Below are 104,174 nucleotides of genomic sequence, written 5' to 3' on the forward strand. Positions count from 1 at the left end.
AATTGATGCCTTGGCATATCGCTCGTCACTACATCGCCCAAAATATCTTTCATTTTAGACACCAAAGAAGATCAAATGAAATTGGTCTTCAGCAACCCATGCGACTAACAGGATCTGGTGGTCTTGTGATCTGACTTGTTTGACACATATCGCATCCAATCCCGCAGGTCGATGCTCATGATGTTGATCATTGGACTGTCTAGTCCAGAACCGATTATTTACAGACCGTCGTCATTTACACGGACTATTGGGTGCGGCGTAAAACAACAAACAAACAAGATCAACCGGAGCGAAACCTTAATTCATCTCTAGACGTCGTTTAACGCCAAATGACGCACAGACCGTTCCTGGTGTTGCATAAAATATCTGGTAAGCTGCTAGGCTCACATCATTTCAAGGATGCTTTGTGTTCAGGCGGGTAGAACGGAGACTGCTTTTAACTGAAGGTGTTGGAACTCGCTGTCTTGTATTGAATCTTCTGCTGTTGGCGGTTTGTGTAAAGTTTACCGGCACCTATTTCGACATTTGAAATATTCTCTTCTCGGTCTGACAAACAGTTTGGGACAGTCAGACACTTGTAGAACCAACAATTCGCCATTTTGTCTGTTCTGACAACCTCCATCCCAGCACACATACAGGTTAATTCAACAGTGCACGTGCTTCACGTGTTGTCCATGCATGTTCGACGTGAAATTGTATTGTGGTAAGATCAGCGTTCAGATGCAATGCCGCAGTATTGTAACTGTACAGCTACATTCAAGTCACCAGGAACCTTATATTGTTGATTCATAGCAAACCTTTGGAGTCGAAGGTATGGAAAACTTTGTGGGAACAAATATTTTAAAGGCACACAACTGTTTTATATTTCCGAATTTTAACTCACATGCGTGTCAAATTTCAAAATCATTCATTCATTCGTTAAAATCGTTCATTCATGTTCCATCCCTCCGTCCGTTCTTTCCTCCCTCCCCTTCATCCATCCATCCATCCATCCATCCATCATTCATTCATTCATTCATTCATTCATTCATTCATTCATTCATTCATTCGACATGATCTCGCCTGATAGGTCACTGTGGAGAAATGTGCACTCCCAGAATACTGTTCATGGTTCATTATTCACTGTTAATTATCAGCAGTCTCAGATTGCAGCCGACAAGCTTTCATGTGAGCCATTATCGTTAAAAGGCAGAGACATTTTGTGTCCACCAGTGTGGTGTCAAGTTTACAAAAGAGAATTCCGTGAACGATTTTCTTTGTTTCTTTCAAGGTTCGAACTCTTTATTTTATACAGCCACCTTTGCCATTTCTCATAAAATGCCATCAGAAAAATAGGTAATGTATTTGTATATCATCATCATCATCACCATCATCATCACCATCATCATCATCATCATCATCATCATCATCATCATCATCATCATCATCATCATTTCATTTGTAAGAGGTTAATTTTAAAATAACTGTTTGGTGATGATCGGTAAAAATGTCATGCTTTGAAAAAGGATTGGAAAGAAGGTAACATTTTTAGGGCTGGATAGTGATTCGGTGGGTTTGGGATTGAAGTGTTTTGTGGGTGCACATCAGCTATCTATTAATCTCTCTATATATTGATGTAGTGTGCTGTTGTTTTTTTTAAGGGTCTTTTTTGTTTAATTGGTTTTGTATGTCAAGTATATGTTTGATAATGTCGTTAAATATAGTGGTACTGAATTACGCCTTCCATGACAAACAGTGTAGCTGTATTTAGACGAGGAAGTTAATTCAACACGGAACAAAGAAAAACGTATATTACATCCTTGAACTGCGTAAAATGGATCGTTCAGATGTTATATGACGTGCACCACGCGCAGATAAAGCTTACCTGTCGGTCATGAAATATTAATAAAGTGTTACTTGAAGCATTGTACAGTGTATATAGTGTAAACCATAGTTTACCGTAAATACTCTACGTTTGGCCATAAATTATTCTAGTCCGAATTATGGGACGTTATAGTCTTCGTGTTGTTGAAACAAACTGACACTTCATTCCGATCCAGTCCTCTTCTTGTTTTATTCAAAATGCGATTATAACGATCTAAAATGAATCGGTCCCACAGATCTCGTTATAACAGTAGTTTACCGTATATAACGTTAACGTACACCCACTGGGATATTCTTGGTAAAACCGAACCAGTTTCGGTGAGGCAGTCTGTAATAAGCGACTGTAATTTTGTTATTGTGCGCGTATTCGTATTCCAGTCGGAAGATAGGTGCTCTTGATGTCGGTCACTAATTCTGATTATTTGAGACATACCAAGCCTACTTACCGTAGAGTCAGAACTAGCCTGTCTCACAGTCCTTGAACCATATTAGCATCCCTTTCCGATCAGCCGGCGGGTGGGGGAGCACACTGGTTTAAGCGTCCTCTTGTCACACGGATGTAGCGGGTTCGATTCCCCACACGTGCCCAATGCGTGTTAGTTGATCCCTGGTGTCCCCCGCCGGGCTACTACAAGAATATTGCTAAGGACAGCGTAAAATCAAACTCACTTCAAGCAGTCTTCTCTGAAATGCAAAATCCTAAGTCTAGAGTTTGCTAAGGGCTCAGTTTAAATGATGCACTTAAATGATGTTTGTTTCTATAATAAGTATATATCATACATTTTGAGACACTAAGCGTGTGGCCTCGTCATTACATGCTTTTGCCATTTCATCAATTTTTAATTTTATCGAGGATTTACGGTAAATACAACATTTTTTAATTTCTTCAGTATTGCTTTGCCGTATCTTTGACGAGTAGCGTCTGTTTGGTGATTGAGCTGTTGTATAAAATGTAATGGGATTAAATTGTAAGCTGTAATTGTACCTTGTTTCTACGCCCCGTATAGTCGCAATAGAGGAAACTATCAATAAACGAGACAAAATGAAAATTGCTTCGGCTCCGAAATAACTTTCTCATTAGAATTACCGTATTTCGTCTATTATTAATACGACATCATATTCATTTTGTAGCCATGAGCAGAAGGGATTATTTATTTCAGTAAACGTTGTTATTGATCGCAACTTAATTAAGGGTGTTTCTGTCCTTAATAGATACCTGTTTACGGTTCCAAAATCTGAGGGCGTTGGGGTAGTCTAGCGTTTACAGCATCTGCTCGTTACGCCGAAGACCCGGGTTCGATTCCCCGTATGGATACAATGCGTGTAGCCCCTTTCCGCTGTCATCCTTCGTGACATTGCTGCAATATTGCTAAAAGCGACGCAAAACAAAACTCACTCATTAAACATCTTAATTACCCTCCCTTACAGTGGGTGGGCCTCTCCTACAATCCACTCAGCAATCCAAATACACACAACACCTATTTTGTATAGTATGTCATGTGCGGTGCACCCCTGAGAACCACATGCCATATAAGGGTTGTGTTGTCTGTTGTACCGAGTGAATGAAAGTTGCATCATATCATATACTTCTGATATACATGACTTATATTCCCCCCATAAGTGACTTCTACATCTATGGATACAGCCACGAATAGCTGCAATATTGCTGATGCGGTGTTAAACAACATTCATTCCTTCATCTATGGATACCACGTAATGTTGCTGTAGTTCCGCATATGTACAACATGTGTGAAAGCCATATCTGGTGCTGGTTTATTGCTTATAAAGCGGTTGTGGTTTTTACGATGCTTTTAGCAATGTTCCAGCAGGAGACACCAGAAATGGGCTTCATACGTTGTTCCCATGTGGGGAATCGAACCAGAGACTTCGACTAGACGATCGAACGCTTTATCCACAAGACTACCCTACCGTCCCCAAATCAAAGACTACACATTAGATGCTTATACTCATATTCCAAGGCTGAATGAGCATGCACGGCCATGAGAATGCACTACAAAACTGCATATAATGAGTTGTCGCACCTTAATATATTACGATTCGGACACCAGCCTACTGCCTTGCACCATGTGTGTAGAATTTATACATTTCCGCAAACCAAATGACAAAATACCAAGTCTAGACATCTTTATTCCGCCCAAATTCACATTCAGGGGAGAAAATAGAGATGAGAAAAATATATTGTATAATAAAAATAAATCACAGACTCCACGTCTAACATCAGCCATATTAGCTTGTACTGGGGCTGCGAATAGCACAACGCTATACGGACTGTAACCATATCGCTTTCAAAATAAAAGAAACACTTCATAGTAAGCAAATTCAAATAAAGCTGAAAAACGACATTCATCGGAAACGTTTGAGTTTGATGAGATGGCTGGTAACCTCCTTGTGGCTCACAGGCGGCTTGAGTTCTATACTCATAAGGTGGCCTACAGTGAAAACCGCTAGTACGCTGATCCATTGAACGGTTTGAACATGGCGTTGCGTTTCATACATTGCGGATGGAGTCAGGACGCATTCATATAATTGTAGAGGGTGGGGGCAATGGAATGGAACAGTCTATTTTACAGCTGCAGCAAGCTGTCTAATTACTGGGACCATCAAGCAATCTATTTCTTTTCACAATCTACATACGCATTTCGACGTTTGTCGTTAGGACATTTTCTTCAAAACCAACTATTATTTGCTTCTCCACTGTCAACTTAATATTCATTCATATTTCTGAGGAAAGTGTTTCAATAACCGTAGTACCATGCCCACTCACGTGGGTTTTCTGGCAGTTCGTCCTGAAACAGGAAAACAATAGATGTATTCACCAGTCAATTAGATAGGACTAAGCTCGTTGGAGTACTGTTATACATTAACGGAGGGGTTCAATACACTAATTGTAACAGCGCGTCCTCCTAACCGAGGGGAGCCAATTGGCAATCAGAACAGCTCAAACATAACCACTGCATTGAACGGAGTAATCCAGTCGGCTTTGCGTTCGGCTGGGTAACGGATCGAGTATTGTCATGACTGGTGGAGCTTTTTGTTCTTGAAGGAAGTATCTAGGATAGGTACAATGCTGTATTCAGTCCGCGTGCTGTCAAAAAGAGCATTTGGCGCTCAGACTCGGTGTTGGCGCTTCGGGAATTACCGTACGGCGAGCACCTTGGCTTGAGTCGATCGATCTGAGAACAGGGGGTGGGGCATAGCCTTCAGGTGCGTCCAGGGTGTCGGTTCGAAGCGACACTCGGCTTCAAACAGCGTTCTTTGCAAGACTGTACAACGTGTATGAAGCGGTGGATCTAGCAGATTTCAAATTAGTGACAACACCGATCGTGTTTCAAAATGGCGAGCGGCGAGGATAGAAACACTGAAAATAGTGTAGTTCGCTACAACACGACCAATGACCCCGAAGCTGTGCACGTGGATCTTCAATCGCCGGCCAAAAACCGATACAAGGGCACCCCACTGAGCCCTAACAAGAAATCCCCCATCGTCCTGTTCGAGAGAGCGTCAGGGAGCTGGTGGAACCCGACTTTTGATTCCAAGATTTTGGAAGATCAACTCTGGAGTTGCTACTTGCCACAGACTCGGAGACGGTTCCAGTATGCTCTCTTCTACATTGTGACAGCATGTTTAGCATGGCTTATATTCTTCGGTCTGACCAAGGAAGCAAACTGGATGTATTTCCTTGGAGGTACAGGATGTCTGCTTGCTGTGACTTTGCTCATCTTTGGATTTACAAAGATCCCATTATATGAACGTTTTTATTTGCCAACTTCTATCGTCTATGTGCTTTTCTTGATGGCCTTGATCCTATGTCCGTTTGCCTTTAAGTCCTCCTCAGATCTTTCGACAATTGGGTCTTTTTCAGGATCTGTTGAAATTCTTCTTATGATATACACCTTCATACCCATGCCACTGTTTGCAGCAGTGTTGATAGGCATTGTCTATTCCATTTTGTATGAAATTTTGGTTGCACTTACCATAACAGGAATGCAAGAGGCTACATTCATTATCGGAAAAATTTTGCTCCATTGTTGTATCCATTTGATTGGGATCCATATTTTCATAATGTCCCAAGTTCGTCGTCGTAGTACCTTCTGGAAGATTGGACAGTCAGTCATGTCACGTCGAGATCTGCAGGTTGAGAAACAGCTGAAGGAAAAGATGATCCATTCACTTATGCCGCCGTCAGTTGCAGAGGCTGTGATGAAATCACGTGACAAAGATGAAGACGAACCAGAAGACCAAAAGAGCAGGAAAAAGAACAAGAACCGAAAACAGGAACCTGACAAAGGAAAAATCAGATTCAGGCCATTTAACATGAATCAGCTAGATAATGTAAGTATCCTGTTTGCAGACATTGTTGGCTTTACAAAAATGAGTTCCAATAAGACTGCCGAGCATTTGGTGAGTCTCCTGAATGACCTGTTCGGAAGATTTGACAAACTGTGTACTAACTGTGGATGCGAGAAGATCAGTACCCTTGGTGACTGTTACTACTGTGTGTCAGGATGTCCTGAGCCTCGTCCAGACCATGCCATATGCTGCGTGGAGATGGGGTTGGGAATGATTAAACTGATCAAAGAGTTTGATGAAGACAACCAAGAGGAGGTTAACATGAGAGTGGGAGTTCACACCGGAACCGTACTCTGTGGAATTGTCGGAACGAGAAGGTTCAAATTTGATGTGTGGTCCAATGATGTCACTCTTGCCAATACAATGGAGTCATCAGGACGTCCAGGAACTGTTCACATATCTGAGATGACTTACAAGTTCTTGAAGGATCTGTATGAAGTGGAAGAGGGAGAGGTAGTTGAAGGTAAGTGTATTTTCTTCACCACAAAGTGTGTGATAACTCTATCCTCACCAGATCCTTGGGTATAATACAACCTTCAGATGGCATGGTATCAATAGTACGCCACTAGAGGGGCATAGGCTAACAATGATGGCTGAAAGGGACTTACCGATTATTTGGAGGGTGACCAGAGAGGATGGCAAAGTTTTAGCTGTCACCTCTTGGCCACAGTGCTCTAAATTAAGTATGAAAACCAACAGGCCCTTATCATAGCTTTGCTGTTGATAAGTGAGGAAATAATTGGCGCCTGGATTCAGATAGAATAGTAGCAATCCTAAGGGACCTCAAAGCCCAAGTCTGATTACTGGTAAATACACAGTGGTCATGGCTCTCTAACTTGACAGTAGTTATGTCCAATTGTCGTTCTCTGTTGGTCATGTCTTCAATCATGGGTTTGCTTGCCTAAGGCTGTCATTTTTGCAGATATGTAATGTTTGATCTGTGGTAAATGCTGACTGAGTTATCTACATCCTATTTTCACTCACTCGCTCATATATAAAGCAGTCAAGTTTCTCACTGTCATCTCCTGGGTGGCAACAGCCATGATATCCCTGTAATTTTGCTGACTAAGCAAGAAACTCCATTCGCACAGCCCCATGTTATTTGCAGTCAAAACCATTGTATCATCTTTATTAGGCCTTTAGGGCACCAGTCATGATAAATACTGTTATTGCTGCTAGTGACAACAATACACAAATGTAATCAACAAGGACTTTCTTTGAAATATACTATATTACTGTAAAATGAATGTCTTACTGTTGGTGAGAACTTGTTAGACAACCCTAACATAAATATATGTTTAATTGAGAGTCACAAAATTTTTACTTTTCGTTCATGTGTCAGCACAATGGCTGGTGTATGGCAAGTCCTAACCATTATGTAAGCTGTTTCTCTAGCATTACTGGCTAATACTGGCTAATTCATATTGCAGCTTCAGCTGGCTTAACCTCATATGAAGCCTTTTCTTTTGCCCTGTTGGATAATCCTTTAATGAAACATCTTCTCATTCTGGTTCCATGTACATACGGAGTGTTGAAAATTTCTGAACCTTCAATTTCAGAAAACGTATCCGTAGTATATTGGTTGTTTTGTTTTAATTTCTGTTTTATTTTTGTGAAAATACTCTCAGATGACACTGACAGGTACATTGTACTTGTTTCATTGACATAACCATTATCAGTGTTGAGATACATTTTATGGTGTGGGCAAGCTCAAGAAACCATTTGGAACATGCCTCCTGGGTATGTTGGTATAAATTAATGCAAGTGTTAAATGGACAGTTTTATTTCAGATTTAATTCTGTATCAGTTTAAAAAATGATATGTTTGAATGTTTTTCAGTATGAGGGTTTCACATTCTGATTGTGTAGTGAACGAAGAAAGGGTGAAAATGAACTTCAAATTAAACACAAACTGGTTCACAGCAACAGGATTTTGTCTTAGGGAACACTGAGCATTATGATTTGCAGCCAGTATCTCTACTGTGATGTATATCTAGACAGGGGCAGAGTAGCATGGTAGCATGGTACTGGTAGTCAGTATGATAGTCAATGAACCATATTATTTCCCCTATTCCCTGCTAGCTCCCCCTGCAATGCTAAAACCCTAAATGAAGCAAGTCTAGATTTCCCCTGTTCTAAATCTCTGTTGTCTCTGGGACTTCTTTTCAGTTTAAATGGGTTTGTATGTTATAGTCGAAAGTATATACATATATTCAGAGACTAAGCATTAGCCTAAGTAGCATGTGTAAAGAGTGTGATAGCAAATTGGATTGAAATCCAGTAGAACTTAGTTTGGTACAGTTGAGCAACACATGTTCAGATATAAAGTTAGTTCCCACCCTGATGATATATCAGCATGTCTAGACTATTGAGCAGTGTCCCACTTCAAATTGCACATTTATTCATGATATTTCTAGATACATGTATATGCTAAGTGCACAAGGGCTTGCATTGCTGAAAATAATACATCCTGGGTTCAACAAGCGTATACTGACATCCATCCCTGTGGCTACGTGAGTACTGGTTTCATTTGGCAGTATCAAAATTAAGTTGCTCCTTGGTACAGGACTATTTGAAATTTAATGAAATTCAGTCTAACCCTTGTAGATGTTTTGTCAGATAGGTGATAGTTGTGAGAATAGTTTTCTGGTGTAATGTCAATTGTTTGTTTCTAAATCATTAAACAGTAGCAGATAGAGGCTGATTTTCACTGGTACTGTTGCCGGTCCAGGATTTACACCAACCCAACATGACGTGTGACAGTTTCTGCATGACAGGTGTTGCAATAACATTGTCAAGTTGGTAACCAGTAGCAAGTGGTTCTTGTCCATGGAATAAACAAGTACTATGTATGTATATATGTGATGGATATTGCTTCCTGTGCCACCAGTGATCATTGAAATTGTGACAGTTCTGCATTCCCAAGTGAACTATTTGAGTGATTCTGTTTTGGGTACCTTAGACAGGTTGACAATATTTTGATTGCTATCTTTTTTAAACTTGCATATTTCCTCTTTTGTAAACAAGTGAGTGGAAACATTTGTTCCATAGAAAATGTTACATTTATCAATATCATGTTTTCATTACATGCAACAGTTTCACCAGTACACTAACAGCCCTGACTGGTGTTAGTGTAAGCACCAGATATGTTGAGTAACATGTGTCATGTTTAATGCTAATATATCATCAGGTATGTGGTATAGTAGGTGATGATAAGCATAGTGTCTGTACTTAAAAAGAGAAGTTACATAGAGTTTGATATGCTTCCAAGCGCTAAGATGCAGATTAGAATTGGTTTTCAGCAACCCATGCCTTTAGTAAGAAGTGACTTATAGAATCTGTAGGTCAGACTTGCTGATTTGGTTATTGCATGTCATGATATCCCAGTGGCGTAGATTGATGCTCTCAATGTCAATCATTGGATTGTGTTGTCCACACTTAATTATTCAAAAAAATGACAGTCATATGAGTGGAAAATTTGTGAGAGAGGTTTTAAACAACAATCTAAAAGTGAAAAATGTTACAGATGCAGGTTTAGATTAACCAAGATTCTGTATTATTATTTAAACTTTTTATCCGTACAGAAAACCATACCATTCAAATATGAATCTTCATACTTCTATATAGACTCTTGAAATATTTTTGGGTGCTCCAGTGTAGCTCTATAAAGCTTCAGATAAGGGCCATGTCAGCGTATGTACAGATAAAAAAGTATGCATGATATGCTAGGAAACAGTTTGGAATTGGAAAACGTGTTACTGTTTATTGAGCTGTTTTCACATGGATAGTAATGTTGTGCAAATATGAAACGAAACACAAGATTACTGATAACCCATACTGTATTAAAATGTACTCTTCTGTTTTTCCAAGGAGTGCATACTGATGGTGAAAAATTATCTGGAGCCCTGGCTCTATTTTGTGTAAGGCAACATAAACCCTGTTTGTAAATCATTGAAACACAACAGATTGTGTCCATGTATTCAGTATGCCAATGGTTGCAATTAATTACATTCTAATTAGATATATTAGTAGAATATACTGTAATTGTGTCTATTACATAACAGGTTCACTACCTCCTGACATTGTCTTGCACTATTCCCAATTCCAAACTAGTATCTGGGGAATCTAAGGGCTGATACACTTCTTTCCATTAAGGAATGTTGTCTTCATGATTTAGGGAGCCATTCCTGGCACATTCTAGGACAGCAGACTAGCATATAGCTGCTCATCAGCAAGGGATAAGTTGAGAGATCTACAAGTACAGGGCTCTGGCAGCTATTGGTGTCATATTTCTGGTAACAGCTGAGTGCCTCTTTATATCTTAGCTATATTCTTGAAGCTGCTAAACTGTGTAGGTTGTCTGGGCAATCATGAATATTTACTATATTTATGATCTGCATTTATCTGTCAACTAGTTCGTGATAATTACTAGGGGTGAAACAGTACGCTCTTAACACGGTTTGGTATGATTGTAGTACAAGGTATTCAGTTAGGTTCAATTTCTTTCATTTTATGAAAGAATCAGCTTCATGCAGAATGTTGACAAGAGCCAAACCTTATATTGTTTAATAATGTGGAGAAAGAATTATTATAATCTTTGTTATTTTGAATGAACAAAACTGTCATTTTATGACTAGATGGAAATGATGGTACAAAAACCGAAAATACCAAATTCATGGATTGCATTATGACTTAACAAGCTGAAGGTAATATACTGTGGTACTTCTACTGTTCTAGTTCTGTAGTATACCATTTCACCTCTAATAATCATGCAATTCTGGTCATGAAACCCACCTGGTTGTTATTTATTTAACTTTAAAACGAAACAATAGTGCATCTTAGTCATATGTACCTTTCATAAATGTTTGATGTTTTGCTGTTTAAAATTATTCATGCATGATTACAGTCTAATCTGTAAGTATTTCTCATTTAAGTATTTCTCATTTACATATATGTGATGCCTCTATGAATAACAGAACAGTCTAATATAACATTGTCACTGTTTAGCATAGAAATGGATTTATTAATCCTATGTATGCTTGAGACAGAGGCTTTCTGTAGTATACTGCAGTATCATGATTCGTCTAAAGCATGCCATTCGAAATATTACCCATCATGATTCAGGTGTTCGACATTTTGTTCCCTTATGATGTTGTAGTCAGATCAATTTATTTACAATTTTTTTTGTGTTTAACCAAAAATGCCCTAAGGTTTGAATGTAAAATATATCAAATGATAAATTTAAACATGTGTCAACATTTTTACTGCATTGTGTTTTCTGTTCATTACATGAGTATGACATAGTACCCTTGTAGGAAATCAAACCCAGGTCTTCAATATGACAAGTTACTGCCATAATGATTTGTCTACCCTATCACCCCCATATCAAACTAGGGTGTACAAATATATTACTCCAAAGAAGTAAAGCATCACAGATTCTGTTGTGTTACTGTTGTATATCTGTCATTGCAGACAGCCAAGTTATTTGGAAGAACTGGTTGGTTGATAACTTATTTATATAGCATTTATAAACCTGTCATCATAGCTGTAAATTGTTGTTTCAAGGTAGCTGGATTATTTTGGTGGTTTCCCTTTACAAAACTATGTTGCTTTTTTATTATCTAGTTCAAGGTCAGTGAAACAAGACAATATTTTGGACTGGCTGGCCCTCTTCAGTTCAAGGGGCAGTGGGGTAGCCTAGTGGTTAAATTGCTCGGTTATCTCGCCAAGGACCTGGGTTCGATTCTCAACATGGATACAACATTTGAAGCCCATTTCTGGCGTGCCTGCTGTGATATTGCTGGAATACTGCTAACAGCAGCTTTAAACTAAACTCACCCACCCAACTTCAAGTTTTAGTTCCTCATGGATATAATTTGGTTTTGCTGAAAAGTTGATTTTGGTGGCAAGAACCTGAAAGCTCCAGTAATATAAGAACCTGATTACTACAGAACAGGATTAGTCTTACTGCCTGAGGTTGGCAAGGCAGGTCTAAGATCTCCATTGGAAATGTATAATCCATGGTCATTGATGCACTGCTAGTAATGTTCTAATCAGGGATGTAATCTGTCCCCTTTAAGGGACAGGTCATGGGATGATTCTAATAAGCTGGAATGTTTTTATTGTATTGATGTTTTTTACAGCAGTGATGACATATGATTATGGCATCTTGGTATGACAGGAATTGTTGTGAAGTTGTTGGATGAGATGGGGGAAAAAGAGGCGTTGATTTTAAAGATAGAAATATTCTGTTTATTCTTCAAAATAGAAATATATGTGTTTATTTTTGAAGATATAAATACTGTGTTTTTAATGTAAATACTACACTGAAATGCCAAACACAAAATTTGTAATTGAATATGATGCTTAAGACTGTTCAACTTTATAGAGAATGCACAATGTTCTTATTTTCAACTATAGGCTGTACCATAGAACTGTATTGAAAGACTTTGATACAGCTTGTCACAATACAGTACATGGTATTCTAGCAATATTAGGAAGCTTAAACGTGTTACATGGGAAAAAAATTCTGAACCTCAGCCCATGTCAGTGTTAAGAACACAATGTTTTGGAGTTTGTTTAGTTTTATGTTGCTTTTAGCAATCTTACAAATTTACAGCAATACCATTGGGAAGAACACCAGAAATAGGCTTCACACACTGTACCCATATGGGCACTATTTTGGATCATATTCCTGCTCCTTCAGTAGGAGACTGTACACTGAAATTTGACACAGATGATAACATCCATAAATTTTCACCCTTATGTGTATCAGTTCTAAATTCTTTTAAGATTCTCGGGAGCTTTATTCATTATGATTCGGACTCCTTTGGCACCCAACTAGTTGCATTATTTTTAACCCCGGTTGCCCTGATTATGTTTCTAGGTTAGTGTGTGCTGTTCACTTGTGGGTTATCCCAGAGTATGCAGCTCAAATCATCATTAAACCAACTGATTACGGTGGGCTTGTTTCTCTGGAGATAATTAGTACATCCAAATTGGTTTAGTCTATTTCAATCATGTTTAGTCCAGAAACTACATTCCTGCTTGTTCCTTTGAGGAAGCTGCAGGGTTAGAACTTACAGATATCTTTCACTTATGTGCAATCTATGACTGCTTAAACCATGCCTCCTTTGTTTCAGACTGGGGTTTAACTGACGGCCGAACCAGTTAAACCTCGGACCGGAACTACTTTCTAAACAACGAACAAGTAGTTTAAGTTTTATTGGGGATAATTTACTTCTTTAATTTTGCCGGGTCATCCTGCATACTCTTGAGCCAAAGCATTCTCAGTGTACTCACAGGTACTTGTTACATCTTCATAACTGCTTTAATTCATCCACATCCAGTCCTATTTGTGAAATGTTAAGGTAACAAATAATCACTCATGTCAGATAGCCCATGCAAAACAAATAGCACCCCAAACCATGAATAATTAACTGTTAAGAATTTGAGGTTGTTCGAAATGCATGTGCAGTTCATGCAAATATGCTGCCCTGAGACAGATGTCAGTGACTTCGATGGGGAAAACCTATTCACAACCAATGAGAGCAAAACATACTTACGCACAAAATTTAGGTCTCTCTTTTAACTTAAATTTACTGAATAACCAGGAAAGTTAAGACCATCTATAGCTGGCCATGGTTTAAATAGGTTATTCCACTTGGACACAGAGTTTAACAGTTGAAATGTGTCATTAAACACAGGGCCCTCATGTTCTAGCCTATACATGCTGAAGGTGGCAGTCCAGTATAAACTCTCCAGTCCCTCCAGATAGGACTAGTTGGACTAGTTGGACTAGCAGGCCTGTCTTTGTGTCAATCACAGATGAAATATGATCAATAAAGTAACAAAGAGACATTACTCTATACCTGTGTTTTCTAAACTGATTTTCTGATTATCCTAAATAATGATTTACCTTTACATGCCCAACATAACAATTTACCTTGGCTGGTACTGAGGCAGTGACTCAAGTCTGCAACAAATTCCTGTGGAATCTTCTGAACAGAAATTTAAAAATTTGTTCACGTTACACAATAATAGCTTCATGTTAAGCCACTCACAGAATATGGATTATTTTTTGAAAATTCCCTGGCAAGGGTGACTTGTCTGAATACTATCAATGTTTTAATAAATACAAGTACTATTTATCCTAGAAAATTTCGCACGGATGGATTACAACATGGTCTCACTGTATATCATCTACATCAAAACTTGACCGTGTTATTTATGTGTTATATTTGTGGAATGTTGGATTAGCCTAGTGGTTAAAGTGTTCTCTGTCTTGCCAAGGGCATGGATTCACTTCCTCACATTGGCACAATGTGTGAAGTCCAGTTCTGGTGACATTGCTGGAATATTGCTGAAAGCAGTGTAAAACCTCACTCACTTGAATTTATTGTGTATCAAAGTCACAGCAGTTTGATAAGTCCCTTCTAATATGCCCTTGGTAAGATTGTAGCAGTGTACTGAATGTTGAAATGGGTATATTGCCAACAAACACTTGCTTTTCGTGTGAATTTACATTTATTGGATAAAACAATGTGATTAGCACTTCAGAAAGTCGTTATTATTATAATACATTGTAGCTTTCCCAGAATGTGTCAAAGTCAGCTGTATATCGTGACATCTGGTAAACCTGCTATGTATGAAAAGTTGAGCATATGTTACATGTATGTCGTTTGTCTGTTACCAGCCTCATATTTACAGCTCAATAACTTGCACATCATCTAGCTGTGCTGCCCGTTTCCATGGTTACACATAAACTACCTATCCGATATGGTCAGCTGCTCTCTACCCAATGAACTCAATATGTATTTCTTGAACTGAAGCACTTCCGAGTCCATGAGCTTTCACTTAAGTTTGGTTGCTGATTCCTTTTACAAAATGTATCCATTAACGAGAACATGTTGATGTATGGAAACATTCCGCCTTGATTGTGTTGAGCAGGCCAACGCGAGGTTCTGGTTTATAAACTCTCCCGGAGTGGAGGCCGATTGATCAGATGGGTCTGGAGAAGAGTTGTAGTGGGATGTTGATTATGGCTGCTTAATTACCCAGGCACATCACTGGAATTTGCGAGATGTAGTCAGTTTCCATGGTGTACATCAGCCAAGACTTACATAAGGTGGAGTGATTTCGTTTCGCCTTCATGGTCACCGTGTCTGATCAGTGCTAATGGCTGTTGTGGTAGACTTTATTTTGCCTGTATTCAGGTTAGGGTTTTGTCTTGTGTACGTCTCTACTTGGCTAGATTAACCCTTCATCTGAACATGTAGGTAGTCAAATTCTTTGAATATATGTAATTTTCATAGAAACAGATAATCCTTTTAACTGAAAAGGAGCCCCAGTGATATGAGAGATTTCAGAACCTGAAATCTATACTTGCTTTATTGTATTGCAGAAAGGTCTTGGTAGATGGGAAAAAACTGTGGCTTAAAGGTCACATGCAACCAAAAAATCAAACATAATTAAAACAGATTTATCACTTATTCATGACATACAATATACATTGCTGCTTTTAAAAAAACAAATAACACAATTATAAGCGTACAATCGCGATTCAAAAGTGCGATATTTTGCACTTGGGCTTACTTCCCCCGAAACGAAGCCCTCGGGAGTCCGAACCCAGTCATAGCGGGTGGATCTGCACTCAAGTGTAACGACGGTTTCCGATTGGCTGTTTCATTTGCTGATATATATGGTGAGGGTTCGTTGTGTGTACAGAAAGATGATCTGTTTGATGGGCATTTTAGAAGTATAGCCAGTCACAAGAAAGTAAGATTCTTTATGGATAACAACTTCTTTTTGTGTACTTGATGCGTCGTTTCAGTATGGATTCATATACTGTTGTCAAATAAAATCATATACACGAAAAGAAGTCGTTATCCATGAAGAATGTATATAGAGATGTTGGGTTTGGAAAATACATGTTCTCTGAATTTGCGCTCGATCAAATAAAAAATCATGTCAGTAGGGATGGTAAACTACTGCGTGGCTGGAATCTGTCATTCGTCCAAGTACAAAGCAGGACTTGAAACTGACAAGAGTTTGCACCAGTTTCCGTCAGATCCAGTCATCCGAAAAAAAAATGAATGTAGTTTGTTTTCAACCCACAGACATAAAAACATGCCATGTGTATCACACGTGCCTAATTACATAATGTGGCAGACACGGGACTCGGGTGCACGAGTCGTAAATCAACTTATTTTCTTTATGTCGTATAGTCTGATAGGTGTTAAGTTCAAATTGCACGTGGTCAATGATTGAAGCTGTGTATTGCATGTTGTCTTTAGCAGACAGACATTTAGGTGTGAATAAACCAGACACTGAGCTTTCTCTGTGACAGAGACTGTTTACTACAATCAACAAGTTGTTTTACGTAACGAGTAGATTATTTACTTGTTTGTGTACACAATCACGATTAGACTACTGCTCACGACCTCAGACGCTGGGCATGCATAGTGTTTCAAGCTCCTCGAACCTATTCACTGCGCATGCGTTATGGAGGCAGCGCAGCACAGCCGTTGAAACCAGTTTTCCCCCCAGCGCTGGGGGGAATTTAGTGAAACGTTTGAACTCCGATTTCGCGGGCTTTTCTTTCATCGCGTTTTTATCAACTTTATAGGTTGAATTGGCATTTTTTATGATTTGTTTCGGTAAGTGCATACCGAAAGGTACCAGAATCTGCAAAGTTGTGTTTTACGTTGCATGTGACCTTTAAGGATGGTGAGACTGACTAATACTTGTCCAAAGCTGTGGAGGCTTCTGCACTTGTATTGGACTAAACAATGCAGTATAAGAACTCTGTGCTTCTGAAATCTAACATGGCTGTCAGATTTGATATGTTGTGTACACAGAGAGTTGTCTTCCTCTGCAAGAAGGTTCATTTGCTCAACATTTATGTATGTGTGTATGACATTAAAATTTGATTCACTCATGCCCCATAGCATATAGATCCAGAGTGATACTGTTCACTGGACAGATACAAGCCATATTGTTCACTACGTGTGTCACCATATTACTCACTGCCTGAAAATACAGAACTGTATAATTGCTTCTTACATATAGAGCAATATTGCTCCCAAGGTGCAAAGCCATGTTGATTCCAGTAGATATGGAGTCAGTCCGTTCATTTCATATTGCACCATATTGTTCCGACAGATTTGCAGTTGTATTGCTCCCTACAGATTTGCAGCCATATGCTTCACTACTTTTTAGAACATTAAATAATTTCATAAAGGAATTGAAGTGCCTAGTAAGATATACAACACAATACCACAAGAGACAGCATATCAAATAAATTGAAGATTTTTTCTGTTTCATACTTGTTAACTATACCAGTTTTTATGGCTTGTCTACTGATACCGCTGCTTAGTAATGGTGGAAAAATATTTCCATGTGGCATTGATTCCACATTACCAACTTTTAGTTTCTCTTTATTCAGCATGATTTGAATTAGCCAGCCCTTTTATGTCTACTTAAACAACATTAAGAGTGCAGAATAAATCTTTGTCCTGACAAGAAGTGTGTAATGTATGAAGGTCATTCATTCTTGTGTAATATTACAAAGGGAGATAATGCTGCTTTTCTTGTTCTCATTCTGTTTATGGATATTCTGACAGTACAAAGCTATTATCATGAAATAAACTGATTTAATTTTAAGTTCATTTTTTTTGTGTGTGTTCTGCTTTGAACATTTTACAAAAGTACAAAACAGCAAAATGACAAAACATATAGTGTAAAACATTTTTTATGTATTCTCAATCACATGTGAGATGATAAAACTATCAGAACAGAATTATCTGTCAACCTGAAAATGTTATGAGAGGACGCTTTATTGGTCAGGAAGCATGTCAGGGTGGTGACTTAGCCTAGTGGTAAAATTGTGTGCTTGGTTGCACAGGTTCGCTGTGCAACATGGATACAATGTGTGACCTGGTGTCTTCCGTTGGGATATTGCTAGAATTATGGGAAAAGCTGTGTGGAACTGCACTCACTGCACTGTACAATTTCCAACCTTAAAATATTTTTGTAATTTATGTAATTTTGGGGTCAAATTTGATTTACAATTGTGCACTATATTGCACAGTTTGATGCTGATATTGTTATTTAATCAAAGCAAACAACCATAAACTTCATACCTTAATGAACAGGCAGTAAATATATTCACATGGGTTGATTGCACAATAACAGTTCATAGTAACACAGCTGATGAATACACATGTGAAACAGCGTGAAGATGAATTACAAATGAACAAGTGGATGTATATTACCCATGAATACACACAGGAAACAATGCAAGTGGACGGATTTAAGGCCATTATTGGGATGCAGTAAGAACTTGGGGATTTAGCTGACGTATATTAGGTGTTGTCCAGAATACATAATGAAAGCACTGCTGTCAGCCAATTGTGTTGATGCATTTCAAAGATTGTTCTGCTTGTTCTGGACCTACCAAGAAGGACAGGTATTTGACCCAAATCTGCACACGTCACTTTTGTCAGTAAAAGCAAATTTAATAATGCTTGTTCATCTGATGACGGAAAAAGTATTACAGTGGCTTGTAAATCAACAATAATATGGTTGGACATAGAAGAAGATGCGTTAATGCCATTGATGCCAGTGTTGAATGTCTCCATCTAAGAAAATATTAACTTCAAAAAAGTAAAATTTTGCAGTGAGCAATAACCAACAGTGCCTTAAATTATATTCCGATCTGCTGCCATTTGCACTTTGTTGGGAATCCATAGTATATATTCTTTTTTACCACCATATCAACCCAGAAATGATATTTGGGTATACTGTTTTAATATTTTTTTTTAATGCCGTGTTTTCTCTTTGAATTGTTTCCGAGTTGCTAGCTTGAGGTGTTTTCAAGCAGGTCATTCTAACAACTCCGTACTCATCTGCTTACTGTTAATTTGTGGATCTAGTTTAATCTGACAGTAAGCGTTTACCCTAATCAAATAGAGACTGTGTCCATACTTCACGCAGAGCACTAAGTACAATGTCTAGACATACTGGAGAAATGGCCTCTGACCATTGGTCCAGACCATCTCTTGGAATGTTCTGGATAAAGACATCGCTAGTGATAGAGAAATGCCCTTGGTTATCAAGGACAAGTGTTGGTATCACAGCACCTTACATTGTAGCAGTGTTGTTTTCAGTAAGTTGAACCTCAATTATTGTATAACTTCTGAGGTAAATGTGTCAGATTTAGACACCAAAAGTAGTGGTGTATTACCTTGGTGGATTGAGCAATCTTTCGTCAGGCTGTAAACGTTGCTTTAATTGTGACATTGGCATAATATGTAGATCTTGATTTCATGGTAATAATGTCCAAACATTCTTAAAAGCAGTGTAAGACAATATTTACTGTCCTAAGTACCAGTAGAACAGCTTTGTCTGAAAACTGAAAACTGAAACTCTAAAGTTTTGTTATGTGACCATGGTTAATCTGTCATGCCAACTACGGCAGTTTGAAGGTCAGGCTTTCTGACTTGGTTGACATGTGTCATCATATCTCAACTGGTTGATGCTCATGCTATTGATTACTGGATTGTCTAGTCCCATATGTCTTATTTACAGACTGCTACCATATAGCTGGTATATTGGTGAAACACAGCATTAAACAACAACCAACCATCATTGTTGACTAAAGAGCGTACAAGTATCTTTTTTTTTGCACAACATTTAACTGTTGCTTTTTAGGGACGAGGCAGTGGAGGGCAATGTCATATATCAGATGCTCAGAAAACTGTTTAAAGGATTGAACTACACACTATCCAAAGTGGCAGGTTAGGTTGAATGATACTTTGGTTCCAACAAGGCATTATACAACACAGGAAATGTGCATCATTTAACGATTGGCCAGATATAGAGCTGGGACTATTAAGGTCTGTGTATCAAGTCCCTCAGGTGTCATAAAGCCAGCCTTCACTGTTAAGGAGTTCTATTTGTGGATCAATTGATGAAATTGTTAGTAGTAAGTGTATTAGCATTGTGCTTGCTAATTACGATCCGTTACTGCATGCCAAATTCAAGGCAGTCTGTTATGTTATTGATCATTTTGATTGGGTTCATATGGATCACTGTATTTTACATTAGGAAATATTTGTCTGATGAAGTTGTTTTGAGGCATGTGAGTTCACAATGTTTGAAGGCAATCATGAATGTGGTATCTTTTACTTTATGATAGATTATGCTGGTGGTACGCTGTTTCACAATATATCATGTTTTGTTTATATTATTTTGTAGATTATTCTGCTGGTCCAAGATGAATGCCTTTGTCAGGTTTTTCATTATAATGCGGAAAAGTTTATTTAAAATGTAGAAAAATTAAGAATATTGAAATCATTTAGCAGAATTTTATGAAATAGTTTTATGAGTACCATAAACATGCCTTTTTTTTACATATATATGCTTATGGTTCCCATGTGACTGTTACACAGGACCATGTTTGAAACAATGGCTTGCCTGGACTTATTTGATTGATATTCAAGCATAACTGCATTCCGTGTTACAATGACGTTATTCATAATTATTTCCTTGTGTATTCAGCAGTGTTAAGTACTTACATATCCTTACTGCATGAAAATATTGTTTTAATGTGGTCAAATGATTTCATCTCCCATTTTAGTGAAAATATTAGCCTACACTAAAAACACCCAACTGACAATTAGTATTATGTTCAAAATGATGACAGTGCAATATTTGTGTGATCTAGAGGGTGAAACTAAAGTGCTGTTTTCATATCATCCGTGGGGATGTTCGTAATGTGTTAATACTATTATGAATATTAAAATGGCATAACATTGTGTCATTTGATTTCTCATGGGAAAGATGCTGTTTAGCCATTGTTGTGGATATAATGCGGTTGTGGTGTAGTGTTTTCAGATGTGGATCAGATGAGACAACAGTTTCTCACAGATCTGAACGTGTATGTTGTATTGTTCGAGAGATATTGATGATGTATGGATGACTATGGTGTTTTGGTTTTTGTCGGTGGGAATGCAAGCAAAATGCAGATTGCCTGTGATGGTATCTGTTAGGTATTTAGGATATCAGACGGCAATTGAATGCCATTTGCACACTCTTGTTGTATACATGTATGGATTTTGTGCTTGAGTGGACCTGAATGTTGTATAAATGTTGTACTAGATGTTAATGTTCTGGCATGGTATTAATTGAAATTATAGGTTATTCTCAAACTGTTCAAGACCTTTCACCTACAGCAAGCATATATGAATGAGTCTGTCATGCTTTTGGAAATAATGTCATGACTGGATGCTAGGCTTTGGCTTCCTTGGGAATTGTTTGATGTTTGAAGTTTGCTGACACTCTGATTTCTTTGAAATTGTTTGGCAAGTTAATCTTGTTTGTCACCTTTGATATGTATCTTCTGGGTAATTTGTCTGAAGAAGAAATATTAGAAATTCAAGATGGTGTTTGATGTCTGTTTATAGAGGTGTGATAGTATTTCTGGCATCCAATTTTGTCTCTTAATGGGAGTTGCTATACAAATGAAATATTCTGGGGCTGAATCATATTTTTTTTATCCATTTCATTTGCTGTTGAGCTTCTGTTGATCTCACTGAATTGTAAAATGAATCATGAGTCTTTGCTGTTCTAATTTGCAGAAGTTTGTAGACAGGGAGACTATCAATGTTAATCACAATTCCTAGATTGTATAGACAGTGATGGATATTCCCTGTGCTACTGCTTAACTTTTGTATGTATGAATTTTTCTATTGGAATTTTTATTCCTACATTCATGGGTAGCAGGATGGGTTTAAGACTCGAGTCTTATCCCTTTGTTTGGCAGGATCATGTTCTATGCCTTATTCAGTCTTCATTGATGTGCTAAGTCTGTTTCTGGTGCCCACAGCTGTAATATTAATGGAATATTTCTAAAAGCAGCGTAAAAATAAACTCACTCTCTCACTCACTCATCCTTAATCAGGCTTATTTTAGCAATGCAATGTCTTGTCAGCATCAAAGTGGTAAAAAGTATTCAGTAATGGCCTCACTCCCATGGTAAGCTGACATGCTGTGACAGTAGTAAAATAATATTTCAACTGCCATAAAGAATGTTAATGATGCCCAGACCATTCCTTCATCCGACAACATAGCAGTGTTGTTGTAGAAATCAAAACAACTATTGCTGTTTCATGAAATATTTAGTAGTGCACCGTCTTACAAAGTGTTATTTCTGCTTTGAAAGTCCTATCACTGCCTGATTGGAAGTGTCTTCTATAATTAGCCCTTATCACTTGGCAGTTCTATCTTCCCTAAGGAATCAGCAGGACATTGATATCGCTGAACAGGAATCTATTGATCTGCCAACCATCCAGGTACAATTGTATAGCACCCCCAGAACGAAATGGGGAAAAAAGTACAATTTGATTGTAAGCTACAGATGGAACCATTTTGATGTGTGTGGGTCCTTTTTGATGTTGTTTGGATCCGTTTTAGTGTTGTGTAGAGAGCTGTTTTGATGTTGGTGTTGCAGTTATTGGTCATGTTGTGCATGGAGGCAAAAGATTGTGTCTCTTCTTGATGGATTGTTCAGACTAACATGTTTTTAGAGAGAGTAACCATTATGACGTCATCTTTATTCTGTTCTGCAATTCAGGCACCAATTCTTATTAACTAGTTCTCCTTGATGTTCTTTACTTACCACACTTAAAAATTACTTATAAAGGGTCCTCATAATGTAGCTTAGAATAGATAGAGTTCAAGTGGTCGCATGCCGCTTTAAGCAGTATTATGGCAATATCACAACTGGGGAGGCAGAAATGAACTTCACACATTGCACTCATGTGGGAAATCAAACCCCAGACTTTGCCAAGCTTTAACTGCCAAGATGCCGTACCACCTCTCATCAGGTTACACGAATGTTGTTTTTACAAAATGCGTTATTGATAATTTACCTTAGAATTCTGTTGTACTGTTGTTGTACTGGAAACCATGTGTCAGAATATTGTAGCTTTTTTTGTTTGAAGTGTCAGTTTAGGTTATCAAAAACACCCAAATTGATTGTGTGAAGCTTTAATTTGCAAACATTATTGTAAATATGCAAAATATATCTTGACTGTTTTTGCCAGTTTTATCTGTTTATCAACTGTATTGTTTATTCTTCTTTGGGTGTGTGATGTGAAGGTGACACCAGTCAGATGTATAAACACACTGTACAGAATGTATATTGTGTAAGGAAAGGTCAGGCCTGATACAAACAGTCTGTAACTAGTTGTCAGGAAGATATGTTCTGCAATGTTCATTGGTGGCCATATTGGATGGAGAAGGGCCATGTGTTCCGTTAACAACAGACTTCGCTGTTTATGTTTGCAATCATTGCACAGATCATTGTTATTTTTCTCCAAACAAATGCAACTATCATTGAAATGTACTGGGAATATCAGTCAGCTGTTAGTTTGTGTTGAATTTGGGTGATGTACAAATAAGCAGCTTTTAACATGTCAACAGATCTTTTTTTTAGTTGTGTTTATGGTGGTTTTACTGTGTGTTTTCTTCTTGGGCTTTAACACTGCATTAAACATGAGGTTGTATGTGGTTGTGGAAGCCGCAATGGCTGAGTGGTTTAGGCGGCTGACTTGAGTCTGGTGGTGATTAGTTGTCTGATTCTGCGAGTGTGGGTTCGAATCCCAAATGGGACTCGACCCAACTAAAGTACTAAAATCTGTTTGTTACAGAAAAAGTGTATTCTCAACTATTACCGATGTTATATCATGTGACTGTCTCTTAGCTTGGGTTGCTGTTTAATGCCACACTCAGCGGTATTGCTCCTATATGACAATGGTCTGTATATAATCAAGACTGGACTTCTAGCGATTGAGATCACTTGCATCAATTATGCATTTGACATGTATCAACCAAGGAACAGGGATGTATCAGTGAACAGGGATGGAAATAAACCATACTCCAGTATTTACTGTTCTGTTGTGCAAGCAAATGTATATATTATGCTGTACTGGTTGTTCAAAAAATGTACAAGAAAATCAGACAATGTAGTGGAAAAATTATCAGGGCAAGGGAGTTTACATGTGCAAGATTGTCGGGACTAGTGATTTTACATGTACAACTGTACTGGAGTACAGTAGCAATATTTATGTTATTTCCATCCCTGGCAAGCATGACCTGCCGATCTCATAGTTGCCACTTGTGACAAGCATGGGTTGCAGCATATGAGTCCTATCCTGGATCTTTATGGGACCATCACAGCATGTGAGCTTAATTATATGGGAGGAAATCCTGAAGTGATCCGGATTTCAGAAGTGCAGTGAAGCCCATGAACAAACTTAGAAACATAATAGGGATGAGCTGGGGTATGAAGACATGATTCCTGGTGTACTCATGGGAAGCTGCTGTGTCCTGTGACTTTCAACACCGTAGACTACCTAAGCAACCTGTGCCCCTGTGGTCTAATGTACCAGTGTATTGTTATTTTTTACTATGGTGTGGTTCTATGTTACACCTGGCTGATTGTGTACCAGCTTGCTAGGACAAAGTTGTTCATGCTACTGACCACTGGTTTCCATGCAGCTGTATGTACAGGCATCTGTAAGGGATCCAAAATATTCCTGGCTCTGTTGTAATACATTTGTCAGTTACCCATCCTTTAACACTATTTGGGAGTTACCGTAAACCTAGTGGCTGAATTGTGTTACATCCATACATACAAATATAAAGGTGGTTTTATCCACCTTGATATTGCCTCCAGCCTTCGTAAATATATCGCATTGCCAAGTGGGTAGTTACAGGACTGTTTGGATATCGCATATCTTTTAAGCACCCTACAGCATTCTTCTTGTGTAGTTGCTGAACTGATTCCCCCAATGAACTATGGGAACCTTCAGTTGTATGTCTGTGAACTGCTGGAGGCACATGTTGGAAAATATACCACTTAATAATCGGAAAAAGAGGAGGCCAGAACCATTACTGGTACTGCGCGAGGCATTCAGTGTGTGATGAGGCCCGACCATCTGCCGGAGCAGGTGGGATGAGTTGGGCCATTCTGCTACTCATCATAATACACGGGCGTGACTTTCAGGTGATGTTGAAGAAACGTTTTGTGCAGGGTAAATATTGTCTGTTTTTTAAAAAAAAAACATGAAAAATTTCACATTTTTCAGATTTTGCAATAAGCATTCTATTTAGGCACAATTATGGGATGTTTCCCTGGAGTGTGTGAAGTAATTTGCACTTTGGGAAGTATACTGCAAAGTAAAGTCTGGTAATTCTTTCATTTACTGAAGCAAATTTTTTTTTCATTTTATGAGAATAGTTCTTACTTAGGAAATAAAATCTGATTCCTAAGCAGCAAGAAAGCCCTAGACACTTTCTATTATAGGAACATAAGGATATGATTTGAGAACTTTGAGAACCAGTTGTATACAGACCAGGTTAGTTCATTAGATAGGAGCTGAGTGAATAAGTGAGTTAACTTTGATGCCACTTTTAGCAATATTCCAGCTATATAACCACTGGCGATGACATAAACGGGCTTCACACGATTTACTCATGTGTGGAATTGAACCTGAGTCTTGAGTGTAATGAACGAACTCTTTAACCACTGGGCTATTCCACCACACCTCCCTTTGGAGCTGAACCTCTGACCTTCCATTCTCCAAGCAAACACGCTAAACACCACAGGATGGAAGTCAGAATCCAAGGAATGGAAATACAGGACATTTTCTTGAAAGAACGTACAAATTGATGCTAGGCCAGTGGTAACAGCCGGTGTGTCTTCGGTTGCCACTCTCTGATTTTCAGTTGTGAATGGAAGATGACAAAATTATGCCTCAGTGAATTATTACACATGCTTTGTCAAGATCCATATTTTGTTTGTACTCAAGAGTGCTGTAAAACTCTTAGTACCAACATTAATCTGTCAATTATCGGACATGAAAATAGTAGCTGAAGCCTGTAAGAGCCAATCAAATAGAGCAAGAGATACCTGTAATCTGCATGTCTGCTTCAAACTTATACATCCTTCCCTTCAATCAAATCCTGCTGGGTGAGGAAGGTATCACAGTGGAATGACTTTTTATAACTTCACCACGCCGTGCAAACATAGCACATGGCAAGTTTAGCACCTTAACAAATATTTCTGTTACAAGTGCATGTTGCATTTATGAGAATTGAATTTGAATGAAAACAAATGAGTCCAAATGATGTACTTCAAAGTCATTGCATTACTTCTGAAACCAATGGAACAATACCCCGGAGCTGTACTTTGAAAGGGCCTCTCTGATGGGCTATCTGAAGGTTTGATATTAGCTTGTTAGAAAGGGAGGGGCTGACTTAATAGCTAGAATAACATAGGGGCCAGAATATACCAGAACATGGAGAATCGCACTGTCATTTACTCAGTAATGCAAACAGGCAAAGGTGATGTGCGTGTATAGATCTTGAAGGATGTGTTATGTTGTGTTTACCAGATGCAAAATACAGCGTCATGTTCCTATAAAAATTTGGAATGACAGCAAGTAAGTTAGATTCAGTGGATGCAAAAGAGGATGGACGTCGGAATGTGTGGAACTTTTGTATACCACTCAAATTAATTTAAGGATCACCAGATTTCTTTTCATATTGTTTGAGTTATTTTGTCTAGTCATTAAAATATCAATATTCATATATTTCTTCATTCAGGGCATTGGGTAACTTTGTGCTTAAAGCTTTTTTTCATCAGTCCAAGGACCTGTTCTGATTTCCAACATGGTTACAGTGTGTCAAGTCAGTTTCTGCTGTCCACAGCCATGATATTGCTGGAATATTTCTGAAAGTGGCATAGAACTAAACTTACTGACTTTTGCACTCATTCAGTCATTTACTCACTCATTAACAGGTAGAGACGGACGTGGCTGAACAAGGGGATAGCTGGTTTTGAGAAAGAAATGATGGACATTGGGTAAAATTATCATGATAGGAAAATACATATAATCTACTGTTGTGTATTAGAATACCAAATCACCACATGTCCTTGACCTTGCTGTGATCTGTCTCACGTCCATCGATTGTAACTTGAACCAATTAATTTGCCATGTCCCATAACAATTTTTCTCTATCATATGTTTGCTTGAGGTAATTAGAATCCTTCACTCTTTTGAAAAAAGGCTTGTTATCTAGGTGGTTAGTCATATAGTCCATGCAGGAATGTAATTTTCATAAATAAACAAATAGACTGATATGTCAGGATGTGGAAATGTTCGCTAGCTAATGCATTAGTAATTTCGTCTCATGTTACACTGACTGGGGTTTGAAGATTAGATTTCATATCCATTTAACAAGTTCCGATCAATCTGTTAACAAGTCAATTGCTCTTGATTTAGAGATCATAATTTTGTTTTCACAGGTTATTTCATGTGAAAGTGCAGTAGGGATGTTTTCTGCAATGTCACATCTAAACTTGATCTCATTTTCTTTATTGAATGCAATAGTGTTTGCAAAGCATGTCTGTTCAGTCATCATTTGTTAGCTGTAGTCAATGCTTGTATGTTGTCTTGTTAATCCTAGGAGAAATAATATTTCTGATCAATTTAACCTTATGCTGGCAGTTGAAATAACATTTCTGTTTACAGTATTTTCAGTACAGTTTCCTCAAAGGGGATGCAAGCTGTTTCAAACTGTTCCTTTGTGTCAGAAAGGTTATTCAAGATCTTATTTCCTCACATAATTTTCTTTTCATTTCTGGACTGTGGAAAAAGCTTAAGAACAACAGCTTGCCTTGTGAAATTCTCAAAACATTATCATTATGAAATTGTGAAAGTTCAGTGATGTAGTGAGTGGCCTTGAAAGGTAGTAGGTGGCCATGATGAATATTCCAGTGCATCTAATGGACAGTGTGTTGCCAAACGCAGATCCTGAATTACGAGTTATGTATTCTTTGCAACAATAATCTTGGATTTCAGATGTTACGTGGAGGATTGGTAGCATGTCCATGACTTTGGGCTGAAATGTCATCCAAATAATTCATTGATGACATATGTTTCTTCAGGGAACCACTGCTTGTTTTTACCTAATCAGCCAACGATTCCAAATGGGGAAATCTTGTTCAGTTGGACATTTGTTATTTCAGGAGTGTTAATTAAGCCCACTATATGAGATGAGGGCTGTGTTGAATTGCAGTCGACTGACCTGCACAATTGTCTGCAGTAGTGCTGACAGATTAGTGCTTGTTAGTGATGATTTGAAGATTAGTGCTTGTTAGTGATGATTAGAAGTGTTTAGATGAGTCTTGTCAGGGTATCGTTTTTTGCTTTGTTTGTGCTAATTACCAATCTCACTTATCATTCCTCAGAATGGATTCTATCTCTAGGGAATGAAAACCGGCCTGAAACACAAAGAAACGAAAAAGGAAATCTGAAATAGGATCATCTTCTCTTTCTTGTCTTGCTGTTAAGCAGTAGTAGGCAGATTTTATAGAATTGATCACACATTTGTGGGATTATTATAGAAACTTTTCAGGCAGTGTAGGATTTTGTTCACACTTCTTCAAGGTAATGAATGATACTTTTGGGATGCCCAGAAATTTGATACTTTCTGGTCAGTGTTTTTGAGAAATCTTTTTGAGATTCAGAAGATAATTGCTACCATCACTGGACAGTGATATTTCAGTGCAGATGTTACGGTGATGCGATAGTCATGTTGCTATGGAGATGTTACAGTCAAGTTGCTATGAAAATCATGTTGCTATGGAGATGTAAGAAGACCATCATGTTGTTGCTATGGAAATGTTACAATGATGGAACTGTTATGTTTTTGCTATGGAAATATTTCTTACATGTAAAAGTCATGTCACTGTTAAGTTGTTACAGTTGTCTGCACATGGGACAGTCTTGTTGTCATGGAGACTATTCTGTCATGGGACAGCCATGTTGTTGCGATGGGAATGTGATCAGCCCATCATGCTGTTCCTATGGAGATTTAAAGCTGTGTACCTAAGAGTAGTAATAAACATGTGGAGACAACCCAGCCTACCTGTCACAATGCATAGCAGCTGTAATGCTGTGTCAGTAATCACACATTGATCCAACCCTGTCAAGATAAACAGTTATTCAGCTTGTACAAAGTGACTTTCCCTGTGACATTTCATGATTAAATATCACACTTGAGCTGTAATTCAGAGAAAAAGATCAGTTCTTGCATTGAGAAAGCTTATTAACATTCTCCTTTGGGGAAAAACAATTGCTACAATTTGCATTTTTGGAGAAAAATATTTTTTTGCATGTGAGACAAAAACATTTACGTCGTGCGATGGATCTGAAATTGGTGTTTGAAAGTGAATATGATTTGTGCGAACCAACTCAATTTGTTACAGAATTACCAAGGTGTCGATGGATATTCTTGTCTTACCTCAAAGCATTATTTTGCTAGCACACTGGGTTGAACCTAAAGGTATTGCTATGCTTGCCATCAGGGTTACGGAGAATGTGATGGCAACAAACTGATTAGATTGTCTCACAATTTGTATGCAGTCGTAACAGTAGATTTCTTTGAAATTCAATTGCAGTTCATGAAATTGAAATTTGATTGGTTTGAATTGAATACTGTAGCTGTCCGTCTGATTCTGTTACAGAAGTTTGGTGACTGTAAAGAAATAAGGTTTAAGGTTGTCAAATGGGAGTTGTTTGCAAGTGATTAATATGGGAATGATTTATGGCATGACATTCTGAAAGATAATGATTGAAAACCAGTTTTGAGGAAGACGGTAGCTTGACCTTCAATTCATTGGGGAAAATGAGGGAGGTTAAAGAGAATTTGATTCTATGGATATTTCTCGGCACCCAACAGCCATTCAGAAGGTCCTGTGAGCCTGTGTTAAGCCATTTCTTTAAAAAACTACCTTGGTTATTTTATCATTTGTTGCCATGGAACCAACTGATACATTTATGTTGCCATGGGGATTGTGTTTATGTAATCTTGCCATTTATTGAATTTCTACATGATGTATTTACAGAATGGTGTATGCATGAGTTGACAATTGATTCACCAGTCTTCTGCTGTTTATTTTGAGTCAATTCAAGAACTTTGAAATGAATCCAAGCATTGAATCATTAAGGGGACATGATGTTGATATGGTTATTCCTCATGATCAAAGGTGTATTAAGAACAAATATTGACCTCATGTCCTTAATGTAAATTTTCTTTGATGAAATTATTGTAGCCAGTAAAATGAGAGTGCTTTGACGATATATGTACTATCCATAGGATGATTGTAATGATCATGTGCAACCTTGTCCTTTCACTTAGTGTTTTGTAATCGTTATGGCAATTTCATTTTGATAATACACTCAGGATTATATAGATAGGTCTACTCTGTTTTTTGAAATGTGTACATGAGCATCATGTTTCGAACAAGGTTTGACCATTAAGGTTTGAGCCATTGTAGAGCAGTGAGCTGAAGCAAGGTTTGAGTATAGTTTAACACCGAGCACAAGAGGTTTGAGCACAAGAGGACTGGATGAAAGAGTTTGAGTGAGTTTTATGCTACACTTTGGATGGAAGAAGTGTAACTCGAATAAATCCTGTTAGTATTTTTTCTGTTAACTGGTAATTTCATGTTTATTTTGAGTTATCATTGCTTTTGTGATAGTTGGAAGTATGAGTGATTTTTAAAAATTTTGAACTAAACTTTCCTTTGTCTTGATAGCATGGCCAAAAGTTTAATAGGGAACAACTGAAGGCTTTTCTTTTAGGGAATAAAAGAAGATGTCAGTGATAAAGTTACAAGTGATCACAAGGATAAATATTCTTATTTATAAAATGTATTTTTTCAATTTACTTTATATTTTGAGTTTTTTGTATCACCTGCAACAACAAAGTTGTATAGGAAAGTAGATCTCCGAAACTATTTGTGATAGCTTTACCAGACTATGTACCAGACAAATGTGCCTTTTGGGGGTTAGACCCAGATATGAATTTTATGTATTTTATTTTTTTGGGGGGGGGGTTCCATGGAAACACGACTTAAGCTGTGGTGACTATGAGGATGATATTGTTTTTTCGGAGCAAATCTCCTTGACTATACATGCTAGCTTCATGAAACTTGGTACACATGTCAAACATGATGCCTAGATGTGCCTTTTGGGCATTAGACCCAGATATGAAATTTGTTTTTGGTGGTTTCCATGGAAACATGATTTATGCTGTGAGTTGGAGGGTGTCATCTTGTCTGGAGCAGATCTTCCAAACTATACACGCGAGCTTAATAAAATGTGGTACACATATCCCCATATACTGAGCATGATCCCTAGATGTGCCTTTTGAGGATTAGACCCAGATATGAGTTTTATTTTTTGTGGTTACCATGGAAACATGACTTTGTCTGTCGGTTTGAGGATGTTATATTGTCCAGAGCAGATCTCCCAAATGTTTTGCTTTATCAGACTTGGTACACATGTTTGCCATGTTCATCATGATCTCTAGATGTGCCTTTTATGGGTTTCACGAGTGTGTGGAATGTATTTTTTATAGTGTCCATGAAAACAAGTTTGACTTTGAAATTGGTGGTTGTGCTCTTTTCTAGAGCAGAACTTTAAAACCATTCTCTATTTCTTCACCAAATTTAGCTAATAGATAGGTCAGGTGGTATAGTGGTGCCTTTGGGTAGGTTTGGATTTCTGAATAAGATGTATTTTTGCATTTCCAGGGCAAGAAGATGACCTCAGCTGCATTTGGTGGTAGTATTCTTTTCATGCGCAGAACTGTAAAACCTTACAACATTCTCCTTCCACATTCCTTCCACCAAAACTTTGACATACTGTAATAATGATTAGTAGACCTATTCATGAAGAATATTTTACGTTGCAGGGGATATTGATGACTTTGACCTCTTGTTGAACATTGTGAAAAATTGTATTCATGCATCATGTATGTTGTATTGTGTACCAACTGCATTGTATAGTATTTGTCCATAGTTGTTCTTTGTAATATGAACAGAAATAGATAGCCATCTTGAATGTCATGTTCAGAAATTGTGCATTTTGTTAGTGATTTTGAGATAAATATATCCGTTAATGTTTTCTGGTTTCCGTAAAATATATTTGTATGTTTACCTAGAGCACTGTGTTTTAGGTTTTGCATTCATCTGTTTTAAGCCTCAAATGTCCTAAAACAAAAACACTGGTTTATATCACTGGTCAGGAAACAATTGATCAAAGCACCATGTTTTATTACATCCAAACCATAACCAATATTTTCAGATACCATTATTTTCTATTTATTTTATCAGAGGTCGTCTTATAATCATGGCGAAAAACACAGTCACTAGAAGTGGTTGCTTCTGGTCAATATTCCCCATGTAAACAGGATGAGGCTGTGGCTTCACTGTGCTGTACATGATATACAGGGCTGCTGTGATACCAGCCTATTTGTCAAATATGGACACTGAAGTTCCTAGCTGGCTGATTGAAACATGACAATCTCCATAAATAGTCAATAATGGTACACAAATGTTGCAAGAATATGCAGCCAGCAGTCGATACATTTCCAAGATCAAACATTGATTTGTGGAGAGTTTTCTGGGCTGAAGAATGTGCAATTTGGGCAGCAATTCCCAGGAACTCCTCTTGTCCCAAATGTGACAACACAAGTGCTGTAATAAATCAATTTTAAATTGGATTGAGCTTCTGTTAAAAAAATGTTTTGTATAATTTTATATTAGCCGCAGGCTCGCTGTTCCTTGGGAACTTGGAATTATGAAGTGCAAATAGATTGCTTCTGAACAATGAGCTATCTGTTTTGTGGAGGAATGTGTGTTTTTGTTATTTTATTCAATCGAAGGGATGCTGGTGGTTGCAGAACTTGTCAGCATTTTTTTCATGGGTTTCTTTGATAAGAGGTGTTTAGGTAGGATAGTGGTTATTGTGTTTCCTCTGGTGAGTTTGATTCTCCATGTGGGTCAAACAATGTCAACATTTGAACTTGAATAGGGTGGTCACATTGGCATTGATTGCTTGCTTTGTGTCTAATACTCACGGTTCATGAGGAATGGGTAGAGTAGCCTGGTGGTTAAAGCGTTCGCTTGTCACCGGGGTTCAATTTCCACATACATTAAAAATGTGAAGGCCATTTTTCTTGTCCCCTGCTGTGATAGCTGGAATTTTGCTGATAGCTCTGACTGTTCATGAGAGCTGTAGTATTGCCTAGACTCCATTGTTGATCTGCTGTCCTGGTGGAGCTGGAACATTTCTCTCTACAGCATCAAACATCGTATATCTACTGACCATGTATAGCTGTAGTCAGACAGTCTGTAAATTATTCAGTGTTGATCAGCAGAGTTCTCTCCAGGACGTAATGGAAATGGGCTGAAGGCCCTCTCCTACCTGCTGGGAACTGGGTACCAGTCCACAATGCATTTGTAGAGCTATGTTTGTGGAGTTGCGACATTTGACATTCATAAGCCCATGGCTAATTATGGAACTTTGACAGATTGTAACCTTCCTAATGTGATTTTGCGACCCTGATTTAGTTCTTCTTCTGGATCCTAAAACCTAAGGGCACATGTTCATAGTCTGATCAATATTGCTTATTCTAGAAGGGTCTGCTGGTCATATTAAATGTACCATTTCATATTTCAGTGGGTGCATGGCACTAGAGCATGGTTACAGAGATCCCTATACCAATGATGCTTTAAAAACGTGTGAAAACATGAACAGTGATGAAGGAAAAACCAAGTTCTGTGGATAATCAGCTTAACACTATCTGTAGGTCTTGGTTTCCTTCATGTTTACAACTTCTAAAATGCCTCTCAAAGAACATGAACAAGTGATGATTGATTCATATCCACAAAGCTTAACCACTGATTGTGGGATACCTTTTACAGGGGACATGTTCTGAATCCACACTGTGGGTATGTGTGCCTTCTTCACGTCATCATCCTTCTCCCTTGTCAACAAGGGCTAAGTGTGTGCACTATTTGTAGACCTGTAGACCACAACAAACTCATTTAACAAACTGCAGCATGCTTCACCTTGAGGTACAAGTGTGACTAAGATGGGTAATGCTGGAGATGGAATATAGATCTCTGAGGACATATACATGGTTTTGTTACAATAAACATGCTTCAATCTAATCTGCTAGCCAGTGGCTAGTAAAAATCAAATCGGGCCAGTAATTTCCCCAGTCACCATGGTCACTGGCCGAACTGCCTGCTGATTGTTCATGCGGTCATTTTTTTTTCTCAGAGTGTTTCTCTATTTTTTTAGTCTTTTTCTTAGTTTCTACATTTAAATTAGTGTATTATTTTGTCGTTTGTAAGTTTCAGGTGGCTAGCCCGACTGGCAAGTGGAATTTGGAATAATATTGCGAACACTCTACTTACTGGACAGCCTAACACTTATCACCATCAATCAATATGATTTAACTCTATATATAATTCAAATTTGAAGATGTTCAACTGATTTGGATTATTTTGCACAAACACCAGTACCTAATGTAATAAGAAGGTTGCTATTATCAGTTTCAAAATCAATAGCTACTTTTAATTTGATGTCTTATAGTGGCATTTAGAAATTGTATATATGACGAAGATCTTTCTAGATAAGTCTTCTTTTTAATTCTTTGAAACACAACATTTCATTCAGTTCACCTGATTATGGGGGTCTGAAATTACCCCGAAACATTGTCAAAATCCAAATGTGGGGGGCAAACAATTTACAAAGATAATAGATTTTCATCTAACAATTTCTCTCTTTTTTCAGGTATGTGCCTCTAAGTCTGAATTCTAAAGAATTATAATGTGTACTTTTGAATCAGTTTGAAATCAGAAATCATTTTCATTACATTCATTACCTATACCATTCAATTGTGTAGTTTTGATTAATTACATGATTGCATCAGAAGCGACGCAGTATTTGTTTTTTATGCATATTTTCACTTCACACTGTGTCATATACGCAGGTTTTCTGCATCAACGGGAACCCTGCAGACCTTCATTTAGGGCTCTAGCTTTGCAGGGTTCAGGGACTGTGAGACAGACTGGTCTTGTGCTGTCTGAGCGTAGAAGCATTGCTGGTCTTGTATGTATACGTACTGTAGAGAGTATTGGTATTGCCATGGCACTGCCATGCACCACTGCCTCTACTTCTCGCATACACTAGCAGAAGTATTACCCCTGGTTAATGAGGCCAGATTTCTAGATCCTCCATGTGGAGCTACCATCTGTTTTATGTCTGATCGTCGACTGTAGCTTTAGTCTGTATGGAACGACCCAACACATTGATTGGCTAAGGAATGATAATGAAGACATTAACCTGCAGTATTCACCAAAGATCAAATGCATAGTCACTTTATAATTCGTCTTGATATGGGTACTTTTTATCACTCAGGTGTTAGATCCATGCCCATGTAAGTAAACAAGTAAAGAACTTGATTTAACCGCATAGGAGGGAAGATTAAAACACTGACTGATTTTATCCACCATAAATCAAATGCAGTGTCATTTTGTAATATGATACAGTTGTGGCACTCAACAGGTGCACCCGTCACTGGTTCTTTTGATGAATGTGGCATTGAACAACATTCAAACCAACCATATTTTTCAAAAGGCTCCATAGTCTGAATCACAGTCCCTGAAGTGCTAAAGCCCTAAACATAGCAAATCTAGATTAACACAGGTTCAGGATTTCCCATCTCAACAGGGCTCCTCCTCAGCTTCAATGTTTGTATTCAGAGACCCAAGTGCTAGTGGAAAGGTTGCAGTACAAGCCCAGAAGAATTTAGTCCCTCAAGCATATTAGTTTCTCTACAGCCTGCAGTGTAAAAGCCTTATATGAAGCCAGTTTAGATTTCCCCAGGTTGGGAAATCTCTGAATTTCTGGTCCCCCTGGGGCTCCTTTTCAGGTTAAATGGGTTTATTTACCACAGTCAAAATTACGTATATTCTGAGACTAAGCTTTAGCCTGACAGAAGAGTAGAATGTCCTTATGCTCTGTGCAGTGTGAGGACGGATCTGTTCAGGATAGGGAAGTATGTGCAGGGAGCCTTATCCATCATTACACATACATCATATCTTATCATTTCCACACAGGGAAGTAGTGAACGTCAGGAAAACATGCTGTCTAAACTCAGACTAAGCTGGTAAAAATAGACAGGCTGGTTTAATTATCCTGGCTGAACACCAGACAAGGCTGAAATGTGCTGAAACAGAACCAGTTTGATATGGCTGAATCAGGTCACTGAACTTTGTAATTAGTGAAATGCCTAACTGAAGGTTGAGCTAATGAGCTGAAACACTACTTCAGCGATCTGCATGGGTATGATCGGTTGAAACAAGTTCTAACTGATCTCCTGATTCAGGGCATGATGTTCTGAAATAATACCTACTTATCTGATTGGGGTATAGTGTGCTGAAATAGTGCCCCACTGATCTCCTGATTCAGGGGTGTAATGTTCTGAAACGAGGCCTATTTGGTCCCTAGAGTATGATGTGCTGAAATGATAGCCTAAATTGTCAAATTCTGGAGTATGGTGTGCTGAAACAAAGCCTAATGATGTGCTGAAACAATGCCAAATTTCATCTTCAGATTCTAGGGTGTGATGAATTGAAACGATGCCTTGCTAAAACATGCAGCAGTAAAGTTCACTCGGACAGGAACATGCTATGTAACTCCTCATGTCACAGTGAAAATCAGTTAAGGTTAAGTATGCAGCAGCCAAACTTCCACCTAGTTCTAGTTGAGCAGACCTCTCACCTGGCTCATCAATCTCGGATCTCATCATTCCACAGCAAGAGCAGAGGGTGAATATGTCCTAATGCTCTATTCACAGAGTGTAACTGGTACTATGCGCTTCTCTTTAAGGTGCACTGGAGGCCTACAGGAATGTATTCATAGTGATTAAAAAGTAGGGACCAATTTTATGAAAGAATGGCCAGACGTTCATGGCTTGAAGCTTGTAGGCTGCAATTTGAATTGAAGCCCAAATACTATTTCTGCTTTTGCTTCCATACATACACTGTCAAGACAAGACATACAAGCCAAACACTGGCTTTTTTCCCCACAAACATTTTTTTCAGTACATTAAGACATGTTTTTGTTGGGAGAGGATCAGAAATCTGAGACAATTTTCAAAACGTGTTTTTTTTTGCACTAATGATTTTGTTCAGAAGAATAGCCATGAAATTCGAGTGGCTAGTCTCATTCAAGGATTTGCAAATTGGCACAGATCTTCATTACAGTGCTGGAATTGCTATATTAATATTTCATTAACTTGCTTCTCCCAGAGAGATATTAGGCAGGCTGCCAGATAGCTGTTCTCAGATGACTGTATTGACACCATCTTGATTGTAACAACTTTCAGCTTGACAACTGCATTGCGCCCAGACGCTGAAAAATTATATTTTGACAGTTGCTCCAGTTTCCACAAAGAAGTATCCATGAATGCTTTTTTATTACCAGGGAAGGTCATGACTGCCATCGAAGAAGTCGCACCAAACACCAGTTGCGATTTCAGAAACTCTGTCCTACAAATTGAGATCCTTTCCTTTCTATTCCCATCACAGCAGATCAATCCTCTGCTGTTCTTGGCTTAAGATTTGTTGCAAAAGAACTGTTTTGGTTCAGAAAGTCAAATCAGTTACCAGCTGGAGCTAGATTTGTCTGTTTCATGATGAGATGTGTGCGATGTTGAGGGAGAGAGGTGATGTTGATGTCATCACTCTTGCTGGTGTTTTGTGTAACAATGATTGATTTTTTTCTCAGCTTGACTGTGCCTTGTACTACTGCGGTGTTCGTTCTATATTTGCCCTGCTTAGCATGGCAATGGGAAACAGAGGAGACAGCTGTTCCGTACATTTCTGTATTTTTACTTTTTTCTAAAATAACAGAATCATTAGATGCTTATGTAAGAACAAGTCCTAGTTTCAAGACAAGGGCTTTGATCATTAGGGCAGAATGTGTGTTTGTATTAAATTTTCAAAGAATGGATTTAAGGATTTAGAATGGGACCTTCATTTGGGTTATTTTTGCATGTCTAATTTTTTATAGACGACTACATTTTTGCCTGTGTCTTGTTCATCCTTAAGGGAGCCTTAGATGGATAAACTGATTTGCTTGTGACAAAAACGTTCTTATTCTGTTGTACTTTTAAAAGGATGCCAGTACATTTTTGTGAAGCGGCTGCAAAATTATTTAAAATGATGCCAAGAGCATAATGACGTTTAAACACGCATAGTTTCTCATCTTTCTGCAGACTAGTTCTGCGTTGGAATGTTACGTACTTAGACAGATACAAGTTAAACTATGTGTTGTAGATATTGTATGGCAACTGAATTTTGGATGCAGTTACCAAGCAACCAATGTCTGTCACAGGTGGCATATATACATGTACACTGAACTGGAGGTCTTTGATACTGAATAAAGAATCTTGAATCGTGAAAAAATCTTGTGAATCTTGTGAACTGGTTCATTATGTGGTATTTGACCCTGGCTTGGGATTTTCACTCATGCAATCAACCATTGGTTTGCGTATCCGGGTAAAACATGCACAAGAAGTTTCCAGTTGTACATTGAAAATTAACTGGTGTGTACCTGTTACACATTTAAAATGTTACATTCAAAATTTAAAGTATTGCTAGCGTGATGAAAAAGACATTGATTTATTATGAAGTTGTGCTGATAGTAGAGGACTAGTGTTGTACTGTCAGTACAGGATGATTGATTTTTTATGAAATCATTGACATTATATTTAATTTGGTCGATTAGGTATGATATAAGGCAGCACATACTTGCTTTCTAAACTTACCTCAATGACATATGCTTCTGAAGGTGAGTAAAATTACTGAAATACCCACATATTTGAAAGTATTCGTAAGACACAGTTCCATATAATACAGTTGGTACAGTACCCACTTGAGATAAATCTTATCTGGAGCTAGTATAGTAACATACAACTAGAAGGTAGAACTCAATTAATTACTTAGTAGAGCTGGAATTGACCTCTGGTATCGGGTTCAGAATCAGTTTCTAGGAACCTGTACTGGTTGTAGATCCTGAATGCATGGCATAATACCCCAGTTGTTGCTCAAAATATCAATCCCAGGATTGTCTGATCCAGACTGGACTATTCAGACCCTTGTGTCCTTGAGCTGAACATTGCTGAGTGGGGCTTTTTCCAACAAACAAATTTACAGACACACACACCCTATTAAGAGTTCGATTCTCCACATTGGTAATATGTGTGAAGCCCATTTCTGATGTCCAAGCCATGATATTAGTGAAATATTGCTAAAAGTGCCTTAAAACCTAACTCAGTCATTATAATAAGAGATTTGAGATGCCTTATAATTGGCTTCAAGTGTCACGTGGGGTATACCAGCAGAGGTCTGTTCCAAGTGTTGATGAACTGCTAAATGTATTCCTCATGTGCTAAGGTAATTGGGATTTATTGGAACTGAAAGACAAGTCTTGAGTCCACTTACTCCAAGTCTAGGTGGATCAGTTCTGTTAATTCACAGTCTGATTACTCGTCAGTAATAGGGAGATCGGGGTAATGAACACTTCATTCTAGCCACAAACATGTAACAGGACCGTTAAATAAATTACTCGATGTCCATTCCACCTGGCTTGGCACATTGACTACATTAGACTCCTGGCTTAATGCAGCCGTTGAACTGTTTCGACCCAGTGTTCATTTTGAATCGCCTGCTTTCAAATATTTACCGCAAGCAGTAGCCCATTGAATGTTTGAATAAAATATAGGCTTTACATCTGCAGGATCTGCATTAATCAACAGCTCTGCATGTGCTATAACCATGCTAAATTGTATAGTAGTCAAAAGAAGTTAAGGATCAACAGAGCCTTTTGTATTAATGTAGTTACTATGAAGCCAGTTATGGATGTGCGGTAACGTAACGCAATGTAATGTAACATAATGCGTTTTGATTGGCTATCACTATGCCAAATTTCATTCAGCTTAATAGAGGGTATGGATAACTACTTTTATACTGCTGTAGGTAGCATGAATACTTTGATTAATGTAACATCCCTCCCCCTTAATCAGGTGAATGAATGGTATGAGACAGAGAGCATATATGTGTCTAAGTACTTTTGTTCTTACATGTATGTGTGCATGTATGTGTCTGCATCACACCATTCATTCATCTGCTGAAGGAGCAAGGACATTCTCTGAAACATTGTGTTCTTTGCGCTAAAGAAGTTGACATCCATTAAAACTCTCTGCATAGGTGTGACCTGTGAAGGTCTCGGGGTAGAATAGGCCTTCAGTAACCCATGCGTGCCATAAAAGGCGACTGTGCTTGTCATGAGAGGCGACTAAAGGGATCGGATGGTCAGGTCCACTCACTTGGTTGACACATATAATCAGTTCCCAATTGCGCAGATCGATGCTCATGTTGTTGATTACTGGATTGTCTGGTCCAGACTCGATTATTTCAGGCCGCCGCCATATAGCTGGAATATTGCTGAGTGCGGTGTAAAACTAAAGTCACTCACTCACTCTTCATAGGTGTCTCACTTGTAAATAACACGGACTCATATTGCTCTCAGTCTACTGCCATGGCTTGACATCAGCCTCCTGCAATACCTCTGTCTGTTGGGAGCATGGATCTATGTATATGGGTAACTGTGTAAGTTTATGTTATAATGGAAATGGACGTTTCTTGACCAGCCAATGTTCCGTTGATGTCCAGCTGTCACAACATGATGTCAAGCTCCCGAAGTGGAATTGGAAAGGGAATGTTGGGCATATTATTACTCTCTCATTGATTCGGGCAGAATGAACTTCCATCAATTGAAAGGAACTTGTTACTAAGACAACCGACTCAGCAGGCTGTGAGGCGGACATGTATTGCATGGTGTGGAATGTTATTAAATCATGCTGCATGTGTAACTGCGTGACTTAAGACATCTTCCCCATAAGAGTTAGACACAAGACAGGCTTCCAGTTCCATTATTTGTGGGAATTGCATGGTTTTATGGTGTCTGTTGAATGTAATATTCAGGCAATGTACAGATGAAATTTAGTAGGGTAAATACTTGACATTATAGCAGAACTAATTTAGGGTTGAAATGATGCAATATTGAGATACAGGATGTAGTTTGTTACAGATATCATACATGCTGGATTTGGGAGCATGCAAGATGATCCAACTGGTGCATAGATAAAGAATAAACACTTCAGGACAATCATTTGAATTTTGGATTGATTGAAATCTCTTATAATTTTATGTAAGATTTACTCAACAGAAAATGGATGACTGTTGAACTGTGTCATATGACTATAAACTTCTAGCGCCTCACTAACAACTTAGGTTATCTGGGGCAATAATGAACTGTTTGTCGAACATGCTCTTGGTGTATGGAATTCACCTCTATAAAAGTACACATTATTTCTTCTTACTATTATCAACCCGTGAAGGTCCCGGGGTAGAAGAGGCCTTCAGCAACCCATGCTTGCCACAAGAGGTGACTAATGGGATCAGGTGGTCGGGCTCTCTTGGTTGACATATGTCATCGGTTCCCAATTGCGCAGATCGATGCTCATGTTGTTGGTCACTGGATTGTCTGGTCCAGACTCGATTATTCACAGACCGCCGCCATATAACTGGAATATTGCTGAGTGCGGCGTAAAACTAAACTCACTCACTCACTCACTCTTACTATTATCAAATGTTTTGTTTCTGATAGAAATACAGTTTATGTGTTGTGTTTGCTGATGGTAAACAAGTTGTAGAATCCAATTTTAGCATATAATCACCAAGACAATCAATAATAGTGATGCTCATGCTTTTGAACACTGGATTGTCTGATACAGACTCATTTTTTTACTGGTTGCTCCTATATTGCTGGAACATTGCTGAATGTGGTGTAAAAGTAGACTCACTCACTCTCAATCACTCACTCACTCACTCAGTGCTCAGATTTCCTGATCCAAAGGCATTATTTTGGCATAACAAATGAATTTCTTTTTGGAGATATTGTTCTAACTACATTTTAAGGAAAATTCTCTAAAAATTAAATGTTCAGCGTTTTGATTAAATGTGGATATGATAAACAGCTGTTTCCTCAAATATGTTTGTTATCACCTATAATATGTTTGTTATCACCTATAATATATTCTTTATCACCCGTAAGATATCGTTATCACCTTCATTTATCAGGTTCAGTGCAGCACAAGCCTGACAAAGCTGAAATACATGTGTTGTTTCTTGAGTTAAATCTGTGAAAAATATTTTCACGATTTAAACAGTATTTTGTTTCCCGAATGACATGTAATACACATTAAAGTATAATACATATTAAAGGAAAAGGGTACAGCAAACAGGCTGTAACAGCATAGTTAAATGCTTTCCCCCTAAACATAAACTTTAAACATGAGTTTATAAATACTTTTGAGGATTTGCAGAAAATGCTCATACAAAAGATTTTATAATTCAGTATTTTCAAACTATGGACAGCATATGGTACCACACTTTACAAAGAAATGGTTGGTATCATGCAAGAAATTGTAAGCAGATTTTTTTGTCAATTCATTATCGTATTGAGAGAAAATTTGCCCGCGTGTGACTGCGTTAATGATTAGTCTGTGTCCTTAAAGATATTCCAGGTCAAGAGTGTGGCTGTGTTTTGTGTAGAATGCAGTATGTTTCCAAGATTCAGTGAGTCAATACTGCTCATTTCCTTTGTCCCAAGGCGTTTTACCCACATGGTGACTCCTGCCATCTCCTTGTCTCTTCCCTGCTGAGCAGTACAAGGAAGGAGGTCCCTGGCTATATTTATCTTAAGACCAGATCGGGTTACAGACTGTGAGCTATTTATAGCCACATGACCTCATGCAGAGGCCTAGAATCTATTTGTGGTGCAAAGTTTGAGGAAGCATAGTTTCAGCTGGAGGAGGGGAAGAGAACTGGGGGGGATGAGATGTTTGGGTGTTGGTGTGTCCAGGTATTCTGGCAAGGTCAAGGTTACTATAGGAGAGTCATTGATACATGGTTCGGTAGGACTGCTGTGAAGGGGGCTCTCAAGAAGTTGTGAATGAAATATCTTGACATTATTATCCCCAGGTGTTACACCCATAGTATTTACTGTTCCAATTTCAAGTCATGCAATAAATCTATTGCTGTGTTTGCTTTCATTGGTGGATACTTTTGCTGTTACAACCATTAATGATAGATGTGATAATGCTGTCACAACTGTTATTCTGCAATACCGATGATGCAACAACTATTAGAGTGTGAATTCTGATACTGTGGTGTAAGTATGTTTCCCAAGCTCCCCCAAATGTCCAAAAACAAAATATTAAAATAAGAAAAAAATATGTTTAAGTTAACTTGAAGGTTGGGGAGAGTGGGAATCTACTAGCATAGTGATTAAAGCATTTGCTTGTCATGCTGAAATCATGGGTTTGATTCCTTTCATTGGTATAAGATGTGAAGCCCATCTCGTGTCGTGTCTCACTCTTCTGCCATGATATTGCTGGAATCTTTGCTGAAAGTGGAGTAATACGAAACTCATTCACTTGAAAGAATCCCAGTTTTGTTTCAACTTTAATGACATGTTGGCAGCAAATACTTTCAAACAGTAACTTGAACACTAACCTCATAATTTTTAACATATCTGTTTCATTATTTGCTTGTCATGAACTTTCAGTTTAATGACACCAAGATGGTATATACAATATGAATTGTACTTGGCATAAGCAGTTATCTATTCATCTCTGTTGTGTGATATATCTGATTGAGTGCTTGAACCAGTGAAACCAGAAAGGTTTATGATCCATTCAGTAATCATGTAGATACTGACTGTCCCTTTGTCTGTTCCAGATTTGAACACCAACAAGACTTTGATAGAGCACTATGACATCACCAAGTCCAGCTTCACCATCAGACACACCGAGGACCTCAATGGTAGGAATACTCAGAGCATGATAGTGACGGCGGGGTAGTCCAGCAGTTTAGACTTTATTCATCATGCTGAAAGCATGGGTTTGATTCTCCATATGGGTACAATGTACAAGGCCCATGACTGGTATCCCTTGCCATGGTATTTGTGGAATATTGCTAAAAGCGATGTAAAAGTAAACCCACTTGCCCATTCGGGACATGATGTTGTGCAATGTTCTGGGATGAAAATTATGTCAAATTATAATGATCTGTCTCTTGGTTGCAATAGTGTCACTGTGGGCAGTGATAATTGAATTGTCATTATTAGCAATTTGACTGTCACCTTGAACAGTTTTACTAGTCCTTAATAATTAATCTCTAGGATGTTATTAGTTGACAGTAGATATTACTTTCATTACATGTAGACGTTTGTGTTTAGATAATACCATAATGATCATTCATATTTTTTTACTATTAATGGTGAAACGAAATTCTGGAATTAGAATCAACAGATATGAGTCACTTCTGACATGTCCTTGATGAAATATGATTTGTCTATTATTTTATATTATTACATGTAGTTGAGTCACCTTTAATTGCTTAAAATGTGTATTCAGAATAGCCAGTGAATTCCTTGCATAGTGTCAACAGCAAGATCATTAGTATGACAACATAATGGTTTAATCAGTGAAAAGTCGGTTTAAGTCAGGGCTTATTTCAGGTTGTGATACCATCATACCTTGACAGAAGAGGTATTTCTTGGAACCTCTATCACTGGATTCGTTGTTTTTGTTTACTGGCTGAAGTTAGTGGGAATATTATGAATGGCAAGGTATATATAACAAGTAGACTTAAGTCATTGTACACATGCTGGGAATTGAACCAAAGGCATCTTCCCAGGATCAGCAGATGCTTTAACCATTAGGCCATCCCATTGTACACTAAATTTTCTGCCTAGTTGAGAATCCACATGGGATCATGTAGATAACGTCCCAGGTTCCAAATGCTTGTTATTAGCTCAACTTAATTAAGTGTGTGCAATGTGTTGGTCTGACCTCAGCTCAATTGTTGGCTGCCTTGATATATCATTTTCTCTGTATTGAGCAACTAGCGCCATTATAAAGAGCCACAGACCAATCTGTAGACCTGTCTGCAGGTAATTCCCATGAGCATGCCAGTACAAACCTGTGGAAGATAACATGATAGTCAATAGTTCCATTGATATTAGAGCTGTGTTGACACTCTCCTACATAATCTCTGAGGTCAGATTGAACTTAGTGTTAATGGTTTTCCTTCTAAGGCCAGACGAATTTTATTTCTTGTTTTATGGATTTTTGTCCTCAGAAAACCTAACAGCAAGAGAGAAAAAAATAAAAATAGAATTAAAATCAGCAATCAAAATAATATTCCTTCCAATTGCTCAAAGTATTTTACTTTTGGTAATATATGAAGTATGTATGGGACAAAAAACAATCTAAAAAAAATGTCTAGTAAGTTTACATTTTTGGCCAATGAAAACATTAGGATTTGATTTTTTGACCGGGAAAAAAATATTTTAATTTTTTTTTTATTCTTGGAAATATATGACAGAAGTATTCGTAAAGCAAGATATAAAATTGGACTAGCCAAATATTCAGATATTATCTTCTCTACATTAACTCGGTTGGGGTTGTTCAAAATGTGATGAAATTAGGTATATGTTTAGTTAATAGTGGAGAGCAGAACGTCAATTCTTTTGGGGTTTTTTGTTTTGTTTGTTTGTTTGTTTTTCTTTGAAATGTAAGTCTCTATAAAATGCAATTCCTGACTCGTTAACCAGAAACCAATGAAGCTGGAAATTTATGATGCTGACAGTGATGACACTGAATGTATTTACATGGTTTAATCTGAGGTCAAGTATGGTTACTGTTGATATTTACAGCCTTGCTCGGCAACTGCTGTTGAAATTGTTTTACAAACTGGTACATTTACCGATTATGATCTATTCGTGTGTTTCCGTAAACTGTTCTAATAAACACTTGCAGATCACTAATTTTTGTTAATTATAACTGTAATTTGTTATATGCGTTTCATCTAAAGTCTGCAGTGAGTATCCAGGAAATACACAGTTTGTTATGTCCTTGAGTTCATTATAAGGATAGTTTAGCATGAGTTTGATCTCAGTTTCATTCTTGCACTTGTGATTAACTGAAGAAACAACACATATATGTATTGCTGATCATTGTGATCCATTTATACCGTAATAACGTGTATTTCCACATGTGATGGTTGTTTTAGATATCCGGACCTACTTCATTCTGGGCCCAAAGAAGAAGGAAGGGACGAGCCCCGAGGCTGAACCTGCTCAGACATCCAACAGCACTGTCATTCCAATAGAAGATGGCAGCACCCCCGAGACAGAGAAGGTGGGAGGTTGTTACAAGGACGTGGGGTTTTACAGTTGTAGAAGTATTAGATACTGTCATGTTCTGTTTAGTGGTATAATGAAACCAAGCCATTAAAGGTGGCTCACTCGTCTATTTGATTCCAGGTTAGAATAGGCTTTTAGAAACCTATGCATGTAACAACACTTAAAGGATTTGATGGTCAAATTGAAGTACTTAAGCTGACAACACGCACATTTTTCATCAGTGAGGTATTATAAGCTATATATCTGAAAAGAGAGATTTTCAGTATCAGTTCCTCAATGTTTCCACGACCAAATGCACCAGCTTCACAAGACCAATCTGTCTTTGGCATGGTTCTGCCTGTCAGACTAACTCTCTAAATGTTGGTTGGTTGGCTGACAGACATCACACTATATTGCCTCGTCCTAGAAATAATCAAGTCTGCATCGAACAGTCCAGTGACCAACAGCATGAGCATCGATCTATATGGGATATGATATGATGACGTGTCAACCATGTCTGCCCACCCAATCCTGTTAAGTCTCTTGAGAAGCATGGTTTCCTGAACATCAATTCTAACCCAGATCATTACGGATCAACACTGAAAATAAAGAAGGTTCAGGAATACGTGGTTCCTTTTCAATTTACGCCAGCTGTTTGTTTCTATCAAAGTTTCATAGAACTGCGGTATTTTGTCTTTGGTTCAGTATACTGTAATGCAATTCATAAAGTCAGTATTTTCGGTTATGTAGACTATTTCTGTCTAGTCATAAAGTGACAGTTTTGCTCGTTCAATATGGTTATGTTTTTTTTAATTTATTTACAATGTAAGGTTTGACTCTGATTGTCAGTTGTCTGCAATAATAATAATAATCTGATAATATCTCATATACCAGACCTAAATGGACCGACCTGTACTGTGGTAAGAGCTTACCATTTCACTATTAGCGTAGTCTGCTTCATGTCTTACATGGTATGTTTTGTTTTTCAGCAGGCCAAGCCTGCGGCTGACCCAGCCTCAGGAGGAGACAACTCTGTCACAGCTACATCCCACCAACCTGACAGGGAGGTATGTCCTCTTATTGTAGAAGTTGATAAAAAAAATCCCCCAAATCCACATGTGCACATTCAATGAGTATAATGGTGCCAACTGTGATTACTGATCAGGCATGGGGATGGAATGAATACATTATTGATGCGTCAGGATTGTCCTTGATGGTATGCCCATACAGTGACGACAAATAAATGTGGAAAAAAGTTAGTAACATACATTAACATTGATTTAAGACTATCTTAATGCTAAAAGAGCTTCCAAAATCTAGGCCCTGAAACACATTATTTTTGCCTACTGCCTCGTCTGTCTCACAGTCCCAGACCCACATTATTTCCCTACTACCTAACCCTCCCTGAAACGGGAATGGATGAAGCAAGTCATGATTTCAACAGGTGCTGAATCAGCCATCTCACTGGGGCTTATTTATATATTCAGAGACTAATTGTTAACAGTAACGACATGTCCTGCTTTTGTTGAAATACTGACAGACAGAATGAAATGAAAATGGATTTAGTTCTGACTGAAAACCGATGTAAGAAACATTAAAGTGACATCAGGGTATTTGTAGATGTTTGTAACTACAAAACTGCACAAAAGACCTTCCAAATCAGTCTGTGTCTGTGATCTTGTGGATAGAGTAGAACCTCTGCTCAGAGAGAAGGAAAGTCTGTTATTTCGAATCCACGGCTGCATTATGCTAAGAGACATTAACAGGTGGCTCTTACTATCTGGCCTGCTTATCCACAATGCATGAATTGAGTGAGTTTTATGCCACTTCAAAAAATATTCCAGCAGTATCACGATGGGGGACACCAGAAATGGGCTTCACATATTGTATCTAATTGGGGAATCAATCCCAGATCTTTAACCAGACGAGCAAATACTTTGACCAATAGGCTGCCCCTCTGCACATAACGAGGACTTGTCAGTATGCTGTGTTGGATGGGCATCCATGTTAAGCTTCAGCATGACATCTCAGTCACTAGCACTGTCCAACCAGCACGACCTAAGCTAGTGGAAGCAGTCACAAGTTACAAGCAGTATATTCCAACATATTTCTCCTATATTCCTCTGAACAAGGATAATAGTAATGATATGGTACCCATTTTCTGATGGTTGAACTGTGGCAATTATGGACACACTTGCATAACGTGTTCAGTGCTTTCACATAACAAAAAAGTCAATTGAAGAAGGGTTTGTTGTTTGATGCCACACTTCTGAAATGTGTACACGTCATGTGGAAAGGTTGCCATGTACATAATTTTCTTTCTTCAGTACTAATTGTTTTTGTCCATCCTTCTAGGCGCCAGAAATTAACGGAGTGACGCCAACTGCCTTGCTGGGCCGCAGACACAGCAGTGGTTTCTTTGCCAGCACAACCTCAGTGGACCGTATTCCTGAAGAAGGTTTGTGGCGGTCACTGATCAGGGGCATTTTCCATTGGTGGATACTTGTTGCACTACAAACTGGAAATACTGCAGTAGAACTTACTCCATCCAAAGTGGTTTATGATTACTTATAGTCTGGTATCAAGTTAATGAAGAATAGTACTAAGATATGACCATACTGAAATGATGTACTGGTAGGTGGAAAGTTGTGTTTGAAAATAGGAGATAGAAAATAGTTTCTTTGGAGCAGGATATCTGAAAGGAATAGATAGTTGGGTAGAATCATCAATAATTCATGCTTATTAATTTAAGACTTGTTATTGAAACGTGACAGTCCTCCTACTAGCTTATGGTATTTTGCTGATACAGTCATAGACTAGAAATACACCATGAGGGTTTATATTTTAGGCGGGAGGTTGGACTAATTTTTTGCTCACCTAAACCTGGGATGCAAGCTTTCTGTTACTGGTCATAAGTTAAAAAAATACTGTTTTGAAACGAGAGAGGGAAAAGGTGATCAAGGAACGGTCATTTCTCAGACCTGACATCAGTCACTGTTGAAATCCAAATATAGCGACAATGGCAGCCATGTCAGTAAATTATATGATGTCTTTTTAAGTTTTCCAGTGGATACTGGTTAGTTCATTTGTTTATTGCTGTTGGAGCTGCCATGTTGAAAACTATGTTCAACCATTCTTCATCCTTTTATGGTATAGTAAATGAAAATACAACCATGAGCCAGATTGTGTGATAGCTCTGTACACGTGCCCATTTATGCATATCTGGAATATTTTACCTATGTAATATTCTTTAAATGTAATATTGGGCTGTTCTTTATGTAGTAGAAAATCTCTGGAAGTCTGCAGTATTAAATATTTCAACATGATTCTTTCTCGTTGTACTAAATGCAATTTGATTTGCATAAAGTCATCAGCCATGTCTGTAAATGCAGAATCTTATAAACCGTTGACCAGTGATGAATCATTATTTGAGATGGTCAATCAAAGTTGAAGCATAAGGTTCTGCAGAATTTGCAGCTAAGCTGCAGATCGCCACAGTGGTACTTTCTGCAATGTGTAGGGGTGCTGAGGTTGCCTAGTGGTTAAAGCATTCACTCATTATGCTGATGACCCGGGTTCGATTGCCCACATGGGTGCAATGTGTAAGACCTATTTCTGGTGTCCCCTGCTGTTATATTGCTAGAATACTGCTTAAAACAGTGTAAAACCATACCTACTCACTCATTCTGCAATTTGTAAATGTCCTTTCTTGATTGGAGACCCATGATCAGTCAATATGTACATGCATAATGATCTATTATTTTTATATAAGCATGTATTGTCTATCATTTCAGTATATATGTATATATCCTTAACTTTTGCATGTTTCTCTAAAAAAATGTTTCAATAACTCTAAATATATTTGCATGATACTTGTTCTATGTTATTCCTATATGGCATGCACAAAGACCTCTTCTATATGAAGTCATTAATCACACAGGATTTATAACAGTCATCAAAGAAAGGTTCCCACAGTGTTACTCCATCACCCATGATGACATGGTATCTGTTTGGTCTTGCTGTCTATTGTCAGCTAATGAAAATGAAGCCAAGGAAGATCAAAAGAAACCTACTCCATGCATGAACTCTATGCAAACCCTACAATTGCCTATCTCTAAAGCAGTGTTTAGAGGAAGTAAGGCTGAGGCACATGTTGTTGAGCATGATATGGTGCCATTGTTTCAAGGCAATACTGAATGGTCATTGGTTGAAACAGCATCCCTTTTGCAGGAACCAAGCCTAGGTTTATTGATATGAAACGAGCCAACATGGCTGTCGGTCTCCATGGGTGATTGAGGAATGTACTGTATCACAACCAGTATGAAGATGTCAGGTTTGGGAAGCCATTACTTTGAAGTAGAGACCGTGATAATCATAAAATTCCCATGTTGCAAACACACATCACAGTTCCAAATTGATGCTAGTCTCTACAGTGGACAGCATTGAACTTGTGTTTGTTCTGTTAAAGACATGGTTGTATCTTGATAAAGAATTGATTGAACAGGTGAGAATTTTCACCAGAAAGAGATGTCATCCCCCAAAAGGGTTGCCATAAACCAAATCAGCATTTTTTCAGTTTTGTTTTGTTTTATGTTCTGGCTTCTCATGTCTGTTTATGATTTATGTTTTTGTGTTGGTCTCTAACTGTATACTATCATTCACATATATCTCTTTCATGACTGAACATAACTTTGATTGTTTTTTATTTTCATTTGTTTTGGTTTTTATTTCTGTGCAGGTAAATCGTTTAACCAAACCAGTCTCTCTCGCCTGTTTTGCTGTGTAGACTCGCGTTCATCGGCATCTGATCATGTGACTAAACCCTGCCGACCTTCCACATCCCATCTAAACAATAACGTTACCTGTGCTTCTAAATCATCTTCTCAGACCTCAGAAGGCAAACCAGGCAATCTCGGAGCAGTGAAAGGTTGCCACTTTAACAGGCTACGTGCACGCATACTAACCAACTAGTCTACTTCCACTCCTGTTGTAGCGCCCTCTGGACATGCATGTCTACTAGTTGCCTCCCTTTGTTCAGGGCTCAGCACTAATGAATTGTCTCCCTTAACATACCCAAAATATATGTCCAAGCAGTGACTAACAATGTATATGATTTTGACTGGAACATAATGCTTAGGCTGATATAACTTTAATTTAGTGTTTAAGAATATGGAAAATGGACAGGAATCTGGAAACGATGCTTTTTAGTGAAGGGATGTAGTAATGATAGTTCTTCTTTCAGACGATTTTATATATTTTAGATTTTACGTGGAATTGTTGAAAATGTAAATTTTCTGTAAGAACAGATCAGATCTGGATGAAAGGTCGAAGGCCTGACAAGATTGCTGAGAGTGAATAAAATAACTTAGTTTTAAGACTAGAGATCCACATAGCAATAAAATAGTATCATGTTGAGTGTAATGTGTATTTCAGATGCCTCATTTTTCATTTTTCAATTCACAGATTATACTTGTTGTTTCATAGTGATACAATTTCGAATCTGTTTTCAGTTTAACGATTCAGTTTATTTATTTCAGTAATAGGGGCCTTCATAGGGAAATTTTTCAGGAACTAATGAAACAGGATTTAAATCCGTTAATTGAAGCCTCAAAAGCATTAGAATTTGATTCAGAATCATACATCACCTACAATGCTTCAACTCATGAGTATTAAGCGTATTGTGTGATGGCTGTGGTGTTTCTGTCAGTTTATATTGTTGTGTGACCTTGTAGATCTGATGTCTGAATTGCAAGGCTGTGACAAGTGATATAGTCAAAAGTAGATTGTGAAAGGACTCACATTTAAAGGCACTATACTGCACCACACTTTTCTAAACATAAACAGTGTATTTCTCTCAATGATATTAACTATCAGCCCCCAACAAAGCTACCATAAAATTTATTCTGGAAAAAAATAACATATTTTGATTAAAAAGATTGCACAAATTAACACAACATTGCATTAAATCAACTCTTGTGTCCTCTACCGGCTGAACATTATTTCATGCGAACCCAAAAGAACTGTGTCTCTTGGAGCACTCTCTAGAAATATCCCATATACAACCTGTGATTGAAACCAGTTCGGCAAACACCAACAACACCGCGTGCAATAGTTTTCAATGCATGGAACAGTTGTTTACATTCCATGTGTGTCAAGTGTTCTCTGTTTGGAAGCTGTTTACCAAATTGTAATTATTGATTTCAGTCAAGTTGTAAGGAGTAATAAGTCTTTTCTTGCTTCAGTAAGAAGCTAAAGTGAGTGCAAATGCCCAAATATGCATAAAACAGGCCGAAATATTGTTGAAAATGTGTGACATTGTGCCTTTATCACTTTGCATGACCTGTGTTATTTTTTTGTTGTTTTCTGCTTTTTATTGTTTGCATGTTCTCAGTCTGTGTGTCTTTTCAGGGGTGCATGATAATGGTATCGGACGGGCATTCTCAGCTGACTTTATTATGTGTGAGATAAAGTGTGGCTAACCGTAAATGGGTGTTTTACTCCGGGGATGTTATGATATGGAGCATTGTATTGTGGCATACAGTCCTAACAAATGTAAAGCAAGTTTACCAGGATTTAAGACTCATATTGAATTATCAGCTTGCAATGATCAGGGCTAGTTGGATCATGATAAAATGATTCAGTTCATGGGACTCCTGGTTTAACAACTATCTGATTGTGAGGGTTTGAAATATGTTTGCTATAGATTGGCAGGAATGTATATCAACCTGCTCAGGGACAAGTTTCTTTGAATGTTTTGCCCAAAGTCTCAAGTTGGAATTATTGTAGTATTACTACCTGCATGACTTAAGAATTAAAAAACTGGGATGAAAAAAAATAGGAATAGGATGAACTACCTAAGGATTTTATGAAAGAAAGGATGAATGAAAAAACAGTTCCAGTTATGAACATTTTCAGAATTAACTTTTAATCTTTGAAAAATCCATCTATTCTTGAGTTTTTATGTTTTCTTAGTTACTGAATTTGGCACATTTAGCTCATTACCCTTCTAAACACCCCTAGACTTATACAAAGTTAATGTTTAAGATTATTTGAAGAAAAGAATAGTGGAGAATAGTTGCCTCATATGTAGTAGTTAAATTTCTTGAACTAAGTTGTCTACTTATCTCTGATGATGACCACCCTGTGTCCTCAGCAACCCATGCTTGTTTCAAGAGGTGACTAAAAGGATCAGATTGCTGACTTGGTTGACACATTGTATCTCAGTTGCATAAATCGATGCTCATGATTTTTGTCACTGGATTGTATGGATCAGACTCAGTTATTTGCAAACTGCTGCCATATTGCTGGAATATTGTTGAGTGTGGCGTTAAACAAACCAGCCTCAGTGTCATAGGCACTTATTATGGGAAACGTGGTCGATAATATTTGGAAGCTGGTATGATTAATGGAACAATGGTGCTGATCTTTTGTCCACAATACTTTGACCTCACTATCGTAACATCCCAAATGAATATGTCTGCTTACAACTACGATTAAATCCAAGTGTCAACATTCCAATACAAACATTCCTTGAGGGTGAATACCATGGTCTCTGTCATCATTTCTGATAGTGGCGGTGGGACAGCCAAGTGGTTACAGACCGAAGACATGGGTTCAATTCCAAAAATTTGGTACAATGTGGTGTTTCTGGAATTTTGCCAAAAATGGCGTGAAACTAAACTCAGTCTCTCTCTCACTGATGCCTCATCTCCTGATTTAGTATTCTTAATCCTTCACTTCCGTTTACACCCGAGGTGATAGTTACTTCTCAAAACATGTCACAGGACAACTGTCTCAGTCACGTTACTACAGATAAACATTACCATGTCAGATTAACTGTAGAAATTTGATAGAATTTGATGTTGTTGTTAATAATCTCTTAATGTTGACATGAGAAATGATAAAGCATCTTTTACAAATTCATAATTTAACCCTTTGGTAGTAGTAAGATGTGGCTGCTGAGTTGAATCATTGAGCATACGAGAAAATCAATTTCTACATTATGATCCATTTGTGTGGAATTTGACTCTTCATTATTGTCCAAGAAACTCGTGATATTTGGAAACTTGTTAAGACTTAAATGATATTTTTGTATTGAATGTTTGACATTCTATTTGTAATGTCAGTATGAAAATGTGAGGTTTTGTTAAGGCATGGATGACTGACAAATGTGGTATTTCAAGAAATAGAGATGGATTTTTAGATTGAAAGTTTACAATTTCAATGTTGGCATTGAGCTTATGATTCTTCGACAATTCAGAAATGAAAAGATACCTGAGATGCATTTAATTATGCTGATACAGCCAATCAGATGTTTCTGTGGGAATGTTGACATCTTGAAAGAAAATTTTCAGCAAAATCCAATTTCTTGTTTATTATTTTCCCGGAACAGTGTGGAAGCTAGAAAAAAGCTGAAAAAGAAATTTTTATGTATAGGATATATTGGGAAGTATAAGCAGACATATTTTTTCTGTTGATATTAAAGGCTTGTTTTGGAACTTTGTGTAGTGTAACTTAATATTATTATTTGTTTTCTTAATTATTCTTTTTAGTAATTCATCTGTCTTAATTATTTAACTTCTTATTTACCAAATAATTTAGCATTCTTATTTTTGTAGTCTTGCTTTGTCATAGATTAAGCTAATTTCTAATTTATTAATCCAAAATATTTGTTTGAATAAAAAGACTATTAATGCCACTGATAACATGCATATTTATTTCCATTTTGCAGACGTGGATGACCCAAGTACAACACCAATGAATGAAACCTGGACAAAGATACGCCGCATCCGTGACCAAAATGATAAACAAATCATCAAATGCCTACAACAAGACGTGACAAATAAGGAGTTCTTCTATCAGCCCCCAATCAACAAGTGCACACTGAGCTTCAACCACAGTGAACTGGAGGAAGATTACCGGGACCATTACCTCGAGAGCCAGCTGTTCCGGGAAGAAGCCACGGCATCGCCACGCTACCACTCGTTACTGGAGATCATCGTGTCTCTCATCGTCTTCACTATCATCTCTGTCTGTTGCTTTGTTATGTTTGGTTGTGAGCTGCCATGGATAATCGTGTTTTGTATTGCGCTGGTCATTGAGATCCTGGTCTTGGTACAAGTGATTATCAGTCAGGACAAGGCTGAACAGTTCGAGACTGTCATGCAGCTAGTGTCTGGCTGGTACTTCCGTAACTTCCTTGGGGCCCTCGTAGCAAGTCTGCCTGCTGTTGCTGTCTATTCCAACTTGTCGTGTACGGTGATTCATGACCAGAGGGACAGGGATTATTTCCTGTGTTTCTGTATTGTTGTGTCTATTCTTCACTTCTGTAACTTCACCATGTTGAGTTCGTGGCTGAAGTCCATTGTAGCAGCCGTAGCTGGCATCATCCTTCTAATCCTCCTGAACATCGAACTCTGTCCGCTTGATTCTGATTTGAACCTCTCAGCCACTTACAACGCAAGCGTCACGCCCTCCAACATCACCTTGAACATGCCCTTACCAGTAGGAAATGATACCTATCGTCGCCTCTTCACAGGAAGAAGCCACATCCGTTATGAGATTATCTTGGATATGATACTTCTGCTTCTACTCATCCTGTTCATGAATCGAGAATTTGAGATTAGCTACCGCCTTAGCTTCTATGGCAGTGCTCAGGCTGACCGAGATCAGAAGCAGATGCATGATAACAAGGATCAAGCAGATTGGCTGCTGCACAACATTATCCCACAGCACATCTCTGACATCGTCAAGAAAACATCCAAGTATTCCAAGAACCACAAGGACTGTGGTGTCATCTTTGCTGCCATAGTCAACTTCAATGAATTTTACGATGAGTCGTATGAAGGTGGAAGGGAATATTTGCGGGTGCTCAACGAGTTGGTCAGTGACTATGAGGTACTTCTTGATCTGCCACAGTACAAAGATGTAGAGAAGATCAAGACAATCAGTAGCACCTTCATGGCCGCATCAGGACTCAATGAGCAGAGTCGGGCTCAGAATGAAGATCCCAAAGCACATCTGTACGCCCTGCTTTGCTTTGCCATGGAGTTACAAAATGTGGTAACAAGATTTAACGAGAGTATCTTCAATTTTGAATTCATCCTGAACATTGGATATAATTATGGTGAAGTAACTGCAGGGGTTATTGGAACAACTAAGTTGTTATATGACATTTGGGGCGATACGGTCAATATTGCCAGTAGAATGTATTCCACAGGCGTGGCAAACAAAATACAAGTGCCGCAGTCAACAGCTACTTACTTAGCGGATATGTTCGAGTTCGAATACCGAGATGAAATAACTGTGAAAGGTAAGGGTCAGATGAAGACATATCTTGTTGTTAAGAAGAAGGATTCTGCTGAATGGAAATGAGAAGATGTCAAACCTAAATTATCAAGATTGTTACTAGGGTATGTGATGGTTGCTGGTGATGTTGATGATATGATTTTCACATGAAGAAGATACCCGTGATGTTTACTGCAAATGCTGAAATACAAGCAAGACTGTACCTGACCCAGTGATGATCACTCACAGAATTTATTGGACCTTGCCACTCACAGTTGGTTATGCTTCAAAAGACTGAACTTTTGACTATGTGATTAGTGGTATTGATACAAGGGTATCATACTGTATGCGGTGCTCCACTGACTCCACATCCAGGCTCACTGAGTGAGAGAAGGAGGAAGATTGTGAGGTCCCTCGTATGCCATCTTACGTCACAGGATCCATGAACATCTCAAACAAATGCTGGTTGCAAACTTTAGAAGCCAACAATGAGATAATGAAAATAGACATCAGGAGTGGCAGTGAGGCGACTAAAGAACATTTTTATTAAAATTCATGGACAGAGGCACTGGTGGATGGATGTTCCCATATCAGCAACATTCTTTGACACTTAAAAAACTGAAGTTATTCCTGTGCAAGGAATCATGATGAGTCTTAGCATGTAAAATGGATGATCCTAAAGCAGAAGCTTGCCCAAGATCAGCATATAATCCATGGTGTTTGTGACAGGATATGTATTCCTCAAGGAGCATCGTACAGTGTCTGTCTGTCTACTCAAGTATTCTTACCACACAAGTAGAACTTGTGTACGTTGATGTGTGTATTCAACAGACTGGCACAAGTCTGGAAGTGGTCAGCAGTTCACTTACTCTGACCTTCCTTGATATATTGTCAGGATATGAGCTCAAAGTATATGTCAAGTCCGTCATTGCATTTACTTTCATGAAATACTTCAGTTACCAGCATGTTCATTATCTCCATAATACGAGACAGAGGCAGATAGAGCCTGGATGATACCAGACTGAGGCTAGACATCAGAGTGAGGCTGGATGATATCAAAAAAAGGCTGGGCATTACTAGACTGATGCTGAGACTGGATAGTCCTGTATAGCTGCTGGATAGGGCAGCAATTACTCGGAGGAAGGATCTTAGCGTGGAAGTCCTATATATAAACTGGCAGAAGAGATATTCTGGCATCAGCATCTGTTGGTGATATATTAGCATAATTACGTCACTGAATCCACTTTTACTTGACAATGAATGTGATTCTTTTACCTTTGTGTAGAAGAAGAGATACTTCAGACACCCAAACTCTGTTGTGGTTTTTACACTGCATTTATCATGCTTACAAGTATCATGTTTTCATACCTCAACGTCTATATCCTTGCTAAGCTGACGTATGCTGCAAACATGTTTACCGGTAATATGAAGTGAAGTTCTGTAACTTGTTATTATATCAAATTCTTATTCAGAAGTTACTGTCCCAATGTATTGTATAAATATGCCAGTGTTTGATTTGATGTTCGGGGGACATCTAACTCAGTATGCAGTGACTGGAAGGTGTCTTCAAGAGGTATTTAACTTTGTTTAAAGGTAGAGCTATATTTGTATCTGAGGCAATTATCCATGTAATGAGAAATAACCGGTACAGTTCTGTGTTCTATTTTGTAGAAGAATTTCTGGAAAATGTTTTATGCCTGCATGGAGGCTGTTAAATTCCCAAATTGGAACAAAACAATTTGTTATGTTGATACTGGAGTAGCAAAAGGTAATGCAGTGCGGAGGTGACTTGCATTTTACTTCTATCAGAACCAATGAACAAGAAAAACAAGATAGAGTTTTGCATTTATGCTTTGAATGAATTGTTGACAAAATTTGTCTTCAGAAAGTCCTAATTTTGAACAAATTACCTATTTTTCACTGTTTGTTTGCCAAATGCACCTGGTTTGTTATTCCAGATAATTCACTGTTCTCAGAACATGGGTTTTTACTTTTATTTAATGTTTTATATGCATTTGGGAAGCTAACAAACTCAGGATATGTGTTTTTTAATGGGAAAAAAGATCAATACGAATACGTCTCAGTGCGATTGTTTTTAGATTTGTGTTCTTGAATTTATATTTTCTGTTTTTGCTTCAGGAAGTTTTAGTATGGAAAACTACAAAGTTCTTAGAAGTTATTCTTAAAACTAATTTCTGTGAGTTTACACTTATAGTTGCTTTATTTTAGATATTTTAGAATTTTGGCTAGATCGTGTTTTCAGCACCAGATTTAGATATTTTAGAAAGTTCCCTTTTTAAGATTTTTTCTTCATATGTAAATATGTTGATTTAAGAGAGTGTGAAACAAGGTTAGCATGCTCAATTGGAAGATATTCACTTCAAATGTAGCTAAATCTCTCAACTTTTCATATCATACCAGCATATCTATGTTAACACTCCCTATATGAGTTGCCTAGGCTGCAGCAATTTGTTGATTCCGGTTAGAAAGTGTATTGTAGAAGGTGACTTACTGGTGGTCAGACTTGGTTCATTGCATTCCGTAGGTAGGGATGGTTGTTCATAATATGAATCACTGGTTTGACTGGTCAGAACTTGATTATTTACTGGTGATTGTCATATAACTGGAATATTGCTGTGTGCCTTGTTATACCAAGTCTTGCTGTCTGAATTGGAGGATCACACCAGATGGTTAAATTTTGTGAACAAAACCAATAAATGTTTATTGACAAGCATCACAAGGATGAGGATTCTTTGACTTAGTGGTGTATTTTGGGAACATCCAAGACACCAGTACTAACCATTCAACTCAAGTAAATCGCCTCTTTCGAAAACCGTCGATCAGCTGGTGTCTAAGTAAAACCTGTCCCCTTAAAGGTGTTTTGTTACTATCAAGATACATATCAATTGCATCGTCACACAGTGTGTAGTTCCAGTTGTGTTAATTACTGTCATGCGATGGTCATCATGTAAAAACAAGAGCACAGAGTTGATGGCAACTTGTAAAGGGACATAACTCCTCAAACCATATCATCTGGCATTTACTGTTTGTCTGGTCAAGTTTCGTTACTTCAACAGTTTTATCACTTTGGATTTTTTTATATCATTGAACTTATCCTTAAACAGTCCTCTAGCTCTCAAGTTTTAGTTTCTGATAAAGAATATTAGGGAAAATGTTTTCAATATATGGGACAGTCTTCTTTCAGTGGCAACCATAGGGCAGTTTTAAATTTTTTTCCAAGGGTAGTATCGTTCCTTCTGGATCTTGAAGCAGGTTTCAAAATGTTATTTGGAGCAGACGGCTTGCTTGACCCCTTCCTTGTTGGCCAGTGTGGCAAATATATCCTGTGATTTAGATGCATCAGTGTCAGGAGTCATGTGAGCTGAAGATTTAGTTTAAAACTGGAGATTTGTGTCATGTTTTGTGTATGTTATTTTTCTATTGTACTTCCGTCTTGTGTGAATGATGCAATGTTATCCTCATGTTCTAAAGCAGTTGCAGACAGTTCAAATAGCATTACTACAACATTAATGTCTAAATCAAGGCAGGTTGATGTATATGTATGTGAAGCTGGCAGCTCTTGCTTTGGTATTGCTGGAATATTGCTGAAAGAGGTGTTAACCACAACTCACTCATTCCCACATGAATGGTAACAATTACCAGTTTTATCTAATAAGTCAGATAAGGGGTTTAAGATCATATGTCATTGAATTTGAAGGGTGATCTTCCAACAATAGTCAATCAGAACCATATTTGTTATCCATTACATCAGTGATCCACTTTCAACTAGTCATGTTTACTATGACCAATGGTTAAGATATTGATATTGGCTTTGTATTATATTGTGAAGTGACTTGACTTGTACACCTTATGAAGTTGTGACCTTTAGCCATTCTATGTTCATTGTTTCTGTGAACCTGACTTTTTTTCCTTAAAACCAAGAGAGTATTATTTTCATGTTAACAGGGCACCATAACCAGTTGAAGTAGTTTTTTTGTATGATTGTTTAATGTTTTGTGTTGTGTTACGAGCACCCTCCAATGAAAGGATAATTGATTATTAGGACAGATTACCACAAGGAAGCTATGTCTCATTACGTGACCTAGTCAAGTGATTGTTGGTTACAGTCAACTGACTTCAAGGTGTTATCACAGTGAAATTATTGTCAGAAACTATTGCAGTCAGATTGTCAGACATTGTTTCAATACATTTATTGTAAGAGGCTGATACCGTCACAGATTGCCAGATGGTTATATATACATGATTGTCAGACACAATGACAGTTCATTGTGACACACTGTCTGTCAACTAATTTTCAGACAGTTATGGTAAGGTGATGGTCCGACAGTTACGGTAGGCAGATAGTCTTAAACTTTTGCAGTCAACAAATTATCTGTATCTGACAGTAAGCTCATGAGACATAGTAAGTCAATGATTGGCAGACAGTTTTAGTTGTCTCCACAATTTAATAATGAAAATAGGGTCTCAGTTATTTTTAAGAGGTTGGTAATCAGACATGTGCAAATAAGAGGTTTTTCAAAGAACAGCATCAACATTGGAAATTTGTCTTTATAGTTAGCGCGTCATTGGAGGAGGAAGATCAATTGACATAAAAAATTTAAGTCTGATACTTGCATGTTGTTCAATTTCATATCTTTCCTTTGGGATTTAGGAAACAATTCCAGGCATTGATCATGAAGTACTGCTGGAAATCGCCTCAGATCTATTTCATGTCATTCTTTTATAACATGCAATTTTATGAATGCTTTTCACCTAGCAATTTATTTTTGAGCCCAAAGCATAGTATTTTGAATGCCTGAATAAAAATACCAGGTCCTCCAAACATTAGAATGGTGGGTACCATCAGCTGAGTGCTGGTTGGCATGGCAACTGTGGAACTGGACATTATAGCTCATTGTTATCCCCTCAATAACACGATTATGAGTAATCCTTCGATTTCAGAGTTGGAATGCCTGGATGTGTGGTAAAAACATTTTCATAAAGTGTACGTTCTATATTTGATGAAAAGGATCTGATCGTTTGTGTTGATTAGTTTGTGTATTTGTTGGTCTATTGTAAATATACTTGAACTTCACTGTGCTCAGTCAACCATTGTATGTGTAATATTTCATACATATACATACATACATACATACATATATATATATATATTTACTGTATTTTTGACATTTCTTATTTATTCATCATATCATGAAGGTGTATTATGCTTTTGAAAATGAATATTGTATCTTTTCTAATAAGCATGTTAGTGTTATAGGAAAGTTCTCTGTTCCCAGTTATCAACATCAGGGAAGGGAAATTTGAGGTGATGGGAAACATCAAGGGAGGTAATCACAAATAAAAATAATTATTTTATGATATCATGTTATATATTTCAAAAATGAAAATTGTGAAAAGTATTGAAAATAGGAATAAAGTATGTGGGAGGTTTTCTATGTGTATTAATTAGTCGCATGTGTTTGTGATTCATGTCAAAGATATCAAATAGAATATTCACAACAGTATCTTGTGCACCACACACTCATTTTACTTAAACCCAGCATGTGAAAATCATATTTATTTTTCATTTAAGGGAGTGCATGCCACATAAATGTTACTCCAGTGTTTTACATTCTTTTGTGTTTTGGTTGGTTAAAAATCATATTGACTTCTGATATTTCAAGCATTTTCTTCATGAAATGAATAATTGTCACCAAACAAAAATCACTAAGGTAAATATACAGCATTGAAACTATTGACATCTATACTTTTCTTTATTGTATCAGTAGAATTGACAGTCACTAGGTTGTGTTTGAAATACTATGATCTGTTTATCCAGTATGCAGTATATTCATTCTTTATAATATTCTTTCCAACTAACTTTTCACAGCTTTGGTTTGATACTCTTTAAGAGTGAGTTGAATGTTAAGAGAGAAGTATTTGTACAGGGAAAATAGGACTGATCCTACTGTTCAAATTCTTCTTTTGTATGATCAGGGAGGGTTAAAGCTTTAGTGTCATCAGAAAGCCAGGCCCAGAGGTTGTAAAATTGTATGGAGGAAGATTTCATGCTCAAATATGGTTTTGTACTCAGATCATCCAGATTTTATTAAAGTTAATTTGCATGTTTTTGTGCTCAACTTGAGCATGATATAACTATGATCTCAAGAATGTGTAGGACCTGTTCAACACAGAGTTCAGGGCCAAATGAAAAACCTGTGTTTTGAGACAATTTGAGCCCGGTCAGAGTCTTTGGGAGGTCTTTAGGGCATGAACAATAATTTATTTGCATGGTCTTCTCAATTTAACCAGAGACCAGAACGGCTGCGACTTCTCTCTGCCGTAGATATTTAGCGTATGGCAGTATGCATCTATTGGCTGGTGACACCCTAAACATTTCACAGTCTCTAGCCAGCAGATGCATGTGGGTAGTGTCGGTAAAAACAGTAAAGCTATCCAACAATTTTATCAATTTACCATTTGGAGTGCTAGCTGTTCCTGCAAAGGAGGCATTCAGCAACATTGGAAGTATGTTCATTTCTTAAAGGAAGAGTTCAAATTTTGCTGCTTGTGTCAGACCAGAATTCTATTTAATGAAAGCTGTACTGAACAGAGTACTAGCTCAAAACATTTTATAACTTCTGCTGGAGTACCAAACTTTACTCAGTTCAATTTGAGTACAAAACTGAGTTGAACATGAATTTCTCTACACCCTTGCGACTGGCTTCAGCTGTCCACCAAGGTACCAACAGTCAAGTCTATTCCATGTGTCTTGATAACTTCAGTGGGAAATTGTTAGGATCAGCATTACATGCTGTCTTCTTCCATTACAGTTCTGCCGTATTTTATATTATTCTGAGTAATGTTAATGGACGTAAAATTAGGAAATGTTTTTTTGGAACATCATTTGGATGTTACGTGATTCGCATGAGGCAAGAGTTTATTGAAGTCAGTTTCCTCATGTGAGGAATATGACATTTCCAAGTACAGTGGCAGCTGTCTAAACTGTCACTCATTGGGACTGAAGAAATAATCCGGTTTAGACAATGAGCCGGATGGTAGGGCTGATGATAAATGTACAAGCCATGGATGGTAATGAGATTTTATGTGGGTGTTGACAACTTGCCGGATTGGACAGATGCCGGTTTTGACAGCTTCCACTGCATGGTCTTATACCTATATCAGGTCATTCATCTGATGAAGGGGTGAAAAAAAATATACTCCGACTCAGCAGAGTATATATAAATAAAGAAGTTGACATCCATATGTTCCTCCCTTTAGAAAATGGTTTTCACAGATACCAGGTATGACATTACTAATGATATTGAGATTTGTTTTTTAGAAATAGATGTTTGCAGTATACTTTGAAGTGAAATAAACATAAATATTTTCCTCTTCATAACAGTTACATAATCTGTCAACATGTGTGCAAAGGCTGAGATATGTGCATCAGTTTAAAATGAGGTTAAAACCTAAATCAGTTTTGAATCAAATTTGATTTTGATTTACTGATGGGACGATTGATTCAGGTTGACATTCTTGATACCAAGTAAATTTTTTAAACCCATTTGTATGATTTTGAAACCTTGTTTAGATTACACATGTTGTAAACCTTCACTGAAATATCATAGGAACAGTGATTGTATTGTTTCTGCATATGAGATGTCAGTGAAAGTTTGACTGGAAAACCAGTGATGGAAAAAAAACCCCATTCTATCAATGTTGAGAAAGTAATGACAGATAGTAACTGGCAAGTTCACACAAATCATCTTTTCATTATTTATATAAGCCAGCAAATGTTACCCTCTGGCTGTCACTCTGCTATAACTGACATGCTTTTTTCCATACATGCTGGTTTCGATTAAGAGTCATGTAACACTTTGTATGCTCAAACAAGTTTTCTGTTTGTTACTAATTCGTTTAACATTTATAAATTTCTACCTTTTTAAATCTTGTTGATCTTACTGGGATGTTTGCTGATATTTCACAAGCTAACATTTCTGAAAGTCTTGTCTGATTATTCATGTTGTAGAAGTTTAGACGGATGCCATACAACCAAAGGATGCAGATACAACCTTTTCTCTTATGGTGTGATGATGCTCTTGCATTCTCTATAAACATAAGGCACTCTTAGCATTATGAACTTTTGGGGGCTAATTGAAATTAGCATGAGTTCATGCTGAAATGTTTTCCATGAAGGAGGAGGGGGGACATTTTGGGCAAGGGAGGTAATTTGGTAGGTAATTAGAGTAACCTGCCCATACTTCATTACCTGATTTGGAAATGGGTAGTTGTGATTCAAACTGTCTATTTGTAATCATGTATATTTGTTAGTTTGGCACTAACTGCAAAGGTTATTTACAGAATTCTCTGAAAGTGGTGATTTGTCCTTTTGGTTGTAAAGGCTACTCCCAGTCTACACTGTAGTCCTGTTGACTGTTAATCTGTACCGGTTGTAGCAAGTGCTAGGTGTTTATGTTTGTAGAATTGTCTGGTGATGTTTGTATTTTTGATGGCTACTTGAAGTAGAGTTTTTATTTATTCAGAAATGAAATAAAGGAAGTTTAAACTCATATTGTTTACTTTCTTTCTTATACTACAAATACTTGTTAATGTCTACATAGTTCCAGCTTCAGTGATTGTCTGGGTAAGTGGACAGGGAAACTAGCTAGCTAAAATGGATGCTTTTTTGACATTTAGATCCACAACACCTTCATAGCACTACAATGAACTATAGAGTTATGACAGGCCATATGACAGGACCTCCGTTTCTATGCCTTATCGGTCTAGGGACAACTTGTAATTGAAATCTGGACATAATGTTCATACTTTCAGAGAAAGTAAACACTAGTTTATAAACATACACATTGCAATTGGCAATGTTTCTGATGAGCTGAGGACTTGAATGTCAGCACAGCAAACTGAAATGTTTGTGGAATGTGACAGCTGTGCTCATAGGAACTGTAACCAATGTGTAACGCATCAAAAATCTTAAGATATCTTTGAAAGGCAGTTCAGAAGTTGTATAAATGAAGGAAAACCAAGTTCTATAGATTGTCAAAACTTCTTTACTGCAATGGGCGCAACATTTTGGTGCAGGTGCTAACACCGTTATCAAGCACATGCTCAGTAACGTTCATAATAATTGCAACACTGCATTAAAGAAGTTCACTATCCATAGAACTTGGTTTTCCTTCGCCATATTGCAAATTGAACTTGATCAAGTTATGCATTTGAACTGAAATTTGGAATGCATTATGGATGTGCTAATTATTACTCTTCCATCCAGCGTTACTGAAATTTTGGATCTCAAATGAAGATGACATTTGCATAGTGGTCACAGCTATCGGATTGTAAAGATGCTGTCAATATTCAGCATGCAGTATACCATATGTGTTAACAGTTATCGTTTCAAGTATTTCCAAAATCAGTGTTGATAGAGCAAAATGGTCTGTGGTATCAAATCGAACTAAAATTTCTTGAAAATGTGTTAGGGTTTCAAGTAACTGTTCTGTGGATTCCTCGGTATTAATTTGATGCATCCATGTTAAACTAAAATGAAATGGATTTATACAAAATAAGAACCTTTGAATGTCACTAAAAATACTTTCCACCCACTTCAGTACAGCTGTTTTGTGGAGATCAGATCGCCTTTTCAAACAACTGCTATGAATCCTAAAGGAACCGAGTCAGTATTGTGGTGGTGTGCTACATCAGTACTAAATAATATGGTATAGCCTGGTAAAGAAAAGTGAACAGATGTTTCTCGGGTCGCTTACATCTTCACAAAGCAAAACTAAATCTCAAATCATTTCATTCAATTTCCTTGTAGGAAAATTTTTATTTATTTACAATATGTCACTCATGAATTTTCAAATGCAAATTGGAAAGATTGTAGTAAAGACTGGAGACACTGGCAGTCCAGCATCTCCAAGACACAGAAGCTACATACACACAGTAGAGTTTGTACAGACACTTAGTAGGTACCCTAATCTCCACCCTCCTCATTTCCCACACACCAGCCAGCTACCCTCAGCACGGGTGGGGACAGAGAAGGGAGAGGGAAGGAACAGCAGATGCACTTTTCCTCATGGCAGGAAGAGAGCATGTTTTTCACTGGTTGTGGTACAAGGACAAGTTAAGTAGTTGATATTTCATGCTGGAAACTGTACATCATCCAAATGGACATAAAATACCAATTTCGAAGAATACGTTAACGGTCATCACGTGGTCATTCAATCACATACAACACTCACGAGACACTCTGGCAGTTTGCCTGTAGTGTCGCATCACTCTCTCTTCCAGCCAGTTAAAAAACATACATCTAAACAAACTAGCAAGCTATAAAACTAACTACAGCATAGAGAGCTGAGCCATAATGAAATCAAGACACAGGACAGTGGTTCTTATGAAACTAACTATACAAATAAAGTTTCATACACATTCATGGTACACAAGTAGAAATGTTTCAAGTCCATGGGCAATGAAAGTCCAATGAGATTAACTTATGACTAACTAGGCTGATTTTATCTGCAGGTGATATAAATTCTCTTTATATAATAAAACATACATCTTCTTTATGAAAACATGACACATTTGTTCTGCAAAAATGAAAAACATGACAAAATACAATGATGACCAATCTCTATAAAGTTATAATTATGATACATAAATTATCTGTTGCATGAGTTTTATGTTTGGGTTTCAGTCTTTTCTGTCTCTGTACACAACACATTTAACTGCCGGTCATCCGGCCAGCCCACTACTACAATGTCTCCACGTAGCGTGAAAGCTGGTCTTGTGGTGGAAGCGGAGACACATCAGAATCCGCTTGGCTCAGTCCCAAGTCTGAAGGATTAGCAGGGCTTTGTAACTGGGATATTGTAGCATGAGTTGATGACAGCTGAGGAAGCATGACTTGGTCAGAGTTCATTTGATTAGGATCGGATGGTACAGGTGGGCCACCTACCCCTGGGTGAGGCGAGTGAATGGGAGGTATGTGATGAGGTGATTGTTGTGGCTGGCACGGGGAGGGGATGGGCTGTTGACGGGGTGAGGGGGTAGGTTGTGGAGATCGGACACTTTGTGGAAGCTGTGCAGCGGAAGCTGGGGGTGATCGCACCTGTTGCATAAGGTGCTGAGGCGAAGGATTTGTCTGTGCCAGAAGCTGATTGGGACTCATGGGCTGTCCACTACTTGCAGCCTGCATGTGCTGCTTCATCTGTTGTACCTGCATCATCTGTTGTTGTTGTTGGAACTGGTGCTGCAACGAATTATCATTCTGGTATGCCTGCTGGGGCGGGAAGTTCATTCGCTGCCTTTGTGGGAAGGATTGCATTGGTTGTTGGAACTGGTTCATTTGCTGATGGTGTTGCTGTTGTTGTTGTTGTTGCTGCTGCTGCTGCTGTTGCTGCTGCTGCTGGTGTTGCTGACGCATCTGCTGCAGCATGCGGAACTGTTGCGCTGTGATTGGTGATGGCTGTGGCTGTTGTTGAGGTGGCATGGTTTGCATATTGGACATGTTTTGGATCTGCTGCTGCTGTTGCTGAATCTGCTGCTGCTGCTGCTGCTGTTGTTGCTGCTGCTGCATGCGTTGTTCCTTTAACTTCAGCACAGATGCCATCAACACTGGGTTCTGTTTAAGCATAGCTAGCACTTTCTGTTCTGTGTGTGGAGTTGTCTGATTTTTCAGAGCATGCAGTAACTGATGAACAGCAGCAGAAGTAATGGTATTGGATTGTTGTGGTCTCTGCTGTTGAGGTGCTGCCATGCCAGGATTCATCACAGGAGATGGCTGTGGTTGATGAGGCATAGGCATTCTCATGTTCGGCATGGGCATGTGTTGCTGTGGTGGGGGTTGCTGCGGCTGCTGTTGAGGCTGAGGCTGGGGTGCCTGTTGATACTGCTGGGGCCATTGTTGGGGTGGGCGTTGTTGGACCATCTGTGGATTTGGTTGAGTTGGTTGCTGCATAGGTGGCTTGGGCTGCATCTTTGGCGGCTGCATGGCTTGTTGCATGGCTGCAGGCTTTCCACTCAAAATCGCTGTACGCTGTAATTCTGCAGCTTTCTGAGCTTTGAGTGCAGCTTGCAAGGCCCCCTGTGGTGGGGCTGCCGGAGGCTTCCCACCATTACCAAATGCTGACTGTTGAGGTGATGCTGCTGGTGGAAGAGGAGCTGGTAAGGCTGGCACTGTTCCTCCACCTGCACTGACAGTTGCAGTACCTGCTCCTGAAGCAGTAGAAGCACCCACACTATTGGCGTTGCTTGTGGTAGCAGTCATTATGGCCATTCTACGCCGCAGCATCTGCGCTTGTTGAAGTCTCTGTTGCAGCTGCTGCTGGCGTAGTTTATGCTTAAGCTGCTGGCAGAAGGGCACCTGACACTTATTCTCATCACAATGTTTGGCATGGTAACAGCACAATGCAATCAACTGTTTGCAGATGGGACAACCACCATTTGTCTTTCTCCTGCAGCTCTTTGTGTGAGCAACAACACGCTTCATCTTATTGCAACTATGCAGTCTACAGTTGGCATCCCTACACTGACAGGCGTGCACCAATGAGTGAATACACCTTTGTATAGATTGACGGCGAGATTCCTGAGGATTGTCCTGTTTGTCACCAGAATATGAGCCATCATCAAGATCCAGACCCAATTTATCCATTTTATGGTGGTGGCCATCCTTCTTGTAGCAGTTTATACAGAGATCATAGTCCTGGAAAAGAGCAAGACAGTGTTTTATGACATGAATACATACTGTATGTATTTTGACACTTACAGAAATGATTCATAAACATCAGGGTACCTTCATGTCTGGGTGATTTGTAAAACAAAAAAATCTGCCTTACAATTTTCACTTCACAGCTTTTGTTTACAAAAAGTTCATTAAATGAAGTGCTACACATTGTACACAGGTAAAAAAAATCAAACCCTGACATGATGAGCCAACGCTTAAACCGCTTGGCTCCCCTTGGCTGGACTAAATGCAGGAGAAACGAACATGTGCTTTCTACAGTATTTCAGTTACATCATGGTTTGAAAGTTTAATGCAGATTAAGTTACACATTTGGAGAAACCCCTGTGCAATTTTGATAAAAAAAGCAGGAGAGAAAAAATTACACATGAAGTCCATCACCTCAAAATGGTATTTGCATCCATGTCATTTTTGGAGTTCTATTTCAATTGTCTGTTGTGTAACACTGTATGCAAAATGACAGTAGTACATTCATCAGCAATATTGGACCACACATATCTACACAATTTAAAATCAATGCCTTTTCAATTGACATACACAGAGGATATAATAGGAGTGCCCACGTCATATTATGTTTACGACACGAGTGCCTAAAGGTTGGTATTTCCCAAGTGAGAGCAAGAGTGGTGTAAACAAAGTATGTTATGCTCACGAATATAATTTTCTGTTTATTACCGAAGTCATTAAATTGTGGAAAATAAAACCAAATCTTTCAAACATGGGCTGATCACTCACCATAACTGCATGGTCTACCTGTGCAAAGTCACAGGTAGACCATGACGTCATGGCATTGATGACGTCACCATGACAAAGTGATATTTTGCCCTTGGGCATCGCATGAAAACCGTGAACCCGATATGTTTGCCGTCAGAGGTAATCAACTGGGATTGTTTAAAGAACATATTGTATACTTACATCACAGACTTGGCAGTGATATCTTGTTTCCACATGCGTCTTACAGTTGTTGCAAGTGTACACAAAACTGTCTCTTCCCTGATTATGCAATTCATAAAGCAATGCCATCGTGGACAACTTTGCTCGTCTCAATGAGGAGAACTCATAATGTTTTTCTCTTGCCATTGTCAAGAAAGAATCTCGCCCGTCCATCAATTCACAACTGATGTTTGGGTCATGATCCACAATGGGAGGAAGTTCATGGTTTGCTTGTGGTCGTAACCGAATCACAAAGAACACCTGAAAACAGAAACAGGTCTCCTTAGGACTAATCAACAAAAGAAAAGGGTATCTTGTTACAGAAAAAATGCCACGAAAGATACAAATACCCAATTTAAACACTTAGAATGTGAAGGTACACTACATAACTAGACAATCTAATGATAATGCAAAACAGACATTTATTAATCTTCATATAACCCATAGGAAATAGCAAAATGACATACACATTAAAAACCATCGATAAACAGTGCCAGTTTCACAGCCCTCAAATGAACAAGGTTTATGTTGATGGATGATGAAATTAGTGCTACAACGGCTTAGCAGAACAGGTTCCAAGATCCTCATTGGATATTTGAACCCCTTGTTGAAATTATTGTAATTTGTTCAAAGGTCTAATTAAAATAACCTTTGCAAGATCTGCAAGAGAAGGAGTCTTCTAATACCAGAGGAAATCAAGTTAGTGGAGGATAGACAAGAGAAAAGCACTGTCTTGATTTTCAATGACTCACCTCTTTATGCTTTTCCATGGTAGCATAGAGCTTGGCAGTGAGATCATTTCCACCATGGGGAAGATTAGTCTTCTTGTTGTTTTTCCTGTTACTACTTTTACTTTTGTTGGCTTTCTTGTTTCGACCTTTCTTCTCTCCCTTCTTTTTGTCAGCATCATTCTATAAAACAAATGAAACAGTATGTCACAGGATCCTCTCCTATTGTAAAAAAGTACTGAAAAATCCCAAGTATCATTATACTTTCCTCAGACTAACCATTTCAGAGAAATAATGGCGACAACCTTTGATACCATCTCTCATCCCTTACCACATACATTCAAAACTATTTAAATTGTCACAAAAATATCCGCAAAGCCTGGTAATAATACTTGTAAAATTAAAGGTACACACAGTCATGTTAATACTTCCCAACAAAATTTCATTAACCACTTCTCACTAAAAACAAATGACTGAATGACTACACATTTTTTCCGGAAGGGTATGAATATTAGCCTGATAATCAATGGGTTGGCTGGTTCTTTCAAATTCGCAAGGACTCCTTGTTTTAATGCTTAATTGTAAAACGTGTATGTGGAAAGCGTGGATAAAACCTGGAAATAACATACCACATCTCCAACATCATCAATGACTTCCTGGCTCTCAGCCTCGGCAGCAGCTGCCTCAGCTTCCTCACGCTTCCTCTTTTCCTCCTCCTCCTGGTCCAGCTCTTTGATGCTTTCCTCCAGCACGTTGGGCCAGAAGTCACCCTCAAAGTATGGCAACTCCTTGGAACTTGTCAAATTGTTCTCAATTGCATCCTTCAAGATATCCTGCAACATTTTAAAAAAAACCCCAACAATTAGCAGAAAATATCAAAATATCTCTAAAGCAACCAGACTATGAAAATAACTTCATGATCCTATTCATTCTATCCTTAAAATTAAGATTAATAAATGTGACACCACCTTTGGTATATGTAGGAGATGGCAAAAAACAATTGCAATAATCAAAAAATGATTCTTAAAACTGTAAAGATAAAGCTGGCAGATATTTTTTCTCACACCAGCAATCAATGTGATGAGAAATTATCTGAAAAGTGTGAAAAGAATAGGTGGGTAAAGAATGCGTATCATCACCTTGTAATCTGTGACGCATCGCTCAATGATAGCTTTGTCTAGCATCTTCTTGTACCACTCCTGCAGTCTCTTTGGTTTGGGTATTTTCTGTTCTGGTGGGTGACAATGGAAGATGTAGTCATCACCTTCACTTGGAGGACAAGCCCAGATGTGTGCCATGGTGTAGCCAAGCTGCTTAGCATATTCCAAATAGCCAATCAGAATCTCATGGTACACAGCAGTTCTCAAAGCCCGTGGGCGAAAGAAGTGAACACTGTCCAAATATGATATGTATACCCTCCTGAAACACAAACAAACATATGATTTTCCAAGTTTTCCTCTCATGAGCATATGCTACAATGGAAAAATCTTTGTGTTGCTTGAAGCTGGTTTCAAATTAATAAAATGATCATGAATGCGAGTAATAATATTCAAATCACAACTGTTCACTTAATTTGTGAGGTAAAATAAGATCAAGTATCACAGTGTTTTGCCAAGTACAACAAAAATACAACAGGTGCTTTTGCCGTCTTATTTCAAGTCCTTCATTCAATGGCTAAAGAGCGAAGGTCAAATCTTCTCATTTTTTTCTATTCACATTCAGGATTTATAACGGATGCATCTTCAATTGACCTAATACAAGATATGATAAACTTTGTTAGTTTCAAAAGATTTCAAACAATAACGCCTAAACCCTCCAACCCAAAGGGATAATGATTTTCTAAATATATGTCCCTTTCCTCACAGAACTTTAGAGAGAATTTTAGTCCTGTTTCCATGTATGTTGGATTTTTGTCCTGTTTCCTTGGATCCTGGAGAGGCTGTATTTTGACAGAAGGGGCGGGAGAAACAAGCACTAACCTAGTGTTGGGCATTGGACAGTCTGATCCATATTCTTGCACATGCATGCCAAAGAAGCATACATCTGTTCCATCTATTTCCTCAAAAGCAAACATCGCTTTGGATCGATAGTGAAAGCCATCTGGTACCTCATTACCAAATCTGTAAAAAAAAATAATGCAACAACTTTGCAACATTTACCATACAAAGGTACAATTTAAAGTCGATTTGGTAATACTTCTTTCAATATTTCCATCACAATGGAGATGATAACACTTGGTCATCAATATCCCCACCACAGAGTTTTCTTCTTACTGAGTTCCTGTTTGAAAACTTTATCATAACATTCATATCATAAAAACACATACTACATTTCATTTCTCTATCAACAACGGTTTACTGGGAAAATTATTATTTATTATTATTCCCATTGGGGATAACATGCATTACGCCAAGAAACACATGACAAGGGCCATAACTTTAGCTAACAACTTGTAACATGATTCCTGTTTTTAAACTCAATCGAGGCATTCATTTCCTGATAACACATACCAAAATTTGGTTTCCCTATCTATAATGGTTTGAGAAAATCTGTTCCAGTAATCTCAGATGGACAGACGGACACAGAGAGCTCAAGCCTAGATCCCCCTCCCACGTCATGGCGGGGGATAATAAAATTCAACTTATAAAATGGGCTGAACAATTCCTTGTGAAAGTTCAGTTCTTTTACAAACCAGTTCTTGACTTCCTATAACTATTTCCAAAGTTATGCTTACCTCTTCTTCATTCCATGCTTGATTTCTGTGAGCTTATCTGAACTCGATAGCACTCTTATAGACACCTCTCCAGCACCACAATCTTTCTTCCTCAAGAAATTATTTACACGATTTTCTAAATAGGTTCCCAACTTTGTACTTGGAAGCCCTGCAATTGTGAAAATAGCAGAGTTGAAAATCAGGTACTAAGACTAAAACTATGAGAAACGAAAATCAGAAATAATAGGCTATCATTAATATCAGAAATAATAGGCTATTATGAACAGATTCCAAGGCACTCCTTGCATTTCAGCAGAATGAGGGGATTTAGTGTTTATGAATGGTGTTTTAAAGTAACAAGTCCTGCAAGTTTTAGATGTCTATCTGATCCACTGAAATTTCATAGGGCCCAGAGAATTCTACTTCAATAACATTTCAGGTATAACATTTCTTGTAACTGGCATTGAAATTATCAACAAACATAAAATATATATATGGCAAACAAGTGTGATGTGTCACCCATGACAACTTTAGTCAAAGTCATTGTGAAATATGCAGTCAGACAATGGGTCCAGCTGGTTGTAATCTGCTGGATTTCTTAGAGGGCACTCTTGCACGGTCTAGGGTAATATTGATGATCAGATTACACTTCTGTATGATGCATATTTCCAAATGTGAAGTTTATCAAGAAATACTCAAAGGAACAAAAATCTCTCAAACTCAGAGTTTACAAATGGTGTTTTGACTGGTGTCATAAAATGCAAAATAACACATCTAGTGCAATTTAGAAGCCTGTATATTGGGTGCACTGACCCTTTCCTTTACAGGGTTCATACAAATTGTAAGCCATAAGATGTAAAGCCTTCTCAGGGTATTCAGCCACCATAAACAATTTCAAGGTCCAATAAGAGGCACATTAAGTTGGTCAATTGTGGATGGACCATTGTAGGGAAATAACTCTCAGCTACAACACTGTGATGGAAGCTACTTAGCTGCACCACCAGTGATTACTAACTTTGCAATTGAGATTAATTAACAAACATTAGCATAGCAAAATATTTTTGTTTGGTCACAGATTTCTGTGAAGTCATAAGTTGACAGGTTAGCCCAACTTGGGGCCTTTTCAGGACAAATCACTGACAATGATTGTTGTCTTTTCAGGGTATAACTGAGTTCAGGGTCTTTTATGGACTAAAAATTTCAGGCTTTTTCAAGAAGTCATTAAACACAGTCTACAGATCATTGCAATAAATGTGTACCAAATACATGTTTATCCAATCACATTTAACTGTTGTAATATAAATATCAGGGCTCAGTTTTGGTGCTTTATTACTTGCATTCGTGCAACCCAATATTACAAAGTGAAACTGAGTTATTAGTCAAACAGGCACCAGGTGCAAGTAAATCTTTTAGATAAATCTAACATTAAGCATGAATAAATATGCACGCTCATTTTTCTTCTAAACTTTGATTAGGTATGACACAGAAACATTGCTATTTATAGACATGTCTCCGCTATAACAGCTATTGTAAACAGGGATCAGCTGTGTCTGTGTTGCTAATGGTTTCATGGGTACCACCATGGAAATATATTTATGTGCACCGAAACTTCTGACGTTTTTACACACTGCATTGCAACTGGAATTTGGCTGGTTCAGCTAGGTTTTTATCTCACGTGGCACCTGGTGCAAGTGGGTCAAAACCTCTTAAATCAAGCCCTGCACTTATGTTGAAAAACTGATGACGAAAACACATATTCATCTGTATCATAAACAATATATACAAAGGGAACCTTGCTCTCAGACATTTCTTTTGGTCCAGAATCTTAGACAATAATCCTAACCATTAAACATAAATCGAAAGAATCATGAGAAAACAATGCACAAGTGTACGCATGGGCACCTGTAACAAAAGCCATTAAGTGTGAGAGTGAACAAGTGTAGGGCTTGAATGAACTACAAGGACAATTATTTTAGGCAATTCTTGACACTGTTGTCGGTCTGGCTTGCTTTTAACAATGACAAAAGACACATTTGGGTTGCACAAATTAACCCAAAGTAAAGAGAAATATCACAAAAAAAAGGTTTGCAGTGGAAAACCATAAATGAAATCCTCAGATTTTATTTGTTTGAACTTACTTGAATCCCAAAGCATAAATAATTATTAACAAACAATTCCTAAATTTCTTAGTGGTGATAATCAAAAGGAAACTCACGTTTTGCACAATACTTGTTCTCTTTTCTCTTCGCACCTTTGGCCTTCAAACAATTATCACAGGTATACCTGACAAAACAAAACAAAAATTAACCAACATAGATATGGGATAATTCATTTTATTGCAGCAATACAAAGATTTTTTGTGATAAAAGCAGATTTCAAAGAAACAGAAACAAGCATATGTAACAAAAGGTCTAGCAACTGTGAAAATGTAGCATGTTGCATACAAATTATTCAATGAATTGAACCTAGTATCTGTCACAAAGTGGCAGAAATTCTCAATACCAGAGGAAGTCCATTATTTACTGAATTCATGTACTGCTGTTGCCTAAAATAACACACATTATATCTTGTGGCCCCTAGATATAGCCTTACACAGATTCTTTAATATTGTCATTTGTAACTTTTGTGGGAATAGATTATTCATTTTGCTTAGATAATCCTTCAAAAAATGAAAACATATTACAATATATCGCATTAATACTTACCCTTGTGGCCAAATTGGCTCAAACCACAGACAACAGATTTGATGAAGTTTTCTTCCACAGTCTAAGCATTCTATGAATCTGCAAAACAAACGCATTAGAACATTACTGATGTTGCAACATAACTTCAAAAGCACATATTGTGTGGGTGTATTATTGTCATCATATGGTTTCTTTCCCCAGGTCGCTTATGTAACTTACAGAACAAAGTTACAGGCTGTGTATTTATTGAAAGAAAAACAGAAAAATGAAGATAATACAGACTTTCTGAAGTTTCCAGATCCCAAACTTTAACTGCATAACAATAAATTGAAAATATTTATTCACATCAAAATTCAGTTGTATTAGTTTGTGGTGAAATGAAGATTGAGGGTTAAACAGGTATGTGCCTACAGCAAAGAATGAGAAACTACAGCCCCTCCATACGACTGACAAGAATTTTGTTTTATGCATCTTTTAGCAATATTCCTGCAACATTATGGCGACAGCCACCAGAAATGGGCTTTACACACCATACCCTTGAGGATACTCGAGCGTGGTTCCTCAGTGTGGCAAGCCAACGCTTGAACCACTAGGCTACACCTCCACCATCACCACACCTCGATGTGACATATTTTGTGGTTTCATTAATTAGTTTGGAAAAAAGAGACATTCATGTGGCTCAATAGTGCAGTCAAGGTTGTATTTAATGCTGTTGTGACTGACCACAATCTTTTCAAGTCAAACAATATTTAAGATGTAATGATTTGGAATTATGTCATACTTCTCAAAAGAACTTACGGTTCATAATCTAGTTGATCATTCTTTAACCGATCAAACTTCTCCTTTTTGATTCTCCTGAAACACAAACATCATGAAGAAAGTCGGCATTGTTTATCATTTAGCTATTTTAAAACATACGTAATATACATGCCACTACATATTCTTCACTTTTCTGAAGAAGAAAATACCAAGAGGTGAGCAATCAACAAAATATTACTTACATAAGATATACCAAAAAGATATGACTAGTCAACAGAGAGAGAAAATTGCTATCCACTTACGTGAGAGGCTGTGTTGGGTCATCAGCCAGTTCCACCTCATCAGATTGGATTTCTTGGAAGCACTTCTCACAGTACACATATCTGTCAGAAATAGTTCCAGGTTTTAGTCTGCTATGGGCCCCAATACACAAGGGACACAGCAAAACAGGCAGGGCAGGACATTGGTATTTGTGAAGGACACCAACACCACATTGACAGCAGGGCAGCGGCAGCAGCAGATAAATAAGCAGGGGGAGGAAATAAAAAGATGAGCATGAACAGGGGTGGTAGAAAATCAAGTGTAGCAAATCATGAGAGTGTCTTACTCCTGCTTGTGCATTAGGATTATAATGGGTTACTAGGTTTACTAGCTATGGGAATCACTATGAAAGTCTAGCTAAAGGCAATAATGATCAAGGCAAAGTTAATGGCCTATGAAAGAATTGGTTAAATATCATTCTATAGAGTCAATCCACCAAAAACGGACATCCAACTTTAGTGTAACTTAGTAATTCCATGTTAAAATTGCTCATGAAGTTTTAAACATTTTACACAGAAAAACCAGCTAAAAACACATTTGATCCAAATTTTACTTTTAAATGTCTCCCCATATCGGTTTAACAAAGAACATAATGATATGTTCTCATGTGATCTCCAAAACAAAGGAATGATGCAAGTTCACTTCTACAAATGACTGAATGATTGATGATAATCATTTATGTATATGAAAAGAATAGAAGTGAATGCAAGTCTTCTACCAGTTGGTGATAAACAGTGTTTAAGGAGGATGCAGTGTATAAAGTGGATTGCTGCTACATGTGCACATGCCAGTAGTAACCTTGGCTTACTCGATATAGATATAAATATGAATTGCATATTAAAAATTTGAGTAAACATAGTAATGTTCAAGCATAAAGCACAGGCAGGCATAGATATATGTATGTATAATAGATATGTATATATACTTTGTGACAAACAAGCATGGAACATGTCAAGACAAAACATTATCACATATTTAGTAGTTATCCAAAATAGTTATCAACCGGCTCAATTCAGAGTACAATTTATTGGGTTATGAAATGAATGTCAGTTACTTTAGTTAGGATTAACAAGAAACTACAGTGACTAACTGACCTGTTTTGATAGCTGTAGTACATGGCATCTCTGGGGATTGTACACAGCTGTTTGCCATAGCAACACAGAACTTGTGGGCTGAAGACATACTTCCTACCACAGCAATAGCCAAGCGATTGCATCACACCATCAATCTCATTCTCAAACACCTCTGAAAGCTGCAAAAAAAGTTCCACAACAATTAGTCTTGGGTTGTAATCTTCAAATGGCAAAACACATTGAAATGAAGTCTTGATTAGCTTAATTGCTTTCTTCATCTTGAAAATAGCATTGGAAATTCAAGAAATCCATTTACTAAATATTTTTGTTTAATATTTTTTTCCTTCTATAACTTACCTTTGAACAGTATTTGTAGACTCGAGATGTCTTCCTGTTGTAAAGCCAGGCATTGTCAAACATTAACCATACATCATCCACATACTCCCAGGGGTCCTGGTACTGGCCAGTATCCAGTTTCCGTTTGATAGTTGATAGGTCCATGGGTTTCTTCACAATTTCAAAGTAATCCTGGCAAAGTCAAATTAATATCTTATCATGTTTGTCCACTAAAAATACTTTATGTACCATCCCTACCTCAAAATCCAGATATTTGATCTGAACAGATGACTACAGATTATATTCTCATTTTGAGTCCAAGGTAAATTCGACCAGCACATAAGTCAAAAGATGAGAATTTCACCACAACCACCACCTCCCTAAAAACAACCACCATCACAAATTGATAACCTATGCAATTCCTATGTGTATTGTAATGACATCTGTCAAAAAAGTGAACCCTCATTCAACAAAGCCCACATAAAATTTTCATCCTTGCTTATGTCCTTTCTATATGGACTACTCACTGGTATTTGAAGCATGATGGGATCAACAGGCTGGCGGAAGGGCAGTGATTCTGGGTCAACACGATACAACTTCTCTAGTGTAGGCATCAAAGCTTGGCGCAACTCGTCAGGCTTAAATACTGAAACAAGACAAAAACACTTTTCCATATTTGAAATCCTAACAGATCAAAAGCAAAATAAAAAACCCATGAATTTTCTATATTGTATTGCCGTGTTTCATATGTTAACTTTTTGCTGCTTGTCATCCTTAGTGTTAAATGGGTTTTCATTCAATCTGATACAGCATACAAGATGGAAAGTTATTCTAATCATCTCTTTCTTGTGCAAAGAATCACTGTACTGATAAGAACTAGATAAATAAGAAACATTTTACATGGACATCAAGTTACACTCAATTTTACCTTTCTTCCTGGGTTTCTGGGCAGCAGCAGCTGCAGCTCCAATAGGAACAGATGACTGGATACTGGTAGAAGATGAGTCTCCTGAGCTGGCCTTACTGTCTTCTGTGTTGTTGCTGGCTTCAGCATTACTATCAGCTGGCTCTTGCTTAGGGGTAGAGTTTTCAGGCACTGAACCGGACACAGAACCTGCCTCATCCTTCACAGGAACTGAGCCCTGTGAATCCTCAGTGTCCATTTTTTCAACACTTGGCATGCACTTGCCTTTCCCAGATCCCTTGCCTGATCCCTTGCCCGACCCTTTCCCAAATCCTTTCCCTCCAACACTGTTCACACTGTCCAATGAAGGCTCAGATTTTAGTTCTGTTTTGACCTCTTGCTTAATTTCAGATTTAATGTCTTCCAGGCTTGTGCTTGTACTGAGAGGTTGAGTATTAGATGTTGGTGTCACATGACTGGTGCTCAGTGGTGACATAGCATTTGATGTTGATGAATCACTGGCTAAAAGAATAGCAAGTTGCTGGTTAGCCTCTGGTACTTCTTGCTTCACTACCACATCTTGATTCATCTGAGATTGGTCTCCTTGCAAAGATATTGTTGATGGCTTTCCTTTCATTGTACTGTTTGTCTTCAATGGAGAAAAATATATCTATGAGCACCGGGCAACCACACATTCTAATGGGGGAAAAGGCAAGTAACTGTCAACTGTATTTAGGTGATTTACATCCATCAGCAATCTTTTGGGAGCATTAACTTATGTTGTCAAACAAAAATCTCCACTATTAACAAGAATGTAAAAACAGCAAGACCCATCATCGTTAAACTTCACTGGTTCTAGGACTGGGAAAGAGTTTGCTAATCATTATCACAATCAGACACTGGAAGACCTGGAGATAAGCCAAGTTGATTTTACCATTCAATTACATGGAAAACATGCTGCAGAAAATACCACCAAGAACGCCTTGAAGTTTCCATCTTATATCAATCTTATATTAGTACATTTCTAGCTGGAAGTGGAATTAATAAATACACAAATTCTAGACCTTGTACTTACAGTTATCTGTTGTTGCTGCTGCTGTTGTTGCAGCTGCTGTTTCAGTTGTGACTGCTGCTGCTGCTGTTGTTGCTGCTGAGTGTGTGTCTGATTTTGTTCTGTCAATTGGTTCTGAAGCTGGGACTGTTGTGCTGATGTCTGATGATTGGTCTGCAGCTGTTGTTGCTGTATTGGGGTCTGTGGCTGTGGCTGTGGCTGTGGCTGTGGCTGTGGCTGTGGCTGAGGCTGGGGCTGCTGGGCCTGTTGTTGCTGTTGCTGCTGTTGAATTTGATGCAGTTGCTGTGGGGATGGCTGTGGACGTGCCATATGCGGAGGAGTTTGCTGTTGAGGTGGCATACCCATCTGTTGTGATGTCTGGGTCCCTGGGACCATGTGCATTCCTTGAATGCCAGCTTGATTCTGGTTCTGAGCTTGCGCCTGTAAAGGCATTGGCGGCAGTTGCTGTGAGGACAACGCCTGGTTCTGACTAGGCTGCTGCTGTTGTTGCTGCTGCTGCTGCTGCTGTTGTTGCTGTTGTTGTTGCTGCTGTTGCTGCTGCTGGCCTTGAGCACGTTGTTTCATTACCTCCTGGAATTGTCTCTGAGACTCTTGCAGGGCAGCATTCATTGACATCTGGCCAATGGAACTGGGTTGGGCATTTATCTGAAGGGCACAAATAAAGTAACTATCAGTTTTAACCCTTGTAGATTTATCAACAGTAACACATCTTGAAGTTATCCCACGTAGGGGTGACAAAAAATTGGTTCCAATTACATACCTGATTTGGGGGAGGAGTTGTTCTCTGGACCATAGGCATTCGAGCCATGTTGGGCATCTGGGGCAGCTGAGGGACCTGGGGGACCTGCGGCACCTGGGGTACTTGGGACATGAAACTGTCCGTGGCATTCAGGGCAGCTTGAATCTGACTTGTATTTCCAGCAGCTCCATCTAAAAGACAAATTGCCATCACGAGTTAAGGAACTTCATTGTGATACAAACCTTTTCAACGGCCACAGGAATGAAATACAAGGAAAAACAAGAAGCATTTTAAATACTCACTTTGCGTTGTTGGTGGTCTGATTTGTCCTGGAGCCATTGGTCCCCCTGGGGGTGCACTCTGACGCATTCTGTTCATTCTCTTTTCTTCCAGCTCTTTCTGTATCTTGTATATTTTCTCAGCCAAAAGATGATAATATTCTTCCTGCAGATGTTTGGAAAATGTACTCAAACAGTGTCACTGTCAATTTCTGAACAGAAATGTCACAATAAAATATACATGCCACTTTGAAACAATGACTGCAATCACTCCTTGTTTGTTTTACATAGTGGATGCACCATAACATAAAAAACATGAAACAATAAGCACTGCATCAGTTCCAAAACTTGTGCCAAACCATCAGATGTTTCATCTAATAACACATAATTTAGAAAACTTGAAAAGTTGGATGCCTATACATAATAAAAAATTTGAAATTACTTTATTATTCTGAAATAAAATAATATCAGCAATTGTACGAACAAAACACCACCTAAACATGGTTAGAAAATGTTTTATAAAGCTTCCAAGCAAAAATCACACAGTAATTGACATACCCGACTATTTGCTGTCTCATACATGTCTCCCTCCACCTTCCTGGCATATGCGACTAGATTCTTCATTCGACTGTCTTTAAGTGCAGCAGGATCAGGGGTTGGGAAAATGGCTTGAACCCTGGACAAAACCAACAGCCTGTGATTAATCTCTAAAATGAACTAGAAGCAATCCACTACACTTGTAATTTGTCATGCAAATCTAAGAACTTATTACTGGACTTTCAAACTTTTTCCTAAAACTGCAAAGACTAACACTCACAACTTATGTACTAGATGGTTACGTAGATCTTGGGTGACATGCTGATGCCACTCCTTTGTCATGCGACTGTTCTGGGCAATGTTTCCAAGTCCTTCTGTTGAATTGGGAGGTGGCATCCCTTGGGCTAGACTGGGCTGGGCAGCCATTAATTGCTGTAAAGCACTGCTCTGTGTTGGTGGAGCACTCATGCCACCTTCAAATACAAAAGAAATTACTAAAGCAAGGTTTGAAAAGTGAATAATAAACACACAATGAGATTGAACAAGAGAAAAATCCAACATTCTGCACAGAGGAAACCCAATCACAAAAGAAAGTAATCTGAAACTTAATGCAGATCTAGACAATAGTGTTTTCTACACCATGCCTGGACTATCATTTAAACAATACTTTTCTGTCCAAAGAACAGTGGTACTTTAATTCATTTCACTGTTCAATCTAATTCACTTAGATTACAGACAGCTTACCTGGCTGCATGCCTGATGGTACTTGTGGGTGAGATATCTGGGGTGTTGTTGTGGTAGCTGGTCTGTTGTAGCGCAACCCGAGAGCATCATAGGCTTTCTTCATGGCATCAGATGTTATGTCAGCACTTGCATTGCTTGTTTGGGTTAGTGAAGGAGTGTTTTGCGGCAAGCCACCTGCAGCAGTCAGTCCTAAGACTAAGAGGAAACCAATATCAGGCCAGTACAAAATACTATCTACACAAGCATAATGAAAATTACCCTGCAAATGGATTATTAAAGTATTTACAACCATTAAAAAAGGTCATAGGACATGGACTAATTCTAGCACCGTTTCTAATATTTACACATCCTAAACAAAACATGGCATTCTCTCATGACAGTCATTGCATGCCACCCTTCAAACCAAGTAAAAACATAAGAAATCTTTGTCAGTAGTTTGAGGCACAAATGAAACCCACTCTACATACAATGTTTCATATTCCCACCATTACTGTAATTGCCCCTATAATATGTTGTACCTGTTGCAGCAGTGTTTCTACGGTCAGAGGCATGTTTCAAAGGTAAACAGACAGGACAATCACTACGTGTACAGTTCTTCCAGTGAGTAATTATCTGCCTTGATGATGCACAGTGTGCAACTGAAAGAAGAAAACAGATGTTGGAAACTTTATTTATGGGTATGTCAGTGTGGAGGAGAAAGGGTAATTATATAATATTTGGTCATTAATTTCTTTGACGGACAAATCATGATTATATTCATCAGGAGATATTACAGATTCTCAGGCATTGGCTGGATGATCTAAAGAAATGAATCACATAGACAAAATTAGAAATTCTGATACTGTCATAAGGCATCATGGCTCCTTGTTTCATGAGAGGGAGCCATGGACATTTTTCAGGAGTCAGTTACGTATGTTTTCTGCATCACTGTAAAGACGGCAATGTGTTGTTTTTCAGGTATTCCGTTTAGTCAATATTGAAGGCACACTTTAAAACTTACAACATAAGATGAACTACATCTCCTCACTGTTCTTGATACAATTATTAAACCATAATACACCCTGACTGCTTACCTTGACATGCCTTTCCAGCACTGCATGTTGTCATATGATTAAGAACATTTTTCATTGTTCTGCAATAAGGGAGACTACATGCTTGTTCTCCATTAGCCATCTCTCGTCGTTGACACTTGTGGGCATGTAGAAGTAGCACTAGCTGCTGCTGTATCAGCTTACTCTTATCAGGGTCTGCTGTCGGCTGTCGACCTGCTCCTGGCTGGCCAGGCTGACCAGGCTGAGTGTCACAAGCAAAACATACATAGTAACTGACAGCAAACATACTATGAAATCACAATCTTTGGTTAAAGAAATTAACAGTTGATTAAAAATTAGCAATAACTTTTTCGATATGTGCAGAAAGCATGTTATCATATTTTGTGTGAGGAAATTAAAATGCTATTCATATGAAACACTTGTAAACAAACATGGTCGTTGTTTAGTATAATGGATAATACACGCTTAACAGTATGTAAGCAATCTGTTTATTATTTAACACTAGCAGTCACAGTATTATTGAGGCATTAAATAGAAACTATAACTAGCATGTGCTCAGATATATAAATGATAGAAAGATTACCATGTACTTATGCAAGTATCTATCCTCAAGCATGAACAAAATGCAAAACCTCTTAGTTGGTATCTTCACATGAAAGTTTTCTGTAAGAAATTTCTAATCAATTTAGTTTTAATTAGCATGGTCAGTAGGCCTTGCTAAGAAAATTGTCCCCAACACAACCAATTTCAAAAAGTAGCCCAAGGCAGCAGGTTGCAGTTTGTTTAAAAAGCATAGCACTGTAAATGTGTGTGATGATGAAACTGTAAAACAATGACGATGAGTGTGATACTTACATTGTTGATAGCATTTGCAGGCATGTTTATAGGGGGTGAAGCCATAGGCAGAGTAGTTGTCATTGCATTTGAGAGGGGTGCATTGAAGGTAGTTGATGATGGATGACCGGGGGCGGAGGAGAAGTTGAAGGAACCACCACCACCGCCACCACCAGGTGGGACAGACTGTCAGCACAACAAAAACAACGAAAACTAAGTTTCTGCCTGCCTTCTACTTATGTAAGTCTGGTACGAAATAGCATTAGGCTTGTAAACTAGACTAATTACGGAGGGATTTTTAAGGGGTCTTGTCCTATTGAAATTTATAGAAAGGGTCGAGTTCGCATTTCCTAACATGAAATCACAGCAATGCATAACAATCTGAAATAGCTCACTTGCCTAAATCTGTATGTCTAATATCAAGCAATCCTGAATAATATGAATATGGCAGCTAACTTTGAGCCGCCATAGGATATGTTTCCAAGTATTTTCACCATTCAGGCTCCCAAAGGTTTGTTTATATGTTGCATTGTAGATTTTAAGAAGAGGTTTCATGATCTTCACCTGACTCTGAACACACAATCAATTTCTCTTTATGAAAGTAGCAACAAGTTTCTGTTCTTTCAGAAAAAACACTGAGAAAATTTAGCAAGGCACATTCAGCCTTATGTCTTTTAGCAGCATTAAGAAGTTATGTATGACCAAGATATGTTATAGATTAAACTTCTTTTTAGTTCTTCAAACACAACCTTTCAAGGTCTTTTCCAGACCACATCGTCAGGTGAACTGATGAAGCGGCCTGGAACAAAACTTAAACATGTTGGAAGAATTAAAAAGAAGTTTAATCCACAACAGAGCTTGGTCATACATCTAGCCTTAGTCAGATACTAGGAACATTCTGGTGAAAGTTCATGCCAAATCAATGCAACACTTACAATTTTACAATAATGGGTGAAAACTTTATCAACCTTAACGCCCCATGCCTTGGACAAGTCAATTTTCATTTCGGGCAATCTAATAAGGGTATCTTACTTGTCAGTGGGCTACTAGATAATTTCCACTTATGGTTTTAAAGTGCAGAAAACCTTGGATTTCATATCTGCTCAAAAGGTAGCTATTAAATTTCACAATGTAAATAAAATAGAGTTAAAGTTCTTAGCTATTTGTCACTTCTCAGTAAATAGTCCACTAAACATTAACATTGAATACCATGCTGATTTATTCTTTCATAATTACATCATCAAGACTATGTCATGACAATCAGGTCAAGTGGAAAATTAGTCAGGACAAGTTACTTTCATAAAGTGGCTTTCAAAAATATTTTGAACCACTGCACATCAGTTTTAGAACACAAAATGTCTTGGCTGACATTGAATGCTTAAGTTTTGACCAGACAGACATCAATCTTGTTTTCTTTGCTTTGAAATTCAAATGTCACCACACAATTTATATCGTCTTTTAAATCAACTGGTGCATCACCAATCCTGTGTATAAACAAATTTCAGATCAGTTTTTCTTTTCAGATCTTATTTAGTTCAATGTTCATATTTGTCAGTAATTCTTAACTTGTGCATATGACCTATGAATATCTTCTGCACGTAATTCATGTACTTTAGAAAACCTCACAGATTTTTCATAGCCAATAATTTTGGTTATAAACCTAACATAATGGGTTCTTTAATGTTTCATCCCAGAAATGTATTTGAATTAAAAGCTTTGCAAGTGATATCTTTTATGGTTGTGACAGGGAACAACTGACTTTCAAGCTTAATTTTTTAAAAAATTATGTCATTTTTACCCATAACTTTACGACTATTTCTGAAAACATGAAACTGTGTCACTGGATATTAATTGAGTGAATAGAAAAACCAACGAATACTGCATTCATAAACAAAAGCATCCAGATAAAAACTGATGAATGTCAGCATGGTTCTTTTAGGACTTCAACATCCAAGTTGAAAGTATCAACACTGCAATGTGGGTCGGTGAATGAAGGACTAGGAATATGAACACCACTTAGAATTCTGCAAGTTATTGATTTTTCATCATGATAATTATGTGAAATCTTGCTCAGTCAACCACTGACAATTCAGTGCCATATTAGTGAATACTGCACCGTATTGTACTAAGGGAAACAGTTAGTTACCAAGGGCAGGACAAATTGTTTTTAATGTTTTTTCTCTATCAAGAAACCAGATGGATTTCTTAAATTTTGTTGTGTTTACCATTCTATAAGTATTGTGAGTAAGTCGACATGACATCTGCAAAAGTGATTTGTTTCACTCGCTGTTGTGGGTATTTGGAAATGGATCTTGAAATTCTTTTGACAGGATCAACTGAACAGCTCTTGTTCTCAAGGAAACTTACACTTCTAAATGTTAATGGAAGAACACCTGACCACGCAGGTTATAAGATGTCAGTGGAAGTAATCACTGTCATTTGAAGATCAGTAATTTTTTTGTTATTGTCTGAAAGGCTATTTTGATTACATCATATTTATCAAGTAGGGACTGTTAACTGAATGAAAATTGAAATGGGTGACTGATTAATTAGTATGAATAACATGTTGATGACACTTGAATGACATTTGGTATATCACATTAACTATCTATTCAATCACAAAATCTGTTATACTAGCAGCTAGAAATCAACGGCAACTTACAGGAAGAACCATTTGACATCAATATCATCCTCGGCAGCGAATATGTTAGTTTAACCAAGTTTTTATTCCACCATGAGACGGTGCTACTTACAAGTACATATTGCATTAGAAAGCTGCTCAGCTGTTATCCTTGGTGAATGTGTCAAGCATCACAAAGAATATAAATGTGATCGTGCAAGTTTCAGTCAACTCCAGTCTTATGTGTAGCATTGTTAATGGAGCTTGTCCAAGGATTTTCAGAATGCTTATGCAACAGACTTGTAGCAATATTATTTAATGGCAATGTTTTTCTGTGCATTCACAAAATCTGATGTATTCTCTGAAAAGTTTTTTTTCTTAAAAGGCCAGATTCTCTACAGTGAATCTATGAATAGAAAACACCATGTTTTGTATCATTAACATCAAAACATTTCTTGTTGCCTATGAAAAGTGGTGAAAAGGTAGTACCACAGGAATATTTCTGACACTTAGATTTGCATTACTGAATTCTACCAGATTTGTTTATTAGACCCAAGCAGCGATAGTGTTCTTTCATTGTCCAGATTCCAATTTCAATACCTGTTAACTTAATCTCATTGTTGACGGCCAATTTATTGATAAAATGACAAGCTTCACAAGTCACTTACCCAAGGAAACTAAAAGGACATGAACTGACTGATTTCCTCATTGGACAAAAAACGTTATTATAGGTTATCCTCCTACAAAAATAAAACTGCATTGAGATCCCTGTCTGTAATAACTTGCATCCTCGCTATCAAGATGCCCAGTCATCTTATTTGCTGTTGTATGAATTACTAACCTTTATAGATAATTCTTGGTCCTCTTAATGCCTTATGCAGAAAAGCATCAAGAAACTACATGTATTGAGTATGTTGATTTTAGAATGATTCGTGAGCAGAAAACCAAGAAAAATACTGAGCAGCTTACTGATTGGTGCACACACTGACATCAAACATTAGAAAGAGCAAAGGCAGATTATGGACTACAGTGCAGAGACAGATGTCCTCACTATAAGTGGCAAAAATACAATAGTGCACATCCTGTGAAGGATATGACAAGGAACAGGATTCATAAATGACAAACGGTTCTGTTGGTACCATCCAACTACCGAAAAAGAATTCTATTACTACACCTCCATCTAAGTGAATACTGAAGTGAGCCGACATGGTGCAAAGCAGAATCTCGAACAAATGTGTTACATACCTTGACCAACTGCTGCTGAGCTGCAGAGGAACCAAGCCCTGGGTGCCCAATGTTTTGATGCCCAGGCAACTGAGACATGTTCAAAGATTGCCCCATCACATTCCCAGGGCCCTGTTGCATGGATATTGCATTGGCATTGCCAATACTGCTAGATGGTACATTTCTAGCTTGTCCCATACCACTTGTAGAGTAGTGTGGTCCATTCATCAGCTGATTTGGATTATGTTGACTCAGGTTAACATTACTGACAGATAGAAGCTGAGAAGTCATTGGCTTCACTGTTCCAATGTTGGTCCCTCCTGCACTTGATACAAGAGAAAACCCACTATTTTGCAAATTAGAGTCTGACATACTCATCATGTTCTGTGGATTCATTGGCCCACCTTTACCAACGGCACCATGAACTGGGGACATATTGTTTGTATGGGGACTCTTCACTGCATTCACATTGGCATTAGCCATAGTTCCAACACCAGGACTTCTACCTGCAGGCCCTGCATTTTGATTCTGCGGACTTGCAGCAATACTGTTTATAATAGAGGAGACACTTGGTTGTGGGGTTGGAGTGGAACTTGACAAGAGTTGGGAAAGTTGATTTTGTGAAGTGGTCTCTAAACTTGGAGTATCGAGAGTACCAGGGTTATTATTATCAACCAGTTCATCTGGGAGTGCATTGGCAATATTCAGCAAGTTATCCAAGGTAAATTCTGAAAGACAAAAAAAACCCATGTAATATACAATATGTACAAGAATATGCCAATGCAGACATTTCAGAACCAAGACACCTCAATATTTAACAACTACAAATCTACCATAATGCTTTGCTTAGAAATGGACCCTAAAATACTCATTTCTATTGAAATATTCATACTATGTCAATTTATGATCCTCTTTCAGTAATGACACCTTATTTCTCGATGTGTGTGTGTCTATCATGACACAAAAATAACCTTGACAAGGAGGAATTCCCCAAAATCAGGCTAAAAGAAAATAAGAACATTAAAAGAAGTAATTTTTTAAAGTAAACCCTCATTTGTTCCATTTGTGTGCTGACCAATAGCATTTGGTTTCAAATTCATGACTTGTTCCATTAGTGTGCTGACCAATAGCATTTGGTTTCAAATCCTTGATAAACCCCTAACATCTAGAATGTTAATAAATTAATTAACATTGTAAACATTTTCATAGTTCCATAAATCCAAGGAAAATGGGAAACAATCTGCAGTTTAGCTTTGGCTGTTGTGGCTGTATCCGTTTCGGAGCATGTATCATAACATAATTGTGCAAGGGAAAGACAACTACATAAATTCTACTTCACATTTGGCTTGAAAAGATTGTTATAACAGGCTTCATAACCCTACTCAATGGGCTTAAGTAAAGAGAAGTGTTTGTATCATCATGCCTGGTCATCAGACAAAATCACCTCCTACACTGTACCAAACAAGGAACTAACAATTACGAGGTCTACTATAACTAGCTCTTTGGTGTTAGTAACGTACATTCATTTATTTAGACCCTTGGCATAATATATGAATGAAATTGGAAAAGATATTTCTAGAATCCCAAATCAAACGTGAAATCAAACATCAAACACAAATGATAATTTACGAGAGGTTTCATCTACAGATTGAAAATGATCTTTATAAATGTGCATCGACGTCGATACACATGCATCCTGTGCTAAACGTTTCCATAAAGACGAATACGACAAGAAATCAGTTTGAAAACACATCTTGCACTCTGATTTTGAAAAGAAAAGCGGAGTTCTTCGTGGAATTCAATCTGTCAAAAACGATGCCTGAGCCTACAGTGGCTATGTAGAAAATTAATGCTAACTAGGACGGACTTGCAAAATTTCTACATAACCACTCTAGGTGGACAAACAGGAAGGAAATGCATAAAACAACAAAGCAAGAATTTTACGAAAGAGTCGGCGCTCTCACCTGAGCTACAATTTTCCCTGCACCGAGCTAAAAATGCAATTTTACACGATGCACGGGGGCCGACTGTCAACATGAAAATTAACAACATTTTACGCATAAAATTATCGCATTGAACAATTGCGCATATGCCTATTCCATTCTTTAATTTTGTAACAAGTAGTAGTGTTCCGTTATTTTTGCAACAAATGCAACATACCTCCACTGTCACTGGGCGTGAGTGTCGGCGAGGCAATCTTCTGTCGCTTGGCCGCTGGGGGCCCATCCACAAGCTGGTCAGCCATGTTTTTGGAGGTAGCTTCCAAAAATTAGCGGAACAGCACGACTTCTTCCGATTCTTCGAAGAGTTTTAGCCTCAGTTAGGCTTCAATATAATACAAAATGTCTTCCAGTCTTTAATTCTTCCCATATCTTCGACAGATATCCAAATAACACTCATCAGGAATTCCCGATAACCGTGTTACTCCATGATTGTGAGCACAAAGCCGCGAACGATTCAACTTTTCGCTTCAAAAACCCGGCGAAGTTACCTTACGGACAGCCATTCTTGATCTTAAAGCCTTCCTTAGAATCCTAAAGACCTCCTCAAAGGATAAAAGTCGAACAAAATTCCTTCAAAAATGAGATTTTTTGATGGAAATCTGTCGATTTTTCCGATCAGGAACACCTAAGATGGCGGCTGTTGATGAAAAGTTTTACGCTTGTGACAGCACACGCCGAACATTCCCGAACAGGGATAGCTTTACCGGAAATTAATTATTCAGAAATCGTCCAATCCCATTGGCCAAACGAGGTCACGTTGCACCTTGAGCTCATTTTCGGAACCATAACCTCACATAACGGAATATTCCGAAACGCTACGATTAAGAATTATGGGAAGGCAATAAAAATACTCTCAAACCTTTCGCGTCAAAGCTTCTGGGAGACAGCGGCTCTGGTACTGTTCGTACTAATAGAAAATTGTCAGTAAAATAATTAATGAGGTGGTGAATTTGTTATAGAAGATGTTATAGAGAACTATTTTATTCTATTTTATCAGTAACATTTAAAAATAATAATAATAATCGTTCCAAAATAATTTAATTGCTCACCTTTTGTATTTGTAATATTTCATAAATAATGAGGAATTATTATGTAAGGGTAACGGTATTACATGTATATTTACAAAACTTGGAAAACTGAACGGAATTGTAATGTTTTTATTGATTTAGTGTAAATTTGCGTGTTTTTATTTAAGGAGGTATCGTATAAGCGTTTGCATTATTAAAATTGTACATTTTTCAGTAACATAGAACTAAAAAAAAAGAAGAACGATATTTCTTATTTCTATATTTCATATGTCTACATTAACAATTACTTACAACTAACTATAAAGAATAAAATAAAATTTATACCCTGAATGAAGAAACGAAGGAAAATGTATTTTCAATAATGATCTATCTTTAATAAATCACGTATAAATAGTCATGCTTACCCTTGACTGATCACGGCATAAGGGCCTATACCGAAACACTGCATTTTAAAAGAATATAGATTTAAGTCGCCATCAATAAAATATGTTGCTTTCAATATTTAAAGAATCACGCTTGGATAAATTCCATAAATCGAGAAATATGAACATCAAATTCATTGACATTGTTTAGGGAAACATCCGTAGTTTCAAATTCGCACTAATTTTATCATCACTTAGAGTAAACCGTTTGTATAGTTGGAATGACACATGCGTGGAGTGTGTATACATATGCATGCATATGCGAGTGAGTGCTTTTTAGTTTTACGCTGCTTTTAGGAATATCCCAGCAATATCATGGCCGGAGACACCAGAAACCTGGAATGCATTAACCGACAAGGCTACCCCATCGTCCCCAGATTTACATATGTAACGTGTTGAATGCACATTTGCGTATAACTATTTATGACTAACAATAATAATTGGTTGTATTCAGTTAGTAATGTATATCAATCTAGCTGATTAGGGTATATAGAGTTATACACTCTGAAGTTCCTCAAGTTTCAGACAAGAAGTAATTTCAATGATAACATTCCGAATCAATAAAATCTTGTGACATACAATCTGTAGGATAGTTTGAACACGAAGAAAGCACCATTTTATACAGAATTTCAAATCACCGAGGCGTTAGTGATACAGCAGTTTAAATGCGGTGTATGTATATGGCGCCGAGTAGTGGAGAGATGCTCATGAATTTAATCACATGATTGTGTGGGTCAAACTCGATTTATACCACGTAGTGGGGTGTAACGGAACAAACAAACGAATAAAAGACAAACAAAACCGCAACAAACAAATATGAAGTGTAAGCAGATGCCCATATCCACAGAATGTAATGGCTTACATATGCTCAGATCGAGTGTACAGACTCTTATACCCATGACGTGTCGTCTCCAGGAACATGTGGTTTAGTTATGCTCTGCTCAGGTTAAGATATTTTGTACAAAGGAATATTTTTCAGATTATTGAATTTCGGTTATCAGACAGTTGTACATCGCTTTTAGCATCATGTGGGGACAAGAGAATGGGCTTCACACATTGAAGCCAGGTGGGGAATGAAACCCGGGCGTGATGAGCGAACGCTTTAACCATTAGACTACCCCACCACCTATGTACCGACGTGTTCACCTGGGACGTGTTGACAACAGCTATGTATCGACACGTGTCGAGCTCACAACAGCTAACGGTACTCGCCGAACGGCTAATAGTCGAGTTCCTAACAACAAACGGTAGCCACCGAACTACAGCCTAGCAATAGTAGAGCTCACAACAGCAACATAGGCACGGCCCCCGACAGCCCTAAGGGCACGCTCCGAGCACACAACAGCAATAACAGTATGTGCCGAGCCCCAAACAGCTATTAACGGCACGATCCGAGCACACAACAGCAATAACAGTATGTGCCGAGCCCCAAACAGCTATATAACGACACGATCCGAGCACACAACAGCAATAACAGTATGTGCCGAGCCCCAAACAGCTATAAGGGCACGATCCGAGCACACAACAGCAATAACGGCACGGGCCGAGCTTACAACAGCTATATAACGGCACGATCCGACCATACAACAGCAATAACAGTATGTGCCGAGCCCCAAACAGCTATAAGGGCACGATCCGAGCACACAGCAGCAATAACAGTATGTGCCGAGCCCCAAACATCTATAAGGGTACGATCCGAGCACACAACAGCAATAACGGCACGGGCCGAGCTTACAACAGCTATTTAACGGCGCGATCCGAGCACACAACAGCAATAACAGTATGTACCGAGCCCCAAACAGCTATAAGGGCACGATCCGAGCACACAACAGCAATAACAGTATGTGCCGAGCCCCAAACAGCTATAAGGGCACGACCCGAGCACACAACAGCAATAACAGTATGTGCCGAGCCCCAAACAGCTATTAACGGCACGATCCGACCACACAACAGCAATAACGGCACGGGCCGAGCTTACAACAGCTATTTAACGGCGCGATCCGAGCACACAGCAGCAATAACAGTATGTACCGAGCCCCAAACAGCTATAAGGGCACGATCCGAGCACACAACAGCAATAACAGTATGTGCCGAGCCCCAAACAGCTATAAGGGCACGACCCGAGCACACAACAGCAATAACAGTATGTGCCGAGCCCCAAACAGCTATTAACGGCACGATCCGACCACACAACAGCAATAACGGCACGGGCCGAGCTTACAACAGCTATATAACGGCACGATCCGAGCACACAACAGCAATATCAGTATGTGCCGAGCCCCAAACAGCTATAAGTGCACGATCCGAGCACACAACAGCAATAACGGCACGGGCCGAGCTTACAACAGCTATATAACGACACGATCCGAGCACACAACAGCAATAACAGTATGTGCCGAGCCCCAAACAGCTATAAGGGCACGATCCGAGCACACAACAGCAATAACAGTATGTGCCGAGCCCCAAACATCTATAAGGGTACGATCCGAGCACACAACAGCAATAACGGCACGGGCCGAGCTTACAACAGCTATATAACGGCACGATCCGAGCACACAGCAGCAATAACAGTATGTGCCGAGCCCCAAACAGCTATAAGGGCACGACCCGAGCACACAACAGCAATAACAGTATGTGCCGAGCCCCAAACAGCTATTAACGGCACGATCCGAGCACACAACAGCAATAACGGCACGGGTCGAGCTTACAACAGCTATATAAGGGCACGATCCGAGCACACAGCAGCAATATCAGTATGTGCCGAGCCCCAAACAGCTATAAGGGCACGATCCGACCATACAACAGCAATAACGGCACGGGCCGAGCTTACAACAGCTATATAACGGCACGATTCGAACACACAACAGCAATAACGGCACGGGCCGAGCTTACAACAGCAATGACGTCACGATCTGAGCACACAACAGCAATAACGGCACGGGCCGAGCTCAAAGCAGCAATAAAGGCACTCTCCGAGCTTACAACAGCTATATAACGGCACTCTCCAAGTTCACAACAGCTATATAACGGCACTCTCCAAGTTCACAACAGTTATAACGGCACTGTCCGAGTTCACAGCAGAAATAACGGCACGCTCGGAGCTCACAACAGCAATAACGGCACGCTCCAACGTCACAACAGCAATAACGGCACACTCCGAGCTCACAACAGCAATAACTGCACGCTCCGAACTCACAACAATAACGGCACAAGAGCTCCAATTATTACGACATGGTCCGAGCCCACAATGCTGCTACAAGGGCATATTGAGCTGATAATATAGAAATTACAATCGGCAGGTTGGCGGTTTGAAACCTGTGAAGATCCACGCAGGTCAGATGAGGTCTACCGCAACCTGTTCTCTTTGTAAGATGCTATACCTTGTACTGGTAATATTTTCGTACGTTTAGCGTTTTAACTGATACCCCACCGATGTGTACCTAGAGTTATGCTCGGTGAGTAAACTAATACGCATGCATACTTTGAATAATAATGATATTCCTGCATTCATTTACCCTTTGCTTTTACTCATACGTACGGTGCGCAGTGATACATTCCCTCACGATACGCATTCCCCCAAGTACGGCTTTAACCGTTACACACACTGTCATCCTCACATTACGCATACGCATACTTACGTCGAGTACGGATACTCACTTTTACGTCGTGAACGGATACTCATACTTACGTCATGTTAAAGTAACCTTACATATTGCCTGTACCGATACGTAAACGTACTGCGTGTACTGATACTGAATATGCATACTTACGTCGAGTACGGACATTCACGTTTACGTCGTGAGCGGATACTCATACTTATGTCATGTTTATGTAATCATACATACTGCGTACACCGATACTTAAACGTACTGTGTGTATTGATACTGAATACGTATACTCATGTTTATGTCGTGAAAGGATATTTATACTTAATCATATTTACGGCAAGTGTTGGTAATCACACATGAAACATTTACTAATATACTACCTATCAAAGTTTATTTTCACTTGTGTAGATGTAACCACATACTTCAGTCAACTGTCAACTAGATTTTGCAAAATATTCCATACTGTTTAAATGTACTGTTTACTCATGAACTATTGTATTGTAAAACAAATTCGTAACGTTGAAAAGGTAATTGTCATGAGTTCAGTAAAAGATGAAACTCTGTGAAAATTGGCGAGTTCTTAGCAAAACTTTACCACAAGATGCACCTGTTCACACGCACGATATTTGCATTTGCTTTTCAAAAGTTTGATGCATGATTATCTTGCAGTTCACCTGGAAAGGGTTTGCAGCTGGTTCCCCCAAATTAGTGGAGAAATTCGTCTTCGATATATTCACACATATACATGTATATCCTTCGTCAGTGTTGGATAGCAAATGCTCTAACAAACCTTAAAGTGGTTATTAATTTTCATAAATACAACGTTTACTGGTACTCTTCATCAAGGAATTTAGTGTGCATGCGTTTTGGGGATTTATGAAACACACGCTTAGGAGGTGCACTGATTCTTGTGACGATTATGAATACTCATTGTCACAGTGTGTACGTTACTCATACTTACGATGGGTACATTCACAGCTACTTACGACTTTAACCGTTACTCATACTTACGGTGTGTAACGTTACTCACATATACGATATGGACGGATACTCAAAATTACGTTGTGTTTGGATACCCATGCTTACGATGGGTACGGATACTCATACTTGCGACGTGCATGGATGCTCATACTTACGATGAGTACGGATACCCATATTTACAACGTGTATGGATACTCATACTCACAATGGGTACGGATAGTCATATTTACAACGTGTATGGATGCTCATTCTTACGATGGGTACGGACACTTATAGTTACGACGTGTATGGATACTCATTCTTACGATGGGTACGGATATCCACATTTACAATGCCCATATTTACAACGTGTATGGATACTCATACGTACGATGGGTACGGATGCTCATACTTACGACGTGTATGGATACTCATACTTACGATGGGTACCGATACTCATATTTACGACGTGTGTGGATACTCATACTTACGATCTGCACGGATACTCACATTTACAAAGTGTATGGCTCATACTCACGATGGGCACGGATACTCATAATTACGACGTAAATGGATACTCATACTTACGATGAGGACGGATACCCATATTTACGACGTGTATGGATACTCATACTTATGATGGGTACGGATACTCATACTTACGACGTGTACGGATACTCATTCTTACGATGGGTACGGATATCCATGTTTACAACGTGTATGGATACCCATACTTACGATGAGTACGGATACCCATATTTATAACGTGTATGGATACTCATACTTACGATGGGTACGGATACTTATAGTTACGACGTGTATGGATACTCATTCTTACGATGGGTACGGATATCCACATTTACAATGCCCATATTTACAACGTGTATGGATACTCATACTTTCGGCGTGTTATGTTTCTTACCCTCATGTCGTGTATTTATTGTCGTGTAAGTCATGCATACATTGATGATACATACTGCGTGTTGCTCGTGAAGATCCTGGTTAAAACGTTTTGTTGGCTAATGCATTCATCATATTCCGTATGCGTATTTCGATGCTGATTAGGAGATTTTCTGGTCCGGGCTCGATTATTTAAAGCTCGTTACACTACGAACACAATTTACTGATATCATTCATAGAACATTTACTGATACTCATACACACACGGACTGTGTTGATGTTCGCACGGAGTTTCCTGCTGCATAACGCATACTTGTACTGATGCTGGTATCTACGCCGTGCAGTGATGCTGATACCTACGGTGTGTATGGATCCAGATACTTTCGCAGTGTATTGATGCTGATACATACAGCGTACATTGGTGTTGATACCTACATAGTGTAGATATGTTGATACTTACGTAGTGTAGGGCTGTTGATACCTACGTAGTGTACTAATGCAGATACTTAAGTATTGCGGTGATGCTGATACATACGGTGAGTACTGAAGCTGATACCTACGGTGTGTACTGATACTGATACATACGGTGTGTACTGATGCTGATACATACGGCGAGTACTGAAGCTGATACCTACGGTGTGTACTGATACTGATACATACGGTGTGTACTGATACTGATACATACGGTGAGTATTGATGCTGATACATACGGTATGTACTGATACTGATACATACGGTGAGTACTGACACTGATACATACGGTGTGTACTGATACTGATACATACGGTGAGTATTGATGCTGATACATACGGTGTGTACTGATACTGATACATACGGTGTGTACTGACACTGATACATACGTTGTGTACTGATACTGATACATACGGTGAGTATTGATGCTGAGACATACGGTGTGTACTGATACTGATACATACGGTGTGTACTGATGCTGATACATACGGTGTGTACTGATACTGATACATACGGTGAGTACTGAAGCTGATATCTACGGTGTGTACTGATGCTGATACATACGGTGAGTACTGATGCTGATACATACGGTGTGTACTGACGCTGATACATACGGTGTGTACTGACGCTGATACATACGATGTTTACTAATAATGATACCGACGGTGTGTACTGACGCTGATACATACGGTGTGTACTGATGCTGATACATACGATGTTTACCAATAATGATACCGACGGTGTGTACTGACGCTGATACATACGGTGTGTACTGACGCTGATACATACGATGTTTACTAATAATGATACCGACGGTGTGTATTGACGCTGATACATACGGTGTGTACTGACGCTGATACATACGATGTTTACTAATAATGATACCGACGGTGTGTACTGACGCTGATACATACGGTGTGTACTGACGCTGATACATACGATGTTTACTAATAATGATACCGACGGTGTGTACTGACGCTGATACATACAGTGTGTACTGACGCTGATACATACGGTGTGTACTGACGCTGATACATACGGTGAGTACTGATGCTGATACATACGATGTTTACTAATAATGATACCGACGGTGTGTACTGACGCTGATACATACGGTGTGTACTGACGCTGATACATACGATGAGTACTGATGCTGATACATACGGTGTGTACTGACGCTGATACATACGATGAGTACTGACGCTGATACATACGGTGTGTACTGACGCTGATACATACGGTGTGTACTGACGCTGATACATACGGTGAGTACTGATGCTGATACATACGATGTTTACTAATAATGATACCGACGGTGTGTATTGGTCTATACTTATGCTGTTGCTGTAGATCACTGGCTTGTTTGGTCCAGGTTGGATTATTTACAGACCACTGCCATATAGGTAGAACATTGCTAAGTACGGCGTAAAGCTAAACTAAACTCACTCGCTCACAGAAAAGACCTGTGAATCAACAAGAGGAATTAACCTTTCGAAACTGAACTACAAGTCCACAACAAAGAACAACCTCGAACTGAACTACGATTGAACTATGTTGAATCTTTAAAATGCTTCATCTGGTATCAGCCATGATGTAACAATTATTTGAAACAAAATATTAATACTGAAGAATAGTTCGGAAAGTTAAAATTCATTACCGTGATCGAACAAAAAATTCATGCATGATCGAAAAAAATACTCTTCATGCAAACTAGGTATTTCCGTTAAAAAGAAATATTGTAATTTTTTAAAAATGGTATAACAAGCTGGAAAGAAGTTTTATTAAAATTCATATATTTGAGAAACCCATTCACACCTGGGAAAATGTACCAAGTGATCAAGTGCTGCATAATAAATACCATGTTTTCAACAAAATTAGAAAATTAGCCATTTAACACTATCAGTATCTAATTCACTATCCAATTTGATACGATTCGATAGATTATAGGGTTCATGCCAGGATACATGGCATACTGGATGAAAGAGAGAGTGAGTTTAATTTTCCGCCGCTTTTAGCAATATTCCAGCAATAAAACGGCGAGGCACGCCAGAAATGAGACACGACACTGTACATGATACGATGCACGACATAATAAACACTGCAACAAGACACGATATTTCAAATCATGGTCAATAGCATCCAGACAAATTTGGCAGAGTAACATAAGGGAGACAACTCTATCCTGGGCAAACGCTCTGGAAGTCAGTTCCGCCCTGTTGAATCACAATAACCACCACCGGTCTCTTGTTCTTATTCTTATTAATTAGAGATATACTATACAATTCCCCCGGCATATCTTTCAAATTGCTCTCACATTCATATCCTGACAACGTGACATATATGTATCCTCGACTGCATCAAGTATGTATCCATGACAACGTCACGTATATATCCTCTACTACATCACCTATATGTATCTCTGGTAACATCATATTTATCCTCGATTACATCACCTATGTATCCCTGACAATGTGACACACATATCCTCGACTACATCAACTATGTATTCATGACAACGTCACGTATATATCCTCTACTACATCACCTATATGTATCTCTGGTAACACCATATTTATCACCGACTACATCACCTATGTATCTCTGACAACGTGACATATATATCCTCGACTACATCACTTATATGGACCCCTCGCAACATCATCTATATCCTCGACTACATCACCTATGTAGTCCTCATACACATTCCCACCGATCTGCCCACTGACCAATATGCACACTCCCATGCTGCCCCAACTTCAGCTGTCTGTCTCCCAGTCTCAGGATCAATCCTAGTCTTTCACCTGAGTCTGTATGTGATGCAAAATCCGTAAAAGAATCAAGTCTCGATTTTTGTCGGGTTCATGAATCTCCCCTCTCACTGGAGATCGTTTTCAGTTTTAATGAGAGTTAAATATTACCCTAAGTTGAAACTTAAATTATCTACAGATTATATGTTTTTAAGACTAAACAGTACATCTCCTTGCCGCCCACCACTCTGGCATTACAGTCCTCCGGATCGCACGCTCAGCCCCACCAACATCACTCTATAAAACGATGACGATCAACTCCCCAAACAAAGACGACACGCGGACAAGTTCATATAAAACACAAAGAGAAATTTGACCTCGGGTCATCAGACCGTGAAATAGTGGCCACGTGCTCTGTCCCTGGGCCAACAGTGGCCTCTGATTTGAATTTTAGAATGTTTACGATTGGTGTAAACACAATCGCACTGTTATATACAGACCATGCGATAACTGAAATGTGGTTGGGTGATTAATTGGACACTGAAAGTGACGTGTTGTCGTTTCAGTGGAGGCTAGAGAGTAATCTACTTGTGTCACTGTGTACAAACACTGCTCGCTGCTACCGAACAAAAACTGCGCGGGAACCAAACGTGTGGTTTATCTTGAGGCTAACACCAGGATTTTGAATCCTACTGTTTTTCAGAGTTTCCCCCGACGGTCCGCTTTGCTTTAACTCCGAGCAAGGATGTATATACGTCTTTGCTCAGAGACACATACTAAAGAGTTTGTGAAAGAATATGTGCCAAATGTAAATGTCCCCTCTTGCATGTTTTCGAGTTTTCTTCTGAAAAAACATTCTTTGAAACATATACACCTATTATATTTCTTTTCTACATGGCCGCTATTGGTTCCTGTTATATAACGTGGCCCTGATGCCGTCGTACAAAACGATCTCTACCGTTAAGGCGATCGTAACTCCCATACCTTAACACAGACTTATGAATGGTGTAGAGCTAAGGGATCTGTAGACCGTTCCTCAAAGCGATCGTACAGCTAAGAATGTCGTAAGTCTATGTTAAAGTATGGGAGTTACGATCACCTTATCCCCCTCCCCCCTCCCCCCTCCTCTCCCCCCCCCCCTCCGATCGGTTTGAGGGACGGGCCCGGGCCCTGCATGGGTCTAGATTTTCGAAGTTCCCTTAGCGCTAAGATAGTCGTAAATAATGGAAACTTCTGGAGTTTTCAACTATCTTACCTTTAGGCGAAAATCTAGGCCCTGTTTCACAAGGCGATTTTAGCGTTAAGGTGATCGTAACACCCATATCTGAACACAGACTGAAGTACGACAGTTACGATCACCTTAGCTCAAAGAACGCTTCGGGGAAGTGGGCCTTGTTTCACAAAGTGATCTTAACCTTAACACAGACTTACGACTGGCGTAGCACTAAGGGTCCAGGGTACAGATTTTAGAAGCTCTCTTAGCGGTAAGATAGTCGTAAGTGCCATACATTAATACTGACTTACGACTATCTTAGCGCTAAGAGAGCTTCGAAAATCAAGACCCTGGGCCTAGATTTGTGAAGTTAATGTTAATGTATTTCACTTACGACTTTCTCAGCGCTAAGAAAGCTTCGAACATCTAGGCCCAGGTTAACTATTCTCGAAACGTTCGTAGCCCTACGAACTTCTTAAGCTCATTCTTAAGACCTTGCTACGATCAAAGTTAAGAATTCCTAGGGCTACGAACGTTTCGAGAGTAAGGGCTCTGTTTCGCAAAACGGTCTTAGTGCTACGACTGTCAGTGTTAACGTATAGGAGATACGATAGTCGTATGGTTATAATCACTTTGTGAATCGCCGACAAGGTTGCTTTTTTTCAGCGGTACCTCGGACACAAGAGATGGGCCTCACTCAGTGTATTCATGTGGGCAACTGAACCCCGGTCTATCACATAATCTTGTACACGTATATTCAGCTACACGACAATGCGTACATTCAGGTAATTTCTCTCATTATACATTCACCTGGTTCTAGTGAATCATTCACCTACGTCCAAGCACCCATTCGAGGGTCTAAGAGTTCATCCAACAGCATCCATTTGGGATTCAAGCGTTCATTCAACCATTTCCATTCAAGGACCCACGTGGACACGCAACAGCATTCATTTAAGGATCAAGTTTTCTTTATAAAACGTTTATTACAAGAGTCCTAACTTCGTTTAAAACATACACTGTTCATTCACTACATCCGCGGTTCATTCATGACATCTATGCGTTCATTCACTACATCAACGGTTCATTCACTACAGCCACGCGTTGATTCACTACATCTATGCGTTGATTCACTACATCTATGCGTTGATTCGCTACATCTATGCGTTGATTCACTACATCTATGCGTTGATTCACTTCATCCATGCGTTGATTCACTACATCTATGCGTTGATTCACTTCATCCATGCGTTGATTCACTTCATCTATGCGTTGATTCGCTACATCCGTGGGTTTCACTTCGTTCATTTACTACATCCGCAGATCATTTCATCCATGCGTTCATTCACAACATGCTTGCCCACAATCAGGTGCTTGTATTCATTCATTCAACAAGATCGACGCATTCAGTAATTATCATTCAACTGCATCTATCATTCATTCAGCCGCATTCATATACTCATTCAACTAAAGTCATGCGTTCATTCAATCCACCCATGCGCTCATTCACAACATGCTTGCGTTCGTTCTTAATATGCATGCGCCCACTCAGGCGCGTGTATGCGTTCATTCAAAATGGTATACTGTATACGTCATTTTCGTCCAAGAATTCATTCAACGAAGTCTGTATACGCGTTTAATTATCTTCATCCAAGAATTCATTCTGCTACATTCATTTGTTAGGTTCATTCACTCCACCCTTGTCCCCACTCAGGTGCGGATACGTACACACAACAAGGTCTTACGC

General features: G+C 38.4%; 2 protein-coding genes across 6 annotated transcripts; one reads left to right on the forward strand and one right to left on the reverse strand.

Moving 5' to 3' along the window:
- The first annotated feature begins 4,816 nt into the window (after positions 1 to 4,816).
- On the forward strand, positions 4,817 to 65,346 carry LOC137274263 (adenylate cyclase type 9-like). Of its 2 annotated transcripts, none has more exons than XM_067807369.1 (6): positions 4,817 to 6,697; positions 44,038 to 44,121; positions 46,375 to 46,502; positions 47,476 to 47,553; positions 48,842 to 48,944; positions 55,218 to 65,346. In XM_067807369.1, the coding sequence occupies exons 1-6, from the start codon at positions 5,218 to 5,220 to the stop codon at positions 56,858 to 56,860; spliced, it is 3,516 nt and encodes a 1,171-aa protein (XP_067663470.1). In that variant the 5' UTR covers positions 4,817 to 5,217; the 3' UTR covers positions 56,861 to 65,346. The 2 variants fall into 2 exon arrangements, with proteins under 2 accessions (XP_067663470.1, XP_067663471.1); XM_067807370.1 differs by having other exon boundaries at positions 4,824 to 6,697; positions 47,479 to 47,553.
- A 1,235-nt stretch (positions 65,347 to 66,581) lies between these two features.
- LOC137274264 (histone lysine acetyltransferase CREBBP-like) lies at positions 66,582 to 91,771 on the reverse strand. Of its 4 annotated transcripts, none has more exons than XM_067807372.1 (26): positions 91,239 to 91,771; positions 89,100 to 89,806; positions 85,256 to 85,420; positions 84,422 to 84,641; positions 83,867 to 83,986; positions 83,349 to 83,543; positions 82,885 to 83,077; positions 82,626 to 82,743; positions 82,092 to 82,233; positions 81,811 to 81,980; positions 81,054 to 81,695; positions 80,003 to 80,627; positions 79,602 to 79,720; positions 79,096 to 79,266; positions 78,760 to 78,917; positions 77,647 to 77,727; positions 77,384 to 77,440; positions 76,607 to 76,684; positions 76,117 to 76,184; positions 73,923 to 74,070; positions 73,168 to 73,308; positions 72,328 to 72,607; positions 71,818 to 72,021; positions 71,213 to 71,371; positions 70,443 to 70,721; positions 66,582 to 69,488 (listed from the first exon to the last, which is right to left on the reverse strand). In XM_067807372.1, the coding sequence occupies exons 1-26, from the start codon at positions 91,321 to 91,323 to the stop codon at positions 67,539 to 67,541; spliced, it is 7,275 nt and encodes a 2,424-aa protein (XP_067663473.1). In that variant the 5' UTR covers positions 91,324 to 91,771; the 3' UTR covers positions 66,582 to 67,538. The 4 variants fall into 4 exon arrangements, with proteins under 4 accessions (XP_067663473.1, XP_067663472.1, XP_067663475.1 ...); XM_067807371.1 differs by having other exon boundaries at positions 82,626 to 82,761; positions 91,239 to 91,744; XM_067807374.1 differs by lacking the exon at positions 85,256 to 85,420 and having other exon boundaries at positions 91,239 to 91,744.
- Positions 91,772 to 104,174: the final 12,403 nt, after the last annotated feature.

Source organism: Haliotis asinina, chromosome 2 (genome assembly GCF_037392515.1).
Source record: "Haliotis asinina isolate JCU_RB_2024 chromosome 2, JCU_Hal_asi_v2, whole genome shotgun sequence".
Classification (NCBI taxonomy): domain Eukaryota; kingdom Metazoa; phylum Mollusca; class Gastropoda; order Lepetellida; family Haliotidae; genus Haliotis; species Haliotis asinina.

What these genes read in the sequence shown, in the direction of transcription:
- LOC137274263 (XM_067807369.1), top strand. Translation starts at nt 5,218, where the DNA reads ATGGCGAGCGGCGAGGATAGAAACACTGAAAATAGTGTAGTTCGCTAC. An exon ending in AGAGGGAGAGGTAGTTGAAG is followed by an intron (nt 6,698 to 44,037) that starts GTAAGTGTATTT and finishes TGTCTGTTCCAG; the next exon opens with ATTTGAACACCAACAAGACT. An exon ending in ACACACCGAGGACCTCAATG is followed by an intron (nt 44,122 to 46,374) that starts GTAGGAATACTC and finishes TGGTTGTTTTAG; the next exon opens with ATATCCGGACCTACTTCATT.
- LOC137274264 (XM_067807371.1), bottom strand. Translation starts at nt 91,323, where the DNA reads ATGGCTGACCAGCTTGTGGATGGGCCCCCAGCGGCCAAGCGACAGAAG. An exon ending in TCTACAAATACTGTTCAAAG is followed by an intron (nt 78,918 to 79,095) that starts GTAAGTTATAGA and finishes CTTTTTTTGCAG; the next exon opens with CTTTCAGAGGTGTTTGAGAA. An exon ending in GATCAACTAGATTATGAACC is followed by an intron (nt 76,685 to 77,383) that starts GTAAGTTCTTTT and finishes TTTGTTTTGCAG; the next exon opens with ATTCATAGAATGCTTAGACT.